The 144,179-nt window shown below is 46.0% G+C and overlaps 1 protein-coding gene and 1 long non-coding RNA gene across 9 annotated transcripts; one reads left to right on the top strand and one right to left on the bottom strand.

Moving 5' to 3' along the window:
* Positions 1-28,661: 28,661 nt before the first annotated feature.
* CD82 (CD82 molecule) lies at positions 28,662-67,954 on the bottom strand. Of its 4 annotated transcripts, none has more exons than XM_054827397.1 (9): positions 67,801-67,954; positions 49,004-49,085; positions 43,472-43,544; positions 39,580-39,704; positions 38,429-38,503; positions 32,275-32,382; positions 29,799-29,990; positions 29,425-29,508; positions 28,662-28,926 (listed from the first exon to the last, which is right to left on the bottom strand). In XM_054827397.1, the coding sequence occupies exons 2-9, from the start codon at positions 49,064-49,066 to the stop codon at positions 28,849-28,851; spliced, it is 798 nt and encodes a 265-aa protein (XP_054683372.1). In that variant the 5' UTR covers positions 49,067-49,085; positions 67,801-67,954; the 3' UTR covers positions 28,662-28,848. The 4 variants fall into 4 exon arrangements, with proteins under 4 accessions (XP_054683372.1, XP_054683374.1, XP_054683375.1 ...); XM_054827399.1 differs by lacking the exon at positions 67,801-67,954 and adding an exon at positions 56,890-57,228; XM_054827400.1 differs by lacking the exon at positions 67,801-67,954 and adding an exon at positions 55,015-55,158.
* Positions 67,955-73,249: 5,295 nt separating this feature from the next.
* LOC129207001 (uncharacterized) lies at positions 73,250-109,922 on the top strand. 5 transcript variants are annotated; one of them, XR_008577341.1, is made up of 6 exons: positions 73,250-73,511; positions 94,357-94,482; positions 98,054-98,122; positions 103,303-103,695; positions 105,838-105,964; positions 108,703-109,922. It is a non-coding gene; the product is annotated as an uncharacterized LOC129207001 (long non-coding RNA). The 5 variants fall into 5 exon arrangements; XR_008577342.1 differs by lacking the exon at positions 98,054-98,122 and having other exon boundaries at positions 103,303-103,339; XR_008577339.1 differs by having other exon boundaries at positions 103,303-105,964.
* Positions 109,923-144,179: the final 34,257 nt, after the last annotated feature.

Here is a 144,179-nt window from a genome sequence, read left to right as displayed (position 1 = left end):
ATTTCTAGATCAAGTGTCTTCTGTTAGTGCCTTAATGAAACAGTGTGGCATACAAGAAAAATTACTTTGCTTTGCATATTGCCATTTAAGATGATTCAGGGGGAAAAATCAACCCAAACAAACATTTCAGTATTTTCCCTGTTTTGTAAACATCTCAATTTCCATGAAAAACCTTTTACAACAGAAGTATCTCTTGGGCAACTTTACTCTATGCACAATACGAGTTCATTCCTAAAAAAAAAAAAAAAAAAAAAGGGTCAGTAAAGCGCAGGCAGGAAGGACACTCTTATTTAATCTTTGGAATGTCCTATTTCAGTGTTGTTCAAGGCACCTCATGTTGATTTAAGTAGAGTAAGTGTAGGATCCCCCTGCTCCAAGGTATGAATATTCTCACTGCCATGCTGCACCAAGTTAAAAATATCTGGTTTAGTTAAAAAGGGTCACAAACTACATATAGTCAGGGAAATAAAAACAAAGATCTAGCTTGTCAAAAGCAGGGGCATATTAGTAAGCATTTCGAAGCATTACTTCAGAAGTAGAGGTCAGATGATAGGGGCTTTTGAGGAACTAGGGGAAGGAGGGACTCAGGCACTGGCAGCAAGGAAGGAGAGAGAAAGGCAGCGCAGTGGTGGCAGGAGGCTGCTGAGGAGCAAAGTGGGAGCACTCACTGCCGGCTAATTCAGCTACCAAACCAGACTGGAAGGTCTACTTGCACAGCCCTGCTTACAGGTAGACCCCACTGAGAGTGCAGTAGCTAAACAACTTTCAAAATCAGTATATATATTACACAGTTTTACTGTTTCCCTCCTCCTGTGCTGCTTCTCTCCCTTCTTAGACAATCTCTGCAAGGGATAGCAGTTGCATTTTGCCCCCTGCTTCTTTGATTCTAGTGCCATTTCCTACTCTGGTGTCTCCCCTGAGGCCGCTATTACACTCCTCTTCCCAACCCCACCCTATTTCTGCCCTTTCCTCTCAAGGCTTAATTTCCCTGACTTTGATCCTTTAATTGGCTATTTCCCGCTTTCAGCCATTAGCTGCTTCCCCGTGTGTGCTGGCCACCATCCCATGCTTCATCTACATTTTGAAAGAAGGGTGAAGCATAGACCAGAAATGGCACCCGGGAGTTCTGTGAGGGGACTGAATAAGCCAGAAAAGCAGGAGCACGTATCTTAATGAGGAGCATTTGCAGTCGCTGTTACCTGAGGCCTTCTTAGTAGTTTTGCAGCTTTGCAAGATCTTGTAGCACCCAAGACTGTGCTATCCACTGCTATACAGAATGATGAGATCTCCTGCAAGAAGGATTTTGTGCGTAAAGATTTTACCCACTGGCACTGTCACAAAACAAACAAAAAACCCAACTCAGATACTTCAGCGTACTGTAGCATAAGGAGCTAAGATCAAAATTAAACCCTTATAAACTAATCGCAGATGTGCAACAGCTAGTAAGGAAAACATTTTCTAGTATGTGGATATCTTTGATATTTCTCATATTTTGGAGAGGGAGATGCATACAACCTGGAAGAAACTTCTGAAATGTTGTAAATCCAGCTTCAAGTTTCTTTTCTACCTTCCAGGTGACTGTCAGACAGTGCTGGAGTCTTTCTCACTTTCCCAATATGAGCTGAAATTTTAATCAAACCCAGCACACTCGTAAAATATCTCCCCAGAAAACCCCAATATGTCAAAAATTCTCACCACTTCTAGAAAGAATTCTTAGGACTTGGAATAATTTGCTACATGATTCTGGCGTCTTCAATCCATTAAGCTGCTAGAGGGGGAGGAGAGCTTAAAATGAGAGAGAATTATAGTTTATAAGGTAGCAGCAGGGGAGTAAAAGGGGAAGCTGAGATGAGACGGAAAAGGAAGGAAGAAGAAGGAAGCATGGGATGCAGAGCAGCATGGATAGCTAATTCTCTTCCTAGGACAGGCCAACAGCTAGATTTTTTTTCCGAGAAGGATCGGCCCACCTCACAGCTGCTCAGAATATGAGCTGGGAGATAGGAGGGGAAACAGGAAAAATAGCAGTTCACTGCCAAGCAGAAATTGCACTGGAAACAAGCACCTGGGAACATGCAAGATGGATTTGCAGGCACAGCTATGCAAGATGGAGAAAGAAGCCATATTCTGTACGGTAGGAAAGTCCACTGAAAAGTGCTCAGGTGCCCAGTGTGATGTTCTTTCTTCAGAGTTAATTCCCACAATTTGGAGAAGAAAAAAGAAAACGGCAATAAAAATTACTGTTATTTTTATAGCAGCATCTACTCTGTTGGTGCCTGCCCTCACAGTTTTGAGTTTCCCTGACCATCAGTTGCATGCTGTCCCTTCACTGCATTTGGGTAGTGACCCAAGTCCAAACCCATGGCCTATTTGCTGCCAGAAAACAGTTTCCCAAGGCAATTTCTCCCATTGCAACAGATCTTCTGGACAGTAGATTTCACAGATCTGTTAACTGTGTGGATTTCTAATTGGGGCAATGTAAAAACACAGACTGTTCATCATGCAAGGATTGCTTGCTGTCATGATATCACAGTCTGGGACTGATATTTCTGGTAATGGAATCAGCCAAAAACAGCAACAGCTTAGTTTTCCTCACATTTTGTATATACAGGAAGAACTTACATTATAAACACTGACTGAAGTTCAAAAAGAGAACTAGTCAAGTTACTTTAAGAGACATTTCTAAGTGAAAACATGGGGGTTCAAAACTTTATGAAGAAACAAAATACTTGTACGAAATTTAATAATTACAAAAATTTTGAAAAAGCAGGTAAAAATCCCAGCTTCCTTTTTTCCCTTTCTAGTATGGAAGCAAGAATAAAAAAATCAAAATGAATTTTCAAAAGTGAAGATTCATGTTTAACTTTAAAATGGAATTCTCATTCAAAAAAACCCTATCATAATATTTTAGACAAACATATGAATGTTTTGTTTATGAAAGAACATTTTATGAAAAAACAGTGTGAACAAAACAAGCAAAAAGTAAGAACTTTGTAGACAAGGTATGAATTTTTCAGATAGTGACACTATTTCTCATTTTCAATTTAAAAGTCCAGCAGTGGAGATGAAACAAGCAATTTTCCCCAGAGAAACACGTAATACTGAAGTGCACAAGGTGAGAACTGTTTAAAGTCACAGAGATGGACACCAGCTTTGTGATAGTGTTAGAAGACAACTGGTGGCATTCTGTTGAAAGGGTTTTAAGTTCTGTTTATGTGAACTGACAGCAGTTAGAAGTACATTTCATCCTTATCTATCAAGTGTAAAGCTGATCTAAGTGGATAGGAGACCATTTTTATGGAGCGCCACTGCCCACAGTTGGACTTACACAAGCAAATGCTAATGGCCTTCCAGACATTACAGACTTTACATTGCCTGAACAACATGTAGACATTTGCGCTAGTGCAAACTGCATGCAGAATGTTTTCCGATCCAGAATGGCAGCAGTTTACATTTTCTGGCACATCTTCAGAAGAAAGGAGTCCACAGGGTCAGGACAACAAAGAATTAAATACAGCATGTATGAGACAGGAAGAGTGGAATTATTATGAGTTACAACACTGTCAGGATTAACATGTCTCTCTAACAAAAAGTGCAAAGGAATCTCAAGCCATTAAACTGTCTAGCTCCTAGCTATTATATTTGATCCATAAACAGTACCTTCAACAGTACAGTGCCCTCTAGCACTGTAATAAAGTATTAACCACTAGTTAATACTTACCTTCCAAATTGCTACTTAGAAGCCTCTTAAGTCCACCCATCCTAATGCCTATCAAGAAAGAAGATTCAATCTGAAAGGGCTGCAGCCCCATTTAGAATGGGGTTTTACTGTCATGAAATTGTTAACTCTTCCTCATCCTCAGCAGAAGCAAAACTATCACTCATATTTTACTGGTTTCTAAATGAAAATTTTGATTAAGCTTCCCCTTGAGTTTTCAACAGCTCCTTATCACAATGCAGGTTACTCTCTGAAACAGAAATGGCAGTAATTGAGAAGTGGGATCAGAGTTTAAGAAGCCATCTTTTTGAAATGTGGCTAGGAACAAAGGAAGTAGATAAGAAAAGTAGTGGAGTAATTTACACCATATAATAGGATTAGCCATTGCTGATGGTGATAGGTGGATATGTAGACCATAGTGGAGTTCAGTTACATTTGAGTGAGGAGCTGCTGTGCTACTCCCGTGTCCAAATGCAGTTTAACTGAATGAACTAGACGCTGCTGAGCATTGGCTGAGTGGACCTAATTTATAGGAGCAGAATGAATCTGAGCTGCTTTAATCCCAGATCACTAGACTTGAAGATGACAAAGCCCAGTGTGATTGTCATGTAGATGATGACCAGAGCATGGCACGGTAAAATAATTTTAATGATAAAATTTCTCTCTTAAGACATGTGGGATAGCGGCCCACAGACAGATGCCCCCACTGTTAAGTGGTCCCAATGCCTAAGAGGGAGATTGCCAGAAAACAAGTTAGAATATAGCTGTGTACCTACTGCAAGCATTGGGCAAATTTCAGTTGGTGCCACCTTTTCAAAAGGAACAGGGAAAAAGCAAGGAAATCGCAAAGGCCTTTGATATGCAGGCCTATATAACAAGGCCAGGGCAAGGAGGGACCAAGCAGGGAATATACATGTTCATGCTCTGCTGACTTCTACTGCTGCCCAGGGGAACAACTGAGGGTCCGTAGCAGTGCAGATACAGTAAGACAAGTGGGTTTCGTGAACTGGGAGGTATCTCAAGTGCTATGGCTCTATTGGAAATATTACACAAGTGTAATACTCACTACATAATAAATTTTCTTCTTCAGTGATGCATTTCTAACTGCTTCTCAAGTTGCTAGTCCTACAGCTTCTATCGGGAATTTAAAACTTCTTCCAAGCTCACATTCTTGGTGTTTAGACCCTCCTTGTAGACACAAGTATGGACCTTCTAATTGTACTCACCCAGAACAACTCACCCAGTTTCTGCTGCATGGAGGGACTACAGAGACAGAGGAGATCCTCTGCCTTTCCCCAAGTAGTTATTTTAGCAAGTTTTATTAGGCTGTGCATTTGAGATCCCATCAGTACTTTTCCCCAGTCCTGTTTTGACTGTAGAGAACAATCCATCCATGACCAAAGGAGAATGGATAAGATAGTGTACAGAAACAGGAGACCATTTCCCCCTCTTTATTTCTAATATCTAGGATATGGATGTCATACACAGCAGATTACATCTATGCCTAAAAGCAACAGGCCACGCAAGGGAAATTGCACTAATTAAGTATAGAGACTGATTGCTGTCTCATTTAGTTCCTGTCTGTTCTGCACTGGAAGAGGACACAAAGAAGGGATTGTGGAGATTTCAAGAAGCATGGATGAGTTTTTCCCACAGTTTGGCATACTTACATGTTGGGAACTCTGGGGTCAGTTTGGTCGGTGTACTCTTCCATACTGGCTTCATCTTAGAAGTCAGGACCTATTACTGTAAGCAAAGTGCATTGTCAGTGTGGTGGGAACACTTTGCAGTCAAGAAAATCTCTTGGCAATGAGGAGACAGTCATCCCCAGCCAGCAAGCTGCTCCATTTGCTGATTGACCCACAGATTGCTCCAGTGCCGACATCTGAATCTGGGGGATTAGGTGGAATGCAGAATGTGGCATGGGCTTTGGAAGCAAGAAAAGGAATCACAGCCAGAAAATCCCTCCTCACACAGCCTCCCCGTATCTCCTCCAGTGGCCTGTAAGAGGCTTTTATTCTGGCCTCTGGTTTCAGTCTCTTTGGTCAGATAATAAAGGAGCAGCTGGAAAACACTTTCCTAAAGACTGTGGTAAACTAAGCTCAGCCCAGCACACATGGAAGATGACCACAGTAATTCCTATTGCTTGCTGGAAGTGTGGTAAAGGCTTCTTTCAGATGAACTGCAAGATCTCTGAAGTGTTTTCACTGCCATTGATTAGACTGGAAATAAAAACTATAAAGACATCCTATTTGAAAACACTCTGTGTGGTGCAGAACCCTGTGATACATGTCCAGAGCGATGTGAGACACTGTACCTGTTGTATGGTTTGGATCTGTATAAATGCACTCTATAGTTCATTAATCCATTGAGGCTGGGACTGCTGTTAACTAACTTTCCATAAACCTAATATATTTAAACAATCCCACAAAAGGCACGGATGACCTCTCAAAATACATTAACACATGGAACTATTTTGGAATAAATCATGTACTACTAGTGCTAGCTAGTGGACTTTGAAGTTGTGATATTTTGTATGAAAACCCTATCTTTTTTAAAAGTCTCTCCACATCTATTATGTAGGCTTTCCTTCCCCTTGAACTTCGAACAGCTGAATTGATAGTACCGAAAGATCTTGGCTTTATAGAAAGGAGGTAATTAGTATTCCAAATCAAGCATTTAACTTCTCTGACGCATTCCAAAACTGCACTGTGGTATGTGATGTTGTAAAGGTTTTATTAGTGCGAGCTAGGGATGCCCTGCATATCTTGCTCGTAGCTTTGCCAGGTGCGGGGTGTCAGAGCAGCAAGAGAGGGCTGCTCTGCAAGGGGCTGAGGGTGACAGCAGGGCAGGCAGGGCAGTGTCGTCACCAGCCACAGTGCAGACCCACAGTACACGAGCAAGAAAGCAGAGCGGGTCCAGTGACTCTAAGCAGGGTCGGCCTCAGTGCAGCAGTTGCCAGCCAAGTCCACAAAGGCAAGGCAGGTCTGATGTCAAGCCATGAATCCAAGTCACTGGGTCAGGGACCAGGCATATCTGCAATGTAGCTCCGGACAAAGGGCCTGAGTTTAAAAGTGGCTCCCAAGCACTCTCCCAGGTCTCTCCAGGGGGGAGGCCCCTGACAAGGCTCCAGACAGCTCTCACACAGCTTGTTTGCTGGCAGCCGAACCCCAGGTGACAGCTGTGCTTACCAGAGCTGGCCATGGGCACAGGCAGCAGAAGCCTGCTGGGGAGGGGGAGAAAGGTTGCAGAACCTGTTGGTATATTCTGGCTCTGGCACAAGGGAGGCCCCTTGACGTAGTTCATGCCAATGACTCTTCTCTATCACCCCAGAGCCATCATGCATGTATTAATATTGATACCACATTCTTTCTTCCTTTTCCAGCTCCTCCTAATCTCAAGAGGTGGTAAATCTCAAATCAGTGGATGCAACACCCCATCAAGCAGTGCTTGGTGATCGAGGATGAGCTATTTTATCGTGATCTGGAAAATAATACACAGATCACTATTTACTGGCTCAGCAGAAGAACTGAATAAACATCCAGAGCAAACAAGCAAACAGAAAAAAAAATCTGTAGCAGGTTTTGGAGACACACTCTGAAACAGACACATCCACATCCCCACCCATTCACAAAACACATCACAGGCTATTACAGAATTATATTTGTTTCTGCAAAAGAAAACAAAAAAATGTTTGAAGTTTCCTTCTCACCACATGTTTAGAACTCCGGATTCAATTTCCTCCCACTCTCCATTTGGTTTGACTCGACCAAGTATACATTTCTTCTATATCAACCATTTAAGTAGCATAACAGTCTCTATGACTTCAACCTGGTCATCCATGGCACCTAATAGCTATTAAGACGACTCCCGTAGCGTACCTGAAATTGGATAAAGCTGCCTTGGAAACCTAAGGGACAGTCTCCTGATACCAACAGCACAAAATACAGGAGATATTGGATATACAGGCATGTGCAGTAGGCCCTGGAAATTGAACCTGGGAAAAATTACAACTGAAACACAGGCTGTGTGCTGGAGAGTATCTTCTTTGCTGCAGGAAGAAAATAAAATACAGCCCTTACAGAGTAAATCTAGTCAGCTACAAGTAAAACCATCTGGCTGAATCCTTGTCGTTGCTCAGCCAAAACTTCAGGAGCATGCATCAGCACTGGTATCCAGATCCAGAATATTTGCCACTCCTATTACATCATGCAAGGAACATAACTCAGGTAATGGCACAGACATTCAGAAGATGATGAAACTAACTGGCAACACCAATTAATGCTGTGTTTTATCACAGCCCCTTTATAGACTTGGATTCAGATACCCAACAAAGTCAAGTGAGACTTGGAGATTAACATCTGCTTGTCTGTTACCTAAAAGCTGCTGTTGATGTGTTTCACATTCAAAACAATAAAACCTGAAACACTAAGCAGTCCAGCCGGATAGCAGATTTTTCACCCTAGACTGAAAAAAACCTAAGGGAATCACAGAAAGAACCTCTGGTCAGGAACGAGAAATGTTAGTAGTTTTTTCATTAGAAAAAGCCCACCTAATGCCTGGTCTAACAGTGTTTGGCTCTCGTTTGCTGCTTCTGCTTTAGAAGTGTTGAGATAATTCTGGAACTATGCAAAAAAAAAAAAAAAAAAAGCCACCAAGAAAGAGATGTAGGAAGCAAAGCAGTGTTAAGATTTTAATCTTTTGGTGAATAATAGCTCTGTGCAAACTCTGATTCCAAGGCTGGTGAAGCAACACGTTATGGCAAAAGGAAAAGGGACTAGAATAACAAGAGAAGGAAAACAAATAGTCCTACCTCACTCAACACCACCAGAGACTATAAAAGAGCTTGGTACATCCCTCTACAGTGGGAAGGTCACAGGACAGCTTTTGAAAGTTACTGACCTGGAGGCCTTCCTGCTCTTTGAGTGCCACTCTTTCCACATCGTGTTATTCCAGAAAACAGAGACCATGCCTCATAGCTGACTTCAGCCACCAAGTCAAGGTCAAGGTAGTAGGAAAGCAGTTAACACTTACTAGAAAAAATGCTTAGTATTTTCAGAAGCTTCCTTGACTTGGGAGGGGAAAGGTTAAATTAGTATGTTCACTGATGAAGAAAAATTACTGACAAAAATAGCCTAAAGGATTATTTTACCGTTAATCAGTGGATTTTATTGTAATCTGAATTAAAAACACACAGCTGGATTTCAAAGCACACAGGCTTTATCGCTGAGTGGGGCTATCTGTAGCAAAGACCACAGGAACTAGAAAACAAGACTTCGAATGTAAGGCTTATTCTATTCAATTAATTCAGCTTACAGAAGGGAAGTTTTAGAGGTGACATAATTGCTGAATATAGGGATTTACACATAGAAAAGCATTTAATAGGAGGAGGAGGCAAGCAGGCAAGCAGGCGGGCGTTTCAGTCTTTCTGACAAAGACATAATGTGAGCCAAGAGTTGGAAGTTCAACAAGACAAATTCTGTCTTATTTAAATAAGATGTAATTTCTGGGCAGCTAGAACTACAACAGCATAGCTGTGGAGGTCACCATCTTTTGGAGTCTTTATGACAGGCCTGTATATGTTTTAAAAACACATTTAGCTCTAGAGGAAAAATTGCAAAGGGTATGTTCAAGATGGCTACTTCCCTCGTGAAGTCAAGATACCTCTGTGGTGTGTTCATCCTTCAGGACAGGCAGTGAATTTTAAAATGGGGCTGATCGCAGAGCAGTCTACAAGAAAGCCTTTGGTACGAGTGTCAGAGAGTGGTCCAGGCATTGTGTAAGCAGCCAGGGTCCAGTGCCCCCCAACTACCCTTGCACAAGTGAGACAGCAGACCAACAGCTTCATGCCACAAAGGTCTAGAAGGATATTATGATCAGTTAAGAATAACTTGCCCACCGCAGGGATCATGTATCTTCCTCTGAAGCATTTGGCAGTGGCTAGAGACAGCATACCAAAAGAGACAGCCTACTGGGCAGACACAGTCTGGCAGTTGCTATATCCTTGGCACAGGCTGATCAGCACACAGGGTGTCCTTGGAGGTCTCCTATGCATGCATCGACCAGAGCTGACCCTACTTAATTTATGAGCTCTTCTGAGATGACAGCCTCATGTATTATGGCTCCAGGCTCTATTGAAATAAACTTTATTAAAATAGATTCCAGCTGCTTGGAAGGAGTTAGAGAAATGACAAAAAGAAGGCAAACTCCTCCATTCCCTAACTCACTGAAAGCAGAAAAAAAAGTAGTTACAGGAGACCAAGCAAAATTCACATGGCTCAATTGATGGGGCATGAGAAAAAGATTTGGTCAAAGCAGCAGCAATTTTGATAAAACGGGATGGGTACAAATGCTGAAGCAGCACTCACAGCTAGGCAACATACAGGGCAAACGGGCTTCAAGCACAGAGGCAGAGGGACAAAGGGTCAGGAGGACACTTGATAAATTTTCTGACTGAAGGTGGGATGCATTTTAATAAATCAGATTAATTTACAAGGGGTCTTGAGTGCTTGTCCCTTTCCTGTTTTGTCTGTTCCCTGGCCTTTGGTCTGCTGTATTTCCTTCCCCAGGATGCCTGTGGGCTGTTAATGGAGAATATTAGGGAGCAACACCAGGATGTACCTCATTCTGCGTGTTGTTGCCAGCAGCCTACATGTTGATTATTCTCCCTATTTGGTAGATGCTCTTTTTATCCTTGCTTGGCTCCTGGAGAAGTTTGAAAGGATGAAATTTCTAATGAAGTCTGGCATTCTTGTCCAGCCACCACTAATCAGAATTGTGGTCTGCTAAGGATCTCAGGGGAAAGCTTGACTTTTCTGCCCTTTCATGAGCCAGCAGCTAAGAAAATAGATCTAGACCCTACCAGAGCAGCAGAATTGCTCTCCTTGGTCGTGGGGTTGCTAGGAAGAGTGCAGTTTCCAGAACTCAGATGCTCAGAAAGCTACTGTACTGCATAGTGGGGAAGGAGCTGAACAAATGTGACTAGTTGTTGATTTAGGTGAGAATTAACCATGTGTTTATGAAGTACTTGTGAACTACTTACATTTATAGGACCTAAAAAAGCTGTAACATTCATCCTTCTTTCACCATCACATGCTGACTCTGTGCTCACCTCAGTGATGTGGAGAGCAGTGACATGGCAGAGCCACCCACCACTCCCACCTTATGTATTAAGATGATCAGAGGGCTGGAGCACCTCTCCTATGAGGACAGGCTGAGAGAGTTGGGTTTGTTCAGCCTGGAGAAGAGAAGGCTCCGGGGAGACCTTATTGCAGCCTTCCAGTACCTAAGGGGGGCCTACAGGAAAGATGGGGAGGGACTGTTTATCAGGGAGTGTAGTGACAGGACAAGGGGTAATGGGTTTAAATTAAAAGAGGGGAGATTTAGATTAGATATTAGGAAGAAATTCTTCTCTATGAGGGTGGTGAGGCACTGGAACAGGTTGCCCAGAGAGGTTGTGGAGGCCCCATCCCTGGAAGTGTTCAAGGCCAGGTGGGATGAGGCTTTGGGCAACGTGGTCTAGTGGAGGGTGTCCCTGCCCATAGCAGGGGGGTTGGAACTAGATGATCTTTGAGGTCACTTCCAACTCAAACCATTCTATGATTCATTCTATGATTATCTCTGAAACTGCCCCTTGGATTTCTACTAGGACTTCCCAAGCTTTCAAGAGTTAGGGAAGTGAGACATTAGCAGTGCTTATGCGACCTTGTCCCTACTCCTATCTTTCTGCTTCTCAGCAATGAATTCTCATGGCTTTCTAGCAGATTTCTCCAGTTTTAAACAACATGGCTAACAGCCTGCTTTCAGCCAGGAATTCTGGAGTCTCCTCACAATCATTACTTGATAGTGCTTGAAACAGCAAGCACTATGTGATGCCTGGTGTCAGGCATCACAGACAACATGAATGATATTTTACCTCAGGTTCCTAGATCCAAGCCAACTATTCTGCAAAATAAAACAAAAAACCTAGTAGTCTGGGATTTGTTAGTTTCAGTGAAGTACAAACAGCGCATCTCTAGTATAGTCAGCAAAGCAAAAATATTTGCCAGATAATCCTGTAAATAGGGAAGATCTGCAGATCTTCAACAGTCTCATGGCACGCATTGCCACTGTGGGAAGGATGTGACACCTCAGTAAGAGCAAGTTCTACTAAAAGAGATTAGAACATTCCAGTTCAGCAGTCATTTCACTTAATGTCAGCTCTGTAACAGGGGTTTGATGTGAATACTGTAGCTGAAAGCCATTAGACTTTTCCCTCATGCTAGCATCAACCACTTTTGGCAAGGCCTGTTAAGTGGAATAACTTGCAGAGCAAGCCAGAAATAGGGCCTGGGGAACAGATTCTTCAGATCACAAATGTTAAACCATGGAGATGGATTGGTGACAATGAGGGTGGAGTGGAGAGAAAAGTTTCCACATACCATTTTTTCTCCCCCATCACCACCACAGATGTGGTCTACACCCCAACATATGTTTGCAATGAGTGTAGCCCAAGAGACATTCCAGATCTTACTCAAGAGTGGAAACTTGAAAGATTCAGCTAAGTTTGAGATTAATCAAAGGACAGGGTAACCCTGTGTGCTAAGTGTAACGGAGCTGCCCACATTCAGACTCCACAGGCAATGGATAGAGAGATACGAATGTCCGAGTAGTGCCTCTACTCTGTAATCTGAGTCTCAATGCAGCAACTGAAGGGCTCAGCTCTCAGTTTAGATTAGGTTTTCAACTGTGGCTAGCCTATCAATTTAGGCATCTCAGGTATGTTCCTGAAAGTAGAGAGATGAAGCTTACTTTGGGGAACTCTTCGCTTTTGAAATAAGGTTCTTCAATGGTTCCTTGAATTTTATGGCTCCTTCCTTTCCTGCCCCTACCTCCACCTCTCTCCCCACTACCACTGAAGTCAGACCCCAAGGGAGTCATTATGGTTTACCAATTTTCACAGAAACTCCCTGAGCATAAAAGAAAATGCCTCCTCATTTAGCTAAATCCAAAGTATGTCAGGATAAATGGTTGCTCATGAGTGAATACCACATCAGGCCAGGTCAGGTCAGAAGTAAGGAAGCTAAATGTTACTAGGAAAAAAGAAATTAAATACAGCAGGAGGCTTACTGTGGGCCACAGAGTGTTCATACTGTATCTCATACAGTTTTTCTAAAAAATTAACTTTTATATATATATGTTTAATGGAGAGATTTTGGAAAAATAATTTTGTAAGTTTGATAGACTCGGAGACATAATTTCTTTAAAATTCCTGAAAAGATATTAAAGAAAAACAGGAATATGAATATATGTACTAACACATTACTCTGGTAATATAAGTTAATTTAGTGAGCACCCATTAGGAGAATGAGATAGTTTATATAAATGTATTGTTTTATTTATCAACAAATGCTTATGTACTAGATTTAAAAGACAGCTAAATATTTACCGGGACCTGGGATATAGGCTGGGGATTTTTACAGTGTTGTAAATTAAGAGTTAGCAGAAAGATAGGAGAAACATCTCAAAATTATATACCCACTGAGACTTGAACTAAATACAGAGCAACAGAACAATGCTCCCAAACAACCACAGCTCTGTCGCATGGGGGCCTGGTAGGTAACACCTCTGATATCAGTATGGAAATGTTGGTTAGGAAATGACCCACCAATTTTTGGCTTAAGTAGATTTTTTTTTCCCCAATGGACTAACTGCAGTAACTAAATAAAAATTTGTGGAATGGGCTGAATGCTACAGGTCCGTATCTTATCAGAGTTTGCGCCTATGTTCAAATGATGAATTAATTTTGGCAACTGAATTTAGAAATTTATAGCCTTAGTACTCTCAATCTATTTATTGCTGTTTTTATTTTTCTTCAGTGGAGGAAAAGCTAGCAGCCAGGAAGGAGGCCTACAAATCTTAACATTACAGAAGGGAAAGGGTAAGGTGTTTTACATAAATGCAGGGACTAGACAAGAAAATAGGGTTTTTTAGAGATGAAGGGCAATGTGTGACAGATTTCTTTTGAAGATTTTCAGTTACTGAAAAATAGAAAAAATCTGCAGTGCACCTCCCCTTCATTCTTTTCATTCCAGATTTTATTAATTTTCACAAAAAAGTTGTAGGCATTTCAATAAGAAACAAAAACATTTTTTCTTCTAGACAAAAAAGTGATTGAAGATTATTGCCAGAAAGAGAATAAATTACAAAAGAAAGCAAGTCTGTTTATCTCTTTGCAAGATGATATAACCTCTGAGTTTTTCTGGGATGAGAACAGTTGGGGAATCACTTCACCTTTAGATGAGGTATCAGACCCCAACAGTTGTTTGCCACTCTCCACTATGGATCACGTGTGGGAAATGCACGGTCCCCGTGGGGAAACAGCCAAGTAGAACAGTATGTGGCAGAAGGCTGCTGATGGGAGCAGCACTTGCAAGGGATAAAAAAGCCTGGCATCAGTTGAAAGTAGCGTGAAGAGCTCCAACCTGTGTGGGAAAGCACAAGAAGTGGCAGCAGATATTTAACTGTTCTCATAAAACTTTCCACTGGCTATTTGCAGTGATTCCTCCTATCCCTGGATGAGATGAATAAAATTGCCTGATTAAGTCCACAACTTTGGATGTCCCAATTAAACCAGCTTCTCATCTCCTCTTGCTGAGATGCACCCTGCACTCCCTGATTGAAGCTGGTAGCAGCATTTAAATGTAATACACTGAGAGCTTATGGCTAAAGTTTGAAGCTCTGATTTGGGATGGAGCCGGTAAGCAGCAGGCTCTAGAAAGAACACGGATACTTTAGTTTGAAATGAGCCATTGAGGAATTCATAAACTCTCTGGTAATAGCAGGTGATGACAAGAAGCACTCGAGGGTAATAGGGGCTGGCAGTAGCTTCAGAAAAGGATTGCCTCTTACCTTGGCAAGCACAAGGGAAACTCCCTCCTCCTCCTCTTCCCCTTAAACCAAAACTATCCCCCCTTGGAAATTTTGGAAAGGAGTATTAGTGCACTAAGACGACAAGGCATTCTGCCACATGGGTCTGAGGAACCAGTTCCAAGAAAGAAATCCTCATACACACAAGATCACAGGAACTCGAGCCCCTTTCGTATCAAAGCAACTTCCTCAAAGGCCTTCAAAATTCATTTTTCTTTCCAAGGCCTAATGAAGTCGGAGACCTTCAAGGGAAGAGAAAAGACAGATTCCTGCCAAAGCACCCCACTCCCTGGATTTTTAAGAGATCAGAACATTTCAAGCTGCTAGTTCTGCAACTAAATATAACAACATTGCCTCCACACTCCTCCTTCTTCAAGTCCCTAGTTTGAGAAGGGTTGAGGACAAGGGGAGGCGAGGAAGGGAGAAAAACTTCTGAAGGATAAAAACTGCTAAAAGACAATGCAATAACATTTTAAAAAACTGAAAACTGTTTTATCCTGAAATATCATTGTATCATTGAAATGAGGCAAGATCAAATACATCTGTGAGTTATTACCTAGCATGACTCTTGATTTCCAAGGAGTAGAATCAGCACTTTGATACATTGTGTGACTCATAAAAGAACAGTTTCAGGTCCCGACTGTAGGACAATGGTGACAGCAAGATCAGCAGCTGATGACTCTGCAGCACCCCATCTAAGCTGTTCTGGTGCAATTTCCACACAAAGATCAGATCAGCTTGTGGCTGAGGTGAAACCTTGGATCACAACAAGCTTAGCTCTGCTGAGTATTTCATGGGAATCATGTAGGAGCAGGCAGGAAGGGCTCTTTAAACATAAGATGAGAAATGTGTGGGATTCTAGGACGAGGTACTAAGGGTGCAGTGCTGAGTTGAGATCTTAGTCCTTCTGGAAATGAATACCATGAAGTTTAGTCAAAGAGAATTTTTCAGACATTAAGACTTGTGTCGACACAAAAAGTATACTGAAGGTCTCATAAGGACTCTAGATTGCCTGCTGTCTCTTCTCTCAAGGGTAGTGCTACTGGTCCAAGTCTTCATCCAAACACTGCATATCCTACAGAGCTCACTGATAAGTCCGTCCCTAATAACCATTCTTTCCTGATTTTAGTTTTAAACCTAGTCCAGTGATCGATTCCCACATTAAGCTTCATACATTTCTCAAGGCCTTCACCAGTCCTTCTCTTAATACTACAAACCCTGAATAGATCACCAAAACCCCTTTTAGTCCCCTGCTGTCCTGACAGAGACTTAAACATCCATTGGCCGCTCTCAGAACCAGCTCTTATTCTTGCCCTATAGGCAAGGCAGGACAGAAAATAAATCTTAATCCTAGCCCAAATCCTGGCCTTGGCTTTGGTGGCAAGACACCAAGCAATTCTATTTAAGGTCCTGTCACCTGTGCTGAACGTCAAAGCAGCCTTATGACTCTGTGCTCTCACTAAAAGATAGGGTTAGGAATAAAATTACTCAACATTAAGTTGCATTCACAGACACAACCCAAAGGGTAGACATCAGCAACATCCTAGGAACTACCACCGCTTTGAGACTATTGGGCTTCAGCAGACCACAGTTTAGACTAGCATTAGGAGGTAGTAATAAACAGCTTTTACTGCAATAGCAGAAGGCTTGCAGAACTAATGAGGCTGTTGTGGCAAAGACCCGGTGACTCCTGCTGAGCATGCAGGGAGACCTATTTCAGTGCTAAGTGAACTCCAGGGTTCAGAGTGGATTTATACTTCTTTTTCCAAAATAATAAGCATCAAAGAGTTTCAGTCTGTCTACTGCATGTAAGTTTCCAAAAGTAAGCTGTGACTCCATGCCAGAAAGCTCCTCCAAGCCATGATTACTTTCAGGGACACAATGCCTCAGCAGCCTTTTATTAAAGTTAGGATTATGGATAGGAAGGAACTAGGAGTTCCTTTTGTTGATGAATCCCAGAAACATGCACAAGTGGACAAGAACTGTTGCAGCTAGGGCTCCTGGGCTTGTGCTTTATTTGTGGCTGACCCTGCACCATCAAACTGTCTTGGAACACTGGAGGTATAGCTGGGGTTAGGCTTTGCTTTTGGAAAAGAACTATGGGCCGTGACCAGTTCTTATTATGCCCTCAAGGCCTGCAGAAGTAGAACAAGAAAACAGCAGTATTCAAGGGTGCTATTTAGAAAACACAGGGTCTCAGCAGTTATGATGCAGTGTCAGGGTTTGGAAGAAAAATGAGGAGAACGTGAACTGGTTTTACATATGAAAAGACTTCCATGGATAGTTTAAAGAACCACATGCAGTAGGATCCTATAGCCTGCATTACTTCACTGACACCATGCCATGACAAAGCCTAGGAAGGAATCAGGCTGCCTAAATTTTGGATAACCCTAAATCTGACACAGCATGCTGGGCTGCTCCCCTCAGCACGCCTCACAGCAGCAGTGTTATCTGGTCAGGCTTAGGCTCAATGACACAAATATACTCCCTCACACACCCTCTAACCAGATTATCAAGACATTCTCCACTTCTGTCACCAGTTTGGCCATTATAAACAGGTGAGCTTTACAGTTTTAACAAGCTTTTATTTGTCCTTGCATAGATCCTAACCATAATCGCCTCTTTCCAGTGAGGTAGTTTTGCTTCACTGATGGAATCTGACAACAGCAGCCTTAAACATGACAAACCTTCTAAGATCCTGAAACATGCCATGCTCTCAAACCGTCTCATCCTGGGCTCTTACCCTTATGTGAGAGATCTCTGCGTATTATAAACCAATTACATTCCTCAACTGTAGTCCTCTCCCTGCAAACAACAGTTAGCTAGTTTTAATGCTGAATTCTAGCATGACTACACACAGGAGGACAGTCAGGTAGAGATTGCTGCATTAAGGACAGAGCCAGGATTGCATTTACAAGGTATATAACTGCTGACAGTATTGCAAAGTTCTTACAAGGTCCTGATAGCACTCACAGGAGCATGTGAGAAAAGTTCTCTTAGTTGGTGAAAATAAAGGGTTGAGTGGGAAGCAGTTATCCTAGAGATTTTGTCATAAAGACAGGAGCTACACACCACCCTTTCCTACCAACCTGAAATCAGGGTACAGACAAAGAGACTGCTTCCTCCTCTACTTCTGCTTTTCTCTCCTCTTTGCTATTGGAGCATAGGAGTCCTCAGCATGGCTTGCAATGAATTCAAGAGAAAAGAATATCTCATTTTGCTGCCTATTAAAGAGTGAGACAATCTAGCTGTAGTAAAAAATAAATAGCTGTATGCAATTATGAGAATTGCCAGACATCTAATTTTATGTCAGGCAAGACTATTGCCTAATAGGAAGACAATGTTATCCTGCTGTTGCCTTGCTCAGATGAGAGACGGCCTTGAGCTAATTAGCTTCCACTATAGCCAGGCATGAAATTGCCAACTTTATGATAGTCATCTGATCAGCGATGTGCTCTCTGCATCTTCTCATCACATAAAAGCTGGTTACACCAGCTTCTCCGCTACTCTAACAAAGTGCAAGCTCCTCACTAATGACCACTGGGATACTATGTTGGGTTTGCGTGGCAAGGTTTTGGTAGCGGGGGGGCTACAGGGGTGGCTTCTGTGGGAAGCTGCTTGAAGCTTCCCCTGTGTCTGATAGAGCCAATGCCAGCTGGCTCCAAGACGGGCCCACCGCTGGCCAAGGCCAAGCCAATCAGCGCCTCTGTGATAACATATTTAAGAAAAAAAAAAAAAGAGCTTTTGCAGCCGGAGAGAGGAGTGAGAAGATGTGAGAAACTCTGCAGACACCAAGGTCAATGAAGAAGGAGGGGGAAGGAGGCGCTCCAGGCACCGGAGCAGAGATCCCCCTGCAGCCCGTGGTGAAGACCATGGTGAAGCAGGCTGTCCCCCTGCAGCCTGTGGAGGAAGGATGAGGGGGTGTAGAGATTCCACCTGCAGCCCGTGGAGGACCCCATGCTGGAGCAGGTGGAGGCACCTGAAGGAGGCTGTGGCCCATGGGAAGCCCATGCTGGAGCAAGTTCCTGGCAGGACCTGTGGACCCGTGAAGAGGGGAGCCCACGCCAGGGCAGGTTTGCTGGCAGGACTTGTGACCTCGTGGGGGACCCCACACTGGAGCAGTTTGCTCCTGAAGGTCTGCACCCCGTGAGAGGGACTCCATGCTGGAGCAGGGGAACGATGAGAGGAGTCCTCCCCCTGAGGATGAAGCAGCAGCAGAAACACCATCTGATGAACTGACCGTAACCCCCACTCCCCGTCCCCCTGGCTGCTGAGGGGGCACGGAGGTTGAAGCCGGGAGTGAAGTTGAGCCCGGGAAGATGGGAGGGGTGGGGGGAGGTGTTTTAAGAGTTGATTTTATTTTCTCATTCCTCTACTCTGTTTTGCCTAGTAATAAATTAGATGAATTCCCTCTCTAAGTTCGGTCTGTTTTGCTCGTGACAACAATTAGTGAGTGATCTCTCCCTGTCCTTATCTCGACCCACAAGCGTTTCATTATACCTTTTCTCCCCTGTCTAGTGAATGAGGGGAGTAAGAGAGCAGCTCTGGTGGGCACCTGGCCTCCAGCCAGGGTCAACCCACCACAGATACTGAGGAAAATTTAAGAGAAAACAAGAGCAGGTTCCCAAATCCTAGACACATCTCTGCTCTGAAGCCTTGTCCCTGTTAGGACATCTTCCCACTTCTGCTCATAACTTACCAGCGTGAGGGGATTTTTTGCAACCAAGAGCCTGCAACCCACAGCATTCTGCAACCAAATTTCTCATCAAGATTTGGTACTTTCCTAGCCAAAGCAGGAGTTGCTGAGGACTTTAGGAAGAGCCAACAAGTGTGAGAAAGAACATTCAACCTGGGGTGTTATAGGAGACAGAAGATTGTTTTCATAACATCTGTGGTGAGATTGACTAAAGCAATAAACAGTCTGCCAATACTCCAAAATACTCAAAAGGCAACTCTGGCAACCTAATACATTGTTTTATAAACAATTGGTTTCAAACTGATCCTGAAATTAATGGGAAAGGCAGCAGAGTCACTTAAGGATAAAGGTGCTGTGGTTTCTGTATTGCCTGCTGACTGCTTGCACGACAGCAGCCATGCACCAAAGTGCTACCACTCAGGCATGGGGGTTGTGTCCGTCCCTCTCACACTGCTGGCGAGAACTGGCATGGCAAACCTTGACAGCTGAAATACAACTGCCTGCCACTCTGCCTGTCTCATGGTCCCAGGTTCCTGAGAGCGTCTCTTCCAGAGAAATCTGCCTCCCATGTCCGCTCCAGGGCTGATGGCAGCTCATCCCGCTACCCTTCGTGGCCAGACTACAGCTTAGCGCTTCCTCAGCAACCCAACCCACCTTGCTGTGCCGGCTGGCTCCTCAGGGCAGTGGCTGACCACGATGGTAGGCTCTGCTCTGTGGAGGTCCATTCCTGGGCCTCGTCCGGGCACAGCTCCCTCACAGGCAGGACCTGCGCCTGCACCCTGTTCCCGCCACGTCCATGGCACCCTGCAGGACAGGAGAGTGAGGCCTTGGCACTGCCATGCTCATCCTTTGTTGCTTCGAGGAGGCAAGTGGCTCCCGGACACATCGACTCTGCCGCCAGATGACTCCTGCTTGGCTTATAGCAGGCAACGGCCCTAAGGCGGTAGTCTCACCACTGCCTTACATGCTGCCCTGGGGCATCAACTGGGTTTCCAATAAGAACACAAATTACAGCTAAGCCCCTTTTTAAACAGTCATTCAGATTTGCTAGGGCAAACAGCCATGGCTGAACGCCTGGCGATGGATCCTACCACCTTCCCGCCCTGCTCATTGCAGGGACCTGCCCTCTGGTCCAGTTCCCTCTTGTAAGGGCAAACCTGCTGCTGCCTCCATCTGTCCTGGCCACCTCCCTCACCTTCAGGCCGTGTGCCAAGGGCTCCCCCTCCTCCTCAGGCCACCCCCTCCCATCCCACCCCACACCTTCTAGAAGCTTCTGGGAGCTTCCGCACCGCCCCGGCCCAGCTTCCACACCACCTCACTTCCACAGGTTCATTACAGACCTGGCACCAGTGCCTTTCCGCTTAAAAACAAAACAAGAAAAAAACCCAAGCCAAACAATAAAAAACCCCAAACCCTATAAATCTGTACCAGTGAAATACAGTTGTCCATGTCAGACGCACAAGTCGCTGGGATGCTGCTTTGCAGACTCACTGAAGTACAGTCACGTTGTCAGCTGGCAATACAGTTGTATCATTTACTAAATTTTACGCACTGCTTGGAGAAGTTTTTTCTAGGTGTGTTAAAAAAAACCCACAAAACCAAAACCAGCAGCAGCAGGCAGCCATGATTTTTGTGCATTTAAATTTCCACCATAATATTGAAGTATCACCTATTTTAGGTTTGATTTCATCATGGAGTTCCCTTTCCTCTCTCCCTGCCCAGCCGAGCAAACATCCAATTAAACATTTGCAGTGGGAACAACGCGTGGCACACAGACAAACAGTGCCACGGGCAGCTGGGATTACCTCAGGTGGGATTTCATGTCAGGCTGGGATTTCCCAGCTATTTCCATGGTTTCAAAACCTTAATACTGCTTTCTTCCAAACTCCAGGCACCAGCTACACAGCATACAGTTTTAAAAATAACTTCCCCAAGCAGAAGCTGCATCTGCCTCTATTTAATAGCCCTCAATGGACTTTTTTCCCCTCCATGATCTTGTCCAATCCCTCTTCAAACATGCACAAAGTTAATAGCGGCAGCAGCATTTCACAGTGTCTCCACCTGTCTCCCCCAGCCTCACAGCACATGAAGAGACACATCAGCTTTCCACCAGGCAGCTGAGGAAAGGGTGCCCACTGATTTCTCCAGGCAGCTTCTCTCATACACCACATGGAGCCCATCTCACTGCTGCTCTGCCCTGCTTAAGCCTGGCTCAGTTCTGCAGCTCTGAAGGTTTGCCCACAAGGGTCTAGAGGAGGTGCTCCAAAATACAAAGTGCTCAGGCATCTGTCTCTTCTCCCAAGTAGCAAGTGATAGGACAAGAGGAAATGGCCTCAAGTTGCACAAGGGGAGGTTTAGATGGGATAGTGGGAAAAATGTCTTCACTAAAAGAGTTACAGACATTGGAACAGGATGCCCAGGGAAGTGGTTGAGTCACTATCCCTGAAGGTATTTAAAAGACAAGTAGATGTGGTGCTTAGGGACGTGGTTTAATGGTGTATTTGGCAGTGTCAGGTTTAGAGTTGGATTTGATTATCTTAAAGGTCTTTTCCAACCTTCATGAATCTATGGTTTTAAGTACTGTGTCAAAATGGAACTGGTTTGCACATTTGTTATAGACACCTTTGCTTGAAGGGGAAAGAGCAAGCTCTACCCAGCCACAGGGCAACACGGGCATCTTGGATAGTTTATTCTTTTTGGTTGGGGGGGCAGCTGTTGTCCCTGCTTTTTTTTTTTGTCTTTTTTTTTTTAACTCTTCAACCCTCATACTTTAAGAAATGCAGATTTAAAGGGAAAAAAATTACTTCTTTCTCTCAGATGCAGCCAACACTCTTGACTATTCACGTGCAAAAAACCCCGTACCCATCTACACAGTCTATCCTACCTCAGAAGACCAATACATGCTGCTGTTAGGTGGCATATTTAGAATATGGGTTTATAATCCTATTTTGTCCAATTCCAGGTCTTTACATAATGTTTACTATGAGGCAACCACTAAGAAAGCACAAGAAAACAATCTATCAGAAGTTATCCAACTATTTTCAGTGCTGTTTAAGCAGAAGAAAAAAACCCCATAAACAAAACACACTGTTTTATAAGAACCTACAGCCTCTAGGGAAAAACTGTTTTGCCAAAAGAACTCCCAACCAGTGCTAACCAGAGTTAATTACAACATGGTATTAAAAGAACAACTTCTTTTCAAATACTTAAGAGCATCATGAAATAACCTCTGCCAAAATTAAAGGTCTGCTCTCTGCTGGGTTATTGTTCCAGGCTGTCTGCAGACATCACTGCATGAGTTTACTATTCTGACATCATTTTGCAAGTTCAGTGCCCAAAGCACATGCCTGTACTATAACATGGTCTTGACAGGACCTCACATTTCCACCCTAGTAAATCCTAAATAGTTTCCAGAAGCACTATATAGAAAATACCCAGGAAGCATTCTGGGTAAGCAATTCAGATGACCACATGCTCTGGGACTTTTGCTGTCTCTGAAGAGCTTCCATATGTCCAGTCTGTAGCTCTAAGCAGGGCAAAAAGTAGAAAAAGTTAGTCTGACACACATTCCTCTGATCTCCAGTGCTGTCACAACTGCTGTTTTGGAGTTACTTACCTGATGCCAGGGCAGCCAGATCCAGAAAGAACTCCAGACTCAGAACTTCCAGGGAAATTGCTTGGACAAGCAGAGACAACACAGAAAAGGCTTAAGGTTATTGAACAGGAGGTAATGCTGGCAAGAGTCACACAAAGGACAAGGCCTGCCACTATGGGTAACATAGTGAGAATCTGAGGTCCTGGGGGAGGTCTAGATCTGAGACAGGTCTGGAACAGCAGCATGGTAGCCTCACATAGGTGTAAACCAATAGTTCCTAACTTGGTGAACACTCACAGAACAAAGAACAATATCAAAATAACCCCTGAGCTGCTGCCATTGGTCAAAGCACCATTGTGAAGGAATGGGAGTTACTCACATCTGGAGGGAACGGAAATGCTGTCTAGTTTCCTAGAGATGGGGCCTGTTGTGGTTACAGAAGTACGTTTCTGTATTTTCTGCTTAACTCTGGATTATTGTGGGGACACAATTCACCTCATGATGCCATTCATTAGTGAGAGAGGTATAGGAAAGAAGACACCAGAGAAAAATTTAATTCAAGTGTGTGCAAATACCATCCTTAGGGGCTAAAGCAGGATTTTCCCTCTCAGATTCCATGCCTCTTAGAGCATCCATATACTACTTGGAGCCTTATCCTTCTCTTAAACCCCTATTTTAAGTTGGAGTAACATTTTTGCCTGGAGAACTGAGAATACCTTTTCTCCAGATACAAAGCATCCAATATTCCCCTAATCCCTCCCCACAAAAGCCAAACAGCTCACACACACAGCCCAGCCAATTGTATTAGGAAATCAGAAGGGAGAAACCAGAAAATTCATACCTATGAGAAGTAAGAACCTATAGCTAGGGTTACACAATCTACTTAGGAGAAGGTAATTTCCCATGTTTGGCAGAAAAGATTTTAGCCACAAGGCAAGAAATTGCATGCACTCTACCAGCACATGCCTGCTAGAAACCATTTATAATGGCTAAAGCACACTTAGCTTTACTAACACCATTTGACTAATAGCTTTGGTTTACTAATAGCACTGTTTCTGCTAGGGACCTTGTGCCAGCTTACAAGTATTTGAAGACTTCCATGCTAGTAGATTTTACACTGACAGGTTTTAGCATCAACCTGGCTTAATATGTCATTCAGAAATCCTGGCTGCTAACTGAGGTTTATTCTTTGTAATAAAAAGCCAAGGCTTGAGCCAAGAGTCTCAGAGGCTAATGGGTTAGAGCCAGACCATGAATAATTGAGGGTATGTTCTCCATTTATGGCATTGAGTGGCAGCAACTGGCTGTGAAACTCTATTCATGGGAATCCCAGGGTCCTCAGGCTTTTCAGCCATGAGCCCCTGCGGCTGCTGTTCCTCACCTTCCCCAACCAAATCATGGAGTCTGACACCACCGCTTGCAGTCTGTCCTTCAGCAGCCAGAAATCAGACCTTTTCTCAAGTCTACCAAAATCAGCCTCAACTCCTGAGCAAAGCCAGCAGGGACCAGCCACACCACCACACGTGGGAGAGTTAGAGAAAAGAACAGCTGCCACATATTACATTTGAATATATGCCATGCAGAAACCATCACAGAAAACAAGATGCATTGCAACCAATAGGCTTACCCACACCCACTCTAACTAATGCAGTTCCTCTTCCCTTTCTAGAATAAAAAAAACTGTCATGGGAAGAATTATAGCAGCTTCTGAGTTCCTCATGATCATACAGAAGGAGGAATGTTACCAGTTCATTGCTAAAGGCCACAGTGAGGTCACAACTATATCCTTGCAATATTAATTATTGGCCTGGGACAGTTATATAGCAGCTTATTGGTTACAGACAAAATGCTTCCATGTGCTGAGCTACTGCAGAGGCTGGCACTGTAGGTTTTACTAGACAAATGTTGCAGCTCCCAAGAAGCCTGAGTGCTATTCTGATTTCTAGTTCTAGCAGCAAACCTTTATCTCTGGAGATGAGCTGGGAACCTGGCCCAAGGAGCAGCAGCAGATTTTTGCTCTCTGAAGGTCTGAGGACTTTCTTCCTGGAATCCTTTTTTAGATCAGGTTCCTAAGCATCAAATGCCCCCTCCTTCCCCCCCGGACTGACCACACAAAGAAACTGAGGGTGGAGTGAAACAGGAAAAATGGGGACAAAGAAAGAAGCAGCTCCTCATGCTATCTTCAACTTCCAGAGCTACTTCGGGCAGAAACCCAAGAAGCAAGCACACCCCATATACAGCAGTGGAAGACATGCAACAAAGTATCCAACTGTGTGCTGCTCCAAGAAATGGAAGGGAAAATTATCCCTAAAAATGCCAAGTATGCAGCACAAATCATTTACGAGGAGAATACATTTGTAATTACAAGTTATTTTAGCTACCCTGCTGCCAGGAGTAACTAGGAGCAGAAGGAAGCTATCAGTGTCATCATCTTGTCCCCCAGGGACCAGCCCACACTGCTGATACTGCAGCACTCAGGCTGAGTTTTCTTGATGGAACACCTCCCTCCAGTGGCCAAAGGCAAGTGGTTTCCACAGAGCTCGGGCAGTTGGGGACAAGCAGTAGTCCTCACCTTCCCGCCTTTCTCCTTCCGGCTCCACATCAGGCTGAAGGAGAACCAGCAGTGCCCTTCCCCACCCAGCAGCCATCTGGTCAGGTTTGGCAGCTTTGCCATGAAGTGTAGCCCTCTAAATAGTGAGGCCCTAGGAAAGTATTGCCACCTGATTAAAGCAGGGTGCTCTGGGAAACCAAGTAGAAAGAGGGGACATCCCATATGACCAAGAATCAAGCTCCCCTCAAGGACAGCCCAGAGAACAAGTTGTACTCACAGATCAGACAGATCATTGCACCCTACTGCTGGTCCAGGATCCATTTCAGTGCATCTCACTCTGCACTCAGCTAGTCAGGGTAACTGAATTCTTGACTTTAGACTAGTTCCCACCAGTGTTTGCTTGGTAGCACCCCAGCACCTTCTTCTCTGCAAACTTCACTGTTTCTTCAAACATGTATGAGGACTTAGGTCATGCTCATTACTTCCTAAAGCAAGAGCTCCAGACTTCAATAGCACACTAACATAGGTCCTTCTAAGGACAGCCATCTTAAATGGCCAGACACACCACCACAGAGAAGGATCTGAAGGAATTCTGAGCTCCAGCTCATACCTACTTCTCAACTGCTTAGCTGAAGGAAGCAACAACATTCATACTACAGTTGCTCTACCTGCTTCTCAAGAGCCTTTCAAACAGTCAAGCCCAGCACATGGCGGCATAACCTACAAAAATGGCTACCTCAGCTTGCTTCCTCCTCACAGTGGCAGGGCAGGGGCTGAGAAATCTTTTTTTTGAAATAGCAGCCTGGAGGGAGGATCCTACTGAAGGTGAGTAGGTAGAAGAAAAAATGGTAAAGCTAAGCTAGCAAGAACTGTATGCAGTGTGGGTATAGCAGCAAGCTTATGTTTTGTCAGTCTCTGAGGCTTATGACTTCATACAGTGCAATCTGTATGGATTTGAAGCGACATCTTCCAATACAGAGATCACTTAGCTTAGGAAACAGCAGGTAATTCAAAGGAACTACCACTCAGTCAGTTCACCCTAGGACAGACATCCTTCATAAAACAAGGCAAAGTTTACTCTAGAATATAGCCTTCCTAGGCTATATTGTCACCTCCCACGGCTGCGCAGTATTTTCCCAGTCAACATCGATCTCACACGCTGGCCTCAGAACACCTTCTGACAGGCCCTTTGCTACCTTGAAAAAACAAGGTGTCAGTGATCTCCATGTAAGCAGAAAGGAGTGGAGAGGAAGCAAGGGGAAACCACTGCAATGCACAATTCATAGGCAGATATACATTTTTTTAGCAAAGTCTTTATTACAGAAATATTCACCCTCTAGACTGCATCTGTACATGCATTTCTTCCAGTAGGAAGATGTTGCTAAAAACAGACAAACAAAAAGGAAACCCAGCATGGGCTCCTTTTTACTTGCTGCTCAGCATTGGCATCTTACAAATCAACAAGAATCTTACAAATAAGAACACATTAGAGAATAGACTTTGTGCTACAAAAGCTAGCAAGCTTTACTGCTAAGAAGGGTGCCTTCTGCTATAGCAAAGGTCAGCTTGAAGGATCTGTGCAGGAGGCGGCAGGTGTCTCAAAATAGCAAAGCCTTATCAGACTTCCATAAAAACCAGTTGCCCAGTCATATGTACTCTCCCCAATCACTGCTGTGTCTAAAGATAAGGACAGAGCAGGGATCCACTGCTCGGTCCCTGACCCCCTGCATGAGCCCTTCTTCCCAGAAGGAAAACTGAGTAGGTAGTGAAGCCATCCCTTTGAACTGCTACTAGGGTTATTCCTACCAACCCCACCCCTGACAAGAGACAGTCCTGGGACCACCTCTGTAAGGCAAAGGCTCTCTCACCAAGTACCTTGTATCAGGCCTCAGGCAAGGACCATCCACTCATACAGCTTCCTGCTGTCAGGGTGATTGCACACATGTGCAACTGCAGGCAATCTGTTGTGCCCAAGCCACCTCTAAGACTAAGGATTTGCACCCAGCTCCCTTATCTAAGAAGTTGGGGCAGTTTTTCACATATATTTCCCACTTACTTCTGCTCTACATCACTCCTTGCTTCTGGCCACTGGCTGAATAGAGCAAACAGCCCAGCCATTAAGTACAGAGACCACCCAGCCTGCATGATTGCAGAACCAGCTACTTATCTGCTGCAGTGCTTACACTTGAGACAGAGCTCAGGACGCAGCCGTGGCTCCAGACCACAGTAGAGTCAGAAGACTGGACAACTGAAATAAAAGCAACTTATCCTTGCATCCAAACTACAGAACCTAAACCAGACACTGGTAGCAGTGATATCTCCAATATACAGCGTCAGCAATCCAGTCAGATCCCTCCATACTCATAATTAAAAACCACAGCTAACAAATTTTATGTTCATAAAGTGGGCAGGAGAAGAATCAAGTTAATCGTAACCTCTATAAAAGTTGGCAACCCAAGAACGCAACCAGCAGAGTCAGACTGGGGCTAAGTCCACACTATGCAGCAGTCTCTGAAGTGCCTCCAAGCTGACAGGAGCCAGCAAAGCAGTGCTGGGGGAGAGGAAAAGGTAAAGAGGCAAGTGGGAAAAACATGTAAGTGTCAAATCCAGAACCCAAGGGACCCATTCCAGACACAGCCAAGTGCCACCACTACAATCTGCCAGGCCACCCTAAGAATAGGTAAGCTTGGCTCCCTCCTGGTGGCTTCTCATCATGCTCGAAGGAAAGAGCTCTACTGAAGGCAAGGCATAGCTGACTTCAGAAGCAGGAGAAGCAAAGTATGAGGGTAGTGCTCGATATTTCAGATGAGAGCCTAGGCTGGAAGATGCATAGTAGGAGCTGAATCAGGTTAACTGCAAGGGAGGAAAAGGCCTATAAAGCACAACTAGTTACCACCACAAGTCAGTGAAGTAGGTGAAGCTACTGAAGCACTGGAATCTCAACAGCAATCCTGGCTCATGAGAAAAAGAGATGGGACTTCGGGGGGGCAGGGGAAAAGCTGTGTGGGAGGAGAACGAGGGGGGGAGAGGAGTTATTGTATGTTAGGTCCAGTGGGTTGTAGAATGGAGATATGAATAGTACTGTTTAACATGGAGCAGGCAGCAAAAGCACTGTCCCCTCAGGTTAATCGGTGTCTCATGTGATATGAGACAGTTAAGTTCTGCTTCTTGAAGTAGAAATAATCCAGAGGCAGGATGCAGGTGGCCCAAGGGCCCTATTGCCAGATGATCAGGCTGTATTGCAGCTCTAACAGTTCTTAGCAGAGTGGTATCAGAAATGGGATGTCACAGGAATAATGGTCAATGGTTGGACAGTCTGGGTAAGAGGCAGGAATGTTCTGTTTGCTCCTTTCTCTGTTGCCGTAGCTCTGGAGTCAGCCAACTCAAGACTTGGGCACTTTGGTGTAGTCTTCACTGTGTATGTTCTTGCAGAGTGAAATGGACAGTATCATCCCCAGCAGCTGGAATAAGTAATGAAGAATGGGAACAAAATCAGCAACCAGACAGATAAGATGGGAAGAAAGGGTGCTACAGGGGAGCAGAATACAGTGGTCTCCTTAACACCACACAGGTGAACAGAGTTGGTCCCCAATGCAAGGAAAATGCAATAATTAGGATGTCAAAAATATTTTGCTGCAAAAAAGATGTGCCTTCATCTAGAATCTATGCTATGGGCTTTCTAAGGCAGCAAGTGGGATCTCACTTGTTTCATTCTTCCTGGTTACACATGCAGTGAATTGCCAAGTGTCAGACACAGCAGCAGGAACCACAAGTAGACAAGGCTTTGTTCAATTTCTGATCCAACCAATGAAAGCAGCAGTTCAAAGCTCCAGGTAGACACAACCAAGAGCTAGAACTGCACTGCCACTAAACCAGGTGTCTATCACTTGGAAAAATAGCTTTACCTTTAGAAGAGTCTGTGATAAGACAGTATAAGTTCACATCAAGGAGTGACTTACCTCTATAACAGCAACACCAGTGCAAACCCCAAGAATGATACCAAGGTTGTCCTTCAACCACTTCTCTGCACCATCCATGCATCCCTATGGAGAAAACATGGTCACAAGGGAAAGAAGCTCAAATCTAAGTATCTGAAGACTGAAAAATCCGTAACATCTCCTTGTGCATGCAAAGATTATCCCAGTTACATGCTATACCAAGTTTCACAGTAGCTTTAGCAGAAAAGGGCAGGATCCTTGTCCCCTCTTGTCCCCATTTCCACAGGTACTTCAAGCAATACTGATGTAAAAATAGTGCTCTGAATAATTCCCAGAGGAACAAAGACAAGGCGACTTCAGTAGAAGCTTCACAGGGCCCATACACGCCCACTCACCTGCTTGTGAACAGGCCAGTCAGCGTACGTTGCAGTGCCATTGAGAGGGTCATCCAGATTACAGAAACCGTTATGTACCTCAAATTCCCTGGAGCTATTGGAGCAGGAGCAGGGATATGCAGTCATGCTTTGGTTGATAAGAATCTCATTTCTTTCCCAGTCCTTTGCTCCAGTCCAGCCACAGCAGGCAATCTAATAAGCAGAGAGAGATCATCGTCATGGTATTACACTTTGCACTAGAAACATACTGCTCGTGAAAACAAACAGGCAGTGGAGGTAGAAGTACACAGGAGTTCTCCGTGTAACAACAGTTTGGCCATACAGTTTGCATGAATTAGTTACATTAGAACATCACCCTGATTACCAGATGATAACCTATGCATAGGGCTGTCCAGAAGACAGGGCATTATTTCCTACCCAAGAATGACTCTGCTAGCAAGACAAGAGTTATAGGGCCACTTCTAGCAGACTTTGAGCATAAGTAGACTACAACATGCACAGGCCATCCATAAAGTTTAGCACACCAGTCATACTGGTATATGAATCCTTCACCAGCCTTACTGCATGAGGCCTAGATACTCAGATTTCAGCAGGCCACACAGCTTGACATCAATTCTATAGAATGTAATTTTGATTAGTTTTTGCAAACTAAATACTGGCAAACCTCATCTTATCTCCAGGTGACAATGCTAAACAGAAGTAAAAGTGCAAAAGAGATGTTGCTGGTGGGTGAGCTGGAGAAAGGCAGTTGTCCTGTGTGACATGTTTGAGATTTTTTTCAGTCCTTCCAGTTCATTGTCAGCAGATTGATTTGGCAAGGGAGAAGCAAGGCAGGCAAGAGATTAATGTGTTGACAAGATATCCCATGTATTCAAAGACATCTCAAAAGGATTACTACCTAGTCTTCCACTAGCAATGTCATTTCCATAGGTTTAAGTGCTAGACTATTTTTCTTTGAGTAGCACACATTTTTTGAGCAGACATGAAGCAGGAACTTTTCATTTTCTGGTTCCCAATTGCAAGGTACCACTTCTCAGCTATGGCTCCTGAGGGCCACCAGCAGCCACCACATGATGGCGTCGACATGCTGCCAAACCCCAGCGAGTCACAGCAAGTTTGCGCCCGCCTGGCTGCAGTCCGGGCTGGCTGGAAGATGGGATGAGGAAAGTTTTCCATCCGAAGAAACATTTACATTCCTATACAGCCACGTGGTAAAACTGCAGTTGCTGGAGGGGAAAGCACATTGGGAAAGTCCGGCAAAGACCAAGATCTTACGCATGGATCCCAGTACTTGCACAGTGGTACAGAGCAGAAAGGCTATCAAACTTGAGGTGGAAGTTTAGGGAAAATCCCCCCCCCTGCCCTGGCTCAGAAAGAAAGTGTAACATTTCAGTCTGACATAATAGACACAAGAGCAGAAGTAGACAGCTGGATACCCACACCAGGACGAGCATTTGGTTTCCAAACAAGTGTTGCAAATCCAGCCTCCAGAAGGAACTACCTCTGCCTCACAGAGGTTTGGACTTTAACTCTAAAACTGGTCTACAGAACACCCACCCTTTTTCAAATGCTAACTGTAGTGTACGAGAGGAATTAGACTTCTCCACCTCCACAAAACCTCCTTCTTCTGTTCCTACATAAAAGAAGGGCTCAAGCAGGATCCTCTCTCCACAGTAGACTCAGCCTTCTCAAGTCCCCTAGCAAGTAGATGCAGCTACAGTGGTAAAACATAAATAAATCATTCTCCCTCCAAGGAAGGGAAATACTGCAGGTCAGTGTTTTGCAGACTGAAAAAAAATGCTATTACTTGTACTTACTGCACACCAGTCCCACACTGGGCATGTATTTAACCACAACAGCCAGCCAGCTCTCAAGCTTGTGGTTTGGCAGTGAACAGCTATCATGACTCCAGTGTGCCTGGGCACTGACCTAGTTGCTCAAGCACTGACCCTGATGCTAAAACAGAAACCATGGGCGGTTGGATGGCTCCCAAGAATGCTGACACTTGCGGAAGAGCCATCACAATAAGCAAGCAACACGCACCAAGTAGTAAGGCAGACAGTGCTGCTGACTTGCCTGGCAATAAGCTAGGGACTTTATTTGCTACAAAAATAGCATGCATTGTGGCTTTCACGCATACTAGTATTCTGGAGGCCTTGCAGACAAGGAGAAGCGTTGGGGTGCCATTTGATAGGCTAGATACATTAGGCTATGCAGCCAATACTAGCTACTCCTAACAGCCAGCATACAGGAATGGTTCTGGGTCTTACCTAGCAATAGCAAGCAAGACAGTTTTCTAGTATGCAGGCACCAAACCTCACAGGCAACTTCATAGATCAGCCAGATCAACATGCTACAGTACTGCCTCTTGCAATACTAATTTCCCTGTCCTCAGCCTAGTTTTAAAGGCCGTTTACTGCACCAACAAATAGCATCATCTGCCTCTGGCTGCTCCCCTGCCTCCCCCATGACTCACCTGTGTTTGCACATAGTCCCATGCATCTTGTGAGTTCCTCCTATCATCATCCAAAGGGTCATAATTTTTAATCAGATTTTCAGCTATGTGGGACAACTCTTCTTTCAGCTGGCAAGGAAAAAAGGCAGGAGAGTTACATTAGTTAATTCTTTGTAGCCTCTTCTTTGGGGCTTAGGGTACATAACACCTCTCCCTATCACCTGTGTAAGTCCTGCTGTGGGTCCACCTTCCCCACAGTGGGGGAAAAAATGGGCTCATCATTGTCATGAGCGTGAAAACATTTTACTTTGCTCTAGCTCCAGTGAATGAGGCTAGAGCAGAGACAAACTACAGATAGAGATTACAAGCACTGCAACAAAAGCGGAATGGGCAGTAGCTTCTGCTTAGACCTTCTCCAAAGGATCTCAAGGAAACAGTAGCAGGTGCTCAGGCTACCCCACTCCCACAATACAGCTATTTTTAAGTTACAGCAAAAAGACAAACAGAATGAACCATGACTGAAGTCTTTGGAAAATGAGCATTTAATTGGCACGTAAAGCAATGTTTAAAAGAAAAAAAAAAAAGCAATCAGGCAGCGACAAATCCCCTAGACTGACCTTCAAATACCTTACTCTGCAGTCTTGTCTATGCTTTTGAGAAGAGGCAATAAATACGATCAACAGGATGAAATATAGAATGGGTTTACCAAGATAAAGTCTCACTATGATGACCAGGTAGCATTTCTTGCTAAGAAAGTTTGTTTCAAGGCAGAAGTAAACACAACATATTCGCCCTAGCTTTCAATGTTGCATAGCCTGCTGCTGTGTAAGAGGAAAGGTATTCTAGAGAAAATAAGTTAGTTCTAGATCCCCATTTCCTCCACCAATCAGTTTCTTGTCAAGCATATTAAGCAGATGGGAGACTGCTACTCAGGTTCCTCAGAAGTTGAGGCTTAGAATTAATTCCTTTGCTTATTCAGTACAGCATTATGCTTGTTACAGTGTTGATGAGAAGCACATCTGATACACAGAGAAGTTCATACATCAGACCAAACAATCATGCATCCCCTTAAGATCAGAATAGACAGGAAAATAAATTGAACTCACAAGAAACCAGTCGTGGAGTCCTGGGCAAATAAGTGTTATAGTGTATGGAGGACAACTAGAGATCTACCACAGAAAAACTTGGGATGCTTGGTGGCCACAAAACAAACAGCCAGCCCTATAGGCTCCAGTAGTCCAGAATCAGAGAACAGAAACAGTCTTAGTACACATCAGGAAAATCCCTCCAGGAGAGACAGGAAAATAGTAAAACAATTGTACAAAACACAAACTATATCTTTTCAGAAGTGTTATATGCAACTTCAGTCACTCAAAAAAAGCTGAGTCCAAAAAGTAACAAGTACAGATAAGGTGATACATACAGTCTCAGTCTTGAAGGGAAGGCAAGACAGCAGCTTTGCTATGCAACGCAACAACCAAAGCACTGGTACTTCCTAGCAAGTCCTTGCCCAGGCACAGAGAAGGGCTACAAACCTGACAAGCAATAACGAAACAGAACTGGGTATGGTTATCCTGGAAAGACACAGGCTGAATAACTGCTGCCTGCCCCAGACGAGATAGAGTTGAAAGATAAGTGTAAGCTGAAAGACAACATTGCCTTAAGTACTCGCAGGTAACATATTCCTAACCTCGTACTGCAAGTGAGACTCTGGTCCAGAACCTCGGTCACTGCAGTTCATCTCCAGTGCTCAGGGAAGGTATGAGTCACTCTGCTCCTGTGCGCAGCTGGGTTTTCTGACACACAGCTGGTGGAAACTTCCCTTTTTCACAAGGCATTGATCAACCTCTCCCCAAACTCCTACAACTGCTGCTTCTATATTAAGACAGGAAGTACTACAACTACTACTACAACAGTTATCACAAAGCTCAGGTATATCAAATCATCCCTTCACCCACATTCCTTAACCAGAGATATTTAGAACACCTTTCAGTCTGATAAGAGGTGCAAGCTACCACCCAGCAGACTCCTTCAACCTTCTTCCTCCCACCTCCTTCTGAAGCTCTTCTCAGCCAACCTGTACATGAGAACAGCTGTTATTGCTAAGGACAGACACAGATCACAAGAGGCTGGAGAGAAGTGTCATTAGACTGCTTGAGGGATCGGACAGAGTTACATCAGCCTGAGTGCTAGGATGCTCACATCCCATGTATTACCTTTTTGTCTGTGGTGCTACAGCATATTTCAAATCAGTGGAAATGATTTTTCCTTTTGCTGTTAAGAATGACCATGGCAAATGCAGGGACACCCAGCAAGAGGAAGCAGTGTGTAGTGTCAGAGAGAAGCTTCTCTATATCAGCAACTCTGCTTCCTAGGAAAAATGCAGCTCAGCTCACTGGGATCAGCTATGTCAGGCCAGACAGATGGGAGCTGCATGATCTTTCTTCTCATGATGTCTAGCTCTTCCCCTTTTAATTACTTCGCTTCCCCTTTTCCTTCCCTTCAAATCAAGGCAACCTGACCTGGTTCTCACTAAAGAGATTGGCCTTAGCTGCTGCCATAAGCCTTATCAGTTACTGAACCTCTGAGTTCCCACCCTCACCCCTCCCACACACTGCTGCTTCACATGCACAGGGGGAGGCAAGCAGAGCTGGGTTTGTTGTCCTGCCCTGGGCCCATCTGGCCGCTTAGCTATTAGGCCAGATGGAGCCTAGGGTCACTTCTGCAAGAATCCCAGGCAGTGCCTCTCTTCTCCGTCCCAGGACCCCACTACAAGCAGAGACAGGGCCTGAACTAGATATTCCTAATCACAGCTGCATAGGGAAACTCTATCTCTGCTCTTCCTCTACTCTTATACAAGAACAGGCAAGGAGCCTTAACAAACAGCTCTGGTTTCAAAAAAATAGGTATTTCAGTTAAATAAAACCTCAGGTATTCTTAGGTGTTTCAGGAAGTAACTGGAGAAAGGGGGAGTATTATGCAAACAATAGCACAGCTCTGGAGAGTACACACACAGAGACAGCTTGTTCATGGGTTTAACCGGCAGAGCAGCCCAAAGGGAAAACACAGGCACCTGCAGCTGATTACCCTTCTGCACTTGGCAGAAGAAAACTGAAAGAGCAATAAGCTAGAAAGGTATATTGAACACTTAGGCAGGCTTTCAACATCCTCACTGTCTTCACCCATTTAAAGCCAATGCTGTGTAGAACATAACTGCTCCAAGAAATCGCTACCCTTGCTTTCTGGGCTCCTGCTGCTTCCCAGGTCTAGCTAGCCTGGTGTCAGAAGGCACAACCCCACCACCCCACAGCAGGGACATTTAAAGCCTACGCACCAAAGCCACAGATCACTGCCAGAAAGCAGCAGGGCTGTCAGTCTCCCCTTCACACAGGCTTACTGAAGAGAGAGCTGGGGAAAGCTCAGCACCAGAGGCAAGAGCATAGGTCTTTGATTCCAGCCTCAGAATGAATCATGCAAGCTTCTTCCGCTGTCACACACCACTGGTCATCTATCCTGTCCCTCTGTCGGAGGCTCAAGCTAGATCCTTCTCCCAGCATTTATTAGCATCTAACCTGCACATGAAAACAGGCTCAAAAAACCCAGGAAAGGGGGTCTCACCCCTCCAGTCACTTCAGATTCTGAAACTAATGCATAGTCCATAGCCCCAGGCAAGTCACTGCATGCAATCACACAGGCCTGTTTGCTACAAACAATAGCTAGCAAGTAGGGCAATTCCCAGAAGACCACTGCTCTCCTTCCTCAAGGCACTTAGAACCAAGCTGCAGAGAACTGTGTGAACTAGGGCAAGAGAGACCTTGCTCAGGCTCTCTAGGTTTAGGGGCTTGTGATCCACTACATGTAGGTGAGTAGCAACATTCAGCTCACAAAGCAGAATGCCATTTGCAACATTTGTGACATTACTATTTTGTTGTACCTCAAAAAATCCCACCCTACCACACAGTTTCAGTCACCAACAGAGGTAAGGAAACAGATGTTGCATCAACATCCTCCCAGTAGTACTGGGCAATTCCAGTCTGAGGGGGCATTCCTCTAGCAATGCCCATGGGGGATGCAAATGAGCATCCTTCCTGTCAGAGACTCAGCCTCTTAGTTGCACTAACTCTATTTCAGCATACTTTCGTATGTCAGGGGTCGGGAAGGATTTTGACACCGAAAAGGAACAAATATTCCAACAAAACCCCCCATCTATTCAGTAGCTACTAATCAAGAAAAGGGTAGGTAGACAAGTACAACAATAATCCTGTCTACTCTCCTGCAGTGCAGAAATAAATACTTCAGGTACAAGAAGTGGAGGAGTATCACCTTGCTACATTCTGGGTACAAGATCCTTTCCTCCGCTCTTGTTATTCCTTGTTTTATATCTAACCAAGTTCCTGAAGTCAGAAAGAAACAAAGAACACAACAGACATCTAGGGACTCAATCTTGAGCAGTTTTCAGTTTGCTTCACTGTGCTCTGAGCTGCTCTGGGATGACGTACATCAAGTGAAGCAGAGCGACGTCCACTGAAGCGCAGCCACAAACCAGTGCATGGGAGATTTCAGCCAAGACCTTCCTGAAACAGTTTTTCTTAGTGCTCAAGGTAGGTACTTCAGAGGACCCCTGAAATAGAAGGGCTCTAGAAGAGCTTTTCGATAAGTCTCCTTCACTGAGGACTGAACAAGAGCATGTGTTCAAAGCCCAGCTTCCCCTACTGTTCTGCTGGATCCGTACAAGTAATGATCTCAGCCACATCGGCTCCAAGGGCTGTGCAGAATAACCCCCAGCACTTCATTCTCTCCCTAGTCTAACTGAGGTTCAAATGAAGAGCTACAGCTCACAAGCTGGAGTTTTCTAGAGGAGAGTGACAGCTGGAGGAGAAATACCCACAGAGGTATGGAAATTCATGGTCCAAAAAGTCCTATTTCCCCATTGCAGGGGAATGCCCATCCCCACACCTCCTCCTCTGCATTAGTCAGAGTTTTTTGTTGATAATCAGCAGCTTGTTTAAAGCTGTAACTTTACACACCAGCTAGCCAATGTTTCAGTTTCTCCTTCAGCTCCAGCCAGCCCAGAGGACAAGCTACATTCACACGACATTTGACAAGGAACCCGGCCAACAGCTGCTCACAGTCACCACAGCCACTTGCACAAAGTTCATATCAGCTACGCTGGGGGCAGGCACCTTCCTCCCACCCCCAAACTTCACCACCAGGCCCCATCCATAACTTCCTCAACCATCTGCTTTCTGTAACCACCTAGCAGTAGGGTTGGCTTAGGAGAAGCAAGCACAGCCACGCAGTGGTATAGATATACAGTTATATGCAAAGGACAGCATTACCCACAACCAGTACCAGATGCCTGCATACCAGGACAGAAGCCATCAGGGACTCCACAATTATAACTTACTCCCACTGTGTGAATGTGGCTTCCAGTTCAGCTGTCACACAGCTGGAGGCCTGACCGGGCACTGCCCTGGCCAGGGAACCTATAGCCAGGACAGGCTGTTGCAATGCACTTAAGTAGCTCAAAAGTTATTCCCTTTACACTACCAAGCCTGTTGGAGCTCTAGAAGCATACGCTGTGAAACTGCATTCCTGACAAAGAGGTCCACTTCAAAATGTTAAACCACTTGGCTTTAAGCTCAAACTGTAGTACAGGAACTGTCAGCTACTCAGGTTTGTTCTTGGGGAAAAAGGACAGCTCTTCCAAGGAGAGTTTTGCGTACAGATGCAGAAGCACTGAAAGGACAGAACAAGATGACACAAGGAGGGAAGCCAGTCAGAAGAGCAATCACTCAGGCTGGTAACCCCTCAAGGCACCAGTGATGGTAACATAGTAATCACTGCTGCTACATGCCCAAATAGTAGTCTGCAGCAGGATCAAGAGGAGATGTGGTCAAAAGCCTTGCAGGAATTTCATTTTACTGTTCCCACTACCCAAAAATAAAGCCTGCATACCAAACAGAGCTTCACAATCCTTGAGAAAGTAGTACTCCTGAGGCTAGCAGATACAGAAGCAGCAAACTGCACAGCAAAGCTGCTGAGCTGGAGTAGGGGAAAGTAGAATCCAGTTATGTCTGGTAACAGTACAGCCCAGTTTGAAAGAAAGAATTTCCATGTGTCTCCTGTTCCCCCAAACCAAGACCAAGGAAAACATACAGTAAGAAACTCTTACCATTTCTTTCTGGAAGTAGATGACCAGTCCAGCACCAACCTGAGTTATGAGGATTACCATCAGGCAGGTGAAGTACTGGAAACAAAAGAGAAGACTACTATCAGCCTTTAGAAAGGTCTGCACATAACAGCACAAGTTTTAGTAAGAATTCATATACAGAAGTCATCATTGACCCAACACCTTTGCCTGCAGACAAGCTATGCTATCAACAATACTCTCCTCAGTAAAAGGCTTAAGGACAAGCACCTACATCAGACCAGCGCAGGGCTCCCTCTCCCACTCCATTCCCAGTCTACTCTGACCTCAATCATTTGGACTCTGCCTACCTCAAGCCTCCACAGCAAGAAAAGTCAATTTTACAAACCTATTTTTTTAATTATTTTTACAGCCAATGACATTTTTTAAAAAAATTATATTTGTTTGAGGATCTAAATTTAAGATTCACCAGCAAACTGCTTGAAGGAAAATTTGACATCTGAGGTTACTTTTAAACAGTGGCAGCTATTACCGTTGCATTAGGAGATGTAGGACACACAATGTGACCATACTTGGTTTCCTATACACGTGCTCTGCATAAGTAGGAGTCAAGTAGCAGGCCAAGGTATGTGAAGCTAGTGTCATCTCATCCATCACAAACAGAAAATTTCCTATAGATGAACCATTTGAGGAAAGGTCCTGACATACAGAACATTCCTAGTCAAGTCTCTCTCGACTCTTGCACTTTCCACAGAAGCTGAACTTTGCAGCACAGCAGGACACACTCACTCTTCTCTCTCACTACCCTTGACACTTGTCCTTGCACCATTGAGAGCACAATGCCAACTGGGAAGTTGGGGTGGGGGGACAAGGTACAGGGTCACCTGAGACATCTCTCCTCAGTTGGCAGTCCTCAACCCACTGTTTGCAGGAAGTGTCAGTGACATCCTCTCTCATCTTGCAGAGTTTTTAGCTCATCATCAGTCATGTCAGAGAAACTGCTGCTGCAGCCTGTTGACTGCTGGAGAATTTAATGTGTGTAAATTAAGAACTGGATCTAAGTTGACTTAGCAGAAGTACCATCCCCAGGAGACCTGAGCCCCAGCTACAATCCAACATATTTTGCAGGAGAGGTATTAAAGGGTGGATCTAAAACATAGCATGAATTCTCTCACCAGACCCAAGAGACATCGGATTTCATTGACTGCTCCAAGACAGCCCAGGAACCCCATCAGCATGGTGAGAGCCCCAACACCGATGAGGATGTATGCACCAGTCTTCAGGGAGGGAGATGACATCTCTGTAGGGGCCAGGAGAGGGAACAAAATTAGCTACCGACAACAAGTACACCCGCCATCACCATTTACAGAATTGCCTCCATATCCACTTATAATAGTCTGTCGTCTTCTACAAAGAGACTGCACAGAGGTGTGTTGAACACAGGGACAGAAGGCTGCTTCAGGGTGTCTTCGGATGAAGTGAGACTTTCAAACCCAACCTGCAGATCTCCATTATCTCAGAGCCTGGAAGGCTCAAGGTCACTCTAAACAAATTAACCTTGTTTGGAGAAAGTTAGCTGCTTACTGGATTGTTAACTCCCTCATGAATGCACTCTTGAGTGAGAGTAAGATGAAGTATGTCCTACTCCACAACTACTTTCTATTTGCTTCAATTCCCCTCACTATTTTCAGGGAAGCTTTTTTTAAGTCCTAAAAACTTTTTGGTTTGGCTTTTCACTTTAATGCACTATTCCTTGTTCCAGCCATTCTGTTTTTACTTATACCCTTGCAGCCAACGGTGGGACACAAACTCCATGGAATGAAACATGATGCGAGAGCTACAGCTAATGTTGAGCATAGATGATGTGACAGGTTACTTGACAAGTCAGTGTTGAATGGCTTGTGGCCAGGCACTCACTGCAGGCTGTTGGAGCACATGTGTATGACCCCTTGCAAATAGATACTATCCCAGAATCAAAACAGGTATGGCACCCAAATTAGCTACTTTTACATATCCTCCTAGATATCCCCTGCTATTGTGTCTGGAATGACTGTGCTCTTGAACACTCAACAGTTTTTCAACCAAATTGAAGTAGTATTATCTCAGGCATGCTGGTGCTGTCAATCCTCTCCCCTCAACATTTAGTACTGCAAGAAACAGAAGAAACAAGCTCTTACGTTTCAGTTGGTTACACGACTATTTCTTGCAGAATAGGATTGGAGGGAGCCAGCATTAAGGCATAAAAGTTGAAGAGATACTCTGTCTAGAAATAGTAACCAGAAACCTCATTTATCATTAAGAGACATTCTTAAACCTGTGAGCTGCACAGTGCAGGGGAACTCTGGATGTCCAATGATTAATGAAAATAACGTTCCTAGAGCTCAGCATTTAGTTTCCTGGAGAGAAGTTCCAGGAGGCAAGTTTCCTCTGAGCTCCTCCTGAAATAGGTTGAAAGAGTGTAACCAAATCCAGACTAACACTCTCCCCTGCAACACATCTCCCCCACTTCTGATACCTGGTGCAAGTCACCAGTTTCCAGATCTTTTCCCTAGAACATGCCAAACAGACGAAAAAGATCAGTTATCAAAAAAATGAACCAGAGCTGTTTGACACAGAGGTCACTTCAGACACTTCAGCCTTGATTCATTTCCAGGCCAGACTCTCCCTGGCTGGACATAAGCCACAAAACCCAAGATCTTGCTCCTCCTTCCTTAGCAGTCCTGGGACTCTTGCTGTGCAGATCAGGTGCTGATACTGCAAAGCATTTACTGAAGCAGCAGCCTTACAGGAGTGGCCTTCACAAGACTACACTATTCCCTCCCTGAAAAATCTGCTCAGCCATTATACAAGCATTCAAGTGCCTGGGTTGCAGCACCTCCACAGTGCTAGAGAGCAGTTACTTAGTCAACTTATTAGAAGAATGAAAAAGGTATTTCCAATTCAAAAGGCCTTTGGAGAAGTGACAATAGCAGGGGACAGGAGCTGTGCTTGCACTTCTCATCTGCAATACATCCTGAATTGCAAGAGAAGGCTCTGCTGGCAAGACGACTCCTGCTCTGTTTGCCATTGCTCCGTGTTTTCGCCTGCGCTGGGCAGGCGGCCAAGCAAGTACAACAGGCTCCTTTGGCAGCGGCGGGAGTGCCCTGCTGTGCCGGGCTCCCTCCCCAACGCCCGGGTTACTAAAGCAGAGGAAAAGAGGAGCAAGGCATGGGAAAGGAAGCGAGGGGGCAGGGAGAAAAAGCTGATGCTGGAAGTCTCCAGGAAGGAAGCTGAATCCTTAAATGCTCTGTTAGCAGAGATTCTGGGTAAAATGGGAAGACACAGAGCCAAACTCAGGGACTTCATACCTCCACAAGTGTTATCAACACCCATCAGCTTGGGGGTACAGCTGTTGGCCCACTGGTACTAAACACACCTCAGACAGAGGGGTGCTGCAAACAGCCAGGTCCTGGTAAACTCCTTTGCGGCTGCCTGCATTAAAAGCATGTTTCTGCTCTTGCCCCCACTTCATTAACCAACAGCCCTTAGTGCGCTTCTCACCCTTCTAGTATTACAGTAGCAAGTCAGATGCCCCAGCACATCGAACAGAGCAAGCAGCAGTACCTGCGTGTATGGCATTAGTAGGTGTGTTGTCTCCACCCAGCACTTTCCAAAGCCAGGCCAGTGTTTGTCCTGGTTTTTGGCTAGGATAGAGTTGATTTTCACAAGAAGCTGGGAGGGGACACAGCCAGGACAGCTGACCCAAACTAGCCAAAGGGGTATTCCATACCATAAGACGTTATGCTCAGTATATAAAGGGAGCTGGCCAGGGAGGAGTGGCCGTTGCTCCAGGAAAAGGCTGGGCATTGTGCATGACTCATTTTGTATATTCTAAGTATTGCTGCTGTATTTGCCTCTTCCTTTGCTGTCCTAGTTAACTGTCCTTATCCCAAGCCACAAGTTCTACCTTTTTCTTCTGATTCTCCTCCTTATCCCACCAGGGGAAAGAATAAGCGAGCAGCTGCGTGGTGCTTAGCTGCGGCTTGGGCTAAACCACGACTGTTCAGCAGGCCTTGGGAGATAAAGCAGGATCAGTGTAGTTGGCAACGGGGCTATGAATGCCATTACTGTTTATTCCCTGGGGCTGCAAGCAGTGCACATGCAGTCCTCCTGCAACATCTGACGCTGGTGCCAGGGTTAGCAGTTCTGGAGATAGTGGCAATGGGTAACCATACCCACTGAGCAGAAAAGTTCGAAGGACCCTCTAGGTAAGTGCACAAAGGAAGCAGAGTTTGTGGAAGACAGAGCTGAGCTACTCATTTGGTGATAGCCCACTTACAGCCCTGCCAGCTCAGTTTTTTGGTCATTGCAGGAAGCATACCCTCTGTTAAGAGTCAAGTTGATGCTCTTGGCTGACTTAATGGGGAAGGCCCCTTGCCCATGCAGTGACACAAAACATCTCTGATGTCCAGGCAAAGTCTCATGAAGTGTGTACAATCCAGTCAGAACATTAGAGACTTCACAGCCCCACACCTTCCACCCCCCTCAGATCTGCATCCTCTACTGCTTAGGAGCAAACACACTGGATATTTCCAACGTACGTGAAGAACCAATAAAACCAGGTACCTTCTTTTCTTTGGCACTTAAAACAGTTGAATTGAATTTGATCATTACGGAAAGCAGTGAGAACATAATGGACTTGCATAGCAAAACTACATTAAGGCATTGGAGAGCTTTGCATAGGATGGTAATGAGGAAGCTGTTGCAGAAACACACAGCATGCAGTGAACATAGGACAAAATACTACTCCCTGCATTTAGGATGAAGTATTTGGATTGTTGGGTGAAGAAGCAATGGTCTCTCTCAGTCTGACTCTGGTGTTGCAATCTGCAAGACTAGGAGGAATGCTGCCTCTCCAGGGTCACTCCCTTTCACCCTGTCCCTGAGAATCCCATCTTGCCATACACCACATTACTGCTCAGGTCACAGACCATGCGTAAAAGCATTGCCATCCCCATACTGGTCAAGCACAGCCCCGGTCTCGAGTCAATTCAGAAGGAAAAAAATGATGAAGAAACATGGTCTTACGTATAACTGCAATGAAACTGGTTTTGTCGGCCAGAATCCATATTCCAAAACCCAGGATCACAGCACCCAGGATCTGAAAGAGCAAGAACAAAACATACGTAGCTGGCTTATTAGTTTAGGCAAATAAGGAGGCAGTCACCATTCTCCATACTTCCAGAGTAAAAACAACCATTCTTTTGCCGTTCCTACCCATCTCCCCCATGGTACTCCTCCCAAAGTAAAGAGGATTAGCATGACTCCAGGAAGACAGCCTCAGCCAACTGAACAGGAGCCCCAGGTTCCGGCTTGGCAGTCCTTCACAGTATTTTAGTAGTACGTGATGTTGCATGGAGGACTGTTCAAAACAGTCTGAGGAAGAGACCCCCTGCTGCTAGAACCTTGTTGTCAGAAGCACAAGGTAAGCACACAGCTTCTGTGAGTAACCTAGGAAGGACAAACATATCTAGCATATGATTTTAAAGATTTTTTTTTTAATAGAGAAGTCCTTGACCCTATGGGACCAGGCTGGGAGCCAGCTGCCAAAGGATTAGATATCCGACAGCTGGAACCTTCCCAGGAAGGAAGCCTTTGGCTTGTCAGTCTCTGTTATGGCTTTATTATGGCTTGAACTCACAAATGCAAAAAAAAAAAAAAAAAAAAACCAAAACCCAGCAGCATTCACTTTGCATGCAGATTCCCTTGAGTGAAGTGCTTTGCCCCTTCCAAAGCCAGGCTTAGGCATTTTGACTTGGCCCCTACTTTATGCCAGAATACCCCAGCCCCTCAAGCTAACACATCTTACCACCACCAGAGAGTCAAGCACTATGAAACATTACCCTTAGTCTCTACCTCTCTCACCACAGAGTCTTATCTAGGGCAAGGATTAGCAGAGCACTATGTTCCTGTAAGGACTCAGCTGAATCCAGACACTGAATTGAGAAGGCAAGAGACATACAGCTTTCCCACCTCATTTAAAAGGGGGAGGGGGAGGGAGTACACTCTGTTTTAGCTTCCAGATATCATCATGTTTTATATGGCACTGTGAAGTGTGTGCATGTAGATGATCCCTGCTCCCAAATTAGGATCAGAGCACCATTATACCCGTAATAGAGTAACTACGCTGAGAAGCCTATAAGTTTGCAGGTTTGATAAGAAGCTGAAACTTGTGCTATTCACCCAACTAGAAGTGGCAAAGCCTGGAAACCCCTTGTTGTGCCAAGGTCTAAAACAGACTTTGGAGAAACAAGGGAATGACATGGAGTGCAAGTGAGATGCTTCCAGAGGACATGAACTGAGGGTGGCAGTTTTTACACCAGCAGGACTTCAAGACAGGATGAAATGAAATACTAAATAAACCGATAGGGCTGAAGAGAGATGGCAATTCTGTGCTTCATTACAGAATGTTCTGATATTTGTGAGACAAGGGAAATGCCAAACCACCATCTGAAGCAAGCTGGCAGAGAGGGCTGTATGGACAGGCATTGGTTCCACATTTTGAGATTTTACACTATGCTTCAGCTCTCATACAAAGAAGCTTTTCTGAGCAAAGATAAAGCAACAGTCTGAAATAAGCTGCCTGCAAGCTTTCCTGGCTTGGCAGAGAACATAACATGTAGTTAGCTCTGGGGACAGGATTAGAAAGTCACCAAGTGAGTTCCCATCTCTGAAGACAAATGAAGACGACTGACTTAGCTACAGAAAGCATGTCGTCATTGTATCCCAGAAAAAAAGAAAAAGAAATAAAGACAAGATGGCAGTAACAAGAATTCCCCTTTGCCTTATGTCCCAATATGCTGCACCACAGCACTCAGTCCGCTGATCAAACTAGAAAGGCCCCTTGAACATGCAACAGCTGTGGCGCCTGAAAAATTCCTTTCAAACTTGGTATTGCCAAGAACTGCTGAATTTACAGTTTGAGGCAGTCTCACATTTAAACTATAGTCTTAAAATATTTGTCTTAAAGATGCAAACCGGGCTGTATGTGACATCTCTTTTGGCTTGCTGACCCTAAAATGTCACCTAAGCTTTGCTGTTGCTGACAAAACACAGAACGGCTGCTGAGCTGAGTTCCTGGGAAGTTATTTGTTATGAGGTGCTCACACTATCCAAGGCCTGTTTTCACTCTGATCTTTGCTCTAGTCCACGACTCACATGTTTGCCAGGAGCTGCTGTGGAAAACACTAAGAGGGGAAGGCAGGGAGAAAACACTATCCTATCAACTAACAGTATATTTACCTCCTAGCAGGATAGCATCTCTGCATAGCATCTTCAGGAGTTTGCACAGCATAGTGAGGCTGCTTTTGCCGCTGGCTTGGCTTCAGACCCTCCATAGAAGAAATCACATCTGCCTTCCACAGAGTTTAATTCCTCTGCTCCACTGCTTTAAACTCCCAAAGTGAGGATGACGTCCACCCTCCACCATGGGGGTGGGGATTTCACCCTCAATTTCAGCAAGATCCCCTTCCACACCCAAGCCAGAAGGAGGCAGCTCCCTCAAGGCAGGGCCAGTAGTTTCCCGCAGCAGAGCCCAGTGAAGAACTAAGCTGTGGTAGAGCTGGCTGACTTTTCTGGAAAGATCAGCCAGGGGTCCTCAACTGTCCTCCCCCAGCACTGCCTTCCTTCATGAGGTAGCACTGAGCCTGGCACAGGGGCCAAGAGAAAGGCTCTTAAACTCCAGGCTTTTAGTTAGTAGCCTTCGGCTCCATTTACAGAAAGGTTAGAAGTAGGATAGACAGTTGTATATTCTGGACATATTCAGCAGTCTCTGGAAACTATTTAAGAGAAGTGTTTTCCTTCAAGGAGAAGCATCTGCTGTGGCCCATGTCTGCTGCTCAAGAAGATGGAGATGCGTTAAGTTTTGGCTAGAGAAACTAAGCTTATACTTCAAGCTTATGGTTTTGGTATCTTTTGTACTAAGCAGTCCAAATAACCTTCCCTTCAATCAAAGCAGGTCAAACACTTCCCCAAAGTAAGGCTGCAAAATACCGCCAAGTCCCTGAACTACTTCAGCTATAGCAAGGGACCTTCTCATAGACCTTGAGCTGCAGTGAAGTGCTATTTCAATGACTAACTTCTAAAAGAGTCGCTGGTGTCTCTAAAGGCTTAATTCATCAGCTCCAAGCAATGCTGGAGAACACACTTCAGACAGCAAGGGCTGGCCTGTGCAGGGTGCAATCACAGAGGCTCAGCTCAGGGTCCAGAGCAGACAGAGCTCCATCACCAGCATTAACATTCACATTTGTGCAAGCACTCTCCTCAACAAAACTCAGCAGCGCTGGGAAACCAGCATGAGGTATACAAAACCTGTCCATGCTGGGAGCTCACAGCAGCTCAACAGAAGCAGTTCCTCTACTAGATTAATGCTGATCTACATTGTATAAGCTCAAGAATCCCCATTCGGATCTTGAACAACCATAACTGAAAAAGCTTCTCATGTCAGCTACCTCCTATGACAGTGAGAGAGTAATGGATACCACCTTCCTCAACATCTGGCACGTGCAAAAAGCCTGTCATCGGTTGAGATAGAAGCACGCTCAGTCTTCACTCTAGAGAAGCATCAAGCTCCCCACCAGAACACAGTGGCTTCAGAGACCTCACTTCTGCAGAGCAGCCTGAGGGGAAGACAGTGCCTGTGCTGCACAGCAGGCTTAGCAAAGAGCTCATTAAAGCAGCTTCTCCCTTCAGTCAGCATAGACCTCCTCACACCCCACCTTACAACTCTTACTCTCCAGACCCAGTTCAGTGCATCTGGTCAGCTTTCCCCAAGAAGGAAAGGGGCTGGCTGCCACGCCAGAGGAGTTGGTTTGGAGCAGGGTGTGCATAGGACAAAGAACAGCTGCTTTCCATCACTTGCAACCCAGACAGGAGGGCTCAAGCTCCAAGACCCACAGAAAGAATCAGCGCCTGCCATCCTCCCAGTGTCTTGCAAAATACAGGAAAATGCTTTTCAGCACAGATGAGGGTCAGCCTGATGAAGCAGTTCAAGTCTGCCTCCTGACAGCACAGCTATCCCTGCAGGCTGCCCCTGACCATGCCTAGCTCAGAAAGGGAAGAGGAGGGCAATGTAGAATAGAGACACCACAAACACCATTGATAGGATCCAGCAAAAACAGTGGCAGTGTTGTAAGGCACTGTAGTATTTCAGGCTGTCATCTCTCCCCTTTCCTCCTATGCTAGGCTGGCTTTCTTGGAGAACTTTCACTATATAGAGGTTAGCTAATGAACTTGGACCTAGGCTCAGGGATAAAAGACTAGACAGTGCTCAGGTACTGGGCTTCAGCAAGACTTAAACACTGCCTTAACAAATGCAGCTCTGCTTCCCAGGGTGGACTGGTTAAGTTATACGCTGCTTAAAAAGTACCATCTTTTCAAGAGAGGGGATAGCCTGGATGCTAGTATGTCTTCAGAGGAGTCCTGCACTAGTAGGATGACAGGCCTGGACTCAAATCGATTTTTCCTATCCTTAAAGTGGATCACATCAGACTCTGAAAGATCTAGTGACACTTGAAAAAAAACTCTCCCCTCCCTCCCACATCCCTGACTTTCAGCCCTTAGACCAGAGCTAACTACTCTTAGGATGGAAGCAAAAAACACAGAGAGAAAAGAGCCAGCAGAGTAAGCCAAGAGAAACCAGATCCAAATGGCCTCACATTCAAGCCCACGGGCCAGCAGCACAGCACAGCCCAGCCACGCAGGAAGCAAGAGTGAAGCTGTGTGCAGGGACAGAGACCAGAAAGCAGTGCTCACCTTATCGTGCTCCATTTCCCTCCCTGCCCTCCCAGCCTGGCCCTTCCTTCCCCTTACACACTGCACAAAGGATAACAATATCAGACAGGCTATTTTCTTGCCGATATGAGGAAAGCTGAAACCGTATACTTCCCCACTACACCACCCCGCTGCAGAAGGGTAGCGCCAACAGTATCATCGTTGTCTACATGACACACAATATCTAAACTTCACAAAAGGATGCATGCATGAATGTGTGGCCCTCCCAGACCCACTCTAATCCAAAAGGAGCTCATCTTTTGCTGAGTCTCACACTTGAAAATAACTGCATCCAGTGGGGCACCTCACTTCCCCAAACAAGCCTGCCCCAGTCTCCCCCACCTCCCAACTCCATTTCAAATAGGGGACTTGGACTAATTCATCTTGTTAAAAATCAAAACCAGCCGCTGGGACTTGAACAAAATTAGAGTTGTACTTTGAAGCCTGCCTGGCCTATTTAGGAGGGCACTGCCATTACTTGGCAGAGTTTTGTAACTTTGCTGCTCAGAGGCAGCTTAGCTGCTGCTCCAGGTGTGACAGAGAAAGTAGTTACAACTGCTCTTCTTCCAGAAAGGACCCATAACTCCTGCTTTCCCTTCCCACTGCAGGAAGGGAGCTGTGTACATTGGAGATGGCAGGTGGGTACTGGGAGTGGAGGGATTCCCTCCTTCCTTACAAAACTCTGTTTTATTTAATGGCCACACTGAGCCAACATCCAGAAAAAACACCTTTCCAGCTAATTTTATTCCAGGCCTTCCTTTCTGCTCTGCAGACACCCACTATACTTACAAGAAACAGGAGATTGAAGAGGAAGAGGAAGTACTTGGTGACTTTTAGGCAGCCAGACCCCATCTTCTTTCACTTACAGGACCTAAGGGGAAAACAGACAGACATCCAGTTATGTTAGTGTCAGGTCCTCCAGGTAGTTTCAGAGCGACACCCCTACCCTGTGCAGAGCTCTGGATCATTTGGTGGGTCTCAGAGCAGACACACAGAAGGCACCTGCTCCATAGACTATGCAAATCGCCTTTTCAAGGCAGCGAAACAGGACACCACAGTCACTACAAACAGCTGCTGTTGCCAAGATCTCCTGGAGAGCACTATCAGCAGTTACAGAAAGGATTTAATCACAAATACACTGCTGATTCCATCACTATTTATACAGACTTTGCATTAACAGCATGAACCAAAACACCAAATCTACTACCACTCACAGCAGAGAAAAAGGATGTGCTTATCCAAAGAAGGAGCTCACGAGGCCAGCTCCCTCCCCCCGAAAATCTCATCTCCTCGTGACCCCTAAGCAGCTGCAGGAACACTGAAAGGCAAGGCCAAGGGGTCCATTTAAAAGGCAGCAGTAAATCAGACTTCCTGTGTGCAACTTGGCACCTGATGCTTTGACAGCTTATGAGGACCAGCAAGTTTGCTCCATGGTTACATACTACCAATTCTGCAAGATCAAGACAGGCAAGATTTCAACAAGTCCCAGTTTCCAAAGCCAACCTTAAAAGTTTGAGGCAGTGGGAAAGCACTGGTAAGACAGGATGATGGTTTCAGTTTGTTGGTACCAACCACACACACACTGCACACACCCATGGGTTGGCTAGCAAGCAATACAGAGAGGGCAAGAGACAAACTCCAGGGCAGGTCTTCACCACAGAGAAAAGGTACTTTAATGTATCTGAAGTTAACTCTGCTCAATTACCATGACTGAAGCTATGTAAAGTAGGAGAAGAGATGACAAGGTTGCTCTTAATACTGCAAATTAGGCAGCTTATCAGCAACGGATCCTCATCAGGTCTTTGCGCTATAGGACCCTGGGAATAAATAGATCCGTACTACTGCAAGCTAGTTGAATTATCACTTGCCTGACAGCAAAGAGCTCAGAAGCTAGAAAAAAGTCCCACAGACGATCCCTGCTACTGGAGTAAGCCTCCTCCTGGGGAAGCAGCACAGCTAAGTAACACATGAGGACTGGTGGGGGGACATCTCTGAGGTCAGCTTTCCTGCTGCTTCTTCCTCCTCCAAGCTCAGTTATGTTTCCTGCATAGTCAACAGAGGACTAAGTTCCTTAAAATTTGCTCTAGCAAGCTTCTTGCTCCAAACAGACCGTGCTGCTTTAAGAAGCAACAGCCAGAGAAAGAGCAATACTATGCTGGGGATACCAGTATGACCTGGGAAGAGCCAGTCCCAACAGTTCCCTGCTGCCAGCCTGGGTGTACTGAGGGTCACTGGAGCCCAGTATGTTCTTTTGTTTCAATCAAAGGCTTTTGCTTAATCCTATTAAATATTTAGGTTAACTCTGGAGCTAAACTGGTATGTGGGCCTTATATCTGGCTAGTCTTCCCACCAAGCAATGGTCACCCTCCAACTACCACAGGAGAGCATGAGTCTGAACTCCTTGGTTGAAGACAACACTACTGCTCTAACTTCAAAGGATGCCATAGCTAGAGGCTGTGCTAAGCACATCGCTGCACAGCACCTAGCAAGATGCTATTGAAATGGGAAAGCAGAACAGAAATACAATCTCAGCCAGCTGTGCTACAGGTTGATCTTAAAAATACCATCTATATAGCAGTGATTGCACCTAAGGAACTCTTACTGCACAGACAGGTTAGCATCATCTCAGTTACTTTTTATCCAGTTAAATCTTCATGTCAGAGTCCATAAAGCCAGCGGCGCCCAAAAGCAGGTCCTTCAAATTAGCCGGAAAAAGCTTCTATAATAGTTTCTGGTCCATACTTACACCAAATATCAAATATGTGGCATTCTCATTTCCAGTCCCCCCAGGTGCAACCATCGGCTATGAGCTGGTTCTGTTCCAGCACAGATGCACTATACAACAACTGCATCACTACCAACCTATGAAAAGTGAGTGAAGGCTCTCTATTAGCAGATTTTTACCCTTGGTTAATGATAGCAAGTTTATTCAACATGCGTTGCTCATGTTAGATCAGCTCTCCTACCACAAATCATATGTCAGCTTGCCATCACAGAACAGCTGTAACCCAAAGACTATCGTGCCCTTTAATGACATCTCAGAAAAGGGGCAAGTATTTGAGCAGGGACAGCACGAATGTCGCTTCCTTCAAACTGCGTGCTCCCCTCCTTTCCTCTGCAGGAGAGACATTCTCCCGGGCCATTAGTTCTGGCAGGCACCAACTCCTAAGACTGCACTTGGAGAGGATAACTAAGACATAAGTTTTCCCATCCAGCTGGCTTGCTTACTGGCTTCACCATGACCACATCTCTTCTAAATAGCATCACAAACTGGAGCCTGGCAGTCTAACCAGACCATTTAAGCAGCCAGGTCCCTAGGCAATGGTGAGTGTCTGTTGTGGAGGATACAAGTATTTTTCTACTCTTCAACCTAGCCAAGAACTAGGCTAGATAGTAATCTCCTGCACAAGGCATCAGACTTCCTACCTTTAGATGTCCAGTCCCAGGTGCAATCTTCTTTATTTTCAAGCTGGAGAGGCAACTCCCAGTACTGGCTGATTTGCTTCCTAGCACTAAGTAGCTGCATGCTGCTTATTTTCCAGCCCTGTCCACACTACTTTGATTAGTCAGGAAAGCAGAGATTTGCAGAGCAGTTAGGATCTTTGCAGTAGTTATCTAAGATAATTTAGTAGTCAAACAAGTTGAAAAGAGTTGGTGTGGAAGAAGACTTGTCTGAGGCGACAAGAATAAAAGATTGCTTTCGGGGCTCTTCTATTCCCAGCTATTTGCGTAAGGCATACCATCTTCATGTTTTATAAAAAAACCCCACAACCCAAACCCAACTGTGCATTACAGCCTTATGCACCAGTCTCCTCTTGCCACAGGGAGATATACCTCTTTCATAGCTCCTAGCCATAAAGAAGTAATTCAAAGTACAGTTTTCAAGCCAAAAGACAACCAGGTTTTTAGGGTTTTGCTTTGAGCTTTTAAGATACTTCAGGGCTCTGCATACTGAAACATTACACATTTTCTAGTTCTTCAATTATCCTTACAAAATTAAACTTACATTTATTCACTGCATTAATGAAACTCCTCAAAACCTTACCTTCTGAGATAGCACAAGCAGTCACAAAACTAGCAACACTGCTGTACAGTAAAAGTAGAAGCTCAGCACAATTTGAGATGGCTCAGGTTTGGAAGCAGACAAGCTTGGATTTGTCACAGCTGGGCATATCCATGGGCCACATGATCCAGTTTCTTCAGCAAGCCAGACCAGTCACTTCAGAAAGAGTTGTGACCTACAATCTGTGCAGTACAGCTCTCGTCCTTACACTCGGACACGAAGGGCTGGCTTAAACACTGAGTCTTGCTAGCCAGTGCTGCTTGTGGACTGTGGCAGAGGTAACTATTTGCCTTTTGAAGCTGGCCAACTTTTGAATCTTAACATCCTGCAACAACATGTGCAAAGGTTTAATACATGAAGTTTGCAACTTTTAAACTCCACTGATAGTCCGCAGTTGGTTGTTTCCTCCTTTTCTTCTCCACCTCAACTGCTTTGACCATTTGAATTTTCTTCCCCAAGCAGCTACACCCAGCCTTTTCAACTATCCTGCCCATACACCTCCACATTTTCCCTGTCATTCTCCAGATTGATGCCAACTATGAATTTCATAATAAACTGTACCATCAAGTTGCAAAGTGGCATTTCTCCCAGCCTTTCATTTCTCATCCTGTAAAGATATGCAGGATTATTTATGCACATCTGTCAGTTTGCTGCTTTGAGGCACTACTGCCATAAAAAGCTTCGTGGCCAACACAGCCTAGTTAGCTTCTGTGTAGTTGATCCTGGGTCATTCTTAGCCCAACTTCAGCCCCAGGACCTGAACAGAGAACTAACTCCAGCAAGGCATCAATTAATCCAGGACCCCAGGGTTCCCTGTGCAGGAGAAACAAGACGAGTCCACACAGGCTAAGCTATCATCACAGGATGGCTTCCTGCCCCCTCCACCACCTCCTCTCAGGCCTGTCGTTCTGCCAGCAACAGCAATGACAGCAAGACCGGTATGTGGAGCACAAAATCCAGGACACGTGTCTGAGGAGAGGCAGACAGAAGTCTGCTTTGTTAGCAACAGCAAAGGAGTCCCATCACAGTTCAGAGTTTAACTTATTTTTGTCACAGGAGTCTCCGATATTCCCAGCCCCCTTCCCACAAAATGTTACCACAGCAAAGGACAGGCAACACAGGGAAAGTCAAATACCTCTGCTGCTGTAACAAGAGCATTTGTGCACAGATGTTATAGCCACATCAGTTGAGAGGCAGAGAGGTTAAGTTAATTTTTAATTGCTATTCTGCTCTCTCAAATTAGATCCTGTACTGCTTCCACCTAGCAAGCACTGCATGTTTGGTGCTCGATGAAGTTTACGATATTTGGCTCAGGCTAGCACAGTACATGCCTGTGCCATGCAGCTCTGCTGGTAAGAGCTCAGCCTTCCTCTGCAGCACCGCCCTTGCTCTTGCAGTGCAGGTTTCTTCCTGATGAGCTCTGGCAGCTGAAGCACCTCAGCTGCCAAGTTACTGTACAGCACAAATAAGGGGCTCATTTATGAGCGTGGCAAAAGAGAAGGAGACAAGCAGGAACAACCTCAATTCAAGCCAGAGTAGATCAGTTGTGGAAATCACCGTCTCACTACATTTACAGGCAAGCGGAAAGTTCCCGCAAACCCCTGAGGGGAGCACACATGCTCCAAGAGCAGCGAGCTCTGAAAGTCAGCCCCAATAAGTCAAGTAGAAAAGGGTTTACATTTGAATGCATCTACATAGCCTGGAATATGCTGTCCCCTCTCCCCTAGATCTTCTTAAGGAAAGGAAATGATTGGTTACAAAGAAGCTGCAGGTTGTTTCTACCTACTTTGGCCAGTTGCTCTCCACTACCACCCCTGAGGCTCTAATGCCAGGGAGTGGAAAACAAAGACAGACCCTATAGGATGTGCTCCTACTAGCTTTTACCAGGCTAGGAAGAGCCCAAACCAGCACCAGAATCAGTTTTCCAGCTGCTATTCCCCTTACCCCCACAAACACCTTGAATGCCCTGTACGGCTGGCATGCTGGCTCACTGCTGCTATCCCTCCTGCCTGCACTGGGCTGAAGGAGAAACTTCCAACTCAACAGATGCAGAGCTGCAGCAGCCGACGCTATGAACTAAGGTTCCGCAACATATCCTGAGGCTCCTGATCCTTCACATCTTGCATCTGATGCAGCAGGTGGGATCTTTGGATGAAAGTCCAGCTAGTCCACTGAAGCAGCCTCCAAAGCAGCCTCAGCTGATCACAAGCACTGCGAGTGCTTCCTGACACCGCAGGCAAGCGCCACCTTCCCCGTGCCTAGCCAAGCCTTATACATTGCAACAGGTTGTTTCCCTCAAGGTAATGTTACCAGACTGGACTTTGAAAATTTCTAAAACTCTCCATGATCTGGTCTTACCTCCCTGCCTTCTTTTCACACCACAACAGTGACCAAGGTTAGCTGGGCTCATTTGTAGACAGATCACCAAAGGAGGAGCTCCCACTGATGTGCTCAGGTCACAGAACTGGCTCCCTCTGACCAAAGCAACTAGCACCTGTCCCTAGGAGGGGATCTGTGAGCCACTGGTTCCATAAAGATGTTTATCTGTATGCTAATTTGCATGAAGTTAAGGCCATTTTGAAGGCTAATGCAGTTACTTTTTGCAGTATTATCCCAATCTAGAAATCAGAACCAGATCAGCCATATACCAGGCTAGAGACCTACAGAAGCCAGCTGGGGATCAGAAGTCACTCACTAAATGGTCAACCCCGCTTCCAGCTCCAAGCCAGACACCCACCTGCAGGAGAGGCTGGGGAAAGGGCAGCCCAGAAAGCCACAGACGGCCCACCTTTGGCAGGATTTTGAGTCCTTGCACCACAAAGCCCAGCTGCTGGGAACACTTCTCTACCCATACACATGACGAACAAGCACTTGACAATCAGAAGGTCTCCTGATCATCAGCGATGAGACCGGACAGCTTCACGCAACAGTACAAGTTAATGAACAATGACAGACTTAAGTCTCCTGTTAACCAGGGACAGCACTGCCCTCAGGGCAGAGGCTGAAAGTTACAGCCACATTAACATACAAAGAACATCTGAAGCAGTTCATCTTGTTGATGTTTATATTCAAAGGCCTTGGACTTTTAGTACACCTGGGAAGTACATCTTGTCTTTGGCAAGCAAATAACCACAGAGCCAATGAAAGACCCAAGTCTGAATTCAGTGAACATTTCTTTAAGCTTCACTGAGATAATACCAGCTGTGTAATGACCTTGAAATCATAAACAAGATCATGTTTGTCATGGAGATTTTCCAAACAGCATTTCTTCTAAAGTTACAATGGAGGGATCTGAGGGAGAAGCTGGATCCTAAAAATTAAGGTTGCTAATTAGGGTTACTCTCTCAAACAGGCCACACTTGTGGATACAGAGAATATTTTTATTTATGTGTGTGTGTCACTGATTCAGCCGCAGTTTCTTTTTGAAGGAAAGTGTCAGGCAAGGAAGAAAACTATTACTGAATAATACAAACTTTGGAAACAGAAGAGGAAAAAAGGAGGTATATGGAACAGACTAATCTTTTATTCCATCTACTCTAGAGACAGTTGCTATTAAAGTAGAAGCAATTGCCTTCAAGCTAGAGGAGATAGTTTGAGGGCTAAGCACAAGGTCAGACGCTGCAGCACAGCTACATCAGCCTGCAAACTGCAGCACCGTACTTAATTGTCAACAAACTTTAATCTCACCACTTGGGAGTGCAGACATGCACAGCGACACCCTAACATGAGCATTTGCATGCCAGAGGCTCAAGTGCGTGTGCAGTCTCTGCAATTTGCCACCCCCAGTGTAACGGTAACAATTGACTGCAAGTACTGCAAAAATACCACTGGAAAGTCCAGATTTCTCAGGAAACGAGAGGAGTTTGAGGAAACTCATCAACTCACACTGCAAAGGTAGATTTGTTCCTGGTGCACCTATTAAGACATTAAGCTTTTCCATTTGACTTCTGTAGTTAGTATACTGTTGTGTGAATAATCTGACAAATGACAGTGTCTTCCAGTGAGACCCTAGATTACAAAGCACTTGTAGGACTGTCTAGGATAGCAGAGATTTTTCAGCACATTTTACCACAGCAAACACGTTGTGCATTTTGTAAAAAGGAAATCCATATTTTAGAAGTGTATTTCTGATGCTCAAGAGGAAGTGATCAGATATTTATAAACAGCTATCATACTGTTAAAAAGAAACCAACTCAGAGTTCAGTATCAAAGAGCAGCACAGGTTTTAGAAGCACCCATTATAGTCTATCTAGATTTGCAAGAGGTGCAATCAAATTTTAAGAACATCTGGATTTCACACTTCAGTTTGAAAGTCAAGATTTAAGTAGGTCTTCAGTCCCTACAACTGGCAAACTGAGAAAGTTCTTTGCTATTTTCAGTCTATACACTCATGCTTGCACAGCATGACAATATTTGCAGGACAGTATTTCTCCTATTTAAGCAAATCTTTCCATTCAGCAAGACCAGAGATACAAGTCTGCCAAAAAGACTGGAAAAAAAACCCCAACAAACCAGCCCAAAAAACCCACAACCTGTCCCAGAAGTAATTTGGTTCTCCTCTTTCCCCTTAAAACAACAACCAAAAAAGCCAAAAAAACCCACACACACTTACCAGAAATAGCAGACAGAAGAAAAAGCCAAACATGTATTTTAGTGGACTTTTTTTGATTACCACATACTAGAATGTTATTTGTGCAAACACTGCAGGTAGGGTCCAGAAAGAGGCCTCCACACTGACTAAAACCAGCACATTGTACAGTAAAACTGCATAGTTTTCACTAAACTGGTTGGGCAACTCTGTCACTTGACTACATTGGCTCTTTAATGGCTCCAAAAAGGAGACCAGCTCAGCTTTGTCTTCTGCACCAGAGCTGTTCCGCTGTAAACTCAACCTCTGAAACGGATGCCTCCACCAGCTCCTCCTCCTGCGAGCAGCGCCTGTGTGTCAAAGGCAATCCCCCGCGCTGGCTTGCCCCATGCCTCCCCACGGAGGAGCAAAGCCCCTGCCCCCCAAACTGGAGCAGGGCAGCTGGCACAGACGAGTGGCACCCTGCTGGCATTTAGGTAACCTTCTCCCCAGTGTGGCTCTGCAGCAGGCAGCGGATGCTATGAAGTATTTGCTGTTGCCGTCAGACTCAGCAGCCTGGAAATCCCCGGTGCAAGTACACGCACAGGACAGGCTCCTGAGCCTCCCTTCTCATGCAAACAATGCCTCAGAGGTCAACATACCTCCTCTGAGAAGTCACACAATATCCCTCCCGACACCACCTGGCTTGGAGATACCTTCCTGAGACCAAGCAGCCTTCCTTCCCTCCGCAAAGCACCCAGAGGCTGCTGCAGTCCAGGCACTCCTGCAGGCAAGAAGAAGCCTTAATGCCAGCTTTTTTCTATCTTGTGAAACAGCACCAGAGATTACTAGACCCTGAGGGAGGACCCAGGTAGTATAACTGATTTCATTTTTTCCACCTCCTCCTCGACCTCTTGCACCTTACAGGATGACTTTCTACTGTAAAGTTCCTTTTCAAAACAAACTGGTTTTCAGTTACTTCCATTTTCTCAGATGCCACGGCAGATAACTAGAGGGTGTTTAGATTCAGCGCACCCACGCCAAATGTATTTCTGAGAAGTTTCAGCATCTGCTTGAACTGGGAAATGACACTTCCTATTCTTTGAATCTTTCCAGGAATTAGCAAGGATGTAGTAAAGGTGCAGATGCAGTAGTTTTACTTCAGGGACAGGAAGTTTTACCCAGCTTAGCAACTTGAACAGCAATTAAACAAACCCCTTCTCTCTCCAGCTCCCCTTTGCCTGTTGAGCCATGGGACTACACACCTCTATTCTCCACAGAGAGGTGGATGGGGCTAAGCAGAGCCCAGGCACCAGCACAGGAAGGAAGCTACGCCCAACTAGGCTTATCCACTGCCGTTCCCAGGGATAGCAGGCTCTCTAGTATTGCACTCCATAGCTGAAGCCAGAAGCTGCTAGAAGCCAAGCCCTAGAGATTGCCTGCTGAGAATAGCATAGGAGGATGAGCACTCCTTCGTGCTTCTCATGCTAGAGCCTGTAGAGGTGCTGGGACACCCTGCCAAGCTAGCCCAGCACTTGCCAGAGCACTGAAGTCCCACACTGCTGGGCCTGACCAGACCCCTGAAGACTGTAAGTGTCTTCTGGCACCAGGATTCTCCCCAAGGCCTCTCTCACAAGAGTCTATCCGCATGATCTGAACAGGCAGAAAGGAAGAAAAATGACAAAAAACCCACGCCACAAAGCAAACAAAGAAAAGACCTCTGGCTTGTTATTCCAAATGATTGTGAAGCTTTAGAATTAAGTCAGCTTTCTTGAACAACAGAGGAGACAGACTATTAGTCTACTTCAATCATATCACATGCTTTGTATCAGATCCTTTGCTGATAGCAAGGCACTGATCTCCAGAAGCAGAGATTTTAACCCTTTAGCCCCACAGATCAAGTAGAGCTGGAAGACTACTGCAGACTCAGCGTGACCAGAAAGTCACAGAAGTCCTACTGGCACAGAAAAGTGCCTCAGCCCACAAAGGGATGCATCTTTTGGCCTGTTCACAGAAACAGTCCCTTTATTCTTTGTGATATCAAGAATCTTGGTTTTGCCAAATACATCATTTGCTAATTGCAGCACCCTCACCATTTACCAGCTGTCTGTATGCCTGTGGCACTCCTGTTCCCCTGCTAGTATGTTGGCACTGTTACATGTGATTCTAGAGAAGACGAACACAGATCAGCAGTAGTAACAATCATCCTTCTTCAACAAGGTCTGCCCTACCATAGCCACGGCCCCTCCACTCTACAACCTGAAGGACCCCATTGCAGGGCTGCCAGAAGAACAGGACTCCTATGGGATTCTCACACAAAGTATCTCACAGTCTCTCCCAGACACACATATCAGGAGAACAAGGAAAGCAACTCAGCAAACCCATTTGCTACAAATAGACAGGTTTGTCCAAGCCATGGGTCTCCCAACTCAATGGTATGGAGCCATTTGCACACCAGCGGTGCCACAGCTGCAAAAGGTTACTGCCAGACCTAGCTTCTGCACTCGCTGCCCTGTGCCCTAGGAGAAGCTTTGCTTCCCATCAGACCATCCCATGGTCACACAGGACCGCGTGTCCCACCAGAGCCTGGTCTGCCTGCTGGCAAGATGAGCACCATCACAGGGAGTCTGAAGATGTACATTTCACAACATCCTGGGTTTCACACCACAGATAACACTTGATACTACCAGCAGGCCTGAAAGAAGAAAAGACAGAAATATAAAGAGCTTCAGAGGGAGGGAGCCTGTCTTTGGCTTCCCTTCAGTGAAGATAGTCCTGGAGGCCAAGGCAGACCGCGATGCACGCAGATGTTTTGCTGCCCTGCTGACTGCTGCATTACCAGGCAGGTAATCCCAGCAGACTTAATTGGAGCAATGTGAGAACATTACTCAATTATAGACCTGCCACCTGCATTTAAGATCACCTCTCCACCAAACACCATCCGAAAAAAGGAAAATAATCAATCCAGCCTTCCAAGCACCACATGCGTAGGTTATGGACAGGACTGCTTCAAGCCAAGAGGAACAGACATGTGGGATAAGTTCCCCAGGAATTTGGCAGTTAAAATAGACAGCAAGACTTCGAAAAGCTGGGTCTGTTTTGGGAAAAGGAGGGGCCTCCTTGGAGTCTGCAGACCTACGCACAGTGGTCTGGAAAACGGGTTCAGCTGAATTCGAACCAAGGGAGGCCGGGTGGCCTTTTCTACTTTCTTGAAAGGGTCTCCTTTTCTAAATTTAGAGCACAAATATTTCAGAGGACTATTTGATGGAGCAATGCTAGAAGAATGAGATGGAAAAAAGTAGTTCAGAGGTATTTATTTTAAGAAGAAAGACCTTTTATCCAGAATAGCTGATTTACAAGTATCAGGTAAGCCTCAATGCAGAGATAAATGTTCCCATTTCGGGGCAGGTGGGGGAAGGCAGGGCTGTTTCACCTTTAATCAGTAAATCATGACTGAGGCTAAGATTACTTTTTAATAGGGCTGAAGACACTTTTTTTTTCCTTACTTGCCTCTTTACCACCACATTGTACTCTTCCCCCCCCCCACCTGCTCCCCAGAGACCTTTTCTGCTTCACATCAGTTCTACAACTTTTAATCAAGCCAAACATACCAACATCAAATTACAGCAAGGGGTCTTATGCACGCTACCTAGGCAATCAAGGGCTATGACGCAAGGCTCCCGCTGCTCCCAGGATACATGCCCACCCCTCACTAGTGCAGCAGCTTGAAATCCAGCCCAGAAAAGCCCCATTGGCTGCTCTTCGTCTGTCAGGAGGCTGCCAGCAGGACAGCCACCCAACACAGGACACCGGGGCTCTCCACTGATGCCCTGGGCAGAGAAGCAACCAGACAGCACTGCAGTAACACGGCCACCAACCCGGCTCAGCTCACACACCACTGCGCAGGCTGTTTCTCTTGACAGCAAACATCCTGTGGCAAAGGCTGTCTCTCTTCTGGGCAAAAAAGGAACAACTGTTTAGGTCTCCATGGGACGACACCGGCTATCTACTTGTATGCATGCTGGTAGGTCTTGCTCGTGGCTGACAACTGAGCTAGGAAGAGGTTTGCCATCTGTCTGAAGCCAGGCAAAGCAGGAACTTACTGCTTTACTACAAGTCTAAACCACCACTATGACAGCCTCTGAAGCTGCAACACGATGGATTGGGAGTGAATGCAGAAACAACCAGGCTCCGAGACCACCAGCAGGACTGCAGCATCAAATCAAAGGAGCCTTTCAGGTCTTGGACTCAAGCATTAAAGCAGCTTGCCGTTCCTCAAAATAGCCCTCCCTTGAAATAACCTCTTCTGCAGAGGTAGCAGCCGGTGTGATGCCGCTTTTGACATTAAAAAAATTCCACGTGGTGTCGGCAACAGCATTTTGGTCACCTCTTTTGTTCCAGGAAGCTGCAAGTCACAACGCCTCCCCCAGGGGCAAGAGGAAACTCTGAGTTGTCAGGACCCCTTGTGTCATGTCAGGCAGGAGAGGTGCCAGCAGCTGTGGGCATCACCACTTACCCCACAGGAGGGGGCACATCCACACCCATTTTTAGCTGCACTCAGAAAGGGTGGTATGACCCTTGGAGGATCTGGTGGGAGGAACCTACTGAGACCTGTGTATGGGGAGCAGCCATCTCCTACAGACAGTCCCAGAGGGGCTGGGGCTCACTTGCAAAACTGACCTGCCCCACAGGACTCCACTCCTCCTCACCACCAGCCTCTGGGGGTCTCCTTTGTACCCACAGCCACCCCGCCACTCCTGTGCAGTGTCACCAGGGAGGTGCAGCAGACCCCACGGGAAGAGAAGGCCCATGCCTTTACCTTGTTTCATGTGGCTCATCAGGGCTTCTCCACACAGCTGTGGTCTAGCACTGCCCTGCACAGAAGCTGCCAAGCAGAAGTCGTCTCTAATTAAAAGAGCTTCCTTTGGGAATAGGTAGATTTGCTGCACAACTTGGAGGGCTCTTTAGTTATTCCACGTGCAGTGTCTCTGCAAACCTGCATTAGAAAGGGACCTGAATGCAAAGAAGAGCACAGCAGCCTCTTAGACTGTTGGAAAGCTACATCCAGGCAGCTGGATTTTGTCTCATGGGGTCCCCGTCCCCCGTCCCCCCCTCCCCCAAAGAGACTTCAGAGACAAGCATAAATAAAACCACTGCCTGCCTTTTAAGCCCTAGTTTCTTCAAGCATCCACCATAGATGCTGCAAAATAGTTCCCATCTCTGCTCGGTCAGTGCAAAATTCAAGGCAACGGCCTTGCTAATCTGCAGGTCAGCAGTCTCCTCAATCCAAGTCCAGCACAGTATTCTGGATCCACACTTCTGTATGAACAGAGAGCCTAGCTCCATGATCACAAGACACGGAAGAAGGGGACAGGAGACGGAGTTTACTTAAAAAGCACACTGGGAAGTTGAGGACATTCCAGCAAAGCCACTCAAGACTGACTCAGCAGCAGCAGCTTCAGTCCATGCTGACACACAGCAGACACATGACCAGCTCCACAACAGTCAAGAGGATTGCACCACACCACCAGCATAAAACGAGCCCCAGAACCGATGCACAATTATAACTGCAGTACCAGAGATGGTGTCCTATCACCACACCAGCCAGAACAGCACCCTTTCATGCAAAAGATACTCTACAAATTATTTGATTACAAGCAGAAAGGAGATGAGCTGAACAGTCTGTATTGGTGCCTTTTGAAAGCATGCATGTTAGCTCTGGGGACCAAAGTCCAAAAAATACTTGATACTGACACCACTGAACCTCACCAATTTCTGTCCACATGTATTCCAAGTCATGTTAAGTAAGCCATTTGCAGTATCAAGGAGAAATTAAAAAAAAATCAGGTAGGAAGTAAGACATTCCCAACAGATATTTTTGCCTCTAAGACTAGAGCACCTAGAAACTGAAATGCCATGAAAGGTACAGAAACTTCTCTGGAAAGGTCTAACTAGAGCACTGAGGCATTTTGTGCAACAGTAGATTTCCTCTAGTTAATTTAGACTTCACAACTGATTCCCAATCAAAGTGCTAATCATGTATCACAGGAGACATGCTGGCTCTGGGCATTTAGGATTTGCATATTCTTATATTATGGGATGACAGCAGCAGCCCTTGCAGTCCTAGCCAAGTGCCAAGACATCACTGCCACACCTGCCCCGCAGAAAACACCTAGAGGCAACTCACTCAAACCTATGCCAGTCTGGTACACTGGCCCAAGCAAAATTATGGTCCTGGAGCGGATTGCTTTTAAAACTAGACAATTTGCTGCATGAAGCCTCTCCTGTAGGGGCAAGAGCTGAGGGCATTGAGCTCCTGTGTGGTTCCTCAACCCCATCCCAGCGAGGGCACAAAAACCTCACAGATTGCAGAGGAAATGGCCAAAGGAAGGTGCTGGTGGAGGACACCACATCCAGTGACCATAACCCCTTCTCCAGGGCAACTCTGGGAAACAGTCTCCTTTGCTCCCAATAGGCAACTACTTTACAGCAAGTTGGGCCCCGCTACGCAAATCCCTAGAAGCTAGTTCCTCTCCCTCCCTTTTCCCAAACTGCCTCCATGGCAACAGATGGGGAGCAGCAGCAGAAGGGACCAAGGGCAGTCCCCAACTCCAGCTGTGGGATGGTCAGCTTGGCTTAAGGTGCACAGCTGCACCTCTGATACCTCATCCCTTCCTTTGCTTGCATATGAGAGACCTCCCTCTGACTGAGGCAGAATTATTTTTGCCTATGAGGGGAACTCTCCATTATGTAACTTCAAATCTCCAGGCTGGTGAACATCCTAATGTATACAGCTTGTCCCAGATCAGCATTTCTCCAGTACACATGGCCATGGGATTATTATCATACTGGAAGAGATCAGCAATTTGCTTACAGCCTAGCAACAATTTTGCAGAAAAGGGTAAAACGCTTTAGCGATGCACCTGTTTGCTCAAGGCTGCGCTGCAGAGAAACTAAACCAGCAGCATCCTTAACAAATGCCACCAGTCCTTCGCCCACATGCAAGGCTCCTGGAGGCACTGGAGAGCTGGTCCTTCCCAGCTCCTGAGCTCCTTAAAGACAAACAGGCTACTTACCTCAGCAGCAAGCTTCAGAAATTAAGTACACACACTACACTTTGACTTGCTCTTAAATGGTGTTGTCCCAGTTCTGAAGCTCCATCGAGGAGATTAAAGAACTAGAGCAGTCAGCCAGACAGTCCACACACGTGCCTCTTCCCACAGCAGAAAGCTTAGTCTCCTTCCCTTTCTCCCGTGTATTTACTTCGGATGAGCCCCAAACCACCTGGCTTCCCCAGCCCTGCTGTGTCTGAGAGGACACAGGCTTGAGTAGTGAGCCAGCAGTCTCCGATCCCCATTCCCATCCCAACGGTCTACTATTTCATTCCCTTTTTCTGCTGGCACCTACCAGGCAGTCCCTTTCACAGAGCTGCCCACAGTAACGCCTCATCTTTCTTCTGGAAAATTAGCTTGCTCTGAATGTGTCAGCGCATGCAAGCAATGATTTAAGCGATCTCCAGCACGCAGTTCCTTGTACTACACTTATCGCCCTGTCTAGGTTCAAGTCAGCCATTAACTGCTTCAGTGTTTCCAAGCCCTGATAGCCCTGAGAGCTTTCAGCAAACAGGCTCTGCCACAGCTGACCAAATGTCAAGGAACTGCTGGTTCTGGCTGTGTCTCTCATTATTACTTTTACCATTCCAAGAGAGACCCTGCAATTTTTACCCTTTCCTCCATTACATTCCCTCTTTAAGATTACAGATGAGCCAGGAAGAGACGGAGGTGGTTAGGTAACGACTGCAGCTCATTACACACCTCCTAAAGGGAAGGTGGCTCACATGGCCATCCCTTCATGCACAGGTTGTTAATCATTTGCCTGTGGAAAGCTCGGATCCCATGTTCCTCTAACAGAAGCACCACTGCAAGAGCACAGTTTATTTTTTAGCCCATCAAAGATGATAACTGCAGGGTGGGGGGCAAGGCTACTGGGCCAGCTCACCCCTTGCTGTACATAAGGACTCAGGATGTCTGTATATAAGATCCCAGGATGTCATGATCCACGTTCAGAGACAAATGAAGGCAGGCAAGAAGAAGGGGATGCAGACAGGGTGCTCCTATTTTAGGGAGCTGAAGTTAAGGCACTCTAGGGTGAGGGCCAGAGTTCTTGGCAATAAGAAGTTAATTTTGATGCACACAAGTTTTTCCAAAAAGGAAAATGAGGAAGAAGTGCAAGAACTGAGGGTCTGATGATCCCTTATTGCACAGGCCCACTGGAAGTGTCGCTACTTCCTCCGGCCTTCCAAGCCACTCAACCATAGCCTGAGCCCTGCCAGACCCACACCAGCACCTCCCACTCACCAACAAGCAGAAACAGAGAGGAGATCAGGAAGAAAGTGGCTGCCACGCCACAGGCCCCAGCCATTGAAATGGAGCAATAATTACAACTTCAGATAGCATGGGGCATGGTCCACTTCCCAGCACCACCCTGGCTTTCCTGTAACAGATCCTGAGCCATTGGTGCCCAAGGCCCTTGGGGCAGCACCCTTTGCCTCTGCTGCGTGCAAAACTCCCACCTGCACCTCTCCAATTTAAACACCTCCTGGATAAATATCTGCAGTCCTGGGTGGTCCCCTACTACCTTAGAGCTGTGATGCAAGGACCTGGAGATACAGGCAAGGGATAAAACCTTTCCTCAGCTGCAGTCAGATGAGGAATTTCATATGAATTCCCCCCCTGCATTTCATGGAGTTTGAAGCAGAGTGGCTTGGGTAGCAGGGGCAGGAAACCTCCACGGAGCTGTGGGAAGGCCTTCTTAGAGCATCTCCTGCACGAGCTTACGGTTGTAGGTCACACTACACCTGCCTGTCCCCCAAGAACTAAAATAGAGACAATAACAGGAATTAAGAGAGTCCAGATGAACTGCATCATTAAAGCCACTAAATCCTCTTAAGGGAGGAGCTTTCATGCAGCAAGACAGAGATTGCTCATGGGGAGAGCTTTCTCCAGGCACTGAGCTTGCTTCTTGCTCTATTTGTCGCATGCAGGTAAGAAGCTGAGCAAGCGCTACAGGACTTCACCCAGCCACCCCGCCATGCAGCACAGGGACAAGGATGTTGTCCCAGTGGTCCCCAGAGCTCTCAGTAGGGGCGGAGAAGCCCAGGCAGGCTCCACCGAGTGAAGCTAGTTTGGAAGAAAGATCCTCTATGAAAGAGCTATTAAATTAAAGGATGTTAGCAGTGAGGAGAGACTACTCACTTCCCTGAGGCACTCCAAATCCACATATTGGCTTGCAGAGCCATCAGCAAAGGTCCTTTTCACCCAGGTGGCAGCCCAACATGAGCAAGCACCCATGGATTTTTTTTTTTTTAAAGAAGCACAGCTGCTGGTGTGGGAATTCTTGCTCCAGCCAAAGGACCAGAACAAGTGTGAATGTTAAAAACCACCCCGCTGTAGTGACCACAAAGAGGTCCTGCAATATGGGACGCTGGCAGGACTCCAATGGCACTGTGGAACAGGTCACTGCCCGCACACACCAGTGCCCTTCTCCTCCATTAACACTTTCATCCCATTTAGAGAAGGATTTTTCTCAAGCCCAAGGTGCTCGTGGGGAGGGGGGAACCAGTCTTCCCTGGAGAGGCAGTATCACTGATGGCAGATTTCAAGACAGCAGTCTCCAGCTGTACACCTTCGCTTGCACAGAAGCACGTGGGTGTTTTCAGAGGCTACACATAGGAGAGGCCCCAGTAGCACTGGGATGGGTCACATCCCTGCACACCTCAACCAGCAGCAGAAACATCTCCAAGAGTTGCTCTTCTCAGCCAACACCTCTGAGTACACTGCAGTGGGACACCCTGTCCCTCACACAGCTAGTAAAGTTTCAAGCTCTCATCTCACGCACAAGATGGAAATGCTAGAGTTGGTCCAAGACATAGGAACACTTCATCCTGAACTAGCTTTACAGTTTACCAAAACCAACATTTAGATTCCAGGATGTTGGGTTCTCCCTCTCCCCCCCCACCCCCGTGTTTTGGGGTTTTTTTGGTACCGAATGCTCCATTTTATGTTAAAGCACACCCAGCAGAGTTTTTATGCTCTGGGGCAGAAAGGCATGCCTGGGTTCTAACAGGCCGTTATCAACAGACTTGTTAACGGTCACACTGCAAGACAATTCACAGCCAACATCTACTCAGCTGTTGAAATGCAAGCACTCCTCTTCACTGGAATCTTAAATAGAGGAAAAAAGCGGGGGTGGGTGTGTGTGAACACACAACACAGCAGGCTGGGCCAGTACCAGATTTCTGCAGTTGTAATTGGGGTAAGATTGCTACTGAGGCATCTAATCTACACAGTTCCACTGAAGACAGCAGCATTGCCCAGTCTCATCGGTACCAGCTGAGGCACATAAGCCTGCCAAAATCGCTTTACAGCAACACGTCCAGCCCGTGGGGCTCGTCCCTGCATGACGCCAGGTCCACTGCACCTGATGATGATTTTTCTACGCCATATACCAGCTACACAAGAGGATCAAAACTCACCCACCAATTTAAGTTGAAAGGGGCATAGAGACAGCCACGCATGTGAGCTCTGAGCAGCAGGGACTCCCCCCGGGGAGGCTCCCCACGGCCCTGGCACTAACCACCCGCCCGGGGAGGAGACGCGGGGGCTCCCCGGGGCGCAGGACGGCCCGGCCGCCCCCCAGAAAGGGGCTGAGCTAACCGCGGCAGGGACTCTCGCCTCGCCAGGCCCAGGGGAAGGCGATTCCGGTCCCGGCGGCCAACACCCCGCAGAAAGCCCCGGGAAGTCCCCGCCGCCGGGACCAGCCTCCCGCCCCACCGAGACCCCGGGCCGAGGGGAGCGGGGTCGTCGGGCCCAACACAGCGAGTGCCGTCCCTCACCCTCTCCTCCCGGGCCGCCCCGCTCCCCGGCCCCACAGAGAGGGCGGCCGCAGCGCGCCTACCTGCTCGGCTCCTCACGGCTCGTCAGTGCGCTCTGCTCGCTCGCTCGCTCCCTTCCTCTGCCGCCGATGTGGCCCAAACTCTGCTCCTCGCCCCACAGGGCGGAGGCGGCGACTGCGCTGAGCCAGCCCCGGGGCGGGCCGCCGCCCCCCGCCCGCCCGGCCCCCGCTGGAGAGACTGTGGAGCGCCGGCGCCTCTCCCGGCTGCCGTGCCGTGCCCGAGGCTAGCTGCCCTCCTCCGGAGCGGCTTCCCGCCTGCCCGGGGCCCCACGCGGTACCAGCTCACCGCCTGCAGCCTTGCCTCGGGACCAGCCTCTCGCTCGGCTGCCGCATCCTGTTTATGCTCACTCCTCAAAACAAATAACGCATTTCCCACTCCCCATCGGGGCTGAGCTCCTGTCGGCCCCTCTCACCTGTTAGACCTTGGCCGCTACCTCATCCCCTACAGCTGTCATCAATTCACCATCTTGCTGTGCTTACGCAGGTAGCCCAGGTACAGTTGCTTGCCCTGGCTTGCTGTATTTGCTGCATCACGTAAGGCTCTCGCTCTGTGGCCTGTCAAGTAGGTATGTACGCACGTTGGTATTTAAGGCCGCTCACAGCCTGTCTGCTCCTGCGAGATGTACGCTGTGTCTCTCTGCCAAGTGAAAGCAAGCCTGATGACCCACTCAAAGATTTTTCCAATGGGCAATTTTGCTGCCCTAGTGAACCCCATAAATGTCAGCAGGGCTGCCCCATTGTTCCCCATCCAAACCCCATTAAGCTCTTGTTTGCCCCAGCAATTACAGAAACGTGAGGACGGTGAGATGCTGGCATGCTGTGGCTGCTGTTTACTCTGCTGACCGGTGTCATTGCATTGTTTACCTGGGCTTTTGTGTAGGGTATCCGCTCTGCACAGCGGGCAGCAAGCTCGCGGTGCCCGCTCTTTGTTCATGGCATGTGGCGTAACTAGCCCCATGAGATCCTGCCTCTTCTTTCCTGTCAGTACAGAAGTAAAAATAATAGCAATAAGGCAATCTAATAGTAACAATAATGTGATCTTCTTTAAATCCCCATTTCAAAGATACTAAAACCAAATCAGGTAAGCCAATCCTAAAACGAGAGAAGGTCGGGAGGTCTGTCACCCTTCTGAGGAGCAGCATTCCTCACTGTCATGGTTGCAGCTGTCCTGCAGGAGGAGGAACAGCAAGCTTGTGCAGCTCAAGGCCCCTGTTCTCATTCCTGGGGTCAGCAAAAAGCAGTTTGGCCTTTGTACTGAGACAGGTGAACAATGGCCACCTTACTCTGTCCTTACAAGGTGCCTCTCAATCACCTTTCTCTGCCTGCAGGGTGATTCCTCACTGCACCACCAGACTTCAAAGAAAAGATTTTTAAAGGTCCTTTGCTATGCTGTATTTTATTTGTTGCATGCACTTGTTTTTAATTCTTGCATTCAGAGCCCCATCCAGTCCAAACCTTTCCCTGCAGCTCCCATTCTCTTCCTCTGGTACCAGGTTTAAATACATCCTTCTCCCCTGTTGCAGCAGTGCTGCTCAGCAGCCTTCTCACTAACCAGTATATTATCCTGCAGACATCTTATGTTGTTGGCAGGATGAGCGTGTGGTCATATAATGGGTCAACACAGGGCACACAGCAAATCCTCCTTCATGCGTCTTGGATAACGTGAGAAAGGAGGAGCCGTGGGAGCAAGCTGCACCTGAAGAGCAGGTGCTACTCACCGAGTGCCACACACATTGCATGCAGCACCCTGCCTGCCCTCCTCCCTGCCACTGCAGGGCCATCAGCTGCAGCTGGTGTGTGGGCTCGGCCAGGGAGAGGTGGTTGAAATGCAGGTGCTGAAGCTGAACAGGGATGATAAGGTGGAAGTGAAATGAATCACTCTGCACCGGAGCTTTTGTAACTGTGGGCTTGCTACTCCTATTTCTGCGGCTGTCCAAAGCAATACTAGGCTATCCACGGCCTGCAAACAAATAAATCTGACTTTGCTCCTCTCTCTTACCAAAAGAGTTGTAAAGTCAGTTGTTAGAGTCTAAAATGAGGACAAATTTTGCATCAGAATTATTTGGGGCAGTATCTGAAAACTCATTTACAATCAGTCTTGGGGACTACATGTCTCTGTGAAAATCGGTAGCACTCCAGCATCTCTTTTCAGTAAAAGCACTCCTATTCTCAAATAGATTATAGAAAATACTACTTCTTTCCTCTTTCTCTGTCTGTAATAGGCTTTGTCTTAAATTTAAACATCTGGTTAGGCTTATGCCCGTACTCTGTAAGCCAGAATGCTTACCCATCAAGACATAAGGCTCTGTGGGTCAGGTGAAGTGGTGTCTGCCTGTTCTTACATTTAGTCTTCCTCATTGGTGCTCTGAACGAGTACCCAAACCTGCAGGTACTGACTATGTAGCTTGTTTCTGATTCTTACAAAAAGTGTCATACTTTGAGGAAGGAAGCCTGGGCTCAAAACATTCCCCCTGAGGATTAGTGCAAAGGCTGTTTCTTAAAGAAAATGGAGTTAAAATAAAAAGTGATTACAAGGTGCAGTGCCGATAGATTGTGTATGCACCAGCAGCTCAGGTGCCTGAATGAATTTGTGTCAATGGCTTTGAGAATGGGATACATGTTAGCAAGGGCAGTGTGGAGCTATATATGCATGACTGATTGCATGTATAGCTGGTTATGCTTCAGTGCCACTCGGATGTGATTCGGTCAGTCTGTAGAAAAGCATTAAGTCTGTATCACTGCGTTTGCTGAAAGCAGGGGATAGGTTTTAAAAGAGAGCTTGCAAAGCGACTGAATTTTATTAGAAAGTCTGAAGTGAATCATGCTCTTCTGAGGGCTTGCAACAGGGAGTTGGCAACAGAGGAGAAACAGATCTGCAGAGATGTTGCAGCTGAGCTGTGCGCAGATGGTAAACTAAAAGCCCAAGTATAAACAGCATCTTTTACAACATACACAGTAGGCTGGATTCTCAGCTAGCGATTAGACAAAAGTGCTTGTAAGAAAACAAGAAGGCTGGAGAAACCCACCATTATGTGGCGTGTAAGGCTGCAGACCAAATATCATCTCAAAGGCAGCCAGGCACCAACCAATAGGTCATTTAGCCAAGCAATCTGGTTTTGCCTTGGGACATCTTCATTTCAAACACAACAACCATTCCCTATCAAATGAATTCTTTCTTTTTAGAAGGAATTAATCTCTTTACCCAATCAAGTCATGGCCTATTCTGTGGAAAAACATGGGAAGTCTGCGCACCAGTCCAAGTCCCTGGGATGCAGCCTTGTACAGGTCTGGATTCATTTGTAGACAAGGTCTCCTTCAGGCACAGGGGAATACTAATGCCCTGCAGAGAGCTGGCTTTGCTGCCATTCACAGCCTTGCTCTGGGTTGTGAGAAGCTGCGCAGTCCTCAGGGTGCCTCTGCTTTGCAATGAAAAACACAAGTACTGTGCCTGCTAATGATGGAGGGAGCTACAGCCCCCTCAAAACCATACCTGGGTGGGTAGGAGCCATCCTGGACAGTGGGATGCAAATGAGCAAGTTCCCACCATTTTATGTACAGGCAGTGCTTTGCAACTCTCTGTGAAGCAGGGATGGAAGGTCTTGGGTTTGTTGTTCTGCAGCAAGCTGCAGAGTAGAAGGGACCAAGCTGCTTTTCCCCAGTCTTAGAGGATCTCTGAGATGAAGGGGTCTGAGGTTCAGCTGGCATAGGTTGCTGCCCAGTGTTACATATGTGTCCTGGTTTCAGCCGAGATAGAGTTAATGTTATTCACAGTAGCTCCTATGGGGCTATGTTTTGGATTTGTGCTGAAACCAGTGTTGATAACATAGAGATGTTTTTGTTATATAGAGATGTTTTTGTTGTTGTTGAGCAGTGCTTACACAGAGCCAAGGCCTTTTCTGCTTCTCAGACCGCCCTGCCAGCGGGATGGCTGGGGGTGCACAAGAAGCTGGGAGGCAACACAGCCAGGACACCTGAGCCCAACTGACCAAAGGGATATTCCATACCATATGGCGTCATGCTCAGTATATAAGGGGCTTGGGGGGCGGGGGGGAGCAGTGGTGTTTGTCTTCCCAAGTAACTGTTACATGTGACGGAGCCCTGCTTTCCTGGAGATGGCTGAACACCTGCCTGCCCATGGGAAGTGGTGAATGAATTCCTGGTTTTGCTTTGGTTATGCGCGCGGCTCTTGCTTTACTTATTAAACTGTCTTTATCTCAACCCATGAGTTTTCTCACTTTCACTCTTCCAGTTCTCTCCCCCATCCTGCTGGGGGGGAGTGAGTGAGTGGCTGCATGGTGCTGAGCTGCAGGCTGGGGTTAAACCACGACAGTCCTTTTTGGTGCCCCATGTTGGGCACCAAAAGGAGTGTCGTGATTTAACACAGCTGGCAGCTAAAACAACCACACAGCCATTTGCTCACTCCCCGCTCCGAGTGGGATGGGAGAGAGAACTGAAAATGGAAAAGGGAAAAAACCCCAGCTTGTGGGTTGAGATAAAGACAATTTCATAGAACAAAACAAAAAAGGGAAGATAATAATAATAAAATATACAAAACGAGTGATGAACAGCACAATTTCTCACCACCCAAAGTCAATGCTCTACAAGACCCTGAGCTGACCAGCCTCCCAGCCCACGTCCCAGTTATAAATGGAATATGACATCACATGGTATGGAATATCCCTTTGGCCAGTTTGGGTCAGCTCTCCTGGCTGTGTCCCTTCTCAGTTTCTTGGGCTGCCCCCGCCTTTGCATTGGCAGGCCAGTATGAGAAGCTGAAAAGTCCTTGACTACTTGGCAACAACTGAAAAACATTAGTGCATTATCACATTATTCTCATCCTAAATCCAAAACACCGCACTATACCAGCTGCTAGAAAGAAAATTAGCTCTATCCCTGCCGAAATCAGGACAATACGGACAGACTAGAGAATTGGGCAGAGAGGAACCAAATGAAATTCAACAAGGGCAAGTGTAGGGTCCCGCACCTCAAGAGGAATAACCCCATGCACCAGTACAGGTTAGGGGTTGACTTGCTGGGAAGCAGCTCTGCAGAGAAGGACCTGGGAGTCCTGGTGGACAACAAGTTATCCATGAGCCAGCAATGTGCCCTTGTGGCCAAGAAGGCCAATGGTATCTATCCTGGAGTGCATGAAGAGCATGGCCAGCAGGTCGAGGGAGGTTATCCTCCCCCTCTACTCTGCCCTGGTGAGGCCACATCTGGAGTTCTGTGTCCAGTTCTAGGCTCCCCAGTTCCAGACAGACAGGGAACTACTGGAGACAGTCCAGAGGACGGCTACAAGGATGATTAGGGGACTGGGGTATCTCTTGTAGGAGGAGAGGCTGAGAGAGCTGGGTCTGTTTAGCCTGGAGAAGAGAAGACTGAGAGGGGATCTCATCAATGCTTATAAATTTCTGACGTGGTTTAGCCCCAGCCGGTAGCTGGGTGCCACGCACCACTCACTCACCCCTCCCCCGGCGGGATGGGGAGGAGAACAGAAAAAAAACAACGGCAAAGCCTCGAGGGTTGGGATAAGGGCAGTTTACTGGGACAGCAAGGGAGAGGGAAACAATCAACAACAGTACTGATAACAGATATTCACAATGGGTGATAACAGAGAACAATTTACCGATCCGACGACCGACCGACCGACCGGACGCTCAGCCTGTCCCGGAGCCACACGGAACCCGCCCCTGCCCGACCAGCCCCCTTTTATGGTGAGCATGACGTCACATGGTATGGAATAGCCCCCGGCCAGCTTGGGTCACCTGTCCTGGCTCCCTGTGAAATTAACTCTGTCCTTGCCAGAACCAGGACAATTTCTAAAGGGTGGATGTCTAGAGAATGGGGCCAGACTCTTTTCAGTGGTGCCCAGTGACAGGACAAGGGGCAACAGGCACAAAATGGAACATAGAAAGTTCTGTCTGAACATGAGAAAAAAATTCTTCACTCTGAGGGTGACTGAGCACTGGAACAGGCTGCTCAGAGAGGTTGTGGAGTCTCCTTCTCTGGAGATATTCAAAACCCACCTGGATGCGATCCTGTGCAACCTGGTCTAGGTGATCTTGCTTTAGCAGGGGGGTTGGACTAGATGATCTCCAGAGGTCCCTTCCAATCCCTGCCATTCTGTCATTCTGTGATTCTGTGATTCTGTAATATACCAGAAGCAGGAAATTAGTTCTTGGCATTAGGGAGAACAGCTAAAGAGAAAGACATATGTGGATTTAAAACATTTACTTATTTCTTTCCCTTAAAAAGTCTTTGAATTGGCTGCATATTACTGCAGCTCAAGAGGGTGAGGATTTCTGTGCTGACAGAGCCAAAACACTGAAGGGCTCAAGTGATACAGTGATAAGCGCTGTAATTATCAATACTACCTGCCTAACTTTGAAATTTTTTTTCTTTTGATGTTGCTTTGATAACGAGGAAAGGCTTCAAAAATAGAGAAATTGCTGTAATTTTTCTGTTTAAATTCCAAGCTAAAAAACCCACAGCGTGATCAAACAACTTACAGTCCACAGTTAATGACTGTTTAATAACACAGTATAAAATAGATAGAATGCAAAGCATGATTTAAAAATACAGATTTTGTCAAGTCTAATTTGACAGAAGTGCTTTCATGGCACTGTAAGTGGAATCCTCTTTTATTTGCCAAAAGCTGTGATTTACTACCAGATTAATCATACACAGAGAATAATGGTTAGAGTGGACAGCAATAAAGGTGCAGTGGTTGCTGGGGCTTCTGGGGCAAGAGGAGACTATTTTAACCTACATTAGGGGGAAAAAACCACACATGTTTATCAAAATGTATGTTTTTAAAGTAGTCTGTTTTTTTTCAGGACTAATTATTTTTACTAATTCTGGGTTTTATGACTTCGAAGTGAACAAGTCAGCTTTAGTAAACGGAATTAATTTTCCTGATGACCAGTTGCCCTCCCGTGGTTCAACTGAGAAATGCAAGCAATTGGAAGTTGCCAGCAGAAGTTAGATCGGGACAAGACAAAGCAAAACAGTTCTGCTAGAGGCACTGTGTAACTAGGGAGCAGCTTTATCTGTAGGTTGTTTATTTTGTGGAGGTCCCTCACAAGTCACTGTTACAGAGCTGGCTGCACTCCCAGACTCGGTATTTTACTCCCCCTTCGATGGGTGCTGGAAAATGCAGCACACAGGAATGTGTCTTCCTAGGCACTAACTCCGAGACGTAGCAACTCTAAGTTTTTGTGATCCATTGAGCATTAGCAAGTATGGGAGCATGTGCCCCCCATGAGTTTGGATGTCTATATGACCTTTGGGATGGGAAATTTGCTGGAACAAATCATCAAGTTTTACCATCCTATGCTTTCCAGAATTTCTCCCTTTTTTTAAAATCCTCATAGAAACAAATCTCAAAAGATCTTCTGTAGAGTGTGAGCAGGTCAGAGACATCTCTGGATTGAGAAGAGACCATGACTGTTGCCATGGGCTTGCTGATTTGGGGCTGATAAGACAGCAAACGCCAGAGGAGTTTCAAAAAAGCATCCCAGTCACTATGGAGCTCTTGCTCGTGCTGCTGAGTTCTGTTCAGTGCCTGGGCTGACAACAGCATCCATTGTGTGACTTTATGGATCTTGATAGAGGTAGGACTTAACCCAATTTTACAATCATCTTTGTGCCCTTTGCAGTCATCTTTGGTGACCACAAGCAAATATCAAAGAGGTAATATTCAGGCTCAGTCCTTTTAAACACATGTAGATATGGATGAACACCTGAAGAACTTGACCTGAGGCTTCCATACGAGACACCAAAATCTTTCTTCATCCTCTTACACAGAAGCATTCTGCTTGTTCCAGTGTGCTCTCTCTCCTTGGAGATATAAGGCATCTTGTTTGTGCCTTTTTCAGGAGAGACCTTACCTTCAATCACAACCTCCTGTTCAGAGGGCAACAAGAATATCCACCATTCCTCCAGGAACCAAGTAGGGTCTTGTTTCTCAAGACAGCCTACTGGAGGACAATAGGTTCCACTAACAACCTTGGTTTTATCTATGACTTACAAATTTAAGTGATATTCTGGATTTTATGTCCAGCTTTGCACTAGGAGGTTATGAAATGCCAAAGCACCATGAGATCCCTCCCACAAGATTAGAGCTATTTTGCCTAATATCTTTCCATAACAATGTTTCTGAGGTCAGTCTGCCTAGATGAGTGTATGCATTTTTCTGTACAGTAGGACAAAGGACCCAGAGTGCTGATAATAAGACTGCCTTCCTCCTAAGATCATGACTTGAATGCAAAGTTGCATGGATCTGTCCTTGTCTTTCAAGAAGGAAGAACAGAATTGGCACCAGAAAAACATGGGTAAATCTGGACGGATCTCACATGTGGTCCACTCCTAGCACCCACGTTGACCTGGATCAGTTCTGTCTGTGATACAAGGCTGAATAAGTGTGTGTATACACTCATCCATTTCTTGACAGTTCTTTTAACTGTCTGCTACCTTGGATTGAGAGGAATGAACATTACCCAGCAATGGGGAAAGATTCCCTGTTGATCTGCATTGAGGGTGTGCTGGGACAGATGCTGTTGCTTAGGCAGTATTAATTCTACACCCCACAGCCCCAGAGATGGGTGAGAAGTTGTCCCTTTCAGTCCAGTTAACATAAACAGTTTAGAAAATCCAAGGAAGGAGAACCTGGTCTGCCGAAGCAAATGAAAGTGGTCAGGAGCTGGCAGTGGCTGGATGGATATTTTCTCAGGGAAATGTGTGCAACACTGGCATGATTTACCTGAAGGAGCAAGGCGAGTGGAACAAACAATCCGATGACACTAATACTTCTTACATAAGCTCAGATCCACAAAAGTATTTAGGCTTAATTCCCTTCAATTTCATTTGTGAAGTCACCCTCCTTGCTACATAGAGCCAATTTTAAACCTTGCACTGAAAGAATTCTCTTTTCCACCTTTGCCTCCCTGCTCTTTCTCACCCAGATGCATGTTTCAGTGCCCACATGGGCAGTGAGGTGCCCAAAGGCACCTCTGCATCACCTATTTACACACATAAAGCTGCAGTGCACTGCGTGTAGGAATTAAATCCTTGAGGACTGCTGATGACTTGCAACCGGTCATGTGCCTTTCTTCCACTTGGTGTCTCTCTTTAATCTCAAATCTGGGGCTGGATCTCCAGCAGAGCCGTCTTGGGGACAATCATTTGTTATTTGCATGCTAGAAGTATCCCAAAGTTTCAGTGGGCCACCACGACTCCATAGTGATTAGCAACTCACAAAATGTGAAACTCCCTTTCCTTCCCCTCCCAGCTGTATAGCTCTGCTGTGTTCTCCCCATCAGTTTTAAATGTGTTTAGGAAATTCAAATATTTATTTTTGTGTGCTGGGTTTTTTTTATGAAAGTTACATATTCTTTGTCCAACTTGATCTAATTCATGCTACGTGTTACAGAGAGCTAGGGCTGGTTTGACTCACCCTCTAACAAGGGCTAGAGAAGTTTACACATATGCAAGTGAAACGCAAAGTGTTACTTCACTGAATTCACAAAATAGCATTTTGTTAAAGGGATGATTTCAAAATAACATCAAATAAAAGTGCAGTCTTTGCCCTTGTGCACAGAGATGAGGGAGAATTTAAAAAACCCTGTACAATACTTCTAATCCTTCTTCATATTGAGGTGGAAAAATTTGTGTGGGGGAAGGTGTCTTAAGCCTTTTTGCACCAGAACCCAACTTCTTTACAGTACATTAGACTGTCTTGATAGAGAAATCCATACACTTGGCTTCCTTTTCAATTTCTGTAAAGTGCAAGCCAGTTTTTCAATGACAAAAGCTACACTGGAACTCTGCTTTGAAAGACTTCAGATATTTGCTGCTAGTCACGGAAAACGCTGTGGCTTACAGCATAAATGCCTTAATGTGCTTGATTCACTCCTGTTTCTGGGCCTTTTCTGTTTTGCCAGTTCCTCTGAGATTAAATCTCGGAGAGAAAGTGATCCAAATCTAACGTGTTTGGCAGTCCCCTCAAATAAAAGCTCCTTTCTCCAAAGACCTCTTGGTGTCTTGCTTAATTCTGATCTGGAGACCTAGAGACTAGACTCTCAGCTAGTATAAACGAGGGAAGTATACCACATAACAGCAGCTGAGGATCTGGAAAATAGTGTCTACCAATAACTTCTTACTTCATGTGGGTTCTACCCAAATAATTCACTAGCCCTCCTGTGGGAGAACAAAGCACTGTATATTTCCTTTTACGAGCTGTTTTGCACATAAATGCTCTTTGCAATCCTAGTACATCTCCACCGAAACCAAGTTTGCAAAATCTGTGTGCAGCTTATTTTTAAATCCTTTCAAAATCACAGAGGAATGTTTATCAGATTGCAGATCCCCAATGCAAAATAACTGCAAAGTGTGCCAGAGTTTTCTCAGAGCAGATGCTGAAATAACTTTTCATCCTTTTGCTGTGCCTGCGTGGGATGAGCGGGACATCCTGGACTTTCATGGCTGTGGGATACCGAGTTTGGACGAGGATGGACATGCCATCTAGCGGCTGATCATCCTGATCACTTGGACAGTCTTATCCCAAATTCTTAACAGGATCCTCATTTCTCTCTGGAAATTGGAAAATTAAGCATTGCAGAGTCTTATCGGAAAATCTGAAGTTGTCCATCTTTTCTATACAGCACCAAGCTGGAAGATCTCTATACCAGGCTCCATCTGGTTAGCAGGATTTCCCACAAACAGTGTTTCTAATAGGTGATCAGTTGAGGGTTTGTCCAGTGTCACTTGCACTGACCCAAGAAAAGGGGCTTCTGCCACTTGCCATGGGTGAAGGTTTCCCTCTCCAGAAGCTTTTTTCCCCCTCCCACTGGCAAGACTCCCCCCCCCCGCCCCCCGCCCCCGTGCCCCATTTCACTCCTACCCTTTTGGGCTGCCCTCAGCAGCTCCTTTCAGTCCCTGGTGCAGGGATGCCACAGGGGTGGCAGCACTGCAGAGGAGGCTCCAGAGCAGCTATAAACAACTCTTTAACTCTCCTCCTCATGCCAAAAACAGACTAAGGCTGCTATGAAAGGGATGTTAGATGTGGGAAAGCAATTTGCAACCCTCAGGATCCTGCTTGCCACCAGCAGAGCTTCCCCAGCGAGAAGACAGAGAGGCATACTCCACACTGTCTCTAGACACCCTCCACCGAGTCGGCACTGAGCGATCCCATACATCAGGCCAATATCAAATGCAACCGCAGAGGAGGCTTTCCCTTATCTTTCAGGACAATTACCAAGCTATACATCACTTGAGCAGTCTGGGAACTATGTGAGATTGTGGTTTCTGGTAAAATGGGAAAATCTTTTCATGGTTAGCACTGGCAATGAAATTTGTATCCCACCTCCATCTGGGCTGAGCCACGGGTGATCGTTCTCTGAGAGATGAGCTTCTCTTGATGTCAAAGGGCAAATAAATAAATAACTATGTGTGAATGTGTGTTTCAAGGAAAAATCATGCTTTTTTTCCCTTCTCCTGTCCTGCCCCTCATTTCGCCTTGGAGAAGTTACGGGTTTCCTCAGGTCCTCAGAGAGGTTGAAAACTGTCCAAAATGTGCTTCAGGAAAGTGATCACTCAAAGTGAATCAGTTTCCAGGGTCTGCTCACCATCTGTGCGCCTTTAGGAGATTGTCACACTTTCGGCTGGCTTCATCCATCTCTCTAATTCCTTGGTTACAGTCAAAACAGTTTTAAAAGGGTTCAGTTCCCACAGTGGGAAAGTAACTGGGACGCTGCCTGTGTCCAAGAGCAGCTGACGCCTCATGGAAAACTTTGAAAAGCAAATTTCTCTTCTGAGTCAGTTCTGCTGATGTAGCTTCCACTCGAAGAATTTCTGTGCTCCCTTCTGCTTCTGTATTTGTAAGGCCATTTATATGAGAAGGGGATCGTGCTTTCCTGGAATGATGCACTGCTTGTGGTGCAGTGCACAAGCATCTGTGGCATTGGTTCACCCACCCTGAAGAATCTGGACTGGTTGATTTTCAGGCAGAAGGAGTCTGATACTATGAGCCATGGCTTTCTGGTCTGGCATGTTTTGAATTATTATTCCGCCTCTGTTACATTTTTCACAGAAGTGCCCCAAGCCACTGACAGACTCTGTTTAGCAATAAAGAAATAATCGTCCTCCGCAGCAGCTAATGGGATGCCAACAAAGATGCTATGTGGTTGAGTCATCTTCATGTTGCAATAGTGCTGCCCAGCTAGCCACCCTACGAGCTTTAGCAGGCCCAGACTTTTCAGCTGGGATAATTCATCTCTTGCAGTCTCTCTCAATAAGCTTCAGTAACTAGACGGGTGAAAAAAGAGCCTCTTTCATTGCAGAAGACAACTGATGGTCTCACCACCTAAGGTGCTGACTGTCCCAATATGTATCTTCATTAAATGTGGCAGTCAGTGAGGAGGCTTGGGAAAAAAACAGTCCTTTCATTGTCTGGGAGCTTGGAGAACGATCCCATAGCACCCAGTCATCTGTCGCAGACAGCTCAGACTGTGGACCAATAATTGGATTTCTAGAGGCAGCCAAAAGAGCCCTGGTAAGCCCAGCTCAGCTGCCACTGTTTCACAGAGTCTCTCACATAGTTTGGTCTGTGTTGGAGACTGGATGGATGATGCTTGAGCCTTCATCTTGAACACTTGTGTCACATTGCTGGAAAACTCTGCATTTCTTCGGGAGTCAACGTGCTGGTGTTGGGCACTAAGGCAGTTTTGGCACTCTACCACAGATACCATAAGGTATGGATTCACCCATCCCACATGCCTCACCCAGCCATTGGGTGGGATTAGGGATACACAGAGAAAGGGAGAGCACTTTGTTGTGAGTAAATGTCTTTTGCTTCTCTGAGGTGCTCTAGAAAGCTTAGGAGGACAAAAGGCTGCTGGTTTCCCTGGTCCTTCTTGGAGGAATGAAAATGACTGCTGCTCTGCTGGCTTGTTTGTTTTCTTTCAGAGAGCTTATGGGTCTGCCAGGGTAGAGAGGGACTTGGAAATTGATAACTTTTATGGTTTTAGGTTCTGCTGTCAGTCAACAGAAAGCTAGACAGGAAAGCCCAAAAGAGCCAGCAGAGATTCAGAAAATCTCTGGAAGTGGAGAGTTTTGGTCACTTGTAAGATTTGGGCAAGGGAAGCGTGTGGGCGATGCAGCAGCTGTTTGGCTTCCAGGAGCTGCTTTCCTCTGAACATGGAGCAATTAAGAGCTACTCGTATTCAGGACTTCAGTTCTGGCTACTTTTTCACATTCAGCACAATATGAAATGCCAAGACCACAGTTTTGAGTGCCAGCCTAGTGTTCCCAGAGCCCAAGCATGGGAAACTGGGCTTTATGCAAACTATGGGCCTTTACATGTTACCACAAACCACACTAAGACACTTTGGCCACGCATCAACCATCCAGGTGCCACTGAACGTACAGTACTGGCTTGTATTGCTGTGTCCTGATTGGTATAACACAGAAAACATTGGCCTGCATGAAATCGAAATCAAAGTTTGGCTATTACTGTCAGTGATGGGAAGTATGGTTAGCAGATTAAACAGGTTTCAGAGAGACCCAAGGAAGGGAATATACTGAAAGGGTTTCAAGGTGCTAAAATGCACCAGGAATCAAGGAGCCCAACATCACGAAGAGCTGGGAAATGGCAGATGCCAAAGATGTAACAGGAACTACAAAGCAAAGGGGAAAGGATGTGCAGCTGGCCAGAGCAGCTGGTGAAGAAAGGACAAATGGATCTGCTGATAGCTAGACTTTTCCAACCTGGCATCTCAAGACAGAAACTGCGAGGAAGAGGAAAAAGAATGAAGTAAAAGGAAAGATGCCAACTGAGTGCTCAAAAATGGGTGATTAAATTGTAAGTCAGAGATTTCTAAAGAAATTTCATTTGTAGAAAGCAATCAGGTTTGTTGCTGCTGCTGAGAATAAAATTTACCCATCCCAGTATTTGGAGGTAACTATTCTTTGAATGCATAACGGCACATATACCTACTGAGAGCTCTGAGAACAATGAGCTAAATTCTGTTTTCATTTCCACCAGCAGAAAAAAAAAAAAAAAGACTTAATTGACAGAAATCAGTGACTGCTAGGATCCCAGGTTCTCTAAAGGATCTAGGCATCTGCCTCCTATTTAGGAACCTTTCATTAATATTAATGGGAAGTATGTGTCTAAAGAGGAGTTAGATATCCAAATAGTCCTGGGGGACCAGGGCCTGGATTAGAAAGAGAGAGGAAGCAGGAGCCCAAAGTTCAGTTTACTATGAATGAACGATTACACTGTATTACTTGCCTACTCCTAGAGGGATACTTGCATCCATCCTGCTGATGAGCAGCACCAGGTCTCTGCTGCTTCCTTGTCATGTACAGAAACAGATGTCTCTACTGCTTTTCTTGCCCCTTCTCATCCTTCCACCTCTCTCTGCAATGTGAAAACTGTTTGACTTTGTTCTGTTGGGCCATCTGTCTACGCTAGATCCATCCTAGAGGGGCAGAGTTGCTGTTGTCTCACATGAAGTTCAATGAAGCTCTCTGCATCCTGCTCAGGAGTAAATTGTCCAGGTTAACTGGGGCTGTCCTCACTGTGGCTTTTTAGATATGAGATCAAAAAGCAGTTACCAAGCTGTGTCCAGATCTCAAACCCTTATGTCACCTATTAGTAACTGAGGCCACTTACCCAGAGTTTTGGGCACAACTGAAAGGAAAGGCAGCATGTTGTGTCCTGTGGTTGAATACACCACCGTGCTCAAGACATATTGAGCTCTTTCTAAGCAGCAGCACTAGGCACCCGGCCCTTTCTGCTCTAAGGGTGACTCCATGACCAGGAGCGGGGAAAGGACCACTTTCCCATGGCCTCAGGGTACAGCCTGCTTCATCCTGGCAGCGTAGAGGTCCAAGTGGACATTTATAGCATGGCTCCCCATAAGGGATTTATGGCTTGGCTCTGCACTGCGGCAAGCTGCTAAATACTCAGTATGGTACAAATTGGTTGGAGGAGAGGCACAAAGCCAGAGCTCCAAAAGCAGCATGCAGGAGGTCTTGCTGACTTATGATGTGTGTGGCAAAATGATGGCTGAGGAGGCTGCTACCATAAATGTGGGTATCACATGTGTTGCTCTAGTAGATGCGGCATCATGTAAACATTAACACTAGAGCTCTTAAAATGACATTCTGTAAGCACAGGGTTGTTTCCTCTGCAAAAGAGGCCATGTCTCTTCTCCATTACTGGAAAAAATAAGTACATCCCTCCATTCCTATTTCACTTTTCCCTGCTGTGCACTAAGACAAAACAAAAAGAGAGTGAAGAGGGAGCTAGTAAAGAAGAAAACTATGGGTTTGCACTTTCAGCATTCAAGCAGCTTTGACACTGCAGCCTCACCTGGACCTTGAAGCACACTCTGGACCCCAGCTGAAGGCGAGCCACTTTTGGTATGTTTCCAAATAGCTACCGGTCCATTGGGCTGAGGAGGGAATGTCAGTGCATGGCATTAGCCACCTACATTCCTTCCTAAATTCCCTCTGCTGGCCTGAGGATAGGTGTGCCACAGCAACATGAACCCAAAGCCTAGCAGGGCTTGGGTGTGCTTCTAGGGTTTCCAGCACCTCGTTTCAATGTGTGCTGAGGGGCTCTGGTGACAGAGGGGAAGGCTTTGGTTAAGATTCTGTTGAGAGCTGAGCGTTACTGGAGGTCATCACTGCTGATGGCTCTTCCCTGTGTGAGAGGAGTGGCTCAGTTTTTGTCCAAGCCTTAGACTCAATAGTGCTGAACCCGTAACCACATCTGCTTGTACAGCCACGCAGCCCCTCGCTGGCAGGCTCGGTAGAGAGGATAGTGCTGAAATATGGTGCAAAGACTGATGACACAGTGTCTTTTGTGGAGATAAAGGGAGGCTGATCCCTTTCATCACTGCTTAAGCAATTGTTTCAGATTGCTTTGCTTTGCTTTTGTTCTGGTTGGGTGGAAGCCGGAGGCTCTGGTGGCTGCAAGACAACCTTTGCCAGAAGGTATGGCTGCCTGTGGGGGCATGAGCAGTTCCCACTCCCGGTTCGCTAGAGGGCAACCCCACAGCGGGGCGTCTCCATCTGCCTTGGCCATCTTAGAAATGCCTGGGGTGCGGGGACATCCCCACTTCTGTCCTTTGGGGTGTCTTGTGAAAAGAAGGGCTCTTCAGAAAGGTTTCTCCTTCTGGCTTAAGAACAAAATGCATCACAAGGCAGCAACACTCACTCCCATCTGACCCCCGCTGTGGTCTTTCTCCTAAGCGGAGGCCCAACCCCGCTGTTCCCCTGCATGCAGTATGGCAGCCAGGAGCGTGGCTGCACAACATCAAAGTTAATTAGCATCCAAAAGCAAATAAATCAATCAATACGTTCCCAGCCCCCTTAGAAAATCTCATTATTGGGAATCCCCAGGCAGGGACTCCCAGGAAGAACTACAGAGAAAGAGATTCTCCAAAGCTGTAATTTTTAAGGTTGTACCACTTGGAGAATAATTATAACCAGCAAAACAATGTTCACATCTCACATTAATATAAAGTAATGACTGCATGCCTGTAGCCAGCTAACCACAGAACTGAGAAGAGACTGTCAACTCTTCTGTCCTGCCATAATACAAAGCATCTTGGAAATGCTAACAGCCAGCAGCATGCCAGCCTCTTGTCATCCTTCCTTCTTAAAGACACAGACCAAGGGCTGCTTCGGCCTCCGAATGCCGCTCATACAGGAAATGTCATCACTGATGGGTTTCCTTTCTGTCTAAACTAAAAATGAAAACTAATATGTTTATAATTTTCAGTGAAGCAGAATTTTAAGATAATTTCAGACATTTAAAAATGTTTTTGTTTCATGAAAAATACTGCTTCCAGTTTTGGAAATGTGTAAAATTTCAAAATACCATTTTGACTTCTTTCCTTTCTACGTTATATTTTCTATCCTTTTTATGCTAGTTCCAAGTGTGTCTCTAGGATGTGCTTATGGTGGTGTGCAATAAAAGAGTGGAAACAAGGAGAACATACAAATAAATTAAATTAAATGAAATAAGATAAAACAAAACAAATCAAGATAGTATTTTTGAAACTCCAGCACAATTTCTATAGCTGGAAAAAATTCCAATATGATGTATTTTTCTGTGGGAATTTTCACCAAAATCAGTACAATTTCAGCACTTTCCTCCAAAGTTATTGGACAGTCTTTAAAACATCCAACCAAAATTCTTCTGAGATGAGCCTCAACAGAAGAGTCTTCACAGAAATTTAGATCAGGGTTGGACCTTAACTTGAAAGGCATTTAGGTCTAGTGCAGCCAGATTGTAAGACCCTCGAGCCGGGGACTGTATTTTTAATTCTGTATCAGTGCTTAGCCCTAAGCCATGAAAGAGACAATGAGGCAAACAATAAATAGTAGTATATTCACTGTATATAGTGAATATAGTGAGGTTTTCTCTGGCAAAGCAGCAGCGAGTGCTCCTCACTTACACCAACGCACATCGCTTTGTGCTGGTGGTTCAGGGCGGGGGGGTATTGGAGCGGGTCAGCTCTGGGGAGGGATGTGCTGCCCTGGCCCCTTACTCGGTGCTGGCTGCCCAGGCTGTCCCGTGGGGGTAAAGCCAGTGGCTGAGGTCTGACCCAGAGACAACAGATCTTGATGCTGAGTTGAAAAAGAATTCAAAAAGTACATTAAGTGTTATGCTTTTTTCCTTGGCAGTCCTGATCTCAGTAAGAAGAAGGGGCCAAATATCATTCCAACCTGGTCCTCAACATCATATCCATATTTATGGGTCTTTAGTCTGATATTTGGAAAAAAAAAAGAAAAAGAAAAAGAAAAAGAAAAAAAAAGAACAGCTTGCAGAGTTAAATAATAAAACAACAAGAGCAAAAATCAGAATTCAAAGAGTGTGAAATCATCTCCCTTTAGACTGAGATAAAAAGTGAATAAAACATAGCGAGAGTGTTCTGGAGATCAGGACCCGGAGAGGACACATTTATTGCTGGTAATGTGTATGAAAGGGATTGTTACAAGATCATCTGCCATCAGAAGGAGACTTCTGCAAGTCGGTTTGAGCACAAACATGGATATGGTTTAGAGGACTCCCTACTCTTGGTAGTGGAGAGGGTTCAAGTCACCATCTTTACCTGTCAGATTAATTAGCTGTCTTTAGCCAAAGTGGTCAGGAAGTCACACTATTTTTTCAGCAAATTCTTTGGACACCTGCTCTGCCATGGCTTGTTTTGACTCTCTGGAGGTATTTCAGGGATGGTGTGGTCTGCTTATGCTTCAGCACCCAGGTTCTCATGCAGGGTTCTGGAAGATTCCCTTTTGTTCTCCCTCTAGTCTGTTGTGCTTTTAAGGCTATCAGGAGGAATAGTAGGACAGTTGCTTAGTGGCTGTTGATGGCTGTTGATGCTTAAACTAACTGAACAACAAAAGAAAGGAAAAGTCAAAGGGATGTTGAGGGCAGAGATCACGGCAAGATCCATGAAGTCAGCAGAGCCTGCAACGATTCCTGAGAGATTAGAGCACCTTCACTGTGGTTTTAATGGACTGGGGTAAATCTAGTGGCAAATTTATATCAGCAGCAGGGGTGCAAGGTTTTGCAAATGACGTTCTGCAAAACAGCCAAATCAGAAATGATGGGCATAGCAGAAAATGAATTAATCCCCAGCCAAGAGTGTGGCATGGGAGCTAGATACAAAGGAGGGAAGAGGAGCCTCTTCTAAGACTACTTGTAAACCTGAAAGTGTCCTTATTTCTTCCCCAGGAGATTAAACACTGACTGGGCACCTGCTTTACCTCCTGGAAAGTAGGAGCTGGAAGCTCCTTGTGTGCCTCTTGCCATCTAGGGACACAAGCCCTGGCCTGAGGGGAGGCCAGCCAGCCTCTTGAACTGTGTGGACGGGAGTGTCCCACTTGGCAGCCACTGAGGACATTCTTAGGCTCATCTGCAGAGCTTAACACCAGAGGCATTCATGCTGTACCAGGAGGAGAGACTGCAGGACGAGGCGACACCTCCACCTCACTTCAGTCCCTCCGCACCCTCCAAGCAGCCCAAACTTGCTTCATGTCCCACTACAAAGCTGTCACCACCGGGCACAGTGAGAGAAGATCCCACTCGTGTTCCACTTTGCTGGTACCCCCTGAGAGACCGAGGGGCAGGACCCAAAGGGGAAAAAGTGGCCTGAGAAATTGTACTCTCACTCTGTGTCACTGGGAGACCACCCCCAGAGGTCTGTCAGCAGCTGACATATTTAAGATAATCTGTATGCTTCTGCAATCGGGTCCAGGGTCAGAAAGCAAAATACAGACGGTGTCATCAGCTCCCGGCTGGAGCCTCACCTTCTTTGCTGGGGTTGATTGCAGTGAAGTGGGAACTCTGGCCTTAATTTTCAGGACGAAGAAGCCAGTTGCTTTGTAAAAAACAGCAGAGTTTCTGGGTGTCCTGTGCCTTCACAGCGCTAGGCAATAGGCAGTGAATCTCATTTATCTTCCAAGAATCTCAGAAAGCCTGGCAACTGCCCCAACACCATTTCGCTCCAACTGAGAGCTAAGGAATTTTGCCGTAAGTCTCATCCGAAACCCGCTTGAGCTTTCCAAGCCCGCTGCTCCCTTGGGGCAGGGGAGGCGGGGAGAGAGGCTTGTGTTGATTAATATTAGAAGAAACTCCCCTGAAAGAATGATAGATCATAGCTTGGTGACTCCAGAATCTTTTCTCGTTTCTTTCTTTGATGGGAGGAGGGGGAGCTGGAAACAAAAGGCCTAGGAAGGGGGGAATGGAGGGAGGGGTGTATTTTGAAATCTGCTTCCTTTTGGCCACGCTTGAACTTCCAAGAGCCTGGCTTTGACTGACATGCCTAGGAAATGGGAGAGAAAACTCCATGCTGAGCCGGCTCTCTGCCCAGCAGAGGAAGGAGGAGGCATCTGGCTCCAAGGAGTTGAAATAGATGCCTTTAATGTGTCCGTCATCCAGCATCAGAGAGGTGCACTTGGGTTTTTCGGCTGGAGTGCTCTGTTACTGCAGTCTTCCAGGGCCTCTTCATCCCCCTCTGGGGTCTGGTTACCTGGGCACTGCATCTGCACTCGCCTGGATGGCTCCAGGTGGAGCAGCAGAGGAAGCCCGGACACAGACCCACCATATGTGTTCGCAGCTAACGAGAAGGGAATGGAGCCACCTCTGCAAAACCTGGCTTTGCCCATCCCTGCAGTCCTCTCTGCTGGTGCAGGAGGGGTGGCAGAGAACTGGGACTGTCACTCAGAGCACATCAGTTTTGGGGCCAGGGATGAAGTATGTTAATACAGCAGCTGCCCCCCTGCCTGTAGCCCCAGGGGGTGAAATCTGGCACATATGTGGGGTGTATGACAGAACAGAGCATCACAGGAAAAAATGGGGAAACAGCCTTCAGTAGGGCGATCTGCTGCTCGTGTTGTGTGGAGCTGGGATGGGAAGGTGGGAAGGGAGTCAGGAAGAGGTTGGAGGAAAAGTCTAAGTGCCAGCATTATTTAGAGCTTAGAAACTGCTGGAGTGACTACAGAGGCATTTGCAGGATGGTTGTGCCGGGGTGGATGCTCAGAACAATGTCTGGGAGCATTGTAATTCTGGCTGTCTCCAGAGAAGCTGAGGTGATGCCTTCTGGGCGGACACTCACAGAAAATCCACCTGATATTTGCAAGCGGGTCCACAGCTTTAAAAACACCTTTTTGCCTTCTAATGCCCCTCACATCCATCACCCTGGACGCATCACTGACATTGTGTTTGCCCTTATGGCCAAGCCAAGCGCTTATTGCTGTTCTCTGTGTTAGATCTCATGTTGGATACAAGCTAAGGACATGAGCTGTCTCGCAACAACTAGGAGCTTCTAAAAGGCTCTTGCCTCTGGTCTCCAGTTTTCCATGTCCAAGCACATGAATTTCTCAGCAGAGGACTTTCGAGGTTCCTCCCAGCAGAATTCAAAGCCTGCTGCCTTTTACTGCGTGTCAAAATATTTAGTTGTTCGCATTGGCTTTTGCTAACTAGCTGTTTTTTATGAAAGGAGGAAGAGAGGAGTTGCTATGTGTCTTTTACCACTGAGTTCTCATTCCATTATTTTATACTCATTGCTAGGATAGAGAAAGTCGGGCAATGGATCTGTCTACTCACAAGTTTGATGATGTGCCCACTTCTGCTGGTAGGTACTTTCCTAACGCTCACCCTAAGCAGTATGCTCTAGCAAGCCATTAACACAGAACATGGTCAAACCCTACTTAATAAAAAGTGAGGGAAAGTCAAGCAGACCAGGTCTACTAGGAGAACAACAAGAACAGTGTAAATGCTACTGCAATGCAGTTTGGAATCTTATTTACCTTTCTCAAGTCACAGAGGTGTTTTCTTGGCATCTTCCTGCCAATGTCATTTTGCTGAGCATGTATTTTATCATGGCAGTCGCATGACACATTGTCATGATCATGAATGACATCAGGGTGGCTTAAGGAAGACTGTGGTCTCTGTCACTTGCAACTCGGGCTTTCTTTAGGTTACAGAACTATTGGTGCTAAACTAAAGGAATGAAGGTGGCTAATGGCACAAGATGTTGATACTGACAGTGTCCCTTTATGCAGATGGCCTGCTGAAGTCCATAACATGCTGGAAAAAGTCTCCTGTTACAGGCTGCAAGCAGCTGACTGGCATTTGTGCAGCTGTTTTGGACCGGTGCTGGTATCCCTGGACTGATAGTTTCTCTGTAAGTTCCTCTTTTCTCCTTGGGCTTGTCTTCTAAATTTGCATCTTCCCCAGCACCACTAAGGCCAGGCAGTGCCAGCAAGGAAGATTTCCCCTTGCCGAGGAGACAAATGCAGTGCAAGTTCAGCTGGCCTCCAGCCAAGAGCCGCAGAGAGCAGGTCTGGCCCCGCTGCGCTCCCCCTCCTTGGGGAGCGATGCACAGGCTGGCTGCAGAGCTTGCCCCTCTGCAGGCAAGAGCCTTCAGCAAGAGCCGGCCATGCTGTATCCCACGGCCTGTCTCCAGTTTCGCACGCTGCCTGTGATGAATAGCAAGCCTGAGGAAACCCATGAGGCTTTAGCTCCCCATGTTTTAGCTCTCCCAGCACACTGAAATCCTGCCCTCACTGTTGAGAGACAGTAAGCTTGCACGCATCCAGATGAGGACTCTACAATGATAGATAATACCAATAAACCCCCGAGCTGTTCTGGGGAGGGGACGGTGATTTATCCCCAGCTGGACGGCTGGGCTGAGCGGAGCGGAGAGCGGAAATCCTACGGGAGCTGCGGGGCACACATCAAAACTGCATGTCACAGCGTCCGCGACACCCGGGGCGCCAGTTCAAAGCCGTCACGTGCTGCGGCTGGAGACTTAAGGTGATGCCAAGCTAATGAGCAAACGAAACAATAAATAACTCCAGCGATCATTACGCGTTCCCCCTCCTTGGAGCTCGCCTGCTCTGGCCCTGGTGAGCAAGCGCTTCTCACACCCAATTACTCATGCCGAAGCCCCTCGAACGGAGCCCGGAGCAGGCTCAGCAAACCATTCATCTTTGCAGAGTGGAGCCCTTTCAAGTTTCTCCGTGGCAGCCGCTCTGTTTATTGTTAAGATGAGCACACAGTTTACACGGACTGTTCTTATTTATCTTTGACTTTTACCTTTTAGGTCATTTCTTTGCACGTCCGGCACTTTCCAATGCTGTCTCGACCAAATTTTTATTTATGTCCTAGGCTTTGCTGTCTGAAACTCTCCAGCTACCAGTGATGGAAAGGCGAGTTGAGCTCCTGACCGGGGCCTTTCCTCCAGCAGAACTGCAGTCCCTGAGGCAAATCATTCCTCAGGATGGAGATTTAGGAAGCTACTGAAGGGAGGGGATTGGTGGGGGTGTGTGTCAGAAGGGAGTGCTCGGGTAAGTGCTAGCAGCTGAGTTTTGCGTGACTTTGGGCTGAGGCCGGCCGTGTGGCCACATTGGGAGAGAGGATGGACGGCTACGTGGTTTAGGCACGATGAAGGAGCGTTTGGAATTGCTCGGCCATGGTGTTTGCTTTGCAGGCTGCTGAGATGCCCGAGGGGAGAACAGGCCCAGGTATCATCCCCAGCAGGCTTTGTATGTTGTCCACTGTTGCATGCAGATATAATCTTTCCCAAATTCCAGATCTTCCTCAACAGTCACCCCAGCCGCTGCTCCCCTGCCTGCCGTGCTGGCCAGTGCCTCGCTGCGCCCATCCGCTCTCTGCCACCACCCTCGCTCCTAGCGTAGAGCGGGGCACAAATTCAGCTGCTTTTCAGGTCAACCCTGTAACAGTGACGAGGAGGGGGGAGTCCTTCCATGCCTTAGTGGTGATATATCCAAACTATGAAAAGCTGGATTTTGATTCTCCTCAGAGCTAGGAACTGGAAATATCTTTTATAATATCATTGTTTATGGTCAAAGACCAACCGGCCAAAACCTCTACTGGGGCAAGGTGTCACCAGACATGCCCCAGTTTACAAGAGCTGGAGATCTGCCTAGTGTGTGTTCACACAGGAGGAGGAGACACTAACACATGGGCTAAGGAAGGAGCACTGAGAGAAGAAATCGTCTCCAGCAAATTAATCACTTGGAAAGACAGGACAGAGTGTGAATTGCATTGCAGTTATCTCACAGACTTGGAGACCTCGAGGCAAACAGCCAGAGTCAACACGGCAGAGCTGCCGGTACCACCGCCTCTCCGGAGGGCTCGCTTGCAGCCCAGGAGAGGCAACGGCGAGGCAGCAGGAGCCGGAGGGACCAGCGCTGGGCTGGCCGCGGGCTCTGCACGGGACTCCTGGACTTCATGCAGCTCCTCTGGCTCCCTCGCCGGCGAGGGAGCCGGAGGAGTTGCGCGGCAAAGGAGGCAGCCCGGGAGGAGTCACTGCCCTTCACAGCCAGTTCGGTCTTTGTGTTTCAAAGGCACTTCAAAGCAAAAATTCACACATTTAAATTTCCTTCCAGGGGTTAATATCTCCCACAAAGATTAAAATGGAAAGAATTTTTAAAATTACATATTCCTTTTCACTGTTTGTTGCCTTCTCTGGCCTGTCCAGGAAAATACCTCAGAAAGTTTTGCTGCTTCTTCCTACTCATGCTCTCTGAATTTTCTTTCTAGCTCTATCACCAATGTAATCACTCATGTTAGCCAGTGCCTCCTTTTGCCTCGGCTCTTTGACCCGTGAAATAGCTGAAGAGCCTTTGCATCTCACGTGTCAAATTGTTTACGTGCCAGCAGAGTACTGTGAGCACTTTCTATGCGTGGTACTAGAGAACAAATGTGATGTCTTCACAGCGTTAAGAATATTTTCTCACCCATAAGGGTCAGCCTGCAGGTGTTTCAGTCCAGAGGTAGCCCGTTACAAAACTGCGCAGAAATATGCAGGGCCAAATTCTGCTCTGAATTACACCCACCCAGCTTGGGGGGAACTCGCGGGACCCATGCAGATTCTTCACAAGGCAGATAGAGAAGGAGCAGGAGCTGGGCCCGCTGCTGGTACATGGAAAAGTATCCCAATTGCTGGGGTCCAACGCTGTAAGAGCGGTCTCCCAACCCGAGCAGTTGCAGTGAATGCTTGAAGGAAAGGACAGCAGTAGCAGGAGAGGCTGTGTCTTTTGGGAGGCTTTCCTGAGCTGGAGAGTTATCAGACATAGCCAGGTTGCATTCATGTCTTTCTTACTTTCCCCTGGGCATGAGAAAGGGTTAAAAACCCCTGTGATATGGGTCTGTGTTCACAGAATCTACACCCATCATATATATATATATATCGGGTTTTGAGGAGGGGGGGTGGTTTACACATGTCACTGGCCATAACTCAGACTTTTATTATAATCGTGACCATATGGTTAATGGGACTTAATAAACCACTGTTGACCTGGACTCTGTGCGCACAAATCTCTTGCTCCCTTTCCTTTTTTCCTCGCTTGTCTGGACACGCTATGCCAAGCAGCTGCATTTTAGTGACTCTAAAACTCCAGTTTCAGTGGCCAGCAGCTAGTTAGTTTAGAAAGAATAAAACCCCAAGAAAGCCACATTGCACCACACCCCGACAGAGACAGGGGCCGACTTTCCCAAGGTGACAGGGCAGCTGCTCAGTGCATTGCACAGACACGGGCAGCACCTGCACGACGGCTGGAGCAGGGGACACAGCAGGGACATCAGGCAGGCTCCTGCCTCGAACACCAGAGGCCCTGGGTGAGCTCCAGGGGTTGCTGTGGAATTGAATCCATGGTTCTCCTCATGCAAGCAAGAGGAGCATTTAGCCAAGCATTTCAAAGAACCCTTGCCTTCTGGTTTTGGCAGGCACAAAGCCTTCCACTTAATGGAAGTTAGAACTGGGGGAAAAAGCGATTGAATCCTATCTCAAGCTTTCCCTTGGGAAAAGGACTGATCCAGGCCATGTCTTCTTCAACCTCTTATCTAATCTAGTTTTAAAATGACCTAAATAATGGACACATGACTCCAGCCTTGGCAGGACATTTATTTTTGGTCAGTGCCATGCTACCCTCTCTCCCACTTTTAATAATGCTACATTGTCACCCGTCTGTCCCTGACCAGCCTGCTCAGCCAGCTGCGTCCCCAAAGGGGTACCGCAAACCCTCAGCAGGCACGGCTGGACATCTGCTCACCGGTATTGGTTACCTGAGCTGCACTGCTCCTTGGGCTTCTGCCTGTAGCCCTTTACAAGACCTCACCATCCAGAAATTTCCCCTAGCTCGGTTTCATTGCATTACTCCCAGGAACGCTGCTGCCGACTGATTTTACAGGTGGGGGCCCAGGAGGAGAAGCTCCTCAGCTTTCCCAGAGAGCTGAACATATGTGCCTTGGAGGAATGAGTAATCTTGAAGCTATAGGTATTGAGGCATATGGCTGACACATCAGGCTGAGCCAGGGTAGAGGTTTTGGTTCATTCTTTTGATCTTGAGCTGAAACTTAATGTTTTTTATTATTTGATTGGTGTTTTTGTGATTACATGCACCTGCCAATAATGATATCCAGGCACACATGTAGGTGGGGTGCTGTTGAAATTAAACTCTCTTCCTTCCCTAAAATGACTGTGTAAACACCAATTCCAGCTCCTTGTGTCATGTTTAGAAATGAGGGCTCCTGGTACTGTATTACCCTTTCTGAGCTGTACAGAACAGACATGGAAGAAACCTGCACTGTTCTGCTCTTCTAGCCTCTTTTTCTTTCTTTCTTTCTTTCTTTCTCTTTCTTTCTTTCTTTCTTTCTTTCTTTCTTTCTTTCTTTCTTTCTTTCTTTTTCTTCCTTCCTTCCTTCCTTCCTTCCTTCCTTCCTTCCTTCCTTCCTTCCTTCCTTCCTTCCTTCCTTCCTTCCTTCCTTCCTTCCTTCCTTCCTTCCTTCCTTTCTCTTCCTTTCTCTTCCTTTCTTTTCCTTTCTTCCTTTCTTTTCCTTCCTTCCTTCCTTCCTTCCTTCCTTCCTTCCTTCCTTCCTTCCTTCCTCCTTCTTCCTTCTTCCTTCTTCCTTCTTCCTTCTTTCTTTTTAAAATCGGTTTGCCTGCTGTTTGGGAAATGTCGTATCTTTGCCACATTGTGCACTTAGTGCTGTGTTTCTTCTGTGCACAGATAGTTCACATGGCTTCAGTTAGGACCTGATCCAAGGGCTGGTGGTCACAGCTGGAGTCTTTACGCTGTCTTTGATGGATTTTGGAGCAGCCTGAGTAGATTTTGGTACATCTTCAATCATGTTGGGTAGGTATCAACTGTTACTCTTCCCAGAGCTCTGTCTCTCCTGAAATTGGAGGGGTTTTTTCCCTAACCAGTGGCAGCCTTGGTACTTGGATAGCGTTAGGAAGCCTCAGAGATAGATGGACAGATAGACTGCACAGTGAGTCAGAAACATAAAAGGATGTGTTTAAAATGTAAAAGCCAAAGATCTGCATGACGGTTTGGCCTTCAACAGGTGAGATCTGAGAGGTGAAACCTTCCATGTCATGAAGAACCTTACCCCAAACCCCAGGACATCTTACGTTCCACTCCATCCCACTCTTCCCACACAAAACACCCTTCCCACCCTTCCCACAGCAGCCTCCTGTAGCACCACCCTGCCCTTTTCTGCAACAACACATACAACTACCGCATGGCTGTTGTATGTTGAGGGCTGGATGCCAGAGGTGGACGCAGCCTGTGTTAGCTGGGGGGAAGGCACAAGTGGCAGCACAACCACCCATGGCACAGGCTGGAGATGATGATGGGGGCGGTGGTTCCCCCACAGTGCCCTCTCCATCAAGTCCCCACGGGTCAGGCACAGTGACTGATATGAAAAAGCTACCTCCGAGAGTGTAGCACCATATTTTCCCGTGTTGAATAGCCCTTTTTCTCTGTTCGTTGGCACAAGCAGTCCAGCACAGGGTTGCCCAGGGGTGCAGGCAGAAGCATCCACTGCTCAAAAAGCCTCACCACAAGCAGGAGCCATGCGGGCAGTGTCAGAAGGGAAGGCAAGGGCCAGACAATGACTGGGTAACTTTGGGCAGCTTTGGGGCAGTGCTGGTGGACCAGGGGCCGTATGGGCACCTTCACTGCCATTACCATACACTACGTACAGACAGGAAGCATCCAGCTCCAGTTGTATCCATCCAGCAGCTCTCCCTTGCTTGAAAATCAGCTGGAGCAGAGCAAATAGCAGAGCACCGTGCACGGAGCCACTGCAGGATTTTACCACAAAGTGTGGTCTGCCTAGCACTACTTCAGCCCGAGATAGCGTGTCACGCTACGCCCTTTAAACAGCATGAGTGTTGCTGCTCTGAGATAATTTCAGCCATGCTAGAGGCTGCCGGTCACACAGCAAAGAGCCCTTCAGAGCAACACATAACAGACAGGCGGTGTGCCGAACGTCTCTGCCTGCCGGAGGGGAAGCAGGAGGGCTCTCCCGCACCCCACGGGAGGAGCATGCCCAGAGGAGCGGGAGGCATGTGGTCTTCACTCCAAAAATGCTGGCAATGTTTACAAAGTCAGACACGTCAGCGCAGTTACAGTCAGCAAAGTGAGTGTAAAACTGGCCTTGTTACTTCCCAGATCTGAGGGATACGAGTCAAACACGCACAGATGGTCGGCCACTTTCCATAATGAAACACGTCTTTATTGTCCCGAGGAAGCTGCGTTTCACAACCTAAGCATTGAGGCTTGCTTCTTTTTTTATATATTTTATTTTCTCTGCAAACTGTGGGCAGTTTTGCCCCTTTCCTTAAATCAAAAATTGTGGACGATAAAGACGTGTTTCATTACTGAGAGCTGGCCAAGCATCTGTGTGCAATGGACTTCATTTTCTTCTCTAGGCTGCTGGCACAAACATTCCCAGCTGAAGCCAGAGAGGAAACTGAAGCAAACGCAGGGATCTGAGTACTCCCAAACTTGGGGAGAGTTCAGACTCTGTGGCTGCTTCTTTCTGGTACGTGCCTAACTGCCACATCCCGAACTTTAGACGATGTGGTGCAGTGTAGGTACAGACTGGCTTTTCCAGATGTGAAATATTTGGGTGCCTATGCTGTCACGGTTCCCAGAAGCAGCACAAGCTCACAAAAAGTAGATACTGTCCCTCCAGTGATAACTACATTGGTGCAAGGCTGCCTCGAGTGACCTACCTAGAAAACACATTATGCTACTGATCCACACACTTTTTTTCTCATTTCTACCCTCACTAGTGGGATTGCAGCCCTTACTTCTGTTTGCATGTCTGGATTCATGGCCCTGGGATGGCTCGTGAGCGCTAGTTTGGGAACATCTTCCCATGAGCTGGTCCTGAGCTCCTCCTCACCGCCAAGGAGGGGATGTGGTGTGAAGTTCAGTCCCCATGACTGCCATTCATGAGGCTCTAGGATCCTTCTAGGATCCTGCCTGCCCAGCAGAAATGACGCTGTCCTGTTCTGATTTACACTCCTGACAGAATACTTAACAAATACACTACTTTAAAGCATTACCGTATTCACCTTGGGACGAATCCATTCAGAGACACAGTACAAAGCATATGGTTGTGATGACAGCTCTGGGACCAGGATGTATTTGTCCCCTGTGCAATGGGGTTATGCCTGCAAGCGTATATTTTGTGAAAAGTAGTTGGCTTTAATGATGTTTAAACAGCCAGTTTTCTTTCTCAGGAAAGACAGAAAGACTAAGAAATAAAAATAGAAGGAGGAAGGGAGAGGGCCCCAAGAAAAAGACGAGTCATTTTTACCACAAGTAAAAGTGTGGGGCTTTTGACCAGGCACCTGAATAATTAGAAGCATGTTTTTAAAAGCTTCCCTATCTGCATAATTTGTTGCCTGCCTGCTGGTGGGTTCCCAAAGACAATAAAGGACCGGTTTGGGAGGGGAGCAGCTGAGTGGGATTTGTGAGAACTGTGATTCTGCTCCTGGCTTTGCTGTTGGCTCGCTGTGGGAGCCAGGACTGAGCCAGGATATGTGCTTTCCCTTTGCAATGCACCACGGACATGAGCTCGTGCTGCTTGCTTGGTGAGGCCGAATCGATTCATGTCTGTGGGTACAGTCACACCATGTCTTGCACCAGAGTTAGACCCCAGGGCTAAAGCCTTAGCTTGGCTTAATTTCTCCTTGCTCATATCCCAAGTCTTGGTCCTGGCTTTCTTGGTCCTGGTTTTGAAATCTGCTCTGCCCCAGGGTTAGGAGCCAGCCAGCACACCAGTGCCAGTTCAGGTCCAACTCCTACTGCAAGAGGCAAGGCTGACGAGACGCATTCCCGCACTGTGTGACAGCAGCATGACATCTCATGCAGTATCTCTGCATGAGATCTGTGTCTTTCACAGGATGCTCAAAATACATCTTTTAATGGAAAATTCAGGCATGTTAGTGTTTAACCTACACAATTGAAAACAAAGGCAATTGACTTACTAGAAGAAAGTAGGTATTAAGCACTCTTACTGTGCTGTTGGAAACCTCCCCTAAATATCACAAATGCTTATAAAATACAGCACAGGCATGTTCCCAATCTATATAACTCATCTTCTCCACTATTTAAATCCCATCTTTAGCTTCTTAAATTGCAAGGACAATCAAGGGACTTAATTTGCAAGTCCCTTGACTGTCCTTGCCTAAAGCACCCGGCTTCTAGGGGACCTGACCATCACAGAACTTTTGAGGTCTTCTCCTTAAGACATGTTTGGGATTGAAAAAAACTCAGTGACTTCACTGTTGACAGTTTTGTTAAAAACCCAAGTGATTTCTGGTGACAGATTTGAAGAGCAGCTGGTGTCTTGGCTGACTGTGATGCAGAGATGAAACTTCATTGTAATGCTCTGGTTGCCTTTCAGAGGGTGCTGTCTCTATCCTTTGACTACATGAGGGACAAAGAGCCTGGCCTCTGGGCTTGGATTGGCCAGGTGAGGCACTTGGTGGTGGATGTTGTGATGGAGGAATGAAGTAGCGAGAAGTTATAATGCAGCTGAGCATTGATCTATGTTAGAAGGTCAACCTGTGATCTCAGCGAAGTGGGTTTATTACTCAGGAAGTAAAAGAAGAAGAAAAAGCTTGCTCCCAATTTAATTCTATGCTGTCCTCCTCTGTCCCTCCTCTTGTTACATCATAAGATGTCCGTATGGCAGTGCATGGAACATGTTTGTAGCATATCTGCTACAGCTCCAGTGTAGCTTTCTACACCTGTAGTTACCTCCCAGGTCTTAGGCTTCAAGGCGGGCTACCACCAGGCCAGGTAGATAACGAGAGTCATCCATGGTCTTGCACAGCAGGTGTATAAGGCTCTGCTGTTGATTTTTCTCTGCCACTGGGGCTGGCGAAGCTACACTGAAGATAACAGCTGTATCTGTACATGACGGTCCTTGAATTGCAGTGTAGCCACTGCAGGGGACAAAAATAAATCTTGTGAAGCGCCAGTTTTTAAGCTGCAACTCAGAGGCAACTCTAACCTGCAGCTAGAGCCAGGAAAACCACCTGGCTCTCATAGCAGATAAGTCTTCATGGTCTTTTTCTTAAAAACATGCACAGCAGTAGATAAAGCAGAGAACTCAAACAGTTCTCAAAGGCATTCAGTGTTTTCACAACATCACCATCAATGAACGAAAAGCCAATTCTGGTAAGAGCAGCATGTCTTTTCTTTTTTTAGATTGCAAACATAGGCTAGATACAATTGCATGAAGTTGTCTTTCATTGGATTCCTTGTGTTTGCAAGATCAAAGCCCCTCAGGATGTAACAAGAATCTCTACAATAGCCCGTGGATACTCATTTTAATAAAGAGTTGCTTTTAAAATAACCTGAAAAGGAAAAAAAAAGAAAAAAAGAAAAAAGCAACTAAAATCCAGGTCCTGATGGGATAACTTATTTATTCTCTCTCAGTTATTTTCAGCTCTGTAAGACAAGTCTCAGAAATGCCTTTCCCACCTCAAGTTTGTCTCATATAGGGCTGTATTTCCCAGCTACTCAACTAGAGGTGGCATGAAGCAAACGGGTTTTAAATGGATTTAGAAGTAGACCAGATGGAAGAAGAATTATGCTAGCAGCCCAATAAGTTCAAGAACTGCTATGCCGCTCTGAGAGGGAGACTCAGCAAGGGCTGTGTTTGCAATCAGTGGCATTAAAATGCCCCCTCAAAACCCCCAAGGGAAGTCTCAGTGTCAGGCAGTTATCTGGTGGTCCAGCGCTACTTTCTCAAACAGTTCAAAACCATACACTCCTGTATGCCCTCAGCTCTTGCTCCTGCCTCTCAGCCCTTCCTGAGATGCTGACGGAGATGCCCCTCACATGCCATTAGCACCCCTCTCTGCTGCCCTCACACAGTGCTGCAGCCCAGTGAGTGTGAGAGCAGCTCTGCTTCCTTTGACCAACAGCTTCCCGTCTGCCAGAGCTTGCTGGGGGAACTAAAGGAGTTCAAGAAACACCTCGTGTTTGGTAATATGGCATCGTCTATATCCAATGCTCGACATTCACCTTCTTGTCACAGTGTGGAGCTTGGGGTGTCATAGAGAGAGGTTGGGGTAGGAAAACGTTGTTGATAAATGGTCTCTCTCTGAAGTCCTAAGCAGACAGAGTGTGCCTGAGTGAAAACCATAAAAAAAGCCCTTCTTCCACCGCTAAACTGACAGCAAAGCATGCTGAGGGTCAGGCCTTTGGTGGGTGATTCATGGCTCTGGGGTCACACGGGTTAAAGATTCTCATCTGAAGGGGATTAGGTGTTTCCAAGGAAGCACAGTCCTTCAGTGCCTCCAGCGTTTCCTTGAAGCTTTTGGAGTCTCAGACCTGCTTAAGACCTACCTCATTATTCTGTCTCATCACATGAAAAGTCCATCACAGCTTTGGCAGAAGGTATGGAGGCTGTGTGGTGTAGGGAACACGAAAGGAAATCCTTTGAGAGGCGCCAGTTCCTTCTACCAAATCCAAATACCTCTGGGTGCAGGGGAAGCCAGGCCAGCTCCTGGGAGTCTCCTTGGTGCCAAGATAATATGTTCATCCATCTGACAGCCTGGCAACAGAGCGTGCTCCCCACTTCGTGCCCCTTGTGCGCCCTGTACTTTGCTATGCAACTACACCTTCCACCCTGCTCGCTGCAAACCAGTGCAAATGTCTGTTTGGGTGGGGAGAGCTGACTACGAGGCACATCCCATGTGGTGACAACTCCTCTGGAGAAATCAAACATCTCCTGTGGATATTGCACACAGGGCTGGCCACTTTGCTGATGAGAGTGCCTGGGGACAGGGCTGGAGCGGGCTCTGTTGGCCCTTGTTTGCTTCCTCCTGAACCCTCTCCCTCTGCTCCTCTCTCCTTTTTGACATCAAACGTTTCTCTCCTAGCAAGGTTTTTTCCAATGCTTTGCATTAAGTTCACAGTGTAAAATTAGAATGTATTGGGCCACTACAAGATGCTGAGGTTGTTAAAGCTCTGGCTGTGTGTGTGTGCATGTGTGCATGTGCGCATGCACGTGTGTGTGTACGTGTGTGTTTAATGCAGGGCTTTACAAAACTATCAAGCACTCTTTAAAGTGCCATAAAATTTAATGCTCAATAGGGAAGCCTAAACAAATGAAGCTGCACTATAAAATGTTTAGTGTTTCTATCGCTTTCACTTTGAACATGAAGACTTACTGCAACTCACAAGAGGGATTTCTCTGTCCTTTTCTCTTCCTTATCCTTTCTCCTTTTGCCTTTTTTCTTCTGTATTCCCTATTCCCAGAGAATTTACCATGGATTTTGTACAGGAATATCTCCAAATCCCTGTGCACTCGGTTCCAAAAAGTACGGCTGTCTGCTGAAGGGAACTGCCTGTTCTCTGATTGTTCCTTGGCAAATAAATAGTTGAAATTAAAAAAAAAAAAAAAAAGCACTACTCTTTCATCTACTCCAAAAGCCACTATATTTAATTATTTTACTGTGTAAAGTGGCTGCCAGAAGTGCCTGGTGCAACTCTTACCCTTGGCCTGCTGTGACTGTCTGCTTTTGTCGTGACTTCAAACGCAGATCTCAAAGCGTAATCGATGGAGAGCCAAAGTGTGCCCTAAGGTCTCCTGAGGCACAGGCAACGGGGGCGTTTTGTAACTGCCCAGTGAAGACACCTAAGTTGCACATTCTTGTTATTATCAATGAACTCAACCATCGTGTGGCTTCCACCTTACTTGCACATCTCTCAACATCCTCTCTATAAAGTAAGGAAGGACATGAACAGGTGAGGTGCCCTTTTTGCTGCTGTGAGAGGACCTCTCAGCTAACCCTCATGGAACAGCATAGTCAAGTATTGGTGAATAAAGTTAGGCAGTTAAGTAAATTGTCTACTTTCAAAGGCAATGGGGATTAGATATTACCTCCAGCACCCTAACTGAACAGTACCAGACCATTCTTGGCCTCATGGTCCTCATCTGTACTCCAATGGTGGCAATGTTCACCTTCTTCTGGTATAAAGCTTTCAACTCATTAAGTTTTGTGACATTTGGCTTCTCAGGACTGAGATGCAGGCTGAGATTGGCAGGGAAGAGCAGGACACATTTCTAGCTGGCATAGCTCTGTTTCCACCAACAGGCAATGGGGGACAGCAGTAAAGACTGTAAGTTGTTGTCTCCATCTCTTCTGGACTATGGCACAATATTATGTGAATGTATGTTTTAATTTCTGTCCATACTATGATCTCTTTGGAGAAAAGATGTAGCCAGATGCCTTTGTCCAAATAGTTTTTCCAAATGAAAGGCTTCAGATTATGAAGGAAATTGAATTGCTCCTCTTTTTCTAGACCTCAGAGAAGCCACAGCTCGTGGTCTTTCCTATTATTTCAGTTGTGTTCTTCAGTCTCATCAAGGGAACATTACAACGTCACAGCCTTTCCTCCTGACTGGAACACAGGAAAGTGGGGATTAAATCTTGCGCATACTCTAACACTCCTGTATTTTGGACACAAGTGGAAGGAACTTGTCTGTTTTCTAGTTTGCCTTCCATCTGCCCTTGGGCCTGAACTTAGCTGCAGGTTTCGGCATGAGAAGAGGCATGAAGTTCCAATGTGCACATCTGGAATTAAGAGCCGAAAATTGGGCTCGGTGCTGATAACGCTTTATTGACAGGAGATGAAAGTCTTGATTCCAATAACTTTCCGAGCTCCAGTTCCCACTGCTTTATGAGGTGTTACACACTTTGGTACCTTTGAGAGAGAGTTTGCTTCCCCTCCTTCTCTCCCACATCTTTATTGCTTCTGTTCCACAGACTTGAGTCATTAAAGTCTGAAATGCTTCAGCCCAGGAGGGTATGGAAACCTCCTTTTCCTGAGCCCCAGTGAGAAAATGTCAGCAACCAGATTATCTGAGAGGGATGGGCATGACAGATCCCAAGGCCAGAGTGCTCACAGGCTCCCAGTGTCGGTCAGTGGCAGAGCTTGGCACTAACGACTCGGGTCAAACTGCAAAGAGGGCAGCCACCTACGATCCATACTCAGTTCATCTTCCTTCCTCTGCCGACTGCATGGCACCAGCATGGAAACTCCCATGCTGACAAAGAGGGCTCGCAGCACGGGGGAAGAAAGCAAAAGCAGAGAAGGAAAGGCAAATCACAGGAGGCATGGTGCGACTATCATTCCCCACCGCCATGTGTTCCTGCACTAGCAGCATAGTGGGTGAGGCAGGACTCTCGTGATCGTGACCTTCCCCAGCACCAAGGACCAAACTGATCTCAGAAGGCTCCAAAGTCAGGGGGACACCAGACACTTCCGTCAATTCTGTCTTATGAAGCGCAGGTCGCCTGCATCCATTGGACTTTGGGAAACCAAGACATTATCTATGTTCCTGTTCCCCTCCGAGCTGATCTGAGTTACCGTTCTCCGTGCTCCAGCCATGGATTGAGGGGCTTCCTCCTGCATGTCTTGGGCTACCTGGTCATTTGCCTCACTTTCTTACTGCCGGAAACAAGACTTAATAAAAGCAGCTGCCGTTAGGGACTCCAGTCCCTAAATCAGTTCTGCATTAACAGCGAAGGCTCCATGAAGGGAAAGTCAAAGGCTGCAGGCCATTATAATTACAATTGCCAAAATATAACATTGCTCAAATTGGGATTTTTTTTTTTTTTTTTTTTGGTGCAGAAAATGTGTGCTTGCCTGCAGAAGGGCTTCTGTGTTTGTAAGTATTCCTTTCTTCCTTATATTAATTTATTTCCTAACAAATACTAGCTGTCCTTAAAAATCTTGCCTGTGCTTTTCTGGACACTTTCAAATTTCCTTTAGAAAGGAAAATGCCTGAAAAAATGAAGTTTGGTGTTTTCAGCCAAAAATAAGGTATTTTGTCTCAAAAAAAAAATGCAATAGGAACTTTAACCAGTTATCATAACTCACTCTTCACTTTTAAGATACAACGTTTTCAGTCACTCATCATCACATATTGCTATATGGGCATCATGGGATCTGTAGTCTTATCCCAGCATCTCATCTGTGGAGTTGAGCGTGGGCAAGAAGAACTGTCACTGCAGCTCCCATTAGGTAAGTCAATGACATATACATAAAACAGAAAAAGATAAACATTTTCAACGTAAAAAAATAGTTCAGATTAAATATTTACATTTTTAGTGTCAAAAAGCTCCCAAGTTTTCAGATCGGCTGTAATTGCAGCTCTGTGATGGCACTATTAAGGCTCCTGTCATAACTGCAGACAGTCTGTTCCCCCTGCAGGAAGCTGCTTCAGTATTTATTACAACACTGAGGTCATCGCTAGTGTTAACTAATAGCTGTCCCTAAGGACGGGTAAATTGTGATCCAGAATCCTTATCTTATTCATTTTCTGTTTCTTGCCCACCTCCTTTTTCTAACTTGGACTCTGAACTGAGACAAACTGTTTAGGAAGAAATTGCGTCTGAAGCTACAAGGCTCCTCTGGGCTTCCCCCTTCCTGCTGAGCATCTCATCCTGTGGCGATACCCATCCGTAGCATTTCACAGTCCAGTGCTTCTGAAGCCCACAGAGAAGGAGGGAATCAAAAATGGCACAAAATTACCAGTTTCCTGGCTGGATTCAAAAATGTGCACCCTCCAGCAGGTCTCTGGGATGTTGCTTATCTGCAGGTCTCCCTTGTTTGAGCTGAAGATCCTTTTTGTCTTTGGTGATTTCTTCTTTTTGTAGAAGAAAGGAAGCGCTGAGCCTTCAGGAAGCTAACCATTTTCTCTGACTTTTGCTGATATTACAAGGCCCCTCCATAGCTGCAGGCTGCTCCTACCTCTCCCCAGAAGTTTGAGTCCAACAGTGCAAGATTGTCACAAAACCAGACTCTTACAGGAGGTTTCCTCTTCTTAGAAGGCACAAGGTTGCTTTCCAGTTGACACAGTCCTGATGCATTTGGGAAATAGATGCCAGCTCTTTCGACCTCTTCTCCTAATGCTTTCTGAAAGAGTTGGGTAGCTTTAGTTTTACACCAGATATCAAAGAGCAGCTCAAAATCTGGAAAGGTCTCAAGTGCTCACTTGTAAAGATCCCCAGAGAGCTTGACAGTGGAATCCTTTCTGTTCCTTCACAGATTTTATTTTAAGGTTTATAGTGAGCTTTTTGCTCTTTTCTGGACCTGAATTGTCTCTGGTCTGTCAGCCACATGGTGCAGATGTCTGCATCCCCTTCCCTGCCAGCATTCTTCCAGTCATTATTCCCAAAACCTGATCTCCTTGTCTGAGCCTCCATGTGTTAAGGATCCCTTTGGGACAACATGATTATTTCCCTCTGCCTGCTGTGTATCCCCTGACAGCTTGTCTGGTAAAACCCAAGCTTTGACCACAGGCAAATATCAGTCTTAGAACTGGTTCATCTTGAGGAGAGAATTACCATTACATTGAGTTACAGTTCTTTCACCAAACCAATCTTGTCACCAACCTCCAAAAAAAAAAAAAGCACCAAACAGAGAAAGAGATGGTAACTTATGAACTTCTTCACATCATAGAAAGTGCAATCATTTACCTTCTGTTCAAAATACTTTTAATTCAGAATGAGAAAACAAACAATGAGAAGAAATAAAATTATAGTGCATGTAGGCCAGTAAGGTGTGTGTACACACTAAGTTAGGGTCCCCTGGCTTCCCATCAGATGAGTCAGCTACAGACCCAGCCATGAAATGTTGTATCCTCCATTGCCTGTAAAGAGAAGCCTGAGGAAACACAGGACAAGGGCTTACACAATAATGGTTGGCCTGGGTTAGTCACCAAATCTTCTACTCCTAGAATGGAAGAGACTTAGACAAAACCAGCTAGTGGCAGACTTGAAACACCAAGAGATACTTCTTCATCCAGCCTAGAGTTAAGCCATGGAATTCCTCGTCACAGGATGTCTGGATGTAAATAATGTACTTACTAGAAGGGTAAATTGAGGGGAAAAAAATCATCTAGAGCTGTTAAACACAACAATATTAAATTGCTGGAAGTCTGGGAATATGTGCTTAAAATCTGACTCGTTCACCCTTTCCTAGGCACCTGTTATGCAGGTATCAGAGGGTGGCAGGGTAGCTGAACCTTCGGTCAGCTACTATGTTGAAGGACCACACAGTCTTTGTATGTGTAGATCATGTTGCGTTACAGCCTATATCGCTCTTTCAGAGGACCTTGCTTCTATCCCAAGCTTACTGTTTTTTCTCCTTTCTAATGTGCAGCCACAGCTTGAGAGAGAGACAAGTTGCAGTTTGTGTGCTGGGGAGATTCTTCAGGTTACGTGATGCCCAAACATGTTTTCCTACTGAAGGCAGGAGGATCATCTGTCCCAAGGCTTGGGCCTCTGCTGTAAGCAGAAAGCAATACTTCATCTCATGCTGCTTCTGTCTTCCTTTGCATTGCGCCCACAGTCACATAATACTTAAATCTGGACAAGAGTTAGAAAAATTGCATTCATGTTTATGGAAGTAAAATCAACTAGTAAGCAAGGTATACTCTTTTTCAACCCTTCAGTCAGCTCCCAGAACTCCTCTCAGCCTGTCCTGCAGAAGAAGGGGTGGGTTATCCCAACTGTGTTGACTGCCAGGTTGTACCGGAGCTGCTCAGTAACCCATTGCTCAGAGGCACTCAGCATTTCTTCAGGATTTTCCCAGCATTAGTCTCTGTATGAAGTATTCTAGGTGCAGATATTTTATTAAATATGGAATTCTGATTTCAGCTTGCACAAAAATAGCACCCTCAAAATACTGGCGTGAATTTGCTGTTTCTGCAAATAAAAGTATCAGTAAAGGAGACAAAATTAGGCATAGAATTGGTGAACCTTGGACAATTTTGCTTTGCATACCTTGGTTCTCTGAGATGCCATGCATGTGTCTCAGTTCTGGTGTGAAACATTCCCTTTCCTTCTGGCTCTGAGACTCATATGCAGACAATCCATTACACCAATTCCAACAAGCCTACTTCTTCCCTTGCCAGTCCTGGCTTTCCGCTGACTAATAAGGCAGCAACAGGTACCCCTGTGTCTACCCTGATGGCCAACAAAAGATTTTAACCCTTTGCTGCTGGGATCCTTTGAGGTGAAAGTGAGGAGCACAAAGCTGAGCACGCTGCACCTCTGCCGCGGCTGGCTGCAATCTCCTGCTCCCCTTTGACAGATGGGAAACACCCTGAAGCAAAATTAAGAGGAGCCCTGTTTATTTTGGGACTGCAGATTACTGTCAAACATGAAGAGAGACAATTATTTCCATTGTGGAAAATGTGGCATTAGCAAACGAGCAGTTCCCTCCGCCTCGGCTTTGTGTTTTGCTTTTCTCTAAGGAAGGTTTCCTTTTTTTTCTGCAGCACAGGCTTGAATTAAGTGGGCAGAGAAGCATTTAAATACAAATATTTGTAAACTAAGTGGTTTTCCTGAACAAAGTAGATCCAGATGACAGTCAGTCTGTCAGCTGAAGCATCTCAGTGCCTGTCACACGACGGCCCCTTTTGTTGGGCAACTGGGTGCTCACGGAGGCGTCCCGGGGGGGGGAGGCGCAGCGAGGCCGGCAGGCAGCACCCAGTGCTGGGGGATGGCAGCAGGAGAACCCAAGTGGGGTGTGCTCCAGTGGCAGGATGGAGGAGGCAGGGCATTTTTGACCACAAGTACCAAACTCCAAGGGCTGAAAGGCAATGAGGACTGTGGTAAAGCTGTTAGAGAGCTCGAAGGTGCAGAAGATGCTATGGAGGTGCAGAAGAAGACCTCATTGGTGTCTGATGGATTTTTCAGAGGGCAAATAGACCCTGGCAACCTGGCGGTGGTGTGGGAATGTGGGGGACAGTGTGGATGAGCACCTTCAGAGTCAACATCCACTCTAGACAGCTCTAGCAGTTCATCAGGTCATGATAGTTGGGCAGGAATTTTCTTGCATAAGCTTTTTCTGCCAGGAAAAAATGTATTCACTGTATGCTAAACCTTCCGAAGGATTTGGTAAAAGCTTAATCAGGAAGAGTTTCTCATGCCTTAGAAGGTCAAAATCAAGGTAGGTGCCCCTTCTTGAGGACAGTCAGCAGGTAAGGCCTTCTCTGGGGCCATAGGTGATCCAGACTCAAACCCCTTGCTTACACTAGGTCTAAGCAGTTCCCACCTTGCTCCAGAACTTATTGAACGGGTAGTTGCGTTTGCATTGTTTTTCACTGAAAAGCCTCGAACAAGCCCTAATCCTTCCTGACGAGAAACAGAAGAAAAATCTTGGAAGCACAGGATGGGAAAAGCACTTCTTGCCCATCAGTATGAATTATTATCCCAGGCTTGTACTTGCTGACACAATTTCTGTCCCATGTCTCTCACCTCCCACGGCTCACCTCCACAGCGGTGGGCTCTGACCAGCCCCAGGGCCCCATGGAGGTCTGCAGGCCAGCGCTGCACCTCCGGATCCTGCAGAGCTGCGTATGCCAAGTGCCAGGAAAGTGCCAGGTTTGGCTCTGCTAGCTGTTATTTTTAATTCTCAATAATGCCCTGAGGCTTCTGTTACTTTCCATTGTTCAGTTCTGGGGGGAGCTGTACTGCCAAGGTCTGTTCACTTGTTCTGGCTTTTTCTGCAAAGGCCTGAAATGCCTTTTTTCTATTTGTTCTCAGAAATAAAGCTTCTCTGCAAATGGCACGTACCAGCTTTCCAGCCTCCCTGTGTCTTAACCGCAAATGTCTGCCTCCTGACAACTTTTCTCTCCTGCTAACTTGGTCTCTCTGCAGCGGCTGCTTGCACTCTCCCGGTCTGTCTGTACGGCTGTGGCAGGACATGATGGGGAGGAAGGAAAACTCCTGGCACAGAATATCAGCATGGAGCAGCTTTCCAGGTCATCAGGATGGACATCTCCATCCGCGGGGGGCTGGTCCTGGACCCTCTCCCCCAATCCCCATGAAATATATTCCACATTAAATCTCCTGTCACATTACTGAAGGGGGCACTGATGTATTTGATTAGTAAGGAAGCTCTGAAGGAACCCATCTGTCTTAGCATTTGGTTGGATATTTATCTCTTTCATGGGTTTCTTTTGTCCAAAGGAATCGTTTACTCTGATGTGAAATAATGCAAGATCTGGTCTCTTTGCAGATTCCAGCAGGAAGCTATCCTCCCTGAGCCTCATTTTAATCTCCTATTGTTGTAAATCAGGAATAACCGCAAGAAAGACAGTAAAATTAAGCTTGTGAAAACTGATGTACAAGACTTAAGGCCTCTGATCTCCACCAGCAATGGAGATGAACTCACTCCTTGAATCTCTTCTCCCTCTGTATGCAAATGCTGCTGGTCTTTCGAGATGCTCAGATGTGGCTCTGAACCTTGTATGCTGGAACACAGCGTCCAGGCTTTGTAAAGCGGCTCCTCACTGATATAAAGACTTACAGAGGAAAATTCTCTTTCTGGGCGAGGCTCGATAGAAATAAGAAATTCTGGTTGCGCAGAAAAGCTTTTGAACCTACTCTCATCCCAATCAAGCTGCTGCAACACACTTCCTATTTGCATCAATTAAAATGATGGTTATGGATCAAATTAAAAAAAGAAATCTAAAGGATATTTCTGTGGTATCGGAGCAGACTGTTTCTAAAAACTTGTGTGACCGCAGGAGCTCAAGGAAGCAACGTTTTGTTTTTTGTTCTGCCTACTCACAAGATATGGTCAGGAAAAATGTTTTTTATGTTTTCTTCTCTTTCCAAATGGCTAAAATCTGAGCTTAGTTTCTTTCCTGTTTCAGATAAATGGAATGGATTCTGATTAAAAGCTATGTTTAATTGAAACTGCCAAGATAAGAAAATATTTTAAGATTTTGCTATGTTGAAAATATGAATTTAAGAATAGATAGAATTTCAACAATCTGACTTGCAAGATGCCATTTTTTATTCATTTCCCTCCAACATTTTATTTGTCTCAGACAGTAAGAATTGTCTGCTCGCTTTCATAGTTTGGGGAGATGCTGAGATTTCAGACCATGCAGGAAATACCTAATAATGCCATTCCTTCTTGCCATTCTCATGCTTTCGCATTAAGGTTTGGCATGAGACCAGGTTTAAGAGTGAAACGCTGCCTGTCTATCAAAGTTTTATGGTTCTTCCAGTGATGTCTGGGCACCTTTTTGTTTTTGTTAGAGCTTGAGAGATACACAGAGAAGTGACCTTTCTGCTTTCATAACTTGTATAAATAAATGGGCTTGCAAAATGCTTCTGGCAGCCCTGGATGATGGAAAGCTAAAATTCCACTTTGTGAGAAATTTTCACTTTTAAAACTGAGATGTTAGTCTGACTGGAAGTGAAAAGACAGTCTTCATGAATTTCCCTTGGAATAAAATGCTGAAACATTAAAATTTGTAGCTGTCAATGCATCATCTTCTGCTGATGTGGAACTGCTCTGGTTTTGTAGCATCGAAACATGAAGCTGCATGTTAAACATGGCACCTGGTATATCCAGGAATATTTCATATACTTTGCAAATGACAATGAAATTAGCCAAAGCATTGAACATAAAAACAAAGCAAGGGATGGGGAGCCACGGGAGTGGGAATCGCTGTGCTGGGGCTCGGCATGGCCGCTCTGCCCTGGGCTGGCACCGGGGCAGCAGGCTGACGGCAGGTGGGGCAGGGATCCCTCAGCCGTGTCTTGATTCCTGCTTCAAACGCAGCCAGTCATGGTAAAGTCTTGCTCTCCACAGGAAATCTTGCTGCTCACTGAACGCTAGTGTAATGGTAATAGCCCGACCTTGCTCTAGCCTGCAAAATTGGACACTGACTCTCTGCAGCCTTTCTAAAAACCAACTCCCTTCGTTGAGTTTGCTCCTCTGAACAAGAGGCACAGTCTCAACTACATTTCCTGACGGAGTCTCAAAATGCTGCAAGGTGTAATTAATCCCATATTACTACCTGAATAAGGGCAAATCCTAACAACTAGCATAGCTATATTTGTCTTTAAAAACTCCTAGATTAAGAAAAAGAAAGTCACCACCAACATGAACATCTGACAAGAACATCTACTGACACCCATCTTAGGGGGTTATAAACTACCTGGTTTGAAACTTTCCCTTTACATTCACTTAAAACGTCCTGGCAAGCGCACAAGAAGAGCAGCCGTGTCTCCCAGCGTGTGCCGCATGCTTCCCTCCCGTCTCGCTCAGGGGTGTGAAACACAAGCCACTCACGTCCCCGGCGAGCCCTCGGCTTGTGGCCCTTCCACGAGGAGACAGGCTCTGCAGCTCTCTGTCGGGCACTGAAGGGGACTCCATCTCTTCCATGATGGCTGTCATCAATTTGTTCCTCTCTAATTTCTTCTCCCTCCTCCTTCCCCGATCACTGCACAGACATCAAGAGGCTGCGATAGGCATGTTTGAATAAGACAAATGAACAAAGACATTCCCCCTGCATTTCCCACTGGATAAATTACAGATGGGCCTGAATCAACCCCCCTCTGGATCCAGTGTGTCATTATGTATCTGCCACTATTGCTTTCCAAGAGGAAGGATGAATATAGCTTTAAATGATTAGCTGCCTTATGTACTACCATGTCTCAAAGCAACAGGGGGTAACACGGGCAAATAACTACACAGGCAAGAAGATACATGAGGGCTGAGCATTCAGGACTCTCTAACAACTGTGGTTTCTTTATAAAGAGCAATAAAGATGGTTTTAATGTACTGTATATGATGCAACAGATGCAGGATGTCTCTGGCAAAACTCCTCTGGTCCAAAGCTGACTGAAGACAGTTGATGATTTGCAGGGAGCTACAGATCCCAGAAGGGGGATTGTACATACCTGTCAGCTGGTAATCAAAGCTCAAACTGGCCTTGAAAAAGCTTAATTAGTACTGACACCAGCATAATTCTGTGAGCTCGGGAACATTCAGCAACAGCGGAATTTGGTGCCTCTGCCCTGTTCTCCCCCACCCCAATCTCAGCCCCGCTGAGTTTCAGGGGTCAGCTCATTTTCGCGTGTGCCTGTGCCTCTGACATCACACGCTGCACCGGCCATGTCTCCGGGCTTAGCAGGAGCAAACAGCAGTTCTGTTTCCTGTCTATACCTGCCACCAAAGATGACTGTAGCAACTTCAAGGTTGCAATGATGTTGATAAATGCAGGGCAAGAGCACACTCAAGGGATAACAAAACACATTCTAGGAAGCCCTAAGAAGCACATGGAAAGTAAAGCAAGAGGCTGCAGCCTGTCATCTCCCAGGAATACAATGACGTTTCAACCTCAGAAAGTTTATATCAGTTATGAATAGATTTAGACTGAGCCTTCAAATCCAAACCATGACACGGAGTTCCCGCCCCTTTCCTTTCTGTACTGAGAGTTGCAAACATCCGTTTCCTTTACAGGGACTTCAGAATTCAAACCTGTTTTACATACCATGATGATTGTGATGCTTTCCTTCATAAATAAATTCACTCATTTGATTTAGTACCCCGCTTGAAGTCCCATCTACAGGTTTTCTTGGCTGCTGCTTCTCCCTGCAATCTGTGCCAATTTCACCATATTATCTGGCTACAAAAACCTTCCCAAGCTTCTGTAACTGATTCACTAGAGACAAATTTTGCATGGAAGCCCAGAGACAGAGCAGGCACTGCAGGGGGAAAGCAGGAGTTTCACTGCATGTGGCTCACAGGGAACTGCAAACAGCGGAAGCACCTATCTGGGACTGAGACGAGCCCATGTCCTGCATGCTCTGGCCCAGAACTGAATCCAAAGCTCTATATCCCCACAGATTTGCAGCTATGTCAATGTGATGCTCAGCACTTTACGGAAAACTGGAATGTCCAGATGTGGGCCCAACTCCAAAGTCTCTCAAAGTCCTGGGAGAAGATGAAACTATCACTACCTCCAGTTTTCAGTACACAATGTGCCCTCCATACACCCAGCCTCTTTTAAGAAAGACTGAAGGCAGCAGAAACTTAGCCCTGAAACCTCCAGCAGCATCGGAAAGAAGGGAAAGGGAATATTTTCTGCTTGCTTTGCTAGAACTAGAGAATAACAAGAGTTAGGCCTGCCGATACTTCGGCAGAAGAGAGAGGGCCAACTGACTGTAAATACCATCAGGTGCCAAGCACCACACACATTTCAAGTTGATGCAGTGTGACCCAGTGCCAGCCCTGAAGATGGCTGGATGTGTCCAAGCACGGCTGTGTCAGCACTGATGGGTCTTTCAGGTGCACTTAGCAGGAGCCTGGTGTGGCTTCAGAACTGGACCAGGTGAGATTGGGTGGAACCAGCAGTTCATGATGCATTTACTGGTGCTCCATGGAGTTGTACGTTGGTCACTCCTTTGGCCAGATCTCTTCATTCTTTCTACATACCAGCTTGCATGAAAAATGGCTATAAAGACAGTAAACATTTTCCTCATGTTGATTTGCCAAGCGAACGACTTCAGGATGGCTGGAGGAAAGTGAGAAAGAAGGAAGATAGCCTACGCACTGAAGGAGTGCAGTCAGGAATGGAAAGAAGCATGAGGTGCTATATTGAGAGCTGATGCAAACGAGGGAACTGCTTGTAAACTCCTGAATTAGACCAATCATACTAAATTTACGGGAATGCAAAAAATAGTCACATCCGTTGCTGTCTCTTGCCAACTGTAAGCTTGCCAGTGCAATTTTTAGACTAGAGGGAGGAAGTTACATATATGCTCACTTTTTTCTCTTCCCTTTCACTCGGAGTCAGGTTTCAGGCAAAAATGCCTTTTGGTCATGGAGGTTCATTTTCTACACTTATGGGGTGCATGCAAATCAGCTCAACAAACACTCTCAAGCTTGATCCAAAAGGACTTGATCACAGACAGTTCTTCATCCAAAACACACTTAAACATGCATGGTTATATTGCCTATGCTTGTCCAGCCTTTGATGGACTGTGAAGGGAGCAGTGGTGAGCAGGGCATGTGATCTACCCACCTCCTGTCCAGAGGGGCAACCTATGCATCTCCTGGCATGACTGAGGCTGGATCACGCTTCGTAATGCCACGCTTTGGTCTGCCTGGACAAGCACAGGCACACCAGACTGCGTGCACTCTGGCTACACCCGAAGCCACGCACTTTCAGGTTCACTTCCTTAGCGTAGAAGCATCCCTCTGAGGACAGCCTAGCAATAACCATGGACTTCAGAAAGAGTATTTACGTCTTTTGAGTTCAGAATGCTGAAATGCTGCCAGATCAGGTCTAAAATGGTGTAAGGTCAGAGCAAACAGCACTGAAATGACTAACCAGTACACATATGATACATCTGTGCTCATTCCTGAAATAAGAATTCTCCATTTTCTCAAAGACCCTCAACTTCTAAAAACTCCTGTTCTTCCCTCACAAGAGAAACCCTGCCAGGCTCCCAGTGTAACTTGGTAGTGTTGGCATCTGGAATCCTACCCACAGGAACACACATGGTGTGATGCTGCGGCTGCCCTGCGTGGGGGCTCAAGCAGGTGTCCACATTAACCTGGGAGTTTTTACTCACTCTGCAGGCATTCCTCAAAGAGGTAAACAGCTAGCAGATAAAAGAAATTTCAATCAGTTTGAGTACTCAAATATTGCCAAATAATCCATAAATTCACGAAATGAAATTTGACAGAGGCAATAAAAGTTTCTGTCTTGTACCTGATTTCTAGCATCCAAATGCTTTCTTGCTAGCACTGATATCCACAGGTGAAGAAATGAGAGTTACAGGGTATCTGGAAACATTGAATTTAAGCAGCCAAAATGAACAGCAATTGAATTCAGGGTATCCATGACAATTGTTCCTGCTCTAAAACCTCTTCTGAGGCAGAAAACTACCCCACTTGCCACAGAAATGCCACATAATGTCACATACTTCACACCTGAGTGGAACTGAGGAAAGGCAAACCTTTGGAGAGAGGAGATGCCGGAGGGATCTCTGGCAGCCGAGGGAGCTGTCATTTCCCTGCTCTGGTGAAAACTGCACAGCCCTGCAGCCATCGGAGCCAGCCACCAAGGACCTGCACACTGGTCCATATTTTTGTACAATAGCATGCCCAAGCTCTGGCTGGGCATAGCAAGGAGAAGAAAATGGCTTCTCTGCTCAGAGGCACAAATTCTGCTGTCTGCACCCATCCAAGGAAGAATCCCCTTTCTAGACAGCTATTAAAAACCACAATGTTATTTAGCCTTCACTGTAGCAAATCAGAGCATTATCTCATACTCTTTTGGAACCAATAAAGGGAACATTAAACCAGCACCATTCCTTATGGCTATTCCATTATTCTCCTATTTCCCTCCCTTTTAACCCAGCTTCTCACCTATGATTACAGCGTGACAGATCCTCTGCTAGAGCCCTATTTGCCAGGCAGCTGTCACTGTGCCGGGAGCAGCTCATGCAGGAGATCAGGGCATGGCCCAGCCAAGTGCGGGAGGTGAAACGCCGAGGGTTCATTCCCCTGCCTGGCTTTAGACCCTTGCAATGTTCATGTTTAGGCTGGTGCTAGCTGCCTGTCCTCCCTAAAATGTCCCTAACTGTAAAGAAACGGATGTTTCCAGGGTCCATCTCATCCAGAGATAGGCATCTAAAATCAGTGAAACAGATTGTGCTCTGAAAGTGCTTCTTTTCCCCCATTGATTACAAGAAGAGGTTCAGATGCCTCCCGTGTAGGTGTCTGAGGTTAGAACAGAGAAGTTCAGTTACTACTAAGGCAGTTCTTCCCTGGTCTGCTGGTTGCTGCTCTCTCACTCAGAATAAAATATATGGCCTCAAATTATGAACAGCTTCTCAGACTGGATGTTGGATTGGAAACTAAGTGTATCACAGCTGCAGTTTTCTCCCTCTTGGCCAGACCTCCCTTATTCTAGTGATATACTGAGTCACCAGGCTCAGCCCAGGGTTTCCTGCAGTGGAGGAGGGTAGGACCTACCCTTCTCCTAGACAAAACTACCTTCAGACAAAATCCATGTGATATAAGAAGAGGTGCTTTGCCTTCAGTAGCTGACTTTGAGACTGGACTAACACCTCCTGGGCCATTTGAAACACTACTCCACAGGTGCCGTGCTGACTATGCATGGTCATAAAGGGTTGCCGTAACATCTGAGACGACCCAGCTCAAACAATGCCAGTCTGTTTTTCTAGACCCCCATGCAGTTTCAATTCAGCTCAAGAAATTGTGCTCCTCCCCTTAAAAAAGAGGCATTTACAGTGCACAGGAGCACAGTAGGTTACCCATGGCAAAAGTTTATACTGCGACCTTCTATGAGGCTGCATTCTATGATCAGAAACTGGGAACCCTGCCACGTCTCCAAACAGGGCCTCCAGGCCAAACTGCCCCATTGCACTTCTCTCCCCGCTCCCCCCGGCTGGCACCCCAGCAAGCAGCATGGCTGCCAAGGGCTGCGGGTGCTGGGATAGCCCTGCGATGCCTGAGAACGGCACCTGCAGTCCGGAAAGCGATCTGGTTGGAAAAGCACCAGGGGCACTACTAAAACTAGTGAAGAGAGAAGATACTGTGTCTCAGCACTTCCAGTGTACAAGATTTGCTGCCTCTTCTACCACCTTGCAGCTGGTCCTGCAAACCCACAGATTTTTATTGACTAGGAGCAATCCTGCCCAGTAGATGAGCCTGAATCAATTCAAGGGGAAGTAAGGACCTAATGTGTTCCTTCAGCCTTCAGGTAGCCATAGGCCAGACAGTCAGCCAGAGAGCAAAAATCCCAATCTTCATCCAAAGCCGAGTCTGAAGCTGTTCAGGCACATCTTCAGCTTCCAGCAACAGCCTTTATGAATTCATCTTGATGATTCCTCACCCAAACCCACGCACCCACCCAGATACATTCTTTAGGAGGCTGTGTCAAGCCTCCTGAGCACGTGACATCAAAACCAATTCAACCCTGAAGTGTGATGTGCTCAGCTCTCTGCACCATTCTGGACATGTGTATAACAAGATGGATACTTCTGAAGAGCTCATCTGCACCAGCTTCCAATTACACGTGCAGAAGTCCCTGACTCCTCATTAGGTACTTTTCACATGCCTTTGCAGCTATTACAAGATCCCCTTGGGGTGGGAGACAGACAGAATCGTTTCTACAGGTCCCAAAGCAATAAAAACCCTCAAAGCATTGCCATGAGTTGCCTTCTTGCTTTTTTTCTAATCTGCCACCTCTACCACCCAACCGCTTTTGTGCCCTGTGTTTTGAGTAGAGGGGTGTGAAAGGGTGATTACTAGGCAAATGCAGTAATCATAGATTTTTTTGTTTCTTCCAAGGTTGCAAACTGCTTTGTGTTTCCTTGATTTCTGCACTGACCCAAAAGGAACAGCTGAGTGTAAAAGTCTCATTCTGAAACAAGGGGACTAGCATGGGTTTTGTTTCCTGCTTTTATTTCATTGCATTCTCCGAGTCCTGATCGGACCTAGAATAAAGCCCTAGTTACAGAGAGGATTTCAGATGTGTTCAAGAGCCCCATCCAGCTGACAGCGTGAGTGCAGTGCAGAGCACAGGGAGGCCTCCTCCATACCATGACCCTTAAGCACTGCTGTGCTCATCTCAGGAATACTAACCCCAAAATTGTCCATTTTTCCAGGTTTTTCATCAGAAAATAATTACTTGTTTGCCAAAGTTTGCCTTTCACATACATTTGGTGTGGGATGTACTTTGGTACAGCATTTCCGCTCCGTGGCTACTCTGTGAGTGGTGGTGCCAGGCTGCACCCAACCGGTCTCCTGTCCCACGCTGGTGTTCAAGGAGCTCCTGTTTCCCCACTTGGTGAGCACAGGTCTCCAATGCTGGTGTTTCTGCTTTGTGATTTCTGGTGCTTATGGATCCAGAATTCACTTTCTGCCAATGTGATGAGTCGATTTGTGCAGGGACTGGGAGGACCGGTCTCCCGCCCTGCCCTCTGCTCCACATGCACCACCCAAATGTTTTGAGGCATATGACACATGGCTACGCAGCCTCTCTTCCGCTAGCCTGGCACCTCCTCAGTTCACAACACAGCTGGGTCCAGCCCTGGGTATTCTCTAAATGCTGCTGATCTGCCAACATTCCTGCCAGCAAATGCATTTGCTAGAATATTTGTGAAAAGCTAGCATGAAAGGACGCAGACGAAGCCAGAGAGAAATCGCCTGTGTTGTCAGGCAGAGCTCGTGTTTTCTCAGCCCCCGTTGCCATCCTTGCCCACAGGGCTCCCGCTAACCCGAAGGGTCAGGAGTCACCTGCAGCAGGAAGCCGATGCAAGCAGAGGCCGCTGGGGCAGCCCCAAACGGGACGATGCCCGGGACGGCGCTTGGGCTGCTCACTCAACGTGGGCCCCTCGCACATGCTCCCGATACGGATCACACCGCGAAGGGAACCGCTGCATCGGAGCGATGGGTGGGCAGGGCGGCTCCTGCGAGGCGGGCCCGGGGCCGGCGTTCCCCGCCGGGCCGGCACCGGCAGAGGGAGCCGGGGATCTCTGCGCCGCTCCGCCGCCGCGCTCCCCCCGTCCCACGGCCCCCGGGGCGAAGGAGAGGAGGACAACCTGCCCTCTCTCCGGACGGGTTTTTGCACTGAAAATTCTTAATGTTACGCGGTGGTTGCTCAGCATAACGGAGGGAGTGTGCTGTGCCGGCCGTGAAATGCCCTTTCCCGGTTTTAGGGAATTTTTCACCAAATCATCAGTATGTCCCTTCAGTTTTTTATTGAGATCCTTACTCCAAATACCACTAATAAAAATAGCAATAATGATAAAAACCTGTTCCCTAGTCCTCAGTTTTCCCTTCTGGGATACTCTGATAAATGAAAAACGTTGCAGTGATAATGTGCTGACAAAATCGACAACATAAACAAAACATTGTAACTGTAATTCAGGTACGCATGCTTTGAAAGGAGACAAGCCTACCTCTCTTTTTATTCCTGTGGAGTGGGAGTAGCCTCAAGAAGAGCAGGTTTCCCTGCAGATGACCCCTTTGCAATGCTGCAGCTGCCCCTCGGTGTAGCCTTGTGGAGTCGGTGGTCTTTCTGTCCCCACTGTGGCTTCGCTGTGATTTTCCAGGGGGGCAGTCTCCCCTGGGAACCCACTAGTATAGATGTGGGTTCTTCAGGGGCCAGAGCAGGTGTTTCACCTTTTCATCTGTTCAGCTCCCTGTTCAGCCTGTCCTGTGGGAGCCTCTTGGTGTGTTTATCCCACAACACACCTGTCAAGAGAGGGTATGCTAATAGACTCCTTCCTAAAATGGGGACCTGCAACAGTGGGTAATGGACGGCTTGAACAAGATCACCCAGGAAATATGTAGCAGGGCAAGGAACAGAGCAGCGATCTGACCTGCAAGCCATCCTGCCTCTGAAATGTGGGGTACACCACAGAGAATTCCTGCATCATTTAGGTTCGAAAAAGGACAGCTTCTTAACCCAGGGTTCGTCTGAAAACAAAACCGAGCTAGTTCTGAGGTTCCATGAACGTGGGTAACTCTTTCATTTCCCTGCCCTCCTGGGTTATTTGTTTTCTTCTTTTTTATGTTTTGGTACCTCAGGAATAGTGGGATCCAACCGGGTTAGGAAACAGCATTGCCAGAATATCCTAAGAAAAGGATTGTGAGTTATTTCTGGCCCACGCAGGAGCTGGAAGCGTCTGACATCTCTGAGTGCCCGGAAAGCTTGCTGTTATGAGAACTGAGCTTCACACCACACGCTCAGGAGAGCTAGAGTTCAGAGATTTGGAGAAACACCCAGTGGCCAAACATAATGGGAACTACCATGTGGTAGTACTGAGGTCACCCTCTCTGCGGTCACCCTGGAGAAGGTCTCAGCTAACCATGACTCCTGAGCTAGCACGGCTCCTGGACACCGACACTGCTTTACAGTGGCTCTTGGGTGCCCGCTCCTTCTGGGAGTCTCTCCTTCTTCTCCTGTTCCCCCATTCAGTCACTGCTCCTGGGATTATTTTTTTTTCCCCTCTGACAAAGCACATACAGATGGCGCGTTGTCTGCCACAATCAAAGGGCTCAGGTGGGTAATGGAGAATGGCAGAACTTGGCATGTACTTGTTTGCCTTAGTGCAATTTTCCCATAATTGCACTTCCTAGCTTTTCAGCATCTGCGAAAGATCAGCTTGTGACACAGCAAAATCGGCCTTGCACTTTTCTGGAGTTTGCATCAGTTAGGAATCAGGCATCCTTCTTTTGGCTTAAATCATTTTGGAAGGGTGGGGAGGGAACCACCCCATTTTTGTGCATAGTCAGTACTGGCTAGACTTTAAAGCCCAGCAGGAAAAGTGCAGCCTGTCAAACATACTTAGCTCAACCGTCCGGTGTTGCTTTTTTGGTTTTGTTTTTGGAAAGGTATTGATGAATCTGGCACAAGTTCTTTTAATTTGCCCAGGTCCTGAGGTGAATTCACTGAAGATTGAACAAGGGGGGACCGTGGAACAGAACAAAGCCAAAACTTGGGACTTGAAATAGTTCAGAGGTGTAAAGAACAGGCAGAGGTTGTGCAGATGGACAGCTTTACTGTGACAGACGACTCTTTCTTACCTCTCCTTATAACATACATTTCTTTCCTTTAGACATATATAGATGCCAATAATGCAACAGAGAAATAGCAAGGAATAGAAATAACTTTAGGACCGAAATGATCGACCTCCCTCGTCACCTGGGCGAGGGCAGAACTAGTGGTTCTGTGATGCATTGAGGAGCTAAGGATGACAAAGAGCAGTCCCTGCCTCAAGGAGCCTGCAGTCGCAATGATTGGAAACAGAAAACAAACCTTGGAGGTTTGTGGGGAAATACCTTCTGCTCAGACAATCTAGGAGACAGCTTGGGATCATGCTCTGTTATTTATCAAGGGCTGCAGGTTTTTGTACTGGAACAAGCTGTCTATTCTTCTATCTTCCCCAGTATATTTCAGATTTCTTCAAGCTGCAGCATTAAATTGCGTTGCTGGAACAAATACCATTCTGAAATTAAACTTGGTTCTAAACAAATGGGAAAGCAAGGTTTATTTTTCTGGAAAATCTCAACTTTAGTGATCTTCTTACACATGTTCGCAGCAATAGCTGCTATTCAGCCAGGCAGCGCTGTATTTTTTCAGTTTCTGAAGCATCTTGTTCCTTATCAACCTCTGTCTCTGGCTGCTGAGTACTCTTGGGCGGTAGTTTAGGTTCCCTCTTGTTCTGAGATAACTAAATCCCCTGTTTTGTCAGTGAGGCTTTCTAGGTCAGACAAGTCACCCATTCCCCTTCTCTACTTTAACAAATAGATTTTTGTTTGTAATAAAATTTTAAAGAATATCATCAGCTTAGTTTAGGCTCAAAATAAAGCTTTATCATAAAAGGGAGAATAGAAACATTAAAGTAAGCTATTTTTTTCACTTTTTATTTTGTTGATGTTCCTTTTGCTCTCAACATAGATGAAACCAGGGCTGGATCCAAACAACTTTAGTAGTGTTGGAGACCCAAACAAAACAATACTTGCCAACGGCATGAGAACTGCATTAAACTGCCAGGAGAGGACTTCAGTTTCATGACCCAGCTAGAGCAAAAGGCATAACATAAGCTTACAGAAAAATACTGAAAAGAATGGAGGTTTGTTGTGTTTTGTGTTTGTTTGTTTTTGGTTTTGTTTTTTAAATTAGCCTCAGCTCAGAATGAGTTTTGTTTATTTCCAGTTTGGTCTTGTCTTGCTTTTTTTCCTTTCATTAGAGACTGTAGCTACATACACACCCTTGAGTCATATCTCAGTGCTTGCTGAGGATGCTCAGATTGAGGTTTTGGCCTCACACACATACATACACATACACACTCAAAAAAAGCACGAGAGTGCAGCTTGCTGTGACTTTTGCCAGTGAAGTAAACGCTAACCAAAAACTAACTGCTGTCTTAGCAACAGAGGGCTCTTCTGTATTCTGAATTACATCAAACCATTGGAGCTAAATCTCTTTCCACTTCAGTTATACTCCAGACCTGCAAAGTGATACCCAAACCACTACTTCATCCAAATATTCTTCCCATTCGATGAGTAGCAGGAAACAATCTTCACAGAGCTGCCTATGTTAATACTGAGCATCTGGGTATGTCTCAGGAATGATGCTGCAATCCCTTCTAAATCCTCCTCTTACAGGAGAGTCAGGGAGGGAGTTAACTCTTTGTCTGCAGGGGGTGAGATAAAGTTCCTGGACCTGCTACAGTGCAAAACCTGGCAGGCACGGTGCAGAGGCAAGAAGCAAAAGGTGAAAGTAGACGATGCTGAATTCTTCTCCCATGCCAACCCAGCACCAATACTGATTCAACAGCCAGGCACGACTGGTGCTTTTTTTGCCCTGTCTATAGTGCTAGGCAAATACAGCAATTTACTGATCCCAGGTGGCTGGGACCCTGCCCAAATGAGCTTATGCACTCATGTTATCAGCTGACGTACAGGACAGTGAAGTGCTGCTGCAACAGGAGCAGCCAAAAGCATCAGCAGGAAACAAAAAAAGAAAAGTTAAGATAAACAACTGAGTATTGGAGGGGTTAGAAATAAAAGGGCCACTTGACACCTGGTATTGGCACAAACTGCAAAATTACATAATATCAGGAAACAACCAGAACAGCAAGAGAAGAGGGTTTTCACCTAACAAGATCGCTGTGTGAGCAGGAGGTGTCTGCAAGGGACAATATAGTCCTCCCCATAGAGCAGGAGACATTCTCAAAGGCACTGAGATCCAGGGCTGTATGCTGAATCTCAGCCCAAAGAAAGTTAGTGGGAAGGCTCCTACTGATTTCCAAGAAGACAGGTTCTTACCTCTTAAATTTAGGAATATAGTGAAAAGAGACTTTTTCAGGCTGGGTTGATTTCACCAAGAGATGCCAAATAATGAACATGGAGGGGAACAAGCCATGATGATGTGACAGCACTGTAGCCCAGAGAGCAATGCAGGAGCAGCTGCTGAGCTGGCCTCGGCATCCTCTGTTGGGACAAAAATGTTATTCCATCCTCTTTTCCTGTCCTTTGGGTCTTCCTCCCACAGAAAATAGAATGTTTCCATGCCCACGGGGTCTGATGAAGCAGATAGAAGATGCACTATCCTGCCACTGCTAGTAATTAGCAGGTTCCTTATCATCCAGGTAGTTCTAAGTCCCAGGACTGGGAAACCTGACTGTTACATCCTGCCCACTGTGTCTCATAGATCCCATATTGTAGATCAGTATGTTCTGCTGTCTGCTTTAAAGCTGCCAAACTGAAAACTAGGTCCAGGTTTCAGACAAAAGCAGCAGTCAATAATTATTCCTAGAAGCAGATGAAAATTTTTAGAGGTTTCTTCCATTAAAAAAAGGTCTCTCTCTCATCTTGAGGGGTTTTTTGGTTTGGTGGGGTTTTTTTCTTTTTGGTGGAAATGGTGTAGTTTAGGGGCTTCTTTTATTGGAAAGCTAAAGATTACTTCTAGTAATAGCAGGTTATTGTTTTGGTTTTTATTTGAACAAAACTGAGAAATCATGAGGTATGGGCTTGGAGGGATATTGTACTTTTTCCTTTTTTGGCTGGCAATTCTGCACTTTTTTGGCTCTGAAAACTACCTTCTGCCTTTCCCTAAATAGAAGAGATTTGAGGGAGGTGAATAAAGAAGAGAAAAAAGGATGGAATGGAAAATAAGAAAATTAAAACGTGTATACACAAAAATGAAAAAGCCCACAAAACTTTTCAAACTTGCAGAACAAGCATGACTTCAAAATTCTTTCTCAAAGTGCTGATCTGATCAGCAATGATGCTCCTTGCCACCATGCCTTCATTAGAGCTCGGTAGTCTCAGAGAGAGGGAGAGGGGAACCCTGTGAGCCCCTGCTCCTCTGCAGCATGGAGCCTTGCATGCATTGAACCATGTGTCACAATAACAGAATAAAATCTGGGTGTCTTCCCTTCCAGCCCCCATGCCTCGCTAACATCAGCCCTGAGTATGTACACTGGATCCCAATCATTTCAGCCCAACCACTGATACCATGCTGGGGTGGGTCTTCCAGCAGCTCGTGCATTTCACAGCGTGGTTACCAGAGAAACCCTGTTAGCACTGGTGGCTTGGCAAGACTTCACAGAGATGGCAATCACATTCTACAGTCTTACAGCGATGGAGGGGGGGTTGCAGTGTGGTCTGCTGCTCCGGGTGGATTTTTGATTTGGGCATATGTATGTGTGCATGTCTGCTGAACTTGGTTAACAGAAGAGGTGGGAAAGGGAAGGTGTTTGCATCTCACCCTGGGTCTGAATGTCAGAAAAGTCTTCAAATGGCCTGGCTGAAAATCCCAGATCAAAATAACCTTTAATTTTGGAGAGATTCCAGTCAAGATCTGCCGCACTTTAGATCATGCCCATCTCCAGCTAAAACTGAATTCTTGCCCAACAGCCTCGCAGTCACATTGCAATTAAAACCCTCTCTGTTTACTTTCCAATGCAGCTTGTAGCGATTTTGTCCTCTCGCAGTCAGCTATGATTTGGAGGAGGTGAAGAGTATTATGTGGCTGCCACATCCTGCACACTTTCCTACCTAGATATTGTGAATTATGTGTGCAATGAGCCCTGTTACTGTGCAATAACAAGGAGGAAATCCCTGCAACGAACATCTTAATGCATCATCTTCTGCAGCTCAGTTCCCAGGCAGATATGGTTCTGCTTTCCTTTCTGATTTGCTGTCAACAGCCCATCTCTACATACATGTATAATATATTTTTTATAAGCAGGGAAGTAATCACTTCATATCACCCAGGAGATTCTCACCAAGCTGCTCCATCTGAGCACTAGTGCTTGCCCAGGACAAGGGGAAGGTGGGCTGTTGCTTTCATCTGATAGCCTCAAGCCCCCTCCACAGACTGACTTGCTCTCTGTCAGGCGAACCCTTGCACCAGCCAAGAGTCACCTGGAAACAATCTCTCATAAAACCAGCTCCGTAAAAGCTACAGCTACTCACTTTGATAGTTCCCAAATTGCTTTTCTCTCTCTCTTTTATTTTTCATAGGACCAGTAAATGGTAAATTGGTCCCCAGTAATCTACTGGAAGGAGCCAAGAGGTGCTCATGAATATTGTCCTATTCCAGAAGCTCAGCTATCTGCTACTGAGCATGAACAGGGGCCTGCAGAGTTACCACAACCCTGTAACTCAAAAAGATGAGCAAGCATGGCTTTTCTCACATTCCTTGAGAGATGGTAGAGCTTCCGGCCTGCTCTGATCACTGCTGAGTACCCAGGACTTCAGCCTTGGGAAGAGCAAACCACCAAGGGACTCCTTCTCCTGGGGACAGACCACTTCCAAAGCAAGATGATATTGATGGCACCAGGCAGCTGACCTCTCTGTTATGTCTCCTTTTGGGAGCAGGAGAAATGAGATATCTTCTGCTCACATGTAGGTTTTGTGCTTCTTTCTTGCTCAGGATTAGCTTCAGGCAAACATGAGGGTCTGCATGAGAGAAGCAACCCCCCAGAGAAGGCTGTGATATTGTAGGTAGGTGGGAACCCTGAGGAACCCAAGCCGGCCAGGGCATCCAGAGCTCAGGCTCTATCTGCTTTCTGCAAAATATAAAAAAACAAAGCAAAAGTCCTGCAGGTTCTGAAGGGATGCATAGGTAGGTTTGGAGCAAATGCATGAAAGGAGGTAATATCTGCTGAGAGATGAGACCTGTCAGTCCTTGGAAGAAAAAGACGCAGAAGATGTGTCTGAAATGAGAACTGAATGAAGGGCTGTGAAGCAAGCCAGGGACAGCAACAAAAGCAGGAGTCTGGGTTTGTGCATACACAGACCTGAAGGAGGCACGCATATTGCCGAAGTCCTCTCTCTTGGCCGGGAATACCCAGAAAACTGGCTATCCTGGCCTTTTTCCATCCTTTCCCAGGCTGGATTTTTGTGATCTGTTTCCTTGGCCACTGGAAATTTACTATAAATACCAGGTACTGAGCAGCCATTGTATACTAATATCTCCTAACCATCCTTTCTAGCTGCCTAAGGCTGCAAATGATGTGAAAATTGCATATCCCAGTCCTGGGCCTTAGTAGCTATTCAGGGGTTTGGCCACATGTCATTTGTTATTCTTGACTTATGCATACATTCTTCTTATTTATTTTTTGTAAACATTTGTGTATAATTATTCATTCCAGAGTTTCCAGTGATTTTCCCTGGCTCACAGATGCGGCAGTTTGTTCCCTGTATCCAGGAAAGAAGGGGTTTTTTGACTACTGCAAAATGGGATCCTGACAGATTTCAATCTGCTGCTTCCATGTCCGTTCTTGTGATACTTAACTACCCATGGCAAGAGACAATTAGCTTTTTAAATATAAACCAGAAATGGTCCCAAGCCACGGATTTCACATCCAGATCCAAATTTGGGGCAGTTCAGATTTGGCCTGACATTTTGGGTTTGGGCCCAGGCCTGACTCTCCTTAGGAAGCAGTTTGACATTTCCAGTTCTGGGAAGCTCCCCTCCCTGGGCGCACAGCCGCTCCCCAGTGCAGAGCCACCCCTGGGGTCTGGCCCTTCGCTGCTGAAATCTCTCCCACTGGTCCGGGTTTTTCAAAAGCCCCCGCCTGTCGTTACTGCAGCTAATTCAATTGCTGCAGTGACGGGCGCACGCCTTCCATGATGCTGCTGTGACATTTTGGTTCCTGCGAGTGCGAAAACCTAGACAAACTGAGCTCTCTGCAGCTATGAGTTACTCATGTGGGGGAAAAAAAAAAAAGCGATCAAATGGTAAGAGTTCTTGGGTATTCAGGTTAAATCTCTGGCCACCTGCCTGCAGCCCAGACCCCACAATAACCCTTACACACGGTGATAACATTATGTTCAGAGTACAGGCCACAGAAGCAGAATCCTGGGGTTCAAAGCTCCCACCTGTCCTAAAAATTTAGTATATGGTCTTAAGCATGTTATTCAATGGCCATGCTCTCCAAAGTGGGGAAAACTACACCAGCTACTAGCTATTGGACACCTCTCCAGGGCAGGCAATGTCTCCTGCTATGTTAATACAATGTAGCACTGATGTCCACTGCTACAACAAACTCCTAACTTCAGTGCAATTAACTTTCATTAGCTGCTGGAAACAATGACCTGAGCTGTAGTTCACATTTTGATGAACTGAAGTGTGTTTCCCTGGGGGATATTGTGTTTCTGACCCATCTTTCCTCTGGCTGAGCAAGCTGTCACTCAGCACCTGATAATTGTTTTGTGGAGTGCATTTTGGATGTGAATTTTCAGTTACAATTTTATTCTATTCTACTTTTTTTCTCAAACAACTCAAAGTCTCTTCTTCAGTCATTTTATAGGGAGGTCATCAATAGAACTGGATCCTCCCATAATAGGGCTGAATTTGGCTTTTTAATTTATATTTGGTCCAAATATAACACACAGACACACTATCCCTAAAGTTTAATCAGTTGTTTTACAGATAATTTTAGATGGACACACCATCACACTCAGCTTATAGCTCATCTCCTTTCATCAAGAGTAAGGTGCTATAAGGAGGTCATGTAAGCAGAGTTCACCAAGCTCGAAATCAAGCTATCAAAGCAAGAGATCTCTTAAACATTGAAGTTAAATGCTTCTCTTCATGACTATTACCCAAGAATCGCTTTACATTTACAGTATGTTTATCTCCGTAATCTCACCAAGAGATGATTACTGCAATCTCTGAAGGGAGAAAACTGAAGCACAGAGAGATGAGGTGATTTGCTCAAAATGACACAGGACTTTTTGTAGCAAAGCTCAGAACACAGTTGAGAGCTCCTCAATCCTCTTGGTCTTTGTCCATGAGATCACACTTTCTTTGATATGCACACCATTCATAGGCACTGAAGTTGTATTAGGAGATCACAGAAGGATCCCTGCAAGTGTTTAGCCTAATTTTAGCCCCGACATCAACTTTCAGAACATCCTTTTAAGAGAAAATGCCTGGCAGCAATGACACCGCAGTGAGCTTGATGGAATGGTGCTGGCTTTACAACAGGCTCTGAATGGGCTCATAATGTCTGAAAGCATTCATTAAACAAGGCTCACAGATAAAACACACATATGACACAGTTCTTTCTATAAAGAGAGGCTTTTATAGGCCAAATGCGGAGGAGCCTCATGAGATTGGTAAATAATCCAAAGGGAAGTGCTTGGAAGTCTCTTTCTTGGGACACAGAGAACCACTCTGGAAAAACGCCATGGAGACAAGACTCTGGGGATGGATCAGCCCTCCCTCAGGTCCTGGTTATGGATCAAGCTGGTTTTTCCATCCGTATTTTCTTCCATGAAATATAGCCCCCCTGGATCCAGTGCAAGGAGTGCCAAGGAGCAGGAGGAGAGGGGAGGTGCCACCTGTACTCAATTGCAATTGTTTCATCAGTTCCTCACAGCCCACTTGCAAACCAAGGTGACATAAATGAGTTAATTTCCATAGTATACTGAGGCTAATTGGAAACAGCTCTCGGGCCCTGTAAAGCATTAAACTAGACTGCAAGTGATAATTGGTCACCTGCTGCACAGCCCTATAAGAGGCAGTGCATTAACTAGCACATGGGGTTTTATCACTTCCCTGGGACAGTAGGGGCTGGACTTTTTCCAGCACCCATAGCACTGAAAGCAAGATGCTGGATTAGGCCTGTGGTTTATGGCCACTCAGGCAGGGAGAGCTGGTGATATGGGGCCAGATTCCAGCTTTCATTACATGCTCTCTTGGCTCAGGGAAGCCTTTTCCTTTTTCTCTAGCATGGCTGTGGTATCAAGCTGGCATAAATAGTTTTTGTTGTTCTTGAAGGCCTGGAAGAGAGGTTTAGTACTGCGTTGCAGTGTCAAAGTACAAATACCTGAAAGTATAAGGAACCTCAGTACTTCTTAAGGGTCTAGACCCCTCTCTATTCCAGGGGTTTGGGATGCACAAGTGTTAAAAATAGTCTCAGTCTGTTTATAAACAATTCTAGCAACTCTTAGGTTATAACTACTCATAATTCTCCTCTACTTTATTTTCTTCTTCTCCATTTTCTCTTCTTTACTAGAAAAGCCTGACATTTCTCAGAAGATATAAGCAGTACTTTGCCTGAGAATGGGAGGTAAGCTTGCTTGTTGTTGTTCTGGGGCTTTTTGGTACATTGGAATGAGATTTTATTAAGGAAAGTCTCTATTATTTGGTGTGCTGACCACTCTCCTTCTGTAGCCTGAGTGGGAACAGTACTGCTCATTTCCAGAGCCTGAAATGGTAGCTTTTCTCAGGAGAGAAAGATCAGAAATATCTGAGAATTGCAGCAGAACTTCATGAGGGGCTGAAAATGACAGGAATAGAAGAGAATTATTATAAACATCTATTAGGGGGATCCTGGTGCCATCATTAATTTCCTGTGGTGTTCAACAGCAGCTGTAAATCACACAAGAAGCAATGGGGATTGGTATGCTATGTGGCCTGTATATCCCAAAGTTCGACGTGAGGCTTAACTTTTTACAGAAGCTTTCATGAGACCCTCAAATGTACTTTGTACTGCTTGAGACCCTGGGAGTTTCTGTCATGGACTAGGACCTGAAACTGAGTCTCCCAACCATGTTGTTGGATGACCATAACACGTTAGCATTAATTTTGGCTTTCACTGAACAGGTGAATGGGTGGCTCAGGCATGGGATAGAGTTGTCATGGCTTAGTGGTATCAGCTGAACTGGGATATCTGAGTATTTCCTGAAGAAGTCATCTTAATGCCATCAGAGCTAGAGGCACGTGGTGTGGCTTTTCAGAATGACAAAGTATCTACACCTTCAAATCAATTAAAATTATGCCAGGGAAAGATTTTAAACATCTACATGTAATTAAGTCTGTCAAAAACACCAGGACACCAGGCTTTTTTCATGAGGTTCTTACCACTTCTATTTCTGATCCTGGGCTTGAAACACAAAGACAAAACCAGGCTGACTTCCAGTCTTTTCCAGTGGTGCTTTGACGCTCTGGGGCTGAGCCAAGATCCAGAAGCTCAGAGGTCAGCAGAAATGTAGCTATGAGTATATGCCAGAGGCTTGAGACAGTATTAGATTAGCTTGAGCATGAGGAAAGGGGGAAAAATTCTGAGCTGTCCTGTCAAAGGGAAATAGAGCATCCTTTTCCCTGGGATCTGACATGTTCTGGCAGTCCCTCATTAATGGTATGTTCCTCTCAAGGGGTCACCACAGGAATGTGGCTCTTGGAAAAACCCAGATACCAGTTTCTAGCTGGTGGGAGCTGAGAAGGTGCTCTTATCTGAGCAGACTGGTAGAAAGTAGAAACTGTTTCTTTCTAATGAAGATGTTTAAGCAGTTCCTAATGAAAGCATTGCTGTATTTAGAAAAAGGGGTGCCCTGTGATTATTCACAAGTAGGAAACGTTTTATAGCCCGTGAACTTCTTGGGAATGACACGTTTTTCAGGTGGTCTGTCAGTTGTTTGATTTTGATGGATGATGCTAAGCATGGACATAATCACCATCTTGGTCTCAGAACCAGCCCGTAAGATATGTTAAGATTTTCCAAATGTTTCTCCAACAATAAAAGGAAATGTAAAGTTAATCAAATTGTCATGAGAGATCAGAGCGCAGCAAGGAGGGACTAAGACTGACATTTGAAGTAGAAGCACTAATAAAACAGACGGCTGCTTGCTGATCCTGTCCGTGCTTGTGTTTAATTTAAACAAGTTAACGATGAATGGAGTTTGCAGAGGAGGGGCAGGGGTGCTGTCGAAATCGATGCATGTACCAGCCATTTAAAGAAAGCAGAGAAGTGGTAAATCTCTAGCTGCATGTGAATACCGTGCCTCAGCAGAGGGGTTCTGCAAACATCTCTATTGGCATGTTTGGAGCACGAGGCCATCCTGCTCCCTGCTCTATCTTACCTATGGCTGCTTGCTGCCCAGACAGAAGCTGGATAAAGTTAATCCCTGGTGCCTTTAGATTGATTTACTGCATTGTGCTTAGCCAAATTAATTCCAGCACCTAAACACCATCAAGATAATTTCAAAAAATAGGTAAGGTGAGTTCACCTCATTTCCTAGCTTTCCAGTTACCAGTCTCTGATATTCCATGCATGCATGTGTGTGGCTCAAGCAGCCAGTTCTCTCTGAAGATCTCCTACGCCATAAATCTGCTGGACACAAGGATCCAGGGATGCTCTTTGGAGAAGGTAGCTGCCACCTATTGAACAATGAAGTTGAATGTTGTGGCCCTGTCTGCTCTGAGTGGTAGAGACATGACACCTTGTCAGGTGTCTTTCACATTGAACTGGCTCATTAGGTGCCAATGTGCTTTTTGCACCCAGCAGTGTTGCCAGGGGAGTTGGAAGGAAGTAGCTCTGTGCACAGCAAAGCTGTGAACTGCAGTTTTGATCTCTCTGGGATACTAATCACCACATACTGCTCCCACTCTCTGCTCCCTTACCCCAGGAACCATCTTGTCCACAGAGGGGACATTTTATCCTGAAATCCAAGTGTTCATTTCCTACATAAACCCTTCAACCACCATCAGGTGGCAATGAATTTCAAGCAGCGCTGCCCTCCAGGCACTGGTGGGACTAGAGGCCTGGAGATGAGAAGCTGCTCTGTTATCCATTACTCATCCCCTGAGCCAGCCTACATCATGTTTTGTTATGGATAAATACGATCAGGAGGCAGAAGCACTCCTTCTGTTCCCTGATGCCTTTCATTAGATCCCACCTTGCAAGTGTTGGTTCTGCTGCAGGGCAGCGAGGAGGTCAGGATGGGCAGCCAGGGTGGCCAGCGGTTCAGTCCCAGCCCATGGGCCAAACAGATGAAGCGGCTCAAGCTGCTGCTTCCCTTCGTGCCCTGCAGCGGCACAGCTCCCCGGCCACAAAGCGCTCTCTCTGTGGTGTGCTGGGTGACCCTTGCTCGCCTGCCTTTTTGCTCTTATTCTTCTCTGCAGTTCCTTCCTTTATCAGATTAACTTTAATTAGTGAAATCAGAATCACATGGAGTGGGGAGGAAACGCTCCAAATGCTGCGGATTTATTTTCAGCCGAGGAAAAAGTGAGGTGCATACAGGCTCTCGGGAGGACTTGGATGAGGTTTTGTCTAGAAAAGTGTCTGTGGGCGTGAAAGCACTGAGGGGGCTGGGAGTGTGTAGCAGGGTGAGAGAAAGCCATTATGTCCTTTGTGAGGTGTGTGTGCAAAGGAGCTGCATGTACAGCTACAAGCGTGTGCTAGCTAACACTGACAGGAGAGAGGCTGGAAATGTCCATCCAAGTCCCTTGTAGGCAGCATGAATCAAAGGTTAGAGTGGTGCTCAGCAGCCTGTGCCCCACAAACCCTGAGCTCTGCTCCTGATTCTGGCCGACCCTGTCTCCCTGGAGCATTTATCTGGGGGCCAGGGGACATGAGCATTGCCATTAGTGCCTCTCGACACTGTGCTTGTGTCCCACGAACGCAGCACAGGGGCTGCCACATAGCATCATGATCTTTCCTCATTCATGTTACTGATGTGTCTGCCCCAGTACCAAATCTCTGAGAGGATTTTTTGTCTCTCTCATCTTTGGGCCAAGGCTCTTGCTCACTGCATGTATTTTCATCTGGCGCAGCATGAACAGACATGTGGCCTGTGGTTGCTGCAATGATGGACTTTTTTGAATGCATAATCTTGGGAATCTCTCCGACTAAAGAAATTCTCCATTGCTGTTGGCCAAACTCCGCTTCTGACTGAAATCTCTGCACACAACACCTTCATAACACCTTCACGTTAGGCCAAGCGTCCAGTCCTGGTTTCTGAGCCCAGCTGTCCCTGTGTATTTCCCGGACTGAGTGGCTGCCCTGAAATGAATGGTAAAGGGCCTCTGGTTACAAGATGCAGCACCATGCCTTTGCTGTCATTAAAGACAGGCGCATATTGCAGGGAATCTACATTCCTGAGTGCTGATCTCTGCTCTTGGGTACTGGAGCAACCACCCAGCTGCTTCCACTGGCTTCCAGCAAGTGCCATGAGGTGCTCAGCAAGTGAGATCTCATCCAAAAAACTTTCTGGAGCGTTGCTGAGACTGGGCCTCCTGGCTGCACTGCTCCCTTCCCCAGCTAGGAGCCCTGAACAGGACTCATTCAATGAGAGCATATTAGAATAGGGGGAAGCACAGGGAAATAAGTACCGGTTTACAGTAAAGATAAGAAAGGATGCAGAAGTGAAGTCTCCCTGTATCTGCTCAAGACCTTCTGAGAAGAACTGAAATGGATGAAAATATCGTCCAGTGCTAATACACAGTGGCAATCAAAGTCAGTGAGAAAATGAATCTCCCTGCATCTTTTTCTGTTCATTCTCATGTCTCTGCATAGATACCTGATATTTCACCTACCTACTATTCACTTGCTGGAACAACTGTCCAGCTAATGCACTGAAAAAAAAGTGGCTTAATCTCCCCCCCTCTCGTTCTCATCCCTTTCTCAATGCTAATTGCTTGTTCCGCTTTGCAGTTCTGCAGTGCAAGCTTTGGGGCACACGCTGCTCCCCACTTCCCCACTCCAAGGTCCTGTCCAGGGTCACTCCTTCACAGCTAGTCAGCATCCTCCCCACCTCAGGCACTCATCTGCTATACTGCAGCCATGGCTCAGGGCAGGAAGGGAAATACCTAAATAAAAACATTCAGAAGCTTGGAAGGAAGCCAGCTTTTGTGGCACGGACAAGACCAGACAGTGAGGAAGGAGCAAATCAGAGCCTGATTCAAAGTCAAGTAAATGAAGGACACTGTAGATGGATATTGGCAGCAGCTGTCCTTCGCACGGTTTAAAATAATTCGTGAGACCTCTAGTGGCTCTCTGTGCCGTCCCCGACTCAGCACTTGCCTGGACCCGTGGAGGATGAACATGAGGCATCCAAACTCCCTCTGCCTGCAAGGTGTGTCTCTGTCTTGTGCTGGGCACAGCCCATAACACTAAAAAAATCTTTTCTGCCATGGCTTCTCGTGGCTACATAGCACCACCGAAATCCTCTCAGACAGGGGTGCAGGGCTCAGGCACACAATCAAGCAACTCGCTGCACACCAGCCAAGCTGTCTGGCTTCCCCGAGCCCGCAGCACACCCGGGGAGGTCCCTGGGGCTCAAGCTCCAGGCAGGGAGTGTGAGCGAGCACATGCCACCTCATTTGAGTGGTGGCTGAGGGCACACGCTGGACCAGGAGGGCTCAGCTGACGTATGGTAACACCAGCATGCATCTGAGCCCTCCATGTGGGTTCCCCACTGCATAAGCCCATGACCCTTTTTATGCTCACTTTTATTAAGGTGGTTTGTGGGCCTCTCACAGGTGCATCTCATATAGGAGTGCAGCAAACCGCCTCTGGCTTCTCCTTGAAATCAATTCCAGATGTATCCAAGTAGAGCTTCCCTTCAGAGGCTCAGTCTATGAAAACTCAGAACACTTCCTACACCTTTATTGCAACTACTCTTCTTTTTGACCTTTCTGTTTCCCTCCAATCTTTGTGCAACATACTATTATGAATAGTCTTAGTTTCTTCTTACCATCCCTGTTCATGTAAGGTTCAAAATTTCCTTTGTTGCTGAGAGCAGCTTCTCTCAGCATCTCTCTGTCCATGTACTTTGAGGCCTCTCTTCTTTCCATCTCTGCTGAGACACCTCCTCCACACCCTCCTCCTGCCACGTGTTCCTGATGATTGAAATCATCTTTTGCTTCTTGTGCAAACGAAATTATTCTCTTGCCCTGTTCAGAGCTCTCCTTGACACGCTTCTGACAATAATATCAAATAGCATAGATTTTAGATTATTTTTATGATCTGCATGACTTTGATATTGAAATTTGATCATGTATCCTAATGTATCGTGTATCTTGAGCTTAACGTGAACGGCTCAGGCAGCATGTCTTCCTGCAAAAGCTGAGCAGTGCCTAGTAAGCAATTCCCAGGGCCCCCAGGACTCTGAGTTTTGAGCATGCTTTACCAGCTCTGTTAATGTCATGCCAAAGCTATAAGAAAGGCTTTAGAATCCACTCCTGGCTTTGAAACTGGGACCTGAAATCTGTGTTTTCACAGATGGCCTTCCTCCGATTTGAACTTGACTTGACTGTCCCGTGGAGGGCTGCAAAGGAGAGCACTGATATGCACGGACATCTTGGTGGGAGACCAGAGCTGAGGGGTGCAGCTTGCCCTGTTCATCCTGGTGACAAAGGGGCATTAACACCTTTGTCTCTAGGCTTCCAGTTACCATTTTTAAGTGACACAATGCCATCATTTTACTAGAAAAATCCAAGCAATCTGTTTATCGGTGTCCCACACTGCCTTCCACATGTGACCAAATATCAAATGCTCTGGTTTCTTGTAGCCAGATGCCTTAACTTTTCCATTTTTCACCCTAACCACTTCCACAGTACCACTGCAATGTTAATGCAAGAATCCGTAAGTGTAAGGGCAAAGTAAAAGGAATGTAGCTTAATATCCAAGCAATTAGCACAAGGGTTATTGTGCTGAAGGCATTATTCATTTTTAATTATCTGAAGCTGCTGAAAAATTCCTAGGACTGCCTCCAATAGGGTGCATGAATCAAAGCCCACACACAGAATGGTAGCATGTTGCAAAGGCAAGAGGAGAAGCAGTTGGCCCACTTTCACACAAAGTTTCTCAGCCCTGGCCTGGGACTTCTTGCAGCAGTAGAGAGCCAGCTGCTTGCAGCTGAGACCTGTTTATTTCTGGTGGGCATATTCCTGAGCTCACAAAAGTAAGATAATGAGGAGGAAGGAAACAGGAAACATATCTGCATGTTCAGTCGCATTGGTTAATTTGGGCCATGTTTCCTCTGATTAAAAAAAAAGATAATAACAATAATAACTTCTGGGTCATATTTGAGGAGGGATGGAGAGTAGGAATGGGGTTGGATTTTTCAAATAGAAGTGCCAGCCACCCCCAAGTTAAATATACTTAATAGGCATATTTTCAGGGTGTTTAATTGAATGTGTATATTGATTCACCACACTTGAAAGAACAATATACATTGGGCATGTCAGCTTCCTGCAGAGAACACAATAAATTCTATATAATTCAATAAATTGTAATCAAAAGATGAATTACAAATCTACTTTCTTCTGTCAAGGGCAAGGCAAAAAGGCCAACGTACAGAAACAAGAAAATAATGTTTGGGGTTTACTTTTCTAAGTTTATTGAAATTTAGTTTTCTACTTCCTCAGGATTTTTCTCTTTCAGCTGAAGAGAGGAAAGACTCCAGCTCCTTTGCAGCTGCTTCTTTTAGGGTCTGCCTTTGTGCAACAGATGGGCAGGACTGCGGGCTTGACGCTCAAGGCCAGATCAAGCATCCCACCCTCAGTATTTGTGTACACCCTCCTCAACAGGAACTAGTAAAAAGTCTGCCTGACATGATGCTGAGGAGCTGCTTAAGAAAATCAGCCTCTCTAGCCTTAAATATGGCTCCCCAGAACAAGATTCTCTAGAGTTTGATTGGGGTCTGATTCCCAGCCATCTCTTGCACCACACAGTTTTCTGTGCAGGAGGAGAACCGTCTTTGCTAGCTGAGGTACTCATGTATTTTCTGCTTGGAATATAGGCTCTTTCACATTACAGGGCTGGCTTGTCCCAGGAAGGCCTATGAAATTGGGTGTCATTAGTAGCCCCTTCCCCGTCCTGCGATGGGGCAGAGCCAGACTCAGTTCTGATACAATCCTGACACAGAGCATCATTTGGGAACTTTTGCCCACTGTGGTTTTCATACAGGCAGTACATACGTAAATGCAATATGTTTTGTTTGTTTCAAGAATGGAAGACTCTTCCTAGAGTCTGACTACAACAAATTCTCATCCTCCTTTTTTTCCTTGGAGTTAAAATGGACACATATATTTAACTAGCTCTCTCGGCTGCTCTGAATTAACAGCCCTGCCATGTTCCCAAACCAGCACATTCCTTCTGATTTACATGCCTCTTGCTGTCCTTTCTGCCTCCAAGATCATATCAAGACATCAGAAACTGTGTATCAAAACCAAACAATTTTCATCTTGGTAAACCTGTTGATAGATGGTGTAGTAAGAATGAGACATAATTTTTCAATGTAACAGCGGACTTCAGAAAGGGATGCCAGTTTTGTACTTAACTGGAGGTACAGTACAGACTGGAGGTCAGGAGCTCTTGATATTTGCCATGCACATCTTGGGCAGAAAGAAGAAAATTTTAAGGTGTGATTTAAGCAGATCAGAAAAAGTGTAACCCTCATCCTCCTTTAAATCAGTGTTATTGTGATTTAACTGGAGTCAGTTAAGAATCTGAAGCAGCTAATCAAAAATATACATCCATTGAGTAATTTTCTCTGGGTTAGCAGAAGTAGTGCCATAATATGTATGGGTAGAACTATGCACAGGACCCCACTAAACAACTCAGGAATATTATGAATCCAGTGCAGTAGAGACCATTTTCTGACCCAGTTGGTGCCAGGGCCTTGCTTGCACCCAGCAAGCACGGGACCCAGGGTGCGGCACATGGGGGACGGTGGGACTGGAGGCTGCTCCTGCTGCCTCACCACCATGTGTGTCATCCTCTGGGAATTATTGTGGAGTACAAATAGTACTGGGTTTGGGAAGCGGGTGGCAGCTCTTACTCCATTTAACAGTGGAAAATGACTGGTTAGGTTTTACATTTTTTCTAAATAAATGTTTGAACAGAGCGCTGTTGTTCTAAATGTTCTGCTTACAGGAACTCTCTTAACCTCTGTTTACAAGACAAAATATGTCTTAGCACTGAATTTTAGAAAATGTAATTTTTTCAGTGGAATACTTTTTGGGCTTCTTTTTCAGCAAGAAGAAGCTACTATGGGAAAAATGTTGGTATTGGGAGAGAGAGGGAGGAAGGCAATATTTCCTTAAGCTACAGATTTTAACCAGCTTTTTAAAAAAGATTTGCTTTTCTGAACTGTTGAATGGGGTACATCTCTCTAGCATTGCAAGCCAAAAAAACAGATAGAGAAAAGGCATTTTTTCTAAGAAAGAAAAAAAAAAAACCTCTCTTCACCATTCCAGAGGAAATTGTTAGTGACAATGAGCCACAGTCTGTGAACTTAAAATTCCTTGCATTTGAAATGGTTTGATTTTTTTTTTTTTTTTAATGTTTTACTTCCAGCTCTGACCACCCACTAGGGAAAGGAAAAATGGAGAAGAGCGTACAGCTTAAAACTATTCCTGCAACAAAAGGACCCTTTATTGGCTCTACTGATTATAAGGTATCTCTTATGACAGTTTCCAGAGTATGTCCAGCACTGTAGCTTGGAGGTCAGAAGATCAGATCAACATTACCAATTCTGGGAGTAAATCTTCATCACTGACTGGAACTGAAGAGTCAAAACCGAAAAATACCAAATCTAAAAGGCTAAGCATTTTCTTTTTCCTTCTGATATTGGAACAGGAAATACAGACTATTAAAGTTTTTAATGTGGAAAAACATTGCATTCTGGTGTCACCATACTGATAAACTTGAATTCCTAAATCACACTCTATTGCAATTCATCTGAGTGCCCTGCACAGAAGAAATATCGTTTTCACTTGAGACACAAGTAGATTTGCAGAAGTCTAGTAGGATTGTCCTCTAACCTGTATAAAATAGCATTATCTCTGCATTCCTAAATGAAAAAAAAAATCCTTGATTTGCTAATATCACTTCAAATTTTAATGAAAAGCAACAAAAAGACTTGCATCAATGTTTAAGGAGGCACCCGTCTTAAGTAAATTTTTATTTTGAGAGAGTGATTTCTATCCAAAGCATTGTAAATCACTATCCACTTTGGATGCTCTCATTCTGAAGCTTCTGACTTGTACTCCTCCAGCAGGGGGGTGGCTTCTCACAGCTAAAGTGGCCTGGACTTTTTTAAAAACAGACAAAGTCATAAAGCATGGGTGAAAATAATCTTGTACCCTTCTACTAATTCCCCAGTTAAGTCTTCATCAAAGACATCTTTTCAGTCAAAACTTAAGCTGTAATGCTTTCTCCTATTTGTCTCATATTTGTTATGCATTTTTTACTATATAAAAAATTATTCTCAAGCTTGTGTTGATGACTGGATATTCCTGTGGATATTCCTACTCTGCAAGGAAATGAACTGCAGAGGTGTCTGAGCTGCTGTTGTCCAGAGTTGGCACATCCCTATATCCATGCAGCACTGAGGGGATGTTTCCAGGCACAGCTTTAGCAACAGCACAGCTTTAGCAACAGCACAGCCCACCTGCTCTGCCGAGCAGCAGCTCCCCAGTGACTGGGCAAGCAGATGTGTCTCCATGTGGAGAGTTGAGGCTTGCTTGCATTCTTACTTTACAGGCTGCAAACCAGCCCATCAAGCTTGCAGTGACCACATGCACATTGCTGCCACCAAGGGTTCACCTCTTAGCTTATGTTTTCTACCCCCTCTCTCAACAATATCAGTCCAGCTGGGGCTGTGTAACACTCCCTAGTGTGTTACATCGCTTCAGAGGAATGCTGAAGACCTTTCATCCTTTGAGAATGAGATAGACTTGAAAGAATAGCGTTGCCATGGCTTTTCAAGCAAGGTGGCTTGATGAGAGGTGTCAGCTCTGCAGTGCCTGTGCCTTGCTCTGCCATAAAAGCAAAGTTACAGCCTGCACAGGAAAAACTTCCAATTTTGGTGGCAAGGTATCCTTCTAGCTACCTGACAGAAGCAGAGCAGAAGTTCCCTAGACCAGTGACTCCTGGTGATGCTTCTACACATACAAATTGAAGAATCCAGGAGTGAGTGTATCTGGTAAACATTAGTGTTTTCTCTCTTTTCCTCACTTTCAAAGTGATCAATTTAAACAAGGCTCTAAAGGAACAAGAGATCCCACTACAAAAGAGAAAATGTAAGACCAGAAGTCTAAGCTTCTTCCTTTTTTTCAGCAACACCTTTCATGGCTTTCCATGTGTAAATGAGAAGTAGCTGTGCTTTGAAAGAAAACTCCTGTGGAAAATGACTGGTAGGAACTTTTGTCCTCTGCAATGGAAAAATTAGGTAGTGAGGGAATTCTTGGGCCTGGTTTGTATCACCATTAGAAAAAAGGAGAAGGGACCAGTGATAGCTCCACTCCTCTGGCATGGGTAAAAGGAGTCTAGTTTGACATGTGATATTGAGGGATATTTCCTTGTAGGCTCCAAACCAGAGAAGCTCTTATTAAGCCCTTGGAGATGATCAGCTGCAGAGCAGTGGGAAATCCTGCCTCAGAATCTGGAAAATCCAAGGTTGAAAGTTTCATCTTTTGCTTGTGTTTAATAAGATGAGCAATACTGGTTGCTAGGCTTTGTAATATGCCAAGCATATTCTCTTCACTTTGTTATATATCCCAGGGAAGGCCAAAGCATGAGGGTGAAATTAGGAATATTCCTCTCAGGTAATGAGGAGACCATTTGGATGCATGAGCGATACCCTTGGTATAAGAACAAGAGGAACTAAAGAGAAATCTCATTTTTTCCGGAGTGAACAAACAATTCATGTTATTCTAATTGAATTATTGCATTAAAGGACAACTTGAATTGGAGCCTAAGTACCAATGATTCTTGTTTTTCTCTCCATGCATAGCATTGCTGGTTTTAAATATTATGTCTCATTTGCACTGTTACATTTAGTAGAACCCTGATATTTAATATTGTTATTCTCCTCCATCTCTGCCAGAAGTTTTGGGGTTTGGATACAATGGACCCCATCTGAACAAAAGTGTGCATAGGTCCTCATTGCTGCTCTGCTGCCCTGAATTCATTGCCTCTGGCCCTGCCTGAGACTCACAGCCTTAAGGGTTGGCAAGCTGAGAAATCAGGACGAGGAGAACTTGAAGCTGCAGCAATGCAAATAATTGTGGTCATTGTGAATTTAAGGTGGGGAAAATGAAGGGGAAAAATGCTAGGTCCAAGGAACGTCTGAGGTCAGTGTCACACAAGAAAGAGATCATGGGACAATGATGCATTGCCCACAGTCCCATGACCCATGGGACATGGGTCAGGACCAAAGATCTACTGTACCTCTTAATCATGACTCTTACATCCAAGTAAGTTCTACTGAGAATTATATCAGAAAAGTCCTATGGATGCTGTTAGATGGGCAGGTCATGCAAGGCAAAGCGTAGCTCCTTCTGGACCAACTTAGGACTTTCCATACCCCAGTCTTAGTAAGTAACAACTGAGATAGTAATACCTATCCACCTTTAGAGGTTTCAATTACTCTTTTTTATTCCAAGTTCTCAGTGTTGGTAAGGATTGAGACTTGGATTAAAAATTAAAAAATGACTCCTTGCACTCAAAAATAAATATTAATTAATAGTCACTGGACACCTGCTCAGTGGCATGGCTTCTTCAGCTCTATTATGGGCAGATGGCCCATATCGGAAATTGAATTCACCCAGTGTCAACGAACATTAAAACAGTCCTTCATGGTATAGCAAATATCTGGTATCTGAGAGTGCCCCTAACTGCATGTAGAGTAAGGACAAACCCGCTGCAGTGCTGTAGGAGGACACTCTCCAGCAAGGACTGCCTAAGGCAGAGGAGCTGCCTTTTTAATTTGCTCAGGGACATTTATTTTTTTTTAACTTGTTGGAGATTGGGCTGCCTAAGTACCGTGAGGCACCTGGATGGTGCAATAACCAAGGCGTGATCACATGACAGTGTCTACAGGCAGCAGTTGCCTGTGACTGGCTGTATCTCCTCTCTTGTCCGTCTGCCATTCCCACCCTGAGCGCAGGAAAGCATGCCATCTTCCCAAATCTCTGTTGAACATTGCATGTCGGGAACACACACTTGTCTCCCCCAAATGTTTGGTCTGCTGTGTTTTTTTTCAAGGCATTAATCTTTATCACCAATAGCAAAATGTGCTTGGGATTCATACTATCTGGCAGCCACTTCATCTTGCTGCACCTTCATCTTTCACTTCATCTTGCTGTAACCTTTTCTGTGGTGAGGGTACGGGGCACCTTTTCCTGCAGGTTTCCAGAGGAGCTGCCAGTGGGCTGCAAGGCCATGGTTTCTCTCACTGCCACAGGTGCAGTGGGGTCGCTCCCAGTCTGTCTTTCATGGTCTCTTACACCTCACATTGCTCCGTGCAATGGTTCTCTGGCATATGAAAGGGGCCTTTTGGTCCACATGACATCTGGCTTAATCAGGCAAATTTGTGAACATGTGTTCAGGTAGATGCACATTGGAGAAACACGTCCTAATAACCACTGCAGGGAACGTGCGGCTAGACATGTGGGCACTTTGCCCACTTGCGCGTTCACCACCTTTTGTTGGCCACACTCAGCACAGTGCTAGTTCTCCGCTTTCCCACCCGCCACAACCTCTGCAGCACTTCTCCGGTCCCGCCCTGCATACCCTGCACTGCAGAGAGCATGCAACAACCAGACGCAACACAAGGTGACAGTGCAGAGGGGCAGACTCTACAACTTTCACCCTGTCTAACCCATACTTGCTTGCACAACCAACAGTTACTCACTCTCCTGCAGCCCCAAATGGCTTGGCACTGGCAGTACCTTCTGCCCCAGATGCCCCAGCAACCCCTCACATCCAGCTATCCCACTTGCTCCAGGGCACGCATGCTGCTGTGAGGCAGCGTTCCTACAGCCCCTTCCAGAGCACATGCTGAGAAAAGCCCTCTCCTCACTGTTGCCTGCCTGGTCCCGAGGATGGGCAACTCTGGGCCTCCACAAGTGTTTGGCACCTGCTGCCTGCCCCGGCTCCCAGCTGCTGCCTGGCCAGCCCTGCTCTCCCCGTTGGCTGCGGGAAGCAGCCGCTGAAAGGCGATCTGCCTGACCTGATGTGAAAGGGATTTCACTGGTGTTAGGACACTTGATGACAGGGGGGAGGGAGGATTGAAATGAACTCCTTCCATCTTCCTGATGCAAAATGAGTGCAGACACATTGCTTTAATATCTTCTTTGTAATTCATTTCCTCCAGTAAAGACTGAAGACGATGCTTTATGTGTCTCTGGGTTTATGCCAGCAAACTACTTGCAAACTCACCCATCTGGAATAGGCAGGGGTCATTAGTAGTTCCGATCCAGCTCTTTTTATCCTCTCTAAGATGGGCATTAGCCCTGTATGAGTATTGAGAGCTAGCCTAATCATCTAAGAGGTGATTTAACTAGTTTATACAACAGACTTTACCTTTTCTCATCATTAAGACCTTGCCTTTCTCAGACTGTGTCCTAATGTCTTGTCTGCCACCAGTAAGGAGCCACGGTGGAGTCCATGGATAAGAAGGATTTCTGCATAACCACGCAGTAACAAATCTCAGCTGCTGCTCACAGTGGGCAGCACCAATGCCTGTAGTTACAGGCTCACCACAGATCTCTGCGAGGAGGCGGGAAACTTCTTGGCCTGGGAGGAAGGTCAGTTCTGCTTGAAATGTGCCAGACAGCTCTCACCTCCAAGAGGGAAACCCAAAGACCAAGGCTCAGGGATTGCCAGGTCTCCTTTGCAGAGCCTCCTTCCCAGACATTTTATGGGGCTGGGATCACACCCAAATCTGAAAGAAACTTGGGGCCAGCATATATCTTAGAGGGGATGAGTAACAGGCCAAGACCCTCTCTATGGGATAGCCCACATAACAAAGAGCCTGCTTGTGCCATGCTCCTTGCTGCCCAAGTATCCCCTGCCAGGAGAATACCCTCCTACCACAAGCAGAGAATCATAGAATCATCACAGAATATCCTGAGTTGGAAGGGACCCATAAGGATCATCAAGTCCAACTCCTGGCTACACACAGGACCAGCCAAATCAGAGCATATGATCAGAGGGAACAGGAGACAAGGCTGCTACATCTTCTTCGCTCTTGATGTTGCCGCTAAGCATTGCAGATGGGTGATCACAGCATGCCAAGTTTTCTCCCCGACTTTGTTCCTGCTATGTGATTCAGTTGGGCATATTGTCTGTTTAATGTAAATTATGTTTGGAGTTTATTTGTTTTCAGGAGCTTGGAGGCCTTTGAACGAGAGACTCCTGTAGATGAAAGTCTATTATTAGTGTTTGTAATATTGAATAACACCTGTAAGCATTATTCAGTGTCAGCACTTTTGTCCCTGCAGGGAAAGGAGACTTGGTTGTTGCATCCCAGAGCCAGTGCCATCTGGTTTGGTACTTACTCAGCGTGGAAAATACAAAGACTGCAAGTTTTCCATTAGAGGGCTTACTGACACTAGACTCCATTTAGGAGTCAGTCTTAGTAAATTGAATTTATCTGGAAATATACACGGCCTCTGAATCAGCTCAAACTGTCTTTTAACTGCATGTGTCTGTGCTATGTATGTTGATGGAAACATTTAACCCATTTAGCTTGGAGTGTTTTCTCCAAGGCCTGCTGAAATTGCAGATCCAAATGTCTGTTCATCAGTGAGGATACACCATGCCCAGGGCTGACAGCCAGCCTTTCCCTAAAGAAGCTGCTTCTGAAATAAAACTTGGGCTGAGAAAGTAATGTTTTCCAAGATCAAGAAATGTATTGGTCCAGATAAGGTCTCCAATTGTCAAAGAACACTGAAACCTTTGCAAGGTAGCATTGCCAAATATCACAAGTTTTGCATATCCTGAACAGAAGTAATTACCAGGGAATCCCAACCAGTTCTTACAGCATTGTTTCTACTTTTTTTTTTTCTTTTTTTTTGGGGGGGGGAGGGAGGGTTAACTTCACTTGAAGACATTATTTTTAAGCCAGTCTTATGCAGACTCTGCACACAGTTCCTTAATATCACT

This window comes from Grus americana, chromosome 5 (genome assembly GCF_028858705.1).
Source record: "Grus americana isolate bGruAme1 chromosome 5, bGruAme1.mat, whole genome shotgun sequence".
Classification (NCBI taxonomy): Eukaryota; Metazoa; Chordata; class Aves; order Gruiformes; family Gruidae; genus Grus; species Grus americana.
The sequence above is the reverse complement of the archived record's forward strand: the minus strand, read 5'-3'. Positions and strand labels throughout refer to the sequence as shown.

Coding starts and splice junctions, on each gene's coding strand:
- CD82 (XM_054827397.1), bottom strand. CDS start 49,066: ATGGGGTCTGGCTGCCTAAAAGTCACCAAGTACTTCCTCTTCCTCTTC. Junction 38,504..39,579: donor TCCGATGTCTCTTGGGTCTG/GTGAGAGAATTC, acceptor TTTTGTTTCCAG/TACTTCACCTGCCTGATGGT. Junction 28,927..29,424: donor CTGGTGTTGCTGTTATAGAG/GTAAGTCACTCC, acceptor TACTTATTCCAG/CTGCTGGGGATGATACTGTC.